Raw genomic sequence first — 137,024 nt, 5'->3', positions numbered from 1 at the left:
ACCCTGACTGTGCAGATTATTTTCACCACATCCATTCAAGAGACATCAGTGTGAGCCACATACTCCAAATGTTTAGAGCTAGTGAGTCATGTCCTGAATGGGATGGACACAACCTTGAAGATCCCTCATGGACATCATACAGTAAATGAAACTTCAAAACAAGCAGCAAGGGAAAATTAAATAAGGAATATTCCCATTAAGAAAGCTTTCAAGAGCTCCCCCTGGAGCTGTCTAACAATGCATTACACTGACTACTGTAAGTCTTGATACTTTTCCAGTCTGTAGTCTATTTGTTCTTTCCTTGTTCTCTTCACAAATGTAATTTCGTCGCTACTGTACCTTTTAGTGGCAAATGATATTTCTCGCAGAGGCACATTGGCATTAAATTAAATCCCTTTGCTTTCTTAACTTCCATCTACGCCCTGTTTTCCATTTTGCTTTCATTGCAAAATACATTATTTTCTTTACATGTCCGCTGTCAAGCAAATTACTGCCACAAAACAAATAGGAAGAGAGAAATAAAAGCTACCTACCGGTCGGCGTTGTCGTTCAGTGCTGCTGCGTCACATTCAGCAACCGCGGTGTAGAATTGCAGGTATGAGTTAAATTTCTCCCTGGTCTACTGTGTGTCTCTGCTGTTGTGCCCAACTTATGGTAAGTGTGCGTATGTCGACTGGAGACAGCGTGCGGTGTGCAGGGAGAGAGAGGAGGTGTGACCGCTCCGTGAGTCTCAGAGATTCATATTTCCGTCCGCCTCAATCTGTCACAACACCTTTTCGTTACATCGCACTGAATGGCAGTGGCACCAAGCAGCCCAATACAATAGGCTAATATCCCGCCACCCGGCAATGACATCATTTTGCCCAATAAGCCCTATAACCATAACAGTATGAGTAAAGGGAATAAGTCCTAGCTATCATGCATGTCTGTGCTACACAATGTTGTTACAGCGATAAAGAGAAGTTATTGTAACCTATTTCTATTGTCAAATAACATTTTCTTCCTCTATTTGCCTCTTCTGGTAGTGAAAGGCATATTTCCAGTAGAGGATAGGTTACTAGTTTGAAGTTCTAAAACAACTATATGTCCATATGAACAGTGGAAGAGGTTTTCCTTGCTGTAATGATTCCAGATGGCAGTTAAAAGATCCCCTTTAATTTCAATGTAAATAATGAAAAAAGAAATTTAAAAAATGCATTTAAAAGTTGATCTAAAGTCTGAGTTAGTCCTGTCAAGTGGGTAGGGTTGGCACATTTAGGCTACTTTTATTCGTCTGTTTTGCTTAAAATTGTTCTGTTTCCTCAGACTGTTAAGGTGCTGTGGAAGTATAGTCACCATATCCGCTGATGGCTGAAGCTTCATATGAAGGCTTGTGGGTTTTGCCCCCCATCACTTACATTACAAGTGCATTATGGAGGAATCTTCTAATGGTCAGTATGAACAGGGGGAATGATAATGGACAAAAACCAACCTATTACACTGTTCATTTGGGCACCTGACTGACATACTGATAAATGTGTGTTTGAATATGAATAGAATACGCATTCATTTTACGAGAGGTAATGGGAAATGCCAATATGACACCAAACATGCCACTTTTGAACAAAACTAAGCCCAAAACACAAAAATAAGAACCACAAAAACCGAATCAGGTGAAGACATCATATCAAGCTTCCAATAGATACGATTTGTATTAGTATTAGTTTCCTGATTTATCCATATACTGTTTTTCAAATAGATATCATAGTTACAGTAGAAGCATAATGAGACACATGATTTCTGATATTTGTCAATTCTGAAACAAACCTCATTGTAGATCCAAAAGTCCAAACTGGCTACTTGAATGTGGATGTGAGCTCTTTTATTAGGCAGATATCAAGGTAATATCTCCTATACACAGTTTATATCTCCCCGTCTCTCCAGGCAGAATGTGGTGCAGTACATTTGCATTGGAAATACATTTACCCATAAATGGCTATGTGTGCAAATACAACTGACTACATCCTGGAAGTGGCTGCCATCACTTACATTGTAATGGGATATTCTAATGGTTAGTATGAACAGGAGAAATGATTATGGCAAAAAAACCTATTTCAATTCTCACCTGACTTTTGTTTTAAGATTTTAAATTAATTTTTTAATTTTAAATAGTACTCTTGATTATTGTCACAAAATGATCTTTTACCTCACTGACAGTCATAGCAGATTGTTTGTTGATTACTTTCTCCACAGCTTTCAAATGCATATTACAGTTCTCGTTAGTGGACAGTTCAGATAAAGATCTTGTATATAAACACAAATAAGGTTATATGCCATGTGCAATAAATGCCTATAGTCTCTTCACCAACTGCATTTTATGATTAATCTACAGGGAAGGCCAAAACATATCTTCTCATGTATATCCTGTTTTCAGGGACAGGGTATCATTAAAAAATCTATCCATCCATTCATCCATCTTATATCACTTATCCGGGGGTCTGGTCGTGGGGGCAGCAGCCAAAGCAGGGAAGCCTAGACTTCCCTCCCCCCAGCCACTTCGTCCAGCTCTTCCCAGAGGATCCCGAGGCGTTCCCTGGCCAGCTGAGAGACATAGGCTCTCCAGCGTGTCCTGGGTCTTCCCCGGGGTCTCCTACCAGCGGGACATGCCCTGAACACCTCACCAGGGAGGCATCCTAACAAGATGCCTAATCAAATACAAATTAATTTATAACCTTTATTTAATGTTTTTTTTCTGGATTTTTTGTTGATATCCTGTCTCTCTCTGTTAAAATAAACCTACCATAGAAATTATGGACTGTTCATGTCTTTGTAAGGGGGTAAACTTACAAAATCAGCAGGGGATCAAATAATTATTTCCTCCACTGTATGAGATATATCTAAAATAATTGTGCGATGTTTTCAGAAACAACGACTGTCATTTGTTGCCGTAATGCTTGCCACGTAAATATATTCTATTAATGTGCAATTTCATTTTTGAACAGTGCAATGATGAAGAGTTTATTCAACAATCTCATACAGGAGATGTCATCACTCCTTAAATAGCTGCTGTCCCACTGCCTCAATTCCACTGGTATGGGTTTCAGTGGTATGAAAGTGTTCAAATGTACAAATGCTGGATATTGGTGCAAATTGGTTTAAAAGCTGACAAGTATATTGTTCACTGAGGTATTGCTACTATTTATTTATTTTTTCAATGAGACATGTTTTATAGAGCAAGGAATACAAGGCAACATGACTTGGAGGATAAATTCCATAATTTTAAAAATGGATAACCCAAATAAAATGATGCCGAAGAACTGTTTCCATTTCTAGGACATTCTGGTGTCTAATAACATTTCACAAGTTTCCCTTACATGTTAGCATATTTTCATGAGGCACATAATGAGTCTGTCTCTGTAAAAGACGGGAAGGGTGTCAGTTGGCCGTCACATGAGATATGATTTTAAGATCTCTTATCTTCCAGTCTTCTTGGCATGTTTTCAATATCAACATTTTCTATGTTCATTATAGAGTTCCAAGTGATAGAGTTCATGTGGCTGCTACGTGCACTTTATTTTCCTTTCCCTGGAATGTGCTTCATAAAAAGAACTGTTATTGTTATTATGTCTGTCCAACAAAAGGATCAACTGTAGAGACATTTGTCTGTCAAAGTCCTTCTGGGAACAAACTTATTGCTAATTGTTTTCATGTGCATTCATGGCACTTTTATAGCCGTATGTCAAACCTAACATGGGAAATATATAAAAAATATCCTCTTCCACATCCAACTATGTGGATAAGGCCTACTCACCATCTACAAAAACAACATATTTGGGGGAGTTTCTAGAACATTTGATCCTTTATTGCTATAATTCCTATCATAGACGAGACAACATTTACAGGGTGTTTATATTCTTAAAAGCTGCACTAAGAGAGCCTACTATGCTGGATTTACTGAAGCTTAATTTAAGTGTATGCATCATTACAACTATGTGTACAGTTGCTTATCTACATGGGAGTCAGTGTGTTTAGCCAGAGTCTATAGACCTAATAGGCGGATTCCAAGTAATTGTTTAATCTGGACCAGGATGTTACTACAACCTGACCGTTTTTGAGTGACACATTGCTGTCAACTTCAACTCGCCTGCCATCATTCAGCTACCTTTTTTTTGTTTTTTTGATGAAGCCACAAAATGAAAATGGCTTCATCAAAAAAAAAATAAAAAAATCTAAACATCCTTCCTCTTCATACTGGCTATTGTTTTGCATCAAATTTCCTCTTTGCGTTTCATTTGACAGTGTTGAGCTGTGGTGGAAATATAGTATCAATTAAAGCTGTAAGCAGTGTTGGGTTGGACCACACACCCTTGCACACGTCAGGACGTGGCGAAGCAGAATGTTTTCCGTTAGGGGCATTTAGATGCCTTCAGACCCCGGCATTTATCGCATGTACACTGTAATAAGTAGATATACATTACACACACACTCACACATATGCACACACACACACACACATACACACACATACACACACATACTCACACATATACACGCACACACACACACACACACTCACTCTCTCTCCCCCTCTGTCTGTCTGTGTAGACATTTGGATTGAGCAACTGAAATGAACTGCCAACAGTTGATGAGTCAAACAGGACAGGAATTTATTTCCAGTGAAACCTGTAGATATGTTTGTAGGTCATGCTCTTGTAATTCGTGTTTGATCTAGACTTTGACAGCAATGTCAGTGAAGTAGTTGACAGACTGCACAGATATCTAAAAACATAATAATACAGTCAATAAACTAGAACTAGAAACAGAAAACTGAGGCACCTTTTCCTTATCTGGTATCATGAATCTATACAAGTTTTCTCCACTAGTTGGCACACTAAGACCACAAATGAATCTGGATGACTGCTTGACTTCATTATCTACTGCAATCCTCTGAATCTGTAACATGGTATAACAAACTATTCATCAAGATGACAGAAATAGGTATAGATGTAAGCATGGTCAAAATAAGAAACACAAATATATTTCTATAGGTTACAACTAGTGGCAAAATAATTCAGTGCTTCAACTTGTGCCAGCTGCACGCACACACGGACACAGTCGTTGCCATGGTAGTTAACGAGTGGGCAGCATGAGAACAGAGCAGGCAGAGGCAGCAGGTAGATTCAAGATTGAATGGGAGAGGAATAGTGTGCACATGTGGGTGTGCTACAGTGGGCCCTGAAGGGCAAACGGCAAAAAAGAAAACACACACAACAACATTAACAAAAACACAACGACATTAACTCCTAACGGAAAGGTTAGGTACCTGCTATGACAAGGATCACTGCTGATTGGACGAAAGCACATCTGTCTTTTCAACAGGTGGGAAAGGCTGATATATCATATATGCCCCGCATCTATATTCCCATTCACATGTTTCTTCCTTTACAACGGCGTGCCCTTGTTTGGATGGTAACGTGTTAGATGAAGAAGCTCTAATACTGAGAGGAGATTTCTGTGCAGACTGCTGGGTCCCAATGTTCTTAATTCTGCTTTTGTTCAACATCCCTCAGGTACAGTGTAAAGCAGCCTTTCCCACCTGTTAAAAAGACAGACGTGCTTTCGGCCAGTCAGCAATGATCCTTGTCATAGCAGGTTCCATTAGGACAGTGGTTCCCAAACTTTAGTAACAGTTTTTTTTTTAACTGTAACAGTATTCAATATTCAGTGCAAAGTTTCAAGTTTCATGAAAAGTTTGGCGTGATACTACACAGACATTAGGGAGGGGGGAAGGGAAGCGTGAGAAACGATAGGTGTGGCGTGTGAGCTTGAAAAGCGTGAGTCTAACGGTCAATGCGTGAGACTTGAGAGGTCTAGCTTTACGTTTACGTGGGAGCCCAGTCAGTGTCCAAGCATGTCTCATTCATTTAGCCCTGTAGCCATACCCCCCCCCCCAGCTATGGCTCTTTGGGATTGGGAACCACTGCGTTAGGAGTTAATGTCGTTCTGTTTTCCTTTTTGTCGTTGTGTTTTTGTTAATGTCGTTGTGATTTCCCTTTTGTCGTTGTCGTTTGCCCTTCAGGGCCACCGTAGTGTGCAGATCAAAAAAGTATAAAGCATAGCCAGACCAAATTACACACATCTATAGATGAGACTTGTGGCTACGTTTTGACAGAGTCTGTAGCTGAAAGTATGCAGGAATAATGTATGTATTTTGAAAAGCCTGAAAAATCACACATTTAAGGTGTGTATCTATTGTAATGGCTGGAGAAGGAACAGAAGAAACAATATTTATTCCTTTTTTCCCCTTTTGTTTTAGCTCTACAAAACTATATCCTGCAACTGAATATAATCCTCACTGCCACCGTTTGGTCAGTATTATTTTCCTGTTCCATTCAGCTACTGATTTTTCCAACGCGTACACATGATTTCTGATATTTATAAATCTGTAACAAACATTGCAGTTACTATAGATACGCTTTTTGGTCCATTTGTTTAAACTGCCTTTTTGAATGTTTTAGGGCTACTGTAAGCCCTTTAATTATTAAACTACATGTAGATATCGAGGAAATATGTCTCCCGTTCACAGTGGTTATCGCATTCGTCTCTCAAGGCAGAATGGGTTGCTGCAGCGTATATTTGCATTGGAAATACATTCACCCATAACTATGTGTGCAAATGCCACTGACTAGGAAGTACCAGTAGGCAAAGTGGAGATTAGAAACATCAGTGTGGTTAGAAGATGCAGGAGAGATTAGGCAGGAAGTGGCATGTTTATATTGTTCATAATGTCAGGGTAAAAAGGCTCACAGAACTCATTATTTTACCTCATAGGTGCATCAAAAACAAGTGCCAGCAAAAGACTAACTGTGCTTACACTGAAAGGTCAGGCAGCTAGAAGCCAATTCCTAAGCAATGCACACTGGAGTTATTTCTTTGAACACTTTAAAAGAGAATTACTTCATGTGTTTGATGTCTCCTTATTTAGACCTAAACCAGTAGAGGTCTTTATTTATTTATTTATTTAGTCTTATTGGCATCTCCAAGAAAAAACGAAACAATTTCTCATTGCTACCCCACAAAGATTAAAATGAATACATTCGTTCATCTTCACCTTTCATTAACAGTTAACTGAAGGCCTTTTTAAATTGGTTGGTTTTTTGCCATTTCATGAAATGACAAGTCCATGTGTGCATTAATGGGTAATGTATTTCTGCACTCGTACAGTTATGGTTAGTCAATCATTACCACTGGAAATCCCATACCCTACTTCCATTTGAAACTGTGATATTGTGTATTGCTATAATATTGTAATACATTGCACTCAAAGATTCTTTATTTTCCTTTGCAGTCCGTCTTTCAGAATTCATCAATATAATAGTTGCTTATCTTTTTTTTTTCATGAGGTGCCATTTGCCTCCCAGAATTATTCCCACAACATATCGTGAACTACAACTGCCTAATTGTAAGTCATTATATTGTCAGACATTTCCTTATTTAGACTATTTCCACTACTATAAAAGTTCACAAACATATTCCAGTTCACTTAAGTTTTTTTTTTATTCTGTTGTTCTATTTATGACGCATATACAATTAGATATCCTTAAGCACAAGTGCTACAGTACAACATTTTCAGAAGTGTGTAGCCTTGACATTGTTGTTTTGGGATGGCCCTGCTTTAGCACCTACAGCTTTCCCTGTCCCCCTTTCCTATCCATCTCTCGCCTGTTAGCTCTGCCTCATATCATCACTGTCCAGACACCAGGCAGGTTATTTTGGGTAATCCCTCTGACACCACTTTCTCCCTCTGTGCCTGGATGAAAGACTTCATACCCCTACTTTATATCCTTCCCACCTGTTAGAGTTGTCCATCTCCTAGCTGACATGCCTGAGCACATAGAGCTTCAACATTACTTCTAATAACTGAACTTAAAATCCCCCAGGGCTGGTTTACTATAAAGGATCTTGAACCACATGTTACTACTGTCTTACTGTGTTTATAGAGATTTCACATAAGAAATCACTTAGCTGGAGTGGAGCTTTTCTAAACAGTGTATATTTTGACTTAAGTAGCCTTACTAATATTCATATACATTTTATGCATAAGTAATCATTTGATTTGCTGAAATTTAACCAACTGAACCAACCTTATCAATATTCAGATCAGGGAGCAATCATTTTATAAATCTTTGAATTTTATACAGTAGATAGTTTTAATGGGATCATAAAATATTGCCAGAAACAAACAACTGGTTGTTAAGCAATTCCTTACCAGTCCTTCTACATTGACATAGCCCATCTGGTTGTGGTTACTACTTCTAAAGAACCATTGTGTAATTCATCTTTAGGGTACTGAGGCAACGATTAAAGAAATCAATTGTTCTAAATGCATAAAACCTTCTCTGTCTTTTACACAAGCCATATTCAAGTAATCAATTCCTTTCCACTCCGTGCTGATAAAATATCATTGCTTGTGAAAGCACATGGCTAGATTCAGTATGACTCAACAGAACGAGTCTTTGGCAAATTTCACATTAGTTTCAAGCTCAGTGTCAACCCACTTTCTACAGACTGCAACCTTGGCAATTTTTTTCTTGTTCCGCTGGCCACAAAGCAGTGATACTTAATCACTTATCATTTTTATGGCTTTGTCCATGGTCCACTGAGAGCTTACGGTCAGCTTCAAAAGAAAAAAAAGAGAAATGGCTGCTTTGAATTTGATGATTTGAGGAAATAATGTAATGTTTTTGGCAGTCAAGAGCCAAATGCAGGAAAGGGTTTTTTACTCAGTGTCTTTGTTTTCTACTAAATGCAACCTGTTGAATGTTATAGTATGACACACTGGAAAATCCAGACAGGAAATGTAAATCCTTCAGCACTCATATCAATGTCAAACATAGTGAGTGTTTACGATCATTATATTTTGGGGTTCCAGTACCAGTTCACTTTGGTACACCTATTCAGATCAAGCTTTTCCCACCCTATAAATGATTAGATTTGGTTTGAAAGTGAAAAGACACTCACTATGCCACTACCATCTGCACTGGCTTTTACCGTCACCAAAAACGTCAGGGTGTCTGACACCTTACCAGCAGAAGATGGATGTCTCTCTTGTCATATTTTTTGTCAGCACAGCGGGCCAAACTCAGTCTGAGAAGATGAACACGTAAGCGAGACAGCTGCTCGTGCCTACGCAGGGTTCCATGACCCCTGTCCAGAGCCGATTATCACCTTCTAGAGGTTTCTCTGTGGATTGAATCCCACCCTTACCCATCACACCCCACGTCAGCAGTTAGAGAGAAAGATGGGAACCCAAGTTGGAGCCTTTTGGATCAGGGCTTTCATTGAAGCTGTGATTATGAGCAAGACCCTGATGTAATCAAAAGACAAATAAAGAGAGTCAAAAAGTCATATAAATAGTGCATAGCCTTACAAGTGAGTCTTTGAAACCAAATAGCAATCATTTTATTTGTCCCTGATAGACTACATCTTTAACATTGCTAAGATAAATGAGATAATTCCTTTTTCCTTCCTTTAAACAAGAATAGGTGCAATTGGTGGATATCAACATATATTTAAATATAAAGAAAATGCCAAATTTACATTAAATTTGCTATTCCTCTACACGCTACCACAAATGATTTGGTAAACTTATTAGCATCAACAATAGCTTCATAAAAGATGTGAACTCATTAAAACTAAGTAACCGGACTGGGAGTCTAAAGCCACGTTAGCAGTTCTGTGAGGCTGTACTGTTGTGGTACTGTGTGAGCTAAATGCTAACATTGGCATGCTAATATGCTGTTGTTAGGAAGGAATAATGTTTACATTGTCCTTTTTAACATTTGATAATAAACACCAAACACAAACTACAGCTGAACCAAATTACACTAAACCAAAAATCACATTACAATTCATCCTGAAGGAGGCAAGTATGTTCCTAATGTTATGGCAATTCACTGAATAAATGTTGAGATATGTAACAAGACAAGTGAAAACTTAGACCGGCTGGTGGCATTAGAGGGAAAGTCAGTGGATTATAAAAGTCATTTGGAGTTACCCTCAGGGTACCTTGGATGCCACTATTAAATTTCATGGCAATCCATCCAATATTTATTAAGATATTCTAGTGCTGAACGGACTAAGAGAAGGACCAACATGACCAACTGTAGAGTCATTTTGCTTGTATGGCTAAAATGACTGTTTTTCTGCTCCTGTTTTTACAATATAATATAATACTGATATCAATATACATCAGAACCTCTACAAAGGTACTATTTATTGCAGGGCTGCTATATTGGATTTTGTCTGTGTAGCCAAAGCCTGATATAGGCTACTGTAGCATATGTGCCGTGGAACTCTGCTGTTGTCCAAAAACGATTTTAAACACATGAATGAGCTATGCTGATGCACTGAGTGACATGTTCCTTAATTACAGTGATCACGAGCACTGTAGTTTATTTTGAGTCGATCCTACATATAACATCCTGCTGCCGAAAATAGTGCACCAAATGTGTTTATAATCCGTGGCTGAAAAGTAATCCCCAGCAAAAGTACTATTTACTCCTGTTTAAGTCCAGTGCCCAGTTGTTTAGAAAGTGAGTGGTTATAGGGCTACAGATGGGGTTTGAAAGCATCTTATTGAATTTGTATCCAGTTTCTGAATCTTCTTGAAGCATAAAGGTTAATTTTTCATCATTTCCAGCAAACTAAAGGCAAACTACCCATACTTCTAAACAGCTACAACTCAAAGATGTCTAATCATCTCTTGTTGACTTAAAAGACAAAAACACTACAGCTTTCGGTCGGAGCCCAAAAGTCCACAACATGTACCTACAACCTGAAAATGTAATGAGAAGCATAATATATGAAATGTTAATTTTATGACCATTTTAATAGCAGCTATAGCCTGCTGTGTTTAAGGAGCTACAGTACTTCAAATACTGAAGGGCCTCATTCAGAACTATTAGGATGGACAGATTAAAATGCTGAAATATTATGAATAAAACTGTGATGAACATAATCCCTCGAGCTTGTACAGTGGCGTTACAGAGAGGTTTGTCATTTCACTCACAAGCAATGTTTGGCTGAATACAGACACCAGCTGCAGAGAGAACATTAACCAGAGAATAGCCAAATATTTTTATGTCAACAACTACAACAAAATTAAAGTTAATTATTTACAGCCGATCTAATGTCACTTTAACCAGAGACAGCAAAACATTAGAAGGCTGCAACCTCTATGTTTTCTGTTGATATTTGCCAATGAAAAAGAGTGAGGACAGATAAAAGGTTACAAGACTCGCTAGCAACAGAGTTTTACCATTTCTGGGTATTTTACTGGCTTTAAAACCTCATACCTACCTAAAGCTGAGTGCCATGGATAGACAGGTTGGAACGTATTGCTGGTTTTGATCTTTGATGGAATTTGATCACAAGAAAAATCATCACCAGCTCAGCCAGTTCATATTACATTGTTTCTCTCTCAAAAGTTCAAAAAGTGGTTCATGAGATATGTTGTCTGGAAAAGCTTCTAAATTCTTGTTTAAGACTTGTACTTGTTTATGGAGACCTTGTTGTGTTTTAGAATTCACTTTATCACATTTTTTTTAGAGTAGGAATGGGATGTGTATTTGAAATAGAGCTATACTCACTAATGCCAACTAAATACTCTAATTTAAAACATTTCCATTATTGACAAATTGATTCATAGCTGTGTAAAATTAATTCACAAGTTGTAGAACAAAGAAATGACAATAGTCATCATCCCATTTCTTGGGATTTGATACTGCTACAGTAACATTTAATTAGTGGTGTGCACAAGGGGGGTGCACACCACACCAGTGCCTTCTTGGGAGCCAAAATGCATGCTAAGGTGCCCTCCTGGTTGTCAAAACGCTAAACTGCCCTCTTAGGTGGCAAAAACATGCTCTAAAGTGCCCTCTTCAGTGGCAAGAACGCGCTGTATATGCCCTTCTTTTCTTTTCTCCCCTGCCCTTCAAAAAGTCTGTGCACGCCACTGCATTTAATTGTATGTGGATAGGACATCAACTCATGCAAGCAAATAGACTTCTGTTTTACATAATGAGAGCACAATCAAGCTACTAGATCTCGAATAAACAGCGCCACATGAAAAAATATGTTTTGGAACAAAGAGATCAGTGTGCTTCAAAGATACCCTTTGCATTGGAAGCATGTGTTAGGCAGAGAAGAGAAAAATAACTTGAAAAAACTCAAGCTACTCTCAAAGGGATTCATTTTGCACATTTATTTTCTCCAGACTAAATTACATACTGTATGTTACTTAAGCATCATCACTGGCATCCTTCTGACTTATTAGATGTATGCAATTATCATATCGACCACATGAAAAACCACTGAAAAAGAGTTGGAATTTGTTCAATTTTCCTATTGTGAGTCACTCATAAATGTTTCCCATCTACCCATCACATAACACTGACAACCTCTGAACTAGTTATGCATGTCCAAATTTCAGCTCCAGTAATTTATAAGATACAGCAGAGAGACCAATAATAAATTTCGCTTTGTCTCCAGATATAGTTTCTTTGGTTTCTGGAACCAAATGTCTTCTGGCTTCAGATCAAATCCTACCAGAACATTCTCTCCTGTTTCTGCAGTGTCTCCTCCCTGGATTCCCACTCTTTCAATACAGAAAAAAACACATCAAAAGATGATTGGACTGCCCATACTTCTTTCTCTGGTGATCAGTTTTCCCTGTAGGGCTTCCTCTTTCAACTAAGTCTGGTTCTTAAGCCCCTACTTAGAATCCATGCCAGCAACCCAGACCTAAATAGACTACCCATATGATGCAGCACAGCAATCTCATAAAAGAGGAACTCTCCCTGTGCATGTTACTCACACACGCACCCCAGCAGCTGGGTCAGTTGGAGTTACAGTTAAGATTGGCCTGCGTCAAGTGGGGGACTGTTGGTTGGGGGCTCAAGGTTTCCGTGTATGAGGTTTTGATGAATCAGTAACTGGGGGACTTGGAAAATATTGTGCTCAAAGTGTAAGCCAAATAAGTGACCTGTGTGAACTGCCAAGCAGTGTTACAGTGGGTTGACAGACCATGGTGGGGCAGTTTTTCTCTAATGCGATTAGATTTATGATGGCTATTATGATCATTTGTAACTCAACTCAACAGGAAGGGACAGGTGGTAAGAGAGTACACCGCCACCAGTGATGGCTAATAAATGACCAGAAAGTTAACTAAGTAGGGGTCTTAGGTCACATGACACCTCTTGTGGCATCTCCCCAATACTTTGCAGACGAAGGAACTGGATCCTGTTTGTCAATTACCCCGTGTTGATTTACAGCTTCTCAAGTTTGATATTCTATCAGCCGACCGAAGGTCTGCACAGTGGGCTTGGCTGTCTGGGATCAAGGTGCTTATTATGCTCTAGGTGTAGAAGGTGACTATGGCAACACTTAGGCATGTCTGAGAACATTTTGCCACACAGATACTATAAGCAGATGTTGTGAGGGGTTGAACCTTTGTAGCAGCTGACATATGAAATTTCGATCCTGACTGTGCTGAGAAAAGATTTTTTAGCAGTGCATCATCATCAATCATAATTAAACACAGATACAAGTGATCAGATTAAAAGAGGAAGTGTCTTCCTCTAAGCGGCAAACAGTTTCTGCATCATTCTTATCATTTAGTTACTTCATTTACTTCTGGGAGGATACAATTCAAAGATCTGAGTAGTCAAACATTTTCAACTATACAGGTTGCATTTCATGTCTCAGTGTACAATGTGTGTATGTACAGACAAGCCTCTTTATCACATGCATTTGTTTGTGTATGTGAAAAGCACATGGGAGAGTATGATGCACGAGGAAAAACACTTTAGCTTCCATCACAGCTGCACTGTCTTAAACCCCAAAGAGGCGTCCCTCAGGGCAGCTAGCTGCCCAGAGAATGGTGTTTATGATGGAGAGCAGCTGAGGCTGCCACTCTCCACTGAGGCCTGGTTCAGTCCCTTGGAGGGCAGTTTGTGATCTGTTACTTCAATAAAAAACTTTACAAGCTCACCTCTTCCCAGCAGAGCTGTTGTGTGTGCAGTGAAAGGACACAGAGGTGGCAGGGGTACCTGACCTTGTGCATAAAGATACACAAGATTCTAACACAGGTGACCTCCAGTGATGTGCGTTACCCCTGTCTGCAGTCATCCATGGGTAAAATTAGCACCTGTGCAAATCCTCCCAACCTTTGGTGCCCCATCTTCCTGGGCTGTCAGTCAATGTTACATGCTGTCAACGGTTTCACTTACAGTTAGCATTTCAATGGATCATTGGTAACCTGAGAACATAACCAGGATGCAGGGAACATAGAAAGAGACTACAGATTCATCATAAAACGTGCATATAGTGTCCTGACACCTGAGAGTGCGCTCAGCCATTTCCTTTTACATTATTCTGACCCTCTGGTGGCCTGAGAGTTATAGAGCATGTTTAATATATTTCTAGTGCAAAAACATATAAAACATGACACAGTCTGTTTTTTAAAGTCAAGCATTAGTTTATGCAACCATAGGGGTTCGATAAAGCATACATAAAGGCAAATAATGCTTATTATATCAGTTGAGAGTGGTAGCATTTTCACTTTAGGGCATTTCAACCTATAGGCATAATGTATTTACAACTATGAAATTCATATTGAATAGTTGACATGGTATAAATGTTTTATTTGTTGATCTTTTCCTGCTGGCATTTATGGGACTGCATATTTCAAAGGTCATCTCTTTAACTGTAACTTAATCATGGCAATGAAAGGATGGCACATTTTATGTAAAGGCTTCGGTCTCATAGCTAAACATAAAAGGGGATCTATTATGCTAATTTCCAGCTCTATATTTTTATTCTGGGATTCCACTACAGTAGTGTTGCATGATTCACAATTCAAGCAAGTCCTTATTTACCTTATGCTGGGCCTTATGCAGCCACCCAGTTCAGCCTCCATCTCTAACAGACAGTCTTAGCTCCTGCCTCTTCAAAACTCTCTTCATGATGAGCCCACACTGCTCTGTCAGGTTCCTGGAAGCCTGCTGAAGAGCTGCTGTATCAGTCATGTAAGTTACTGCTGATGAAAACACAGCATTTCCTACTTTACTGCTTCTTAATAAAAGCTGTTAAATTACTTGACAATAGGAGACTTTTATTTTGAATAATTTGCATGAAATTCTGAATTATACTTATTATATACTGAATTATACTTCATGCGCAGTGCTAAAAACCAGATGACACAATAACATATGGATATTTTGGAGCTATTTGTTCAGTGGATGTGTGCAGGGAGGAATAGTACAAGCAGAAACGGCTACAGAGATGATGTTTGATGAAGAGCTGCAGACAGCACACACCTCCAACAGGTGAACTACTAATTTAACATTTCCCTGCTGTGTAATGGAAAAACACAAAGAAATGCCATGATGAGTGCAGAGTGGAGCAGTGAACGCATGAACATATAAAGAACTCTATCATGAGCCGACGTCAGTTTGGGCTGAAAGTAGAAAATGATGAGTGCTCAGGCGACCCATCTGAAATCTTAGTTAGACTACACAATTCACAAGGAATTATTTATCTAAAAAATACTTATACTCATATTTTCCCAGGACTTTAATTTGATCTGGTCATTTATTGATAAAAGTGGTGATTTTACAACCTATTACAGTTCTCAGGACAATAAACATATGTAGTAATGCATAGCATATGCTAGTTAGGTCTCTTCCAAAAACTTTTGCTGATCATACAATTCAAGTTGGAGGACCTTACTTACCCCCCATTTTGAATATTACACAATACACTTTTTGAGGCAGCCGTCTTGGAGAGCATTAAATCCCATCTTTGATTCATTAAGTGGAGGCAGATGCCTACTGCAGGGTTTCACATCAACTTTACTACCAGAGGAGAGGAAAGCAGGAACAAACCGTGCGATGAAAATAAAAAAGCTTACAAACAAACAAAAACAATAAATTCCACACTATCAAATGAATACAAAAAAAATAAAAAATTGGATTCAGCTGCTTTTTAAGTATCACCAAAAAGGCATTCATTAAATGGAGGAATGCTTTTGGAAGACCACAGTGAGTCATTTTTGTCAAAAAAAGAAAAGTACCCTGGCAACACCCCCTGTGTAGAGGAACATCAACATGGCAAACATGTCCTGTTGCAACATATTTTTAATACCTTTTTTTGATATACTAACAACATTTGAACATGTGCAGCTAAAGGTAATGGACTTGAAGCACACTGACTGGTGACCTCTGCTGCTGTTGTCCAACTGTGTGGATCCATTTAGCTTGTGGCAGAAATGGTCATAATACTTGTGGCCAGAACATGATGACTTTTTGAAAGCTCTCCTTGACAAGACACTCTGTGTTTCTCTCCCGTCTGGACACAAGCTGCTTCTCGTTGGCCATGTGGCTATAGGAGTGGTGAACTGTAGGCCTGCTGACAGAAGCTACATTTTTGCCACTCAACATGAAATGGGTGGATGAAAGGTCAGACGAAATTCCTCCTACACTTACTCATGATTGTCTCAACTTCAGTTAAGCCATGTCTTGCTTCATGAAGTCTTTAAATTACACTGATAGCAGTTATTGTAAAGACTGAACACATAAACCCTCAATAGTTACAGCTTATATTTAAATATATTAAAATAACAGAGAATATTTTCTCATTTACCTCTAGTAGTCATGCAATGTAGTTTTGGTTTAATGTGCTCATGTTTTGGATTGTTTTTTGCTCACAACACTGAAATATGTGTCCTTATTAAGACCATGTTATAAACCCTGTTATAAAGAGTACAATGATTATTTCACTAAATGAAACACTACACACACAGGGCAAATTGTGACCCTGCTGAAATGCAGACTCTCATTGTTTCCACATTATTGCCCGCTATAAGATTGTTTCAGCCAATCATAAAAAGCAATGCCACACATGGCAGCAATTACATGGAATTATAACACCAATAGTGGATTACCTTAGCAAAGTCTATAAAAACAATACTCAGATATTGGCACTTCAGGGACATTTTGTGTAGTCATTCTGGTGAAAACTCTTCAGTGTATTCTTTGGACTACCCAAAATAATCACAACATTATGTCTGACATGATCCCAGGCAGACATGGCGAATTTGGTCAGCTGGTCCACCACTTTTTTTCAGATTGCTATTTGGGATACCCAGGGGTTGAATCCTAATAGGCCACGAGCCAAGCCATGAGCATGGTTGTAAACTCTTTATTTAGTTTGATGTAATTTCTCAATGCTGTGAGCACCACAAACAAACATTCATTCACCTCCACTGTATTAGCATGGCAGCAGATAGCTTTTTTGTGATAAGGTTTGCATTAGACATCCAACTTTCACCTCACACTTTCAGAAAATCACAAATCGTAGGCTCTTTAGAAAGGTGCTCTTTCTGCTCAGTGTGTGAATTAGAATATTTTTGCTCTACCCTTTTCCGTCCTCATTAATAGACTGGTGTTGCTGTTCCATTTACTTTGGCTACATTAATGTTGCATGTGGCCTGTCAGTAAGGACAGACTGTGACTTGACACAGCTATTTTACAACCAAAATAAAGTAGACATGTGAAGGAATGCATGTGCCAACTTGGGCTGAAACATAAATTATGTGTTTACGGAAAGGATGAGAACTTCAGAGTCTGCAGCTCATTCTATATATTATTTTCCAGTAATGTCATGCTCAAACAAAAGCTCTACCAACAAACCTCCCTGCTCACAGACATGTCAACAGTAGCAGGGAAATGGAAATTTTTACTTCCCATACATTTGCAGCCAGTATAATGATTATAACCAGTGACCAGTTGGTCATAAGCCCACTTCTCAAACCATGAGGCCCAAATGGGATGCTGAGTGATTTAAAAGGATATGCCAGAGGACAACCTGCAACTGCAATCACTGAGACTAGAGTCTCAGCTGACTGGATTTGTTGACTGGGTTACCCTCAGGCCACAATTACACAATGCTCCATGAGCACCACGTGGGAGCTCTTAGCTTTCCATCTCTATACCCCTTTGTGATTTAGTGTGTTTCTAATTTACCTGAAAAAAATGATGAAATAAAGTATTCAGTAAGTTATCTGATATGATAACTTTATACCTTTGCAGCTGTGATGAGTTGTAATTCTTATTATTTCTGTGTGTAACTGCCAATTTATCAGCTAAGTGTGGATGAAGACTGACTCAAGTAAACGAAAAACAACAATCCACAAAAATCCATTTAGTCAGCAATGTGAATACAGTCTGGTACAAATTATCTCCTTGGAAGAGGTACTCCAATATTTTGTCAGGAAAAATTGCTGAATAGAAATGTGTGAACTCCTGTAGATTATAGCACTTTGACAGCTGACCTATACACATCTCAATATTTTATTGTTTTATACTTTTTGTTTTCTAGAATAATTGTTGCACTCTGTTCTTAGCCTCATATGACCTTTCATTCAGCTGTTGATGGCAGAAATGACTGACAAGACACTAGCTGTGGTTTGTTAGGACAGAAGGAAAACACTGACTTTAATTAATTTCATATGGCTAAGTGTGATGGGAGAAGAACTACTGTAGCAATGTGTATCTATGGGCAAAATGTTATGTAGTACAAAATCTTCTGGATGATTGAAAATATGAATGAGTGTGGACCTACATGCTCTCTAAGATAGTGGGTCTCAAACCTTTTAACATCAAGGACCCAAACTGACTGACTTCAACTACACATCCCTACTTCATAAGATTTTTTCCAGGGTCCCCCATCTGATAATATTTCTGTGTTTTATATCAGAAAGTGTAAATCTATGAGCAAAATAGTCATACATGCTGTCATTGTATTACTAATGGATAGAATTATGGGGGAAATAAATGATTACCCTTTTTGCTGGGCCCTTGGGAGTCAGGGGAGCTGCTCTAAGCAACAGTATTTGTTAGCTGGAAAGCTTAAAAAGCTTACAACAAAACACTAAGATAATGCTATAAGCTGGTTATGTTGTACATCACTTAAGCTAACAGGACTAACAGCATTGGCAGTTACAAGATAGCTAGAACATCAGCTTACCAAAATGCAATGACCATACTAATTTTGTTTTTCAGTGAGTTTATCCCAAGAGGAAGAGCCACAGCCACAGGGCTGAGCTCTAACATTTAATGAGTTAAGTCTGTGGGGAAATCATTGTATTTGTAAAAAAAAAAAAAAAAAAAAGTCTCACTGTAACACATGCACACACCAACCACAGCCAAATGCAGCAGGACTGAAATATGTCCTTTCACAATGCTTTTCCACTGTAGAGATGTAAAGGTTCAAAAAATGTTTATACCTCAAAATGACATACATCTACATCTCTTTTGGTTTGGTTTGAATTGTTGGGGAAAAATGTGCTTTTCATCAGTATTTTGTGGTAAAGTAATTTAAGAATAAAGATAATGTAGTGTGGCTAGTCTTCTTGTCATTCCCATTGTAAAGCTGCCAGTCCTTATATGACCTTCAACACCACATACAGTATGTTATTGCTATTGGTGGCTTTCTAACATGTAAGATGAGAGGAATTCATATTCAGGCTGACATCTAAGATCATTTTATGTTTATAACTGTTTAATCATGTACTGTGTTTGATACTATGCATTAGTTTATTTCTCAGTGGGAAACACATTAAAACAAAAAGGTCACTTGGATTATGAAATAAAATGAATATCCAGACTGATATCATTATATTATTAAAGCACAAAAACATCTATAAGTATCAATAATCATACTAAAAGATAAAAAACAATTATTGAAGTTTCAAGCCAAGGAATAATAAAACATTGATGGAAGTTTGTTTACAAGTTACAATCCATTACAATGAAATCCATCAAGTGTTATAAATCTTGCATATTAGAGTCCTTTTCTGATGTTTCTTGTATAACATAATATAGATTCAGGGAAGTCTGACAATATGGAAGATGAAAGTCCCTAGAGTGTCTGAGTGAATGTCTGAGGTGTTAAATTAAGGATAAAGATGACCATGTGCTTTAAATTGTCTTTTTCTCCAAATTCTTTTGGCAGTGTGAAATGGGAATGCTATCCAAAACCCCAAGAACTGATCTCCAAATATGGCTGACTGCTAGAAATTTGTAAGGGGGGAAAAACATCTAAAAAAAAAAGTAGTAGAGTAGATGAACATGTTTGTAGAGTAACAGAAGCTCCAGTTGATCCCAGCCTTTACATCCTTACACCCAATGTGGTCATGACAATCAGGCTAGTCCTTTTTTACCCTATTCAGCTTTACTGGTGGAAGCTGTCTTTTTTTGTTTTTTTTTGTTTTCTTAAATTGAGAGCAGGCAGGACATCTGAGAAATACACAGAAGAAACAAAGTATTCAGTTTGGTGATCGGCTCTTTTCCTGGAGGTGCTCCCATCCGCTGTGATGAGCCAGAATCCCATCTGGGTTTGATTCCCTCTCACACTGTGTTACTTAACTGAAAATAATTGTTTCCCAGAGACCTGAGGGCTTCACTCAAAGTGCCTACAAATGACAAAAAAGTATTACAGTAATTTGCATCAGATGTAGTGTAATTATAAAACCTTCTTATAAAATATGTTTATTTGTCCTTCGACTAATTAACACTTAATTTGGAAACCAATGATGGAATAATAGATGATCAGTGTGCAGTTAGGTTGTTTGGTATGTTTATGTCTTAATGTCGACCTACTTTCAAAGCAATTTTGGGTGTTTAAATGTCATTTACTTCATTATTGCTTGGGTTTAGGAGTCTATTAGGTTTCAGGGTGCCAAAAACAGCTGCATTGGATAAAACAGCTGACAGATATTTTGACAGAAATGTCTTTCATGGCTGCACAGTTGTACATTGAGAGAAGAAGAGGATTTAACTGTGTTCTAGTTGTATTGGAGCTTATATTGTGGACATAGTTCTTGCAGAAAATGACTTGAACACATTTGTGTGGATGCAAAAGGTCAGTATGTTTCACACAACTTGGCTAGCTCTGAAAAGATTTGATGTCTTTGATGCATTCCTGGGATGTTCAAACAGACTTCATTGAACCGTTATGTTGCAAAGTAACTTCTGACATTTATGGACAATGTCTAAAGGGAAGATGTAAATGAGATTTAATTTAAAATAAAACTCAGTTAAACTTGGATCTAGGTGACAATATCATATTACTGTGGATAGAGAAACTGCTCATATAATTATGTTATTAAATATATTTTATGCTTCATATGTTTACTGTGAATGTCTTTACTTGTCCTTAACTTGGAAGGAATGCAGCAGGAAATATATGGTGCAAAACAGCACCTTTGAGTTTGGAAATTACACTAGTGCTTAGAGTCTTTTCAGCATACTTTTATTATCAACCAAAGATCAGCAGCTGCAATAAAATGCTCCCACATGTAGTTATTTCTACAATATATTGGATAATGACAATGCAAATTACTTTGCAGTTTTTCTGAAAAGCAACTACTCTTTCAGTCAGCTTTGGCAGCTACAATCTTGTCAAAGCTGTGGCCTGTTAAAGCTCATTTAGCTTATCATGCTGTTTTCATTATGGGCTGCTTAGCGTCAGATAATCTATTGATTACATGTGACAGCCTTTCTCATACTGGCCTCTGTGTGTGGGCCTTTTGTCATTCATATGAAGGGAACAAGACAATACATTTCTCAATATGCTGACGATAATTTGTTGTATTCATTTAATTGTGGTAAAAATCTTGGTGGTCTTCTTTGGGTTTAAAATGACCCTGACTAAGTTAATTGTCTATGGCTGTTAGAATGCCTGTCCAAATGTGAATTCAACCATCAATCTCTGCAGTATAAATGATAGTTCTTGCAGTGCTAGCAGCTAAAAACACATTGTTAATGGGTGGTCGTATGCTCGCATTGGTATCACATGCATGGGTAATTTTTTATTTGAATAAACTGCTAAAATGGTGCAAAGTCAAAGACCCTGCCATGGATTTTGTCAAGAATTATATGTAGATTGTAGTCTTTCTTATATACTTAAATCGTAATGTGCCTTGTCAAGTATCTACTGCTCAGTATGACTGAATGTCCAGTATGCTCTGTACTGTTTTTGCCCACGGTTACCACTATTCTAAATAGTCATATTTCTATTATTATTATTGTTATTTTTATTATTGTTGTTGCTGTGTTCCTCCATGTCTCTATCTCCTCTCTCCTTCTCTCTCTTTCTCTCTAAACAAAACTGGCCATGGCAGGTGGCTGCCCAACTTACTGGAGCTGCCTACTTCTGCTTGAGATTTCTTCCCATTAAAGAAGACTTTTTTTCCTTGCCGCTGTCACCAAGTGCTTCTTCATTGGGGAATAGTGGGTCTGTGTAAATAAAAGAGTATGGCCTAGACCTGCTTTATGTGAAGAGTACCGTGAGATTACTTCTGTTTTGACTTAGCGCTATATAAATAAAATTGACTTGACTTGTACAAGTGTTTATAATGTTGTATGTGAGTTTTCTATCCAACCACATATATATATATAGCAAGCATTTGTATGCCAGATGGAATATAGATTTATTTACTTTTACTTATGTTTATGTTTACTTTTAAACACATGGTAATTAGTTTGAAACACCTGAATGGCAATCCAACTTGTGACTTGTTGATGAGCCAGCCCACCTGTTTTTTCTCATAGGGTCAGTTTACTCAGGGAAATAAGTCTCCCACACTGAAATATGTTGTCTAGGGTCAAAGTGAATATTATGACTTTATTCTTTTGCTCTTACTTTGCTCAAGGGAAACATTTCCAGTCCCCTCTACTTAGTAAACAGCTCCGCCAAGAAAAATGAGGCCCCATCAACTTCAAAATAAACACAATTTAGTTTCTTGTCTTGCGCCTTTTGTAGCTATTCGATGAAACTTGCATTCAATTCATATTGCATTCAACTCAAAACTACCCAACAAGCTCAGCTGCTGTTTTGGATGGCAGAAAAATGCTTTCCTTCTTGCTTCCTCCTTTTTTCTGACATTTCTGTGATTGCAAAAAAAGAGTGATCTCATTTTATACCCATTCAGACTTGTGCCAGGGAAAAATGGTTTGGTTTGAATAGAACCACTGTTCTGCTCTGTTCTGTCCTGCTTGACGTCTTTACAGGGCTCAGGGATGCTGGATCCAGAGCTACTTTTGTGGCTTATGGTTCAGTTCCAAAGTTCAGTTAAGCGGTATTTCCCCTTTCCCCTTCTCTGTCTGATCTGTGCTGCAGACACATTCAGTGTGTATGTACCCTCTCTTTACACATAATGCAAAGATCAGTCACACTGTCACACATGTTTCTCCACTCATACTGACACACACAACATCTCCGAGCTCACAAACACGTTTTTTCTTTGTATGTTTTTTTTTTTAAAACACAAGCGGATTCACAGTTTCCTACTTCAGCTGAGAGGAGCGACTGTTGAGGGGCAGAGTTAGACAGGGCAAGCAGTCATTACACCCAAGGCTTTAGAGCTCAGAAAGTTTTTGGCTTTCAGGAATAGCAATGGCGACATACTACACCTTTGTAAACTTGTAAAGCACTCTGAAATTGTTCCTCTCATAAACAACCTAAAGCTTTGCATCATATCAGGTTCATTGGAAGGGCACAAACTTCCCCTCCTCTTAAATTGTCTGCACCTATTAATTACTTCAAAGCAACAGCACCAACTGTTGCTCAACTATGCATAGGCACCATAAACAAAGCATTTGTGCTGTACTTCTATATCAAAAGCTATGAAATCTTTTATTATATTATGTAATTGTTTGTGAAATTGAGTTTGGCTTAGAGAAGCCAAATCATGTAACAACTATCAACCCCATGCATCTTAACCATACTAAGATGCACTGTGAGAGTATTTTGAAGATATGATTTTGGTAAAGAAATGTCAGATTGACATGACTGTGGTTGTCCTCCAGTTCTGAAACTTGGATGTTTCTCCCTGAGTCCTAATGAAACCTAAGATGTTGCACAAGTTGGACATCTCCTCTGCATCTATACAAGCATTATGCGTGACTTTGGGAAATTTGGTTTTATGGTCATTGTGTGCAAAGATGCTTGGCTTTGCAGGGGAATGCTATAATAAGGAGGTACCCTGGCACTGGATCTCTATATCTGAGTCCTCATCCAAATGTTCTCAGTGATTTAAAAAAAAATCACTGCGGCCTACTGAGATCGTCTCCTCTACAGAACGTTGATTTAGTGCCTTTTTCACACCAGATGAAGAACATATGTAGAGGACTTTTGGTCCTGTCTTCGTCTTTCCATGTCTCTTTTTTTATGGAAAAGGGGGAAAAAGAGGACAATTCTCTTTTGTGCAACAACTTCATCCATTTTAACAAGGAATAAATAAACATCAATAAAGTTATTTGGACTGCTGCTTAAGAAATGCTGCAGGGTGCCAAATAAAATGTCTGGCTCAAAGCTCCCCTGACTTTGATGCATGATGCCAAACGAGTGTGTCACTTGGTAATGATTTGTTTTACACAAAATAATCATATCTCTGTATTTTTATCTCTTCAATGAACCCAAACTAAGAAAAGGCTAGGAGCTCACATAACCTATAATTAGCCTCCTCTTGTACTGTAAGCCATTTGTTGTTCTTTTTAAGGAGAATCAAATACACATGGGAACACACTTTGCTCTTTCTCATAATCAACTGTAATGTGCAGTATCAACACAAAAAATGTTGACAAACAGTCTGCATGCTGAATTGCTCCCTATAATTATTCTAAGGCAAAACGCCATTTTTAACACAACATCTGATATTCTGTCAAGCTACTCTTGCTGAATCAACCTCTGTCTGGAGTGTTACCCATGCAGTGCCAAAAGCTATTATGAGTATGTATGTGTGTATGTAGGGTGTATATGTGTGTTGCTACATCTACAAATACCGTTTTTGGCTCACTGTAACCTATCTTGGCTGTACCTACTGTTTTTGGATCTGAGTTATGCAAGTTCATGAATTAAATCAAGTCCAAAGCAATTTTAAATAACCAGGACCAGCTTACTCTCCTCCATGCCAACCCCACGGCTTTATTGATGCCAACAGTCTGCAACTGTTTCCTTGTTTGGCAATATCAGTGGGAGAACAAAACTTGTGCAGTGCTCTTTAAACCCAAGATGTCTGGAGCCACATAATCTGACTACGCAAAATGCAACCTGACACTTCTTTACTACACAAAACATTGTCTGATGGCTTATGTAGCTGTGGTGATGGAGGAGAGATAGACTTTTGTCGACTTTGGGTCAGCTGCCACAGTACAGAGAGGAAGGGTGCTGACAGAGGCAGTGAGCAAATAGATGACTCTGGGTCATCTATTATCTGATGTGGGGCAACTTGTGATGTTGCTATGTGAAAAAAACCAGGCCTCTGCCAGTTTACTCTTAAAATGTAAAACAAGGGTGCAGAAACTGATCTTATGGCCCCAGGAACTATCAGCCTAGGTGGTATCCAGCAGGCAGCTGCTGTTTATTTTTAATTATTGCTGGTGTATAAGGATGGAGGAGAAAAATGTCCTCATGTTTCACTGAGAATGAGCTTTGTCTAATACTCTAACTCTCCAGGCAATAAATGGATATTAAATGATTTTTTTTTTTAAATGTCTACACCAATGGTCTAAGTGAAGAGCACCTGCAGCTGGAGTAGTGGAAGATATATGGGAGCCTATGTTTCACGCATATCTTTATGAGCAGCACCATGTGGTTATAGTAAAATTCTATATTGTGTCCATCTGTCCTGAATGTTCACAATACACAATATCGGTGTTGTAATGTCAGTGTTGTTCCTCAGTTCACCGTTGTCTTAAGTTAAGGCTTCAAACGGCACATCTTATCTGGATTTCCTCCTTTTTTCATTCCTAAACCCCAGGAAATGCTGCAAGTGGATCTACAGGATGAGGGTTCATAGGGTATAGAGAATGCACTAGATTTAAAATGCAACCTACTTAAACTGATCTGAGATATACAAACAAAATGATATTTAACAAACCATTTCCCCCTTTTCTGTCCTCCTTAATAATCCCATAACTGACCAAGTGTGATTTAGTCAGTGGCAGACATCTCCACAAACCATCAATCATCTCCAGTCATCTTCAGTGAGACAAACTTGAAGAAAAAGGCCTGGCCACGTCACATCCAGCAGCCTCAGCGCTACACCAAAGACCCAGACGGTTGACACTGCTGGCGAGCACGCTTCCTCTCACATGTGACCAAGAAACAGCAGGAAACTGAAAAAAGGGGGATGAGCACAACGAAGCAAAAAAAGAGGGTGCTTTCCACTTCTCAAAGTGAGAACCATCTGTGCCTGCGGGAATACAGAGAGAGATTTTACAGTTAATCAGAACAATGACTGGTTTCTTTATAGATCAGTGGAACAAAAGTTAAATAATTCTTTCATAGATTACATGGGCATCACTGATGAACGTTACTGTCTACATCATGATAGCATCTTAATATTCATGATTAGAGGATAGGTAAGTGTTCGTGAGCAATGTGCATATTAACAGGATCAGACCTGCCCTACTACCATTCAATGAATGTGCTCATTTTGTTCAAGGGGACACAGCTGGTAACGGTTTCCTGTGTTTTGCAAAGGGCTTAGTTTGGAGAGTGAAGGAAAATATCAATAAACTCCATCTTTCACTGAGCTCCCTCATCTTTTCCTCCAGCACAGATTATAAACCCAATCATAAAGAGGCAAATTAACATGTAGAGCAAGACAACAATGAAGATTACTGATAATTTATCTTTTTGAACTACTGTTATGTACTTCACTATGATTTCTGTTTGTCTCATGTTCACATTTCCTTCCCATCACAGGCACTTGATAATGGTGAATAGAAGTGAAATTAGAGTTAAATTATGATATAATAAATTAATATTATGACAGTAATAATCGAGCAAAAACACTCACTAAAAGCATCCCAAGACATCAAGCATCAAGACATGTATTTGATCAGTTATGGTGGAGAAATTCTTGGAACCTTGTTATGAACATGACATTTTATTTATCTGGAGCTGTTTTATCTTTGTGAGAAAGAGACAGACTGATGAAAAGCCAGCAGTCAAACCATATTAACATCAAGGAAGAAAAATGCTCACAAATATTTTAGTTGTATTACCCCAATAAACTATGCTTTGTTCATCATCATTCAAAACTCTAATGCAGGTGTTAAACATGACTCCCCGCCAAAACATCAGTGAATGTTCATCTGGTGTTTTATGGCAGTTTATGCAAATCTATTTCGTGTTTTTCAGTCTCTTTTTCCACAAACACTCACATCACTTCGTCGAAACTGAGTCAATCTTTTGTGTGAAACAGAAAACAGAAACAGATATCGCCCTCTTTTTTCGTACTTCCTTTCATCCCAAATGCTTTCACCGTGACAGCGTTGACAACTCAGGGCCACTGTCAACGTGTGGACGCTAGTTTCAGCCCCTCACCCCCCCCTTCTCTCTACTCGCCTCTACTCTCTAGGGTCGCAGCGCGGCTGTTCTCATGTGTCATGCAAACACACTTGCTTGCTACATCTTTCTCACACACACAAAAAACAAAGTGCGTATGTTCACATACACAGAGACACACATGCAAGCACAACTGTCGGGAATGCAAACACAAATTCACACATATTCATTCTATCTAGAGTTTGTTTCTTCTGTATCTTTATTACACACGCACCCAAAACTTCACAGACACACACACACACACACACACACATCACCTTGTTAGCAATCCTTTGCCAATAAACAAATGCAATCTTAAAATGGCAATCCCCTCCATGTAGTTCTCTGGAGCAAGTTCAATAAAGAACAGTGATTTAGAGTCTTAGCAACATTAACTTTTAGTAGAGTAGAAAATAGCTATTTAGAATTGACAAAATTTCCCCACATTAAATAAGACAGACAAAAGTTCCCATTGGAGAAAAATGAGTCAGCATGGCTTCATCTGATTACTGCTGTGGTTGTGATATTCCACAGTGTCACAGCAACCAAGACACAGCATATTAGTGGAGTGAGGATATACTTTAGAGACACCAGACACTACAGGTGGTGTCAGCCCAGTAGTGAGAGGATTTATCTATAGGGGTTCTACCTCTCTGAGCCAATACAAACATAGGCCAGTACCAGGAAGGGATCAACTTTCTGCTTTACACATATTTGGCTCCTTCTGTTACCCCTTATGAGCCCCCGTTTTAGGGTTTCTCTTCCAAATGGAACAAAAAGAAAACTGAGCAATTCAAAGGCACTTACTGTAGTTGGCAGAGAGTATGCAACTGGGATTAATTCTCAGTTATCCCATGAACTGAAAATAACCAAGCTTGCAAGCTGGCAAAATTGAAGCTGCTTGTCCTCTGTGCTGATTGGTTTCGATGCTGTAAAACTGTCAGCTCCAAGATGAAGAGACAACACCAGACAACACCGATTTGAAATTTAGCCTGTGACACTGTCAAATGTGAGTCCTCTGTGGTGTAGTCTGTGATACCACAAGGGATGGCAATGTTGGTTGTTTGGTCACTTAGTCTCCATGACTATTGCATTGACTGCCGTAAAACTTACCAAATTACATAGTTCCTTGATGATGAATCCCAAAAATGTTGATGATTCATTGGCTTTTCCTGTGGAGCTCCCATGAGTTTGACATTTTTGGTTTTGAGTGTGTCTCAGTAAATTGACATTCTTGTTCTCCTCAGGATAAATTAGTGATACCTTAACTTTTTATATAGTGCCATCATCAAGCAAAAAATTAAACTGGTCTCGTAGCCTACTCTGATAAATAGCACTGTTGGCAAATGCTTGTATATTAACATGCTAAAACAAGCTTAAACCTGAATTAATTTATTTATTTTTGTCCAGTTTAGAGCAGAGGGAACAAGTTGCAAACACGACACTGACATATCATAACCTTTTGACATGTTGATTTTCTTAGCTCTGTTTTTAGTCTCTATCAATTCCTGAGGGCTATTTAGCTGCTCTATGTTCACCGGTTAGTCGCTAACTGTTTGCCGTTTGGTGCTGAGCATGTAGTGTAAATAGTAAAGTTGCGGACAACCAGCTAAAAAAAAAAAAAAAAACTATAACGCTCTATAAAGCTGAGGGCAGATGTAGAGTCAGGTACACTGTCGATACAGTGTTAATAAAAGATATTGATTATAGTTGCTGTAATCTATGATGGTGAACACACCTGCTAAACATCAGCATGTTAGCATTGCTATTGTTAGCATATTTTCATTGGTATTTAACTCCGTGCACAATTAAGAACAGCCTTGTCCAGCAGCATGACTTTAATCTGGTTTCTATGTGTGTATTTGGGAACTTGATATGCAAGGAAACTTCTTGTTTAGTCTTAAATTCTGGACATTTTCACCTCCTCCATATGTCTGCAGGCAATATTATGCCTTGTTTTCTTTTCCGTTCTTTCTCCATTAATAACCCCTGGTCATTTTTAACATAGTTTGATCATGGCTGGCAATTAAGCAGCAAGTAGTACATCAATCTTTGTGGTTTATAATGGGATCACAATGTATTTGTCTTGGGACAGATCCAGTGCAATAAAAACAATGTTTGATGACGATGCAGTTATTTCACTCTCCATTTTGTTAATAGCAGTTAGCAAAGGAATCTCAATGCCAGTATACCACCAAGCAGATGCACCCATAAAACAAATGCCTACTTGTCCAATAAATCTGTTTCCACTTTCTCTGAGCGTGCTTTAATTTGCGTGTTCCTAAAGGAAACACTGAACAGTCTCCACTCTCAGTTGTGTGAATGTAGAGTGCACTACTAAGGTCAGACTCCTGAAATACTTGAGGTTTGGTGGAACATCATACACTCAAGAGGGACTTCATCAAAGAGCAGCCTAATGCATCAGGTTGTGACAAAGATCTAGCAGCTGCCTATTTAGACTCAGCTGCTTTTCTTTCCCCAGTGACCACCAGTGATGGGATGTGAGGCCTTGGACTCTCTTTCTGCAACCTCAGAGGGCAGCTCCCTGGTATCGGGGCCCTGTAGGGGTCTGAGTTGGGTTGCTTTAAAATCTTTCCATCTCCCGTCGGAATAGCTGAGAGGTTGCCCTACTCTGACAGCTCCGACCGGGATCAAGAAACAGGCCTGCTGTGAGTGCCAGCCGTTCCGTGGCCTTTCATTAATGTACTGCCATCTGAGAGCAGCTGTGTGAAGAGAACCTGTTGCTGAGCAGATAAAGACAGTTCCATGTGAGATGGGGGAGGGGTGTGACCGTAAACACTGAGCAGTGGTTGGGCTCATGGGCTTTGATGGTTGTGATGTACGCAAAGCTGCAGCAGTGGTGGTGGTCTTATCTGGAGTGGGGCTCCGTGTTGTGACCCAGTGCTGACCCCCCTATCTTGTTAAAAGTGGCGCTTCAGCCGGCACACTTGCATTCTGAAATATTTGCAAGATTCCTTACCGTCCTCAACTGCAGAGATTTACGACTGAAACAACAGCGAGCGCGTGTCCAGAAGCAGGCCAGCTGCATTCTCTGCACGGACCGCTTCAATACAAAAAGCTGACAGCATTCCCATAAAGACATGACAGGATGTGTTTAGTTATTTTCTTTAATGTGAACTTCAACAAGAAGTTATTCATCCTCACTGAGAAGGAGAGAGTAAGAATAGAGTCCGGATGGTAACACCTCCATTGCACCCATGAGGCTAAAGAGATAATACACCCGTCAGACAAGTGACACAAACACAAGCGGCACTGTGAAGGCAGGCTATTCCAGGACTATCAATCTGCCACTAACCTTAACTGAGAGAAAGCACCTTTAACTCATTAAATGTTAATGGCTGTTGGATCACCCTCCTCGTCCACTAATTCTGCCCTTTTATTCTTTATTTTTCCACCCCTCGTTCTCTGTGAATTTATTCAGAAACTTGGCACAACTCTGTGCGCCTGTAACTGTGCACTGCCTCGCTGACACCTCCCTAAAAATAGTGCCCACTAATCCTCAAGTCCCCTCTGAGAAGTACTACACATTACCAGGGATTTACTAGCAAATCAACTACCTCCAAAAACAGGAGACATTATGAATTTTAAAATGAATCTATGTCCTTTCTGTTTTTTTTATGAAGGCTATTTAGATATGTGTATAAACTATTTTTATGTTGACACAGTATTCTATCAAAGTTGAAAGCAGGCATGAATCCAGAGAAATGTAATACGCTGTCTGTCACCTCTGCTGCAGTGCTGCACCCTCTGGTGGGGTTGCTGAATACAGCTTTTAACAGCAGACTGCTGAGGACAACTGCAGTAGCAACATATTGAACCAATGAGATCATGCCATGAAAAAGCAGCTCACACTTATGCGCCGGCAGGGGTCTGAATCTTGCTCAGGGAAGTTTGGAAAGCCATAGCTGTTGCAAATTGAACCTGTGAGCGATATGTTGTGATGTGTTTGTAAATCTCTTAGTCATATTAGTACCCCATTAGTTCACAAGTCAAAGAACTGGAAGATGTTTGGTGTTTCAGCATCAGCTGCCCAGCATTTGGCAGATTGAGGGATAATATGTAGGACTAGTGGTGTTGTAGGGTTAACACTGTTTCCAATGAAAACTGCCATGTTTCATCATGTCAGTAGCTTCAAAGAATACAGTTTTGACTTACTTTATATCTTTGTAATATATTTCCTTTGCCTTTTTCATGTTTCTGTTTCACTTTGATAAAAAAAAATCCTGCTGCATGCTTGTCAAATCTGATGTACAGTAGCCCACTGAGAGGTTGGAGGCAAGTTAAGCTGTAGTCTTTCACTCTCTGGCGTCCACTACAGTCATATTTCATAAGTAGCTATAAGTAATTTAAATCACATAAATTGTACATGATGATCATTGCGGCATGTAGTAGTGTCTGGTAGAAGGCGACATAAATCGTGTTCGCAATGCACTACAGCTGCCATCGAGGGCCAGAAACACAGTGAGCAAGTGCCAGGCCTCCCACTGGCCACCAGATTATAGTAAATAGGGGGCAGCAGATACTTTAGAGTGGCATGCACCCCCTGCAGGGATTTTGTAAAAGGAGACCCAAACTCCTATGGACAGCTGAGCCAAATTGAATGCCGTGTACATCAACTCCTTTTGTACCATCTCCAAATCTGTTTTCTTGTGGTGTGGCATGCACTGTCTTTCTCTACATGCAGTGAGAACAGATATTTCCCCTTGACAGTAATTTAGTAAATAAGTGAAACGAAAGTACAAAGCATTCCCACACTGTCAAAATGAATCACAAATGATCAATTCTTATGCCTGTTATAGATTAATGAAGACAAGAATGTTGTTGAGATTGAATTTTGAGAACATTGAGATTCAACCCTGAATTCAGGACATCTGTATTTCTTCCTCTCGTCCCACACATAATATCTGAAACCTATTACTATTCAAGACAAATAGATGACAAGACCACAGACTGGACAGCTTGTCTTTAATAAGACTTAAGACTCCCACTAACCTTGTAACGCACATCAAAATATATTTATAGCATATACACACACCTGCATTTCAAATACATGAGTCCATGAAATCTCAATTCAAATGAGAAAAAACAGTCATGCTGCACATGTAAAAAAAAAAAACAGATTGAACTGTAAAATAGTGGGGTTTAGTGACCATACATATATGACTTCTTGTATCCTAATTGCCCAGATTGCACACTCATTATTACATCCAGTTTTGCATACAATCAATCATAGCTGAGCAGGTTTGGGTATGAACAGGCAGTATGTTTACACACAGTGAGAAGCTGTTGCATTTGAACTTCAAATCTCTTTCCAAATTTCTCAGTTTAACTTTACAAACTGTTACAGGTAGCTTTTTACAGACCAGGATGTGTATAATACCTGGGTTTTACTTAAGAGGGTCCACTCACAGCAGAGCAGCATAAACTGGCTCCCTTTCATACAACTTTTAACCAGCAGACCCTTCCCTCCTTTGTCCATCAAACAAAATTCATTTACATTATTCACAAAAATGTACCCAGTCATTTATATTTCTCTTTCAGTTAAATACTAAACGTAAGAACAAAGAAAACAAACACTTCTTTTTCAGCTTATCATAATAATTACTCAGCTGTAATGATGATACTGTCGAGTAATAAGGTGCATGGTATCGGTGCCACAAAGATCTTTACAAATGTTAACACTGATGCACCTGTGTTGCATGCAGCAACACCTTTAATCCTGTCTTGTCTGATGCTTGCGTCCTGATGCTTTGTCATTATCTTCAGTGGCCCCCTTGTCTTCAGAGAAAATGATGCATGGTTGCTTATAAGGGCTTAGAAAAAAGGTTGTTGACTGGCACAGGTCACAGGGCTCCCCATGCGAGCGCTGGCAGAGCTGGGAAAAAGGTCAGTGGCCTAAGGCGACGAACACTTCAACACTGGAACAAGTCACAGGACCTCTGTGAAGGAGGTAAAGAGGAAAGGGTTAACGGTTAAAAGGAGCAGCATCCATTGAGAATTAATCAACACATGCTAACAGACAAAACAAGAACCCAGTTTATAGCCAAAATCAAGTCACCCTGTTTGATTTGAGTAACGACGTGCTCCGTTAACCTCTGACCTGGTGACAACTGTGAACGCAAAAGGATGTTGAACATGTTGCAGAATGCATTAACCCATAAACTTTTACTGTCTTGTTAACGATGAGAAGGCCATGAGACTCAAGTGAAACCTGAAATTGAATAGGACTTGTCAAATGCGGTTAAGGAACAAGTTCACAAATTTTCAAGTCCGCCTTAAAACAACAGTCAACATGAATGATGGGGAACAAAATCCACAGCTCTCATTTTGTTCAAAAATGTGTTTAAAAGTTTTTCTGAAGCTATTTAAAGGCTTTAGCAGTCAAATCAAGTTAATGTCTTCTGAATATAAACCAGAATTCCCTCTTTTTGTTTCCCTGGATATTGTTTCCCTGTTGAGCAGAAAGAGGAAATCTGCACTAAAAACTACTACTACTTTAGAAGATATCCACTTGATTTGACCTATTTAGACCACTGAAACATCATATTAGCTACAAATAAACTTTGGAATACATTTTTACTCAAAACTAGGACTGTAGGAATTTTTCTCTTACTAATGTGTCTTTAAACAGCCAGTATAAACAGACTAAATGATGTGTGAGACCCTTTTCATTGTTCATATGGGCACCTGACCACTGTTTTCAGACAGACTTGAAAAATTGTAAACCAATCCTTTCAAATGTGAAGCAGGTTTATATTTGACTGACAACACCGCATGTGAGGCCATGGAGGGCAAGGGCCACGCTCATAGCAACTAGTATGAACATTCAAATAAGCCCTGGATTTATGCCTTAAAATAAACTGCTTTCCTATGGAATTACATTGTAACACCCAATCAGTCTCACATATTAATATTACCAATCATAGCCCTAGTCATAAAGGTCTTGCCAGGTCAAAGTCGTCTCAAGTATCCAGCTTTACAAGAGTGAAAATGAGAATGTTCACTTTTTATATGTCTGAATGAAGAGTAAGCATTGAAGTAAAGATAAAAGGAAGTAAAATATGATTTCAGGAAAGACATGAGAAGGGTAGCAAAGAGAATCGTCTTGTTTGCTTAACATAGTATTTATGGTAGCTGGCTTGTCTTCAGGCTGACAGGTGAAAGATAAGATCTAGCAAGAAGGGGGAAGAGTGAGGTGCTGCTGACATTGCCCCTGGGAGGGGGGGGGTGAGACAGTGCTTAATTGCTTCGGAGTACTGTTTCTAACCCCTGGCAGAGTGGTACTTGTGGATAGGGTCTCCTCATCGGCGTCCGACATACTAGGAATTCCACACTGGGTGCAAGCCCAAGGCGGTGGGGCTGCTGAGTAAAAGCTGTCATCAGTATAAAGATACCCAGTGTCTCCTCACCCTTCCCTGCACTATTTCATCCATATCCCATCTCCACCCTTTTGTGAGTGTAAGTGGAGTCTTCATGCCACACCATGCTCTCCCCAGGGGGTATTCAGTCTCATCAGAGTGATGACCTGCACGTTAGATGGAGTACAAGTTTGGGTTCGTGGTCGTTCCATGCCAAGGACAACAGCACTAACTATGGGACCTTATATTGCAGTCTTTATTGGGTAATGTGAACTTCTCCAAGTGTAAAACCAGCTCAGGGCAAATAAGCACACACGCTTGTTACAAGTGAACCATGACTCTGTCTGCAGATCATTTTTATTAGGAACAGACAAGAACACAATCCAGTGGGTACATCGGCTCTCGGTTCCTTTTATTCGAAACATATTAAAGAAATCGTTTATATATTTGGAAAATTTTGCCACAAATTAGATTAGAAAGGCAATATGATTCTCATATATGGTATTGCCTTTCACAAAGTCAGTTATCTAGGCTCACAAAATCAATTATCTTAGCTTAGTGTAAAGAGTGAAAGCAGTGGTGAAAGAGTTACAGTGGCTCTATTCAAAGTTTAAAAAAAAATCTGCATACCAGAACTAAAGCTCACCTATTAAGATGTTTTATGTTTGTTCTGACATGTAACTATTTCTTGACAAACCACAGTTCATCTGGAGCGCCCCTGCTGTTCACAAAAGAACCTCATAGTTACAAAAAGACTCCAGGATGTTACTGCATGTACAAAATGCCATTTTTACATATTAGTTTGTGTTAAAAAATAAAACTTAGTGAGCTTTGCACGTGCTGGTATGTGGATTTCTCTGTGTTGAGCCGGGGTAGCTGATTGCTCCAGCTGCCAGTCTCTGTGCTAAGCTAAGCTAATCACCTCCTGGCCCTAAGACTATATTTAATGAATAAATGTCAAAGTGGTATCAATCTCCACATATAACGCATACTTCCTAACATTTTGGAAATTCCATAATTTAGTCCATACCAACTTTGAAAATGTTTTGTCTTTATTTTTCCCCTGAGACTACTATAAACTCACAGCTCAGTCGGAAGCTAATGTTCCCCCAGTCGGTCCAATATGCCGTCTTGTGTGTGTTGTAAAGTGCTTTGCATGTGTTTAGGAAAGTATCAGTTAAGTTAATAATTTAGTACCTGCAACATGCTGAGGCTTCATGGGGCCTGCTTTTTTCATGAATGACTCCTCACTTTCGAAAGTGAGGATCGGCTCGGTGGACATGGTGGTCTCAGACTTGTCCCGTGCACCATTGGTGGTGTTGCCATGGTTGGCAAGATGTATGAGGTCTTCAAAGTGGGCAGTGTCTCCTTTAGTGGATAGACCATTTTCTTGTCTGGAGGGTTGGACCCCGTTAACCACGACTGAGGGGCTGTAAGGGGGGAAATACAAAGCAGGATATGGTTAGTTATAATGGGTCAGAATGACTCATACAGCATTCTTTCAATGTACAATTACAGAAGTCTACTTTCAGAAGCGTGTTCAAATACAAAGAGTAAACATTTGAAAAAAATAACAGATCATTCTCCCAGTATTATAACAGTTTACTGTGGGCCTGTATTGTGTGGCTTCTTGTGTTTCCGCTGAGGTTTACAACAATGCAGGCAGACTTGATTAGTAGTCAACTGCCGGCTTGGTTTTCTGGCAGACAAGTTTTATACTGTTCATGGTGGTCTTACATCAATATACGTGCAAGGAACTTTCAAATTGACAAAAAGGCTTTTTCTTTGACCTCTCTTTGAAATTGGTTTGTCCATTTTCTGTCTTGTTATTGGGCAGGTGGACATCAGGCATTGGCTGGTAGTCGGCAGATCCTAGAGGAAACAAAGTTAAACAAGCATGAATTCAGTGTTTAAAACAAGCTGACACACACAAAATGTCACCTTACCCTGCAGGATCAACCACAGTGTGACAAATGCCAGTATAAGTTAACAAGTCTGTCTTAAAACAACAGTCAAGTGCCTGTATGGATATCGTGTACATACTGACCATTAGAAGATCCCCAAAAATGTATTTAAAAGTTTATCTGCAGATAATATGAGCCCTCAGCAGTCTGAGTTAATCAAATCCATCCACAGTCTTCCACAGTAACAGTCTTTTTAGTAAAGAATTCCCTCTTTGTGTCTTGACAGACAGTCTTTTCCTGTTCAGCTGCAGTGGAAGGATTTTAAGAAAAAGAGGGAGTTTGGCAATAAGCAGAGAGAAGCTTTGAAAGACATGGACTTGATTTGACTAATCTGGAAGGCTAAAGCCTCACATTAGCTTCAAATAAACGTTTAAATACATTTATGCAAGAATGGAGGGCTGTTGACTGTGTCCCCCTATCACTTACACTGTAAGTGCATCGGGGAAGGATCTCCCAATGGCCAGTATGACAAGGCATGCAACATGTGTCATTGTGGCACCTGACAATTGTTTTAAAACATACAGTGAATCAGTTAACACACAGCAAAGGGATGCCACATTTTCCCAGTGTTTCTGCATAGTCCAGATCCCCTCATTCATCTCTGCTCAGGACATGGCTGTGGTTGAGACAGCTCTCCACACCCCTGACTAGAATTGAGGCACGCCTGCCAGTCCTCTGACCACATCAATGGCTGGCTAATGTCTTCCTGCACTGGGGAACTTTGCCACAAACAGCTTCTTCATCATCTGCTATATGTGATTTGGGAGCTCAGACGATGAGGGTGTGTAAGTCATATATATGCTTTTTAGTCAATTTGTGTCAAGACAAGAATTATTCTATAATTAGAAGTTGGGAAACTGAATAATGGTGACATGCATCCTTTTTTTATTACTTGTGTCAAAAGTAAATATTTGATGACTGCTGCAGGCTGTTGCCATGAGCACACTCTTCCTCTTCAGTCCCTCAGTCCCAGGGCTTGGACAACAAGCAAACACACATGGGTCCTATTGTACAGAGGAGAAGAACTCAAACTGCAGCTGCACAGGATATGAAGTGGAGATATAATCTAATAACTCTTTTATACAAAATGCTGTGATGTGAATCACAACACTCCAACAGATACCTGTGAGTTTGTTTATTCTAACACATGGAGAAAGTGAAAGAAGCAGATTGGGTAAAATTAGTTCATCTGCAATAATGCTGCAATGCTGTGAGAGTCAGAATCCACTTCCAAGTGGATTCAGGAAACCAGCTGGCCACAAAGTAACTTTGTTTTAAATCACTACTCAGACAATGCATTAATGGGAGATCAATTAAAACAATTCCTGCAGATTAAAGGCTTGCAGTGAGTAATGAATTTCCTCCAACACTGAGGATGTTTTGTAAATGGCAGACCAGCCCACAGTGATATTCTGCTTACCTTTGCTGCTCTCTGCCTCTTTGTCGTGGACTTGTGCGAGTGGGAAGGACTTAGCCTCTTTCTGTGAAGGTCAGAGACAATTTCAGTTATTTTCAGTGGAGAATTAAGTCATGGCTTGTTGTTCCGCTTAAAATGTGAAAGCAAGAGTACCTTGTCGCCACCATCTGTCTTGCGTGTTCTCTTCATGATCTCTTCCAGACGCTGGAAAAGGAGAAAGGATGGCATAAGATCAGGGAAATTTCCAATGGCAGAACCAAAGCTTACCCTATTTAGAGTTTGTTTGTATATTTTATATGCATTTTTGTAATGGATCGAGGCAGTTTATAAAGTTAAGAAATAAAGGTTTCAGTTTTCACAACAACAATTAAAATTTTCATACAGAATCCATAGCAAAATATGTGTTCAGATGTTTAGTGGGCTCGACTGAGCTTACGCACTTTTATATTAGGCTGTTTATTATTGAAAAGTTTTCCTGTCCTGTCTCTTAAGCTGAGAAGGCCATTAAGCTTAAAGTAAATCTGCAGGGTCAAGCTGAGGCTGCAATATCTCCAGGTGGAGGGCTGTGTCAGTAGTGATGAAGCAGCACTTGTGTATTCAGCTGGAACAGTGTAGGATAGCTGAACAGTGAAGAGTAGAATAGACTGTGCTGCACTAGAAGACAAGCCTCCCCGCATGCATAATTTGTATACGCACAAGACAGAAGTTTGATACATGGCGCGACCTTCATCTGAGGACACAGATCGACTGAGACAAGTAGACCATAAGTGCAGCTGCCACTCATAAAAGTGAAGCAAGATTAGTCATAGGCAACTCATGCACTTTGGCGTATAGTTTGGCTGCTAAAAGCCTGCTTCAGGACTGAGATTTTCTTTAAAAATAAAAAAGTCGTCCCTTTGTTGAGATGACAACACGTGCAACAAGTGCAAAAAGAGTCAAACACTGTAGTACATTGTGACTATGTAGTGAGTCTTTGGGGCAGAGGACATGCTGTTCTTGTAGGCTAATTTCAGCACAGAGCCAGGTTTGGGCTGGCTGAGCCAGGCCTGGCACGCCTAGATAAGAGCCTTTCACACATGGAGAGAAGATGAGAAGGGAAAGAAAGGTTTTGCTAGCATACAGAAACATTAGCTTACTGTGGATGTGGGTGGTACACTCAGAGTAGATAGCCATGGTCACACACACAGATGAGTGGCATGAGAGGCCTCCATTATTAGTGTTTATATATAACTTCATGCTCTCTCTCTCTCACACACACACACACACAAAGCTCTGTGAAATCATGGCATGCAGACAGTCAATCCAGGATAAGTCAGAAACATCATTCATCTTGGTTTCAGGGACTCCACTTTCAAGCCTGCATTGTTGTTTCAAGAGACAGACCACAGAGAGAGCATACCGAGAATATAATAACTCTTGAGAGCTTCTGGTAAATTGACTACAGAAATGATTCTTTGTTACTCTAAAACGTACTTGTCTGCAGCACAGGGATTTTAGAGCAGATCTGGCTTTTTTTATGTACTACTACTTTTAATTTAATAAATCTAGGGGTGATTCTGAGGCTATTTTCTTCCAAGACAGTCCTGGAAAAAAAGAAATGAGAATGAAGCTTCTGCTGTTATGATTGGAAAATGTGCATTTCCGTTTTGAAATGGATAACTTAAACCCTGGCTGAAAGAACAATGTTGGAGAACAGACATGTTGCCCACCCTTTTCCTCTCCAGCCTCTCCTGCTCCTCCTTCTGGAAGTGTTTCTCCCTCTCCAGGCGCTGCTTCTCCGCCTCCTCCCGGGCTTTAGCCTCAGCCTCTTCTTTCTGAAACACACAGGCAAGAATCCAACAGCAGTTTTAATGCCTGCAGAAGGGGGAACAAAAACTTCAGCCAAAATGACATACCTTTTACGTAACAAGGGTGTGGTTGCTCCCTGTACTTTTTGTTTACAACCACAAAAGAGATATTTTCCTACACCAAGAGAATCTATTTTTAACATTTACGGCCTTGTGTGAGACATTCAAAGCGAAATACAATTCTCAAGCCTTTGCATAATTATATTGGATCATGTTTAACCACACATGCCACTTCTGTAAAACACCACAAGGGGGTGGCAAAGCTCTGGATACCAGACTATGAGCAAAGATAAAGGCCAGAGCTGGTCATGTCAAATGTCTACATGATAAACAAATAATGTAATCAACAGTCACATTTCCTGTTTGATTAGGTTCTGCTAATTCTCCTCTGCGTCCTCTTTTGTTCTCCCTAGCAACATCCACAAACACAGGAAGGGTCAATATTACTCTTACAGGTTATTTGACAACTGAAAAATTAAAAGCATACAGCCATTGTAGCTACTGGCACACCAGTTTGGGTAAATATTTGCCTTGACGGAGAACAACATTCCACTGACGTAGAAAATACTGGACTGTGTTTTCAGAAACAAGCATGTTACCAAAGTGTGAGGTGGGTACCAAATATGTGATGCTGAAGATGGAAGAGTGGTAGGTTAGTAATGTGATGGTTGATGTGCCTGGAGGTGATGTGAGGATGCAATGAGTAGGCATGTGTGTGTTTGACCTTTATTCGACAAGCAGTAATAACTATCACAGTGATGATTGATGGTCGTTATCACTGCTGTGGGTCTAAACCATAATTGCACAATGCAATTTCCTTTTACCCTTATCGGACTATCCAAGTCTGTCCTCCACACTATATTTACACTCAACCTTAAGGACACCTTCCATGTTCTCTCAACACTTGACTGGGGACCTTATGATTACAATTACCTTTACTTAATGTGTTTTTTCTACATGCTGGTCATTGACAGTTTACCTGTTTTTGCAGGCGAAGGTTCTCCTCATGCTCAGCTTTGGCTTTCTCCTCAGCCTCCTTCTCGTCCTGCAGACGCTGGGCTTCGTCCCTCTTCTGCTGCTCTTCGGCCATGGCGCGGGCCTCCTCCTCCCTGAGACGTCTCTCCTCTGCATCCCTCGCTATTCGCTCCTCTCTCAGGATCCTAAAGAGGATGGAAAGGAGGCTCAGGATAAGCATTTTCCACAAAACCATGTGCCAAAATCTTTGAATGTGGTGGACAGTTTAAAATGTTAATTATTCTACTGACAGGACATGTCCTCCTCAGTTTATAATATATTTGCTAAACTGACTTTAATCATGAAGCACGGACAAACTCCTTTAGGAAATGGAAACAATTAGATGTATGAGAGCCAACAGGAGTTCACATAAATTCCCAGGCTGTAAATAGTCTCACTATGGTCAGAATCAGCTAACAGGGTATCATATTTCTAACGCTTATACAGTCCATGTTGACTGAGGTCTCATTTAGATATGCATGTGTTGTCATAATGCACAGAGCCTTCATGTTTAGTTTTACAGATCTTTTTTTGTATTTGTAAAAAACGCCAAACGTCCTCAGCAACCTTTGTTCTGCACTATTAAAATACCTACATGAGTTAAGGGGAGAACACAGCTAGGGAATTACTTTCACAGATTCCTTTCATCTCTTTCACAGTTACTGAACTTGACAGATCTTTGACTGTGTTTTGAGGTATGTTAAACCCCTCTGACCTCTCCTTCTCTTCTTGTTCGCGGCGCTCCTGCTCCTCCCTCTCCCTTTGCTCACGGGCCTGCCGCCTTTTCTCAGCCAGGATGCGAGCCGCCTCCTCTGGATTGTTGGTGCCTGCCATGGGCTTGGCTGATGGAGAAGGTGCAGGTGACGCCATTGAAACCGAAGGAGCTGAGTGGGCCGGCTCAGGTGAGGAGGAAGTGGCAGTGGTTGTGGCCAGTGTGCCTGACACATGGGGTGTGGAAGTGGCTGAGGATATGGCAGTGACAGGAGAGCCTAAAACAGGAAAAAGGAGCGATAAAATGAGACAAAAAAAACCTTAATGTGACTATTCATATTTACTCTAAAAGTGGTGCTATCTCAATAGGGTGCTTATCAATTATTATTAATTTTAGATTTTGATTGAGTATTTTATTAATCTTTTCTCTTCACATGAACTGTCTCCATTCCTTCACCAGCAACTGGAAATTGTAAACAGCTAAAGCTTCAGTCTAAGAACTTCAAGGCTGATAATTGCATAATTATGGCTGATTACCTCAGCCTTTCAGCATCGTGTGCGAGAGCTGACGCAGACCATGATGCTGTGTGTGGCTCACTCCGTGCACTGCCTTTGTTTTCATGCCTAATTAAGTCGGATCGTAATCTTTGCCTACTGCTGCTTGAAAGAAATACAGATTTTCCAGAGGCTTGTTCAATTTTTCCATCGGATCTAATCTTCTGCTTAGTCACAGGAGGAGAGCAAGCCAGACAGCAGAGAGAGTAAAGAACTCTTTGGACAATAAAAATAAAAAAAGAGATACAGTACAAAAATACAGTATGACTCAGCCATGAAGGGAAGCAACCCAAAATACAGAGACACAAGATCAAATGGCTGGCCAAACAGCTGAACTCTATTCAAAAAATGAATAAATATAAGAAACATGTTTGTTTTTTTTGGAGAAAAGGCTGATGACTAGGAACAATTCAAACTTAATTGCTACTGTTTCACTCTAACTATGAACAGCAAATCTTGACTAGTGCTTGAGCATTTCAATCCAGACAAAAATGACTGATATCATCACTTCTTAGATTACTCACTCTTTCTGCTTTCGGGGGTGGCGGGCCTGCGAGGCTCCTTCACTCTCTCGAGGGGGACGGGGGAGGAGGTGCGATGGTCTATTCTGGCAGGGGTCCTGGCTCTTTTGGGCCGGCCTTTAGGGGTCGACGGGCTGCCACGTGTGGGTGTAGGCTTTGGGGAGGCAGCAGAGCTGGGAGAGGCAGTTCTGCCCTTAGGTGTGGCTGGAGACGACGGCCGTTGTCTTGATAATGGACTAGGACTGGAAGACAGTAATAAATGTGGAGAAAATTTAAGGGCCAAGGGAAACAATTATTCTCATATTTAAACCAAGTTGGGCACATTATTCTTTAAGACGTGGGCTGACAATGACCTGAAGAAGCCTGAGTTCAGTAAAGTACACACACATTGCATCATCTTTTAAAGTGCACTATCAGTCAGCATCCCAGCACTACACAGTCAATGCAACACTTGGAGGAGAGACATCCATTATGCTGAAGAGGTTTTTTTTTTCCTCTAGGCCTTTGGCACTGACAGCACAGCCAAGCCCTTCGTTGCCTTTTTGTTGAGTCAAAAGAACTGTTTTTTCTCTTCCCGTCTGTCATGGACGCCTTTTATTCTGTGGCCAGGGGATAAGAGAGGAAATTACCACTTGTCCTGAGATCTTTCCCTCTTAGGCTTAGGCTTTAACAGTGCATGAAATACGCATGCAGACATAAACATGGTCGCTCGAACTAACCCAGTTGTTGACCAGAAACAAGCTGACGGTCAAGGGTATCTGAGGATAACCTACTACTCACAATAATATAAGGTTAGAGATTGTAGCTTTAAAATATATACCTTTTATATGGCGCTTTTAGTGTGGTTGGAGCCCAGTTCCATACCAGCCCAGCGGACAATATATGTATTGTGCTAACCGAGTTCATATTTAACCCAGACCTCTGTGATTTAGGGATGGGTTAGAGTTTAACGAAAGAATATCTACATTATCGATAAAACTGTGGATTATCTTACCTTGGATCTGGTCTGTGTCTCATACTGGGAAGAGACTGTCTCTTCTTGAGCACCTTCTCTTTAGTGATTGCACTTTTCTCTTTTTCATTCTCCCGTTCCTTGTCTTTCTTTTCTTTCTTGTTTTTGTCCATCTGTATAATACAAAGAATGAAAAGATGTAAGCTCATTTAAAACAATGGTTCAGCCATACAAAAAGAGATATGTTATGTGTAAAGAGGAAATATGGTCAGGGATCCGTTTTGGCTCTCAGCAATAGTTTCTCAAGAACAATCCACCACTCTCACTGTTAAATCTACACTCAAGGTCAGGTGAATGGTAAACCCACTTGTAAAAACAGAATCATCTGTTTTCAATTTCATGGCTTTTTAGCTACGTTCTTCTTCTGGGAAAAAAAAGGCTTACTTATGAGTCTCTTGTTAGAGAGGACTGTAACTACACTTGGCTGTGAGTGAAAATTATGTAGTAAAAGCTCATTTGGCAGACATACAGGTGTGGAGCTCCGTCTGTGCTGGCGCTGGGTGATGTCTGGTGTGCTGGATGTCACCCGCCAGCGGTCAGAGCAGCGGTGGTGGGGCTGGTGGGCACACAGGGTCAGAGGACTGGCAGAGGCCGAGCGGGGACAGAGAGGAGAGTCTGAAGAGGAGGGAAATTTCATTAAAAGTTTGCCAACATTCACACAGCAGCACACTGTAAAACATTTACTGTTTGACATTTATTACATGAATGAATTTTTTTCCCCCCAACTTACGACCATCTTTGCCGTTGCTGAGGACACTGGCAGCACTGCGGCTCCGAGCGAGGAAAGACAAGGTTGGCGTCATCAGCCGGTCCACTATACTGCTCTCCCATGGACTCAGTGCAAGGTTACGGGCTGCAGGTACCGAAAAATAGATTGATAAGTAGGTTTTTATTTTACTGTAGCTTCAAAAATATGTCTTAAATGGATATTCACAGTTGAACTGGAGCTGTGTAGTAAGCCCCAAACCAAAGTACCAAAATATTTGCAGAGGACTTGTACAGTTCTCTCTTTCATAACCCACACACAACACCTGATGTCTGAAACTTTCAGCAAAGCAGAATGAAAAGAAGCTGTGTCTCAGGTCATCGCTCAAATGTAGCAATATGTCTGGAAAGCCAAAAACAACCCAATCAAATACACAAAAGCCCAATAAGACACCTCTGTGCCACCCAGAGACATTACAAGAAAAGGGGAGACAGAAAATAAGCCCTGTTTCTACTATAACCTTGGGCTGGTGTGGTACCACCCAAGAGAGAGTTATTTGAAATTCAGGTCTAGACACTGAGTCAGTTATTTATAACCACAGACTTGAGTGTACAAACCGAGGAGTAAAGACTAGAGACTCATCAGCATTTATTTGGAGGAGAAACACTGTGTTTGGCTTTAAGGTGTAATGAGGAGAGCGAGGTTGTGCTAAGTGTTTTGGATGGTAGAGAGGAAAGTGACAAGAGAGACAGAGTTGTTACCCATCTATTTTTTCCAGCTGCATAGAGGCACAGTACCTGCACAGGGGAGTTTTCAGAATACATTATCTCCTACAAAATGCTGACTCACTCACTAACCACTTTTTTTAGACTCAGAAGTTTCTCCTTCTTTGCAGGAGTACACCGTGACCTGGTTAACATCAGACCAGAAAAAAAAAGAGCTGCACTCATCTTGAGCACAAGGAAAGGTTGATTCAAAGTCACAAAGTTGATTGAAAGATATATTTCATTGATAAATCACACCCACCACATCATCAATTAATTCTTGACACAGTCCAATACGTTGGGATGAAAATGAGCAAAGAAGGACCCAATACAAAAAACACAACACCAGGAATGAAATGACCATCACCACAAAATGAACCAATCACAAGACAAGACAGCAGAACAAAATATGAGCACTGTACATAACTCATATTAAAAATATGAGCATGCAAAGATTGTCAAACAAGACCTCAAACCAAATTATTGGCGGTTGAAAAAAAAAGTAGTTTTGGAAGATGGAAATGTTGTCAACCATCAAGCACAGGAAAGGGACTGAAATCAGAAAGGGGAAGAAGTAACTGAAGAAAAAAAAAATAGATGACACTGATGGACGGGTTCGGAGGTGTGTTTGGCAGTGGAAGAATGATGGACACAATTAAACGGGTAGGGGGCATTCCAGATGTTGCCTTACTTCTGCTGGGGGAGTTCCAGAGCGTGGCGGAGGACTTGGAGAGTCGCTTGTTTATAACAGAGTCCACGTGTTTGGGCAGGTTGACCGTTGACAGAGAGCATCTGCCTAAAGAAGCCAAGAGAGCGCCACACAGATGTTCACACAGGTCACATGGTTGAGAGGCAGAGAGTGAACTCGTGTGGCGTCATGCATTACGCTCAAATGATGCCTCTACAAACATACACCCACACGCTGTAAAGGCAACTACAGTAATGCATTTGTAATGTGAGCAAACCCCCATTAGAGCAGATCCCTGTATGCTTTCATTTATATATGTATCTATAACAACATCAACCACTGCTCCACAGTACACACACACACAGTGCACCATCTGTCAAATAGCCGTTAGCAGTAAAAGCACAAAACATGTGCATCAAAAACAACAAACAGTCCCTTCACCCAAATTACAAAAACAGAACTTGCATTAAAAACCATAATTCAGTGTTTATCTGCTCAATTTCTGCTGCAACCCCAATAAAATAGAAGTAAATACAATTTAATTTGTGGTGCACACAGCAGTGAAAAAAAATACCTTTTAATATCCATCAATAATATCTTTTCCCAGAAACAGTAACATCCCTGTTTACCCTGGATAATCCACACCAAACGCTGTCAACTGTTTCCATTGGCACTTTTTCTTTGGTAGAAAGTAGATCCATTGAAAACTGGTGGCTGCGAGTGTTGAGGATTATCCAAAGTAACCGGGACATTGCCTCTGGAAAAACAAGTTGCTGTTGAGTTTTCTAAATGAAATACTTCTGTGCAGTGAGTGCCAAAATCCATAACCCATTCACCTCCATTGTGGTAAGTGACAGAATACGTTTTTCGCATTGGACTGAAATGACACTTTAAAGTCGTTCTAGAAATTCTTCATTTAAAAAAGAACAAAAGTTTATGCCTACTTCCAGCACCTAACCCGCTCAGGCTTTATGAATGTGCACATGACTACTTTGTTTACTTCACAAAATTACCATTTCAAAAACACCAAATATTTTAAAGAAAAACCTTTAAAAGATCACTTTTTAAAACCACAAATGCAATCCCAATGAACACAGACAACCAAACCAGTAATGGAAAGTGGATGTTTGGAAACACATATCATGTCCATGCTTACAACATGAGAAGCGCAAAATATTGAATCCTTGAGATCATCCATGCACAATCCTTGCATCCATCCCAATTCTATATCCCTTTAATACACTCAAATCAAGTGAGCACCCTACTCTTTCCCGAAATGTCACCAGAAATGATTCAGTAAACATTGCAGGCTGAGCATGAATCCCCATTTCAACACACAAGACCGCTAAAAGAGGTAATGTCCTCTTTTGATGGTGGCCAAAAGCATTACCGGCATTTCCTAAACAGCATCCAGAACTGTCATCCATTTCACTGCTGCCTGTTAATGCTTGTTTACTTTCATCATCACACAGACGGAAAGCTGCTGAGGGAGGAAGGAAGGGAGAGATTGATTTGAGTGTCAATAATTCCCCTGGCATATGGCAGAGGTGATTACATGACATGAGATGGAACATGAGACTCTTCAGATTTAAGTCGGGAGGATGGCACAAAGGAAGCGAAGCATCAAGCTGCAGTGTTCACACACAGCTTGTACAGTATTACCTAAACTCTGCAGCTATTGCAGACACGATTTCATCAGCTGTTGGACTCTCAGGACATAAATTAAAAATTATGTATTAGAAGATAACATATTCAATTTGCTGCTTGTCTGTAGAACCCTACATTCACTGTGCTGTCAATACTGTGTGGTCATGATGGGTCGGCTGGCTAGTGACCCTGAAATGATATTTAGGCAACAAACAGACTGCTTGGACATAGCAGCAGTAGCTAGCAGAGGAAGATATGAGGAGTGTAGCTAATGCAGCAAGGGCACATCAGATTAAAATATAAACAAACAAAACCTCCAGTGCTGTCCAAGGGTTTGGGTAGCATGCCTGCCAACATCACCCGGCAGTGTGCCTATTATACTGTACACTTACAGTAACAAAGAAATAAGAAATATACTTCAGGAATGAGGAGCAGGCAACAATTAATTTGGGATCATAAACCACTAATAAGCTCACCCATTCATTCACTCACTCATCTCTTTGCTTCACAGCTACCAAATGATTCTGTGATATTTTTTGATCATTTATCATTAAATGCTTTTTCAGTTTTGGACAAAGAAATGAAAAGACACCACCATGTGGTAGATATATGTGATAGATATTTCCCCATTTTCTAACATTTTACAAGTTAAATGATTAACTGATTAAAATAAAATCAATCATAAAATCAAATCATACATTTTAGAAAATCACCCTCCACAAATATGTAAGAGCAGGCCTGTACCTTCAAAGAAAAAAAATAATAATAATATCATTGTTATTATCAGATTTGTTTCATAGAAAAAGGGCTTGAAAGAGTTGCATGACAACATGCTGATGTTAAAAAATTTTCCTCTGATGGACTACTGAGGTGAATGATACTGTACTGTACTCAAGAGCCAGTAATGATGGTACATGGACTGCACTTATACTCTATAGCACTTATCTAACTTAACTTACAAAGCGCTTTACATGATAATCCAAAATAAATAAAAACACAGAATCTACAGCCATTAAGTGCTCATTCATTCCACCAATAGTAATGTGCATCAAATACGTTGATATTTGGGATAGATGGCAGTAATTCCTTGGTGATTTCTTTTATTGGGGTATGATTTTATGAGGATGTGTACCCGGGCTGAATCAATACACTCACCTTCTTTCTGGCTAGAGTTCTGGCTAAGGGCCCCAGCCCAGGACCATCTTTGCTGCCGGATTTCTGCCCATGTCTTTTTGGTAGACCGGTGGAGGGCTGCCTCATAGCGTTCCTGGAAAGGATAAAGAAACAGGTATCAGTCGGTTGATGTCTAATGCATCAAATACAATATGCAGATCTGAGTGGAATAGTGTTAAGAGAGAAATTGTCCATATTCAAGGACCCAGCTTGATGGAAGTGTCCTTAAGCAACTGATTTGTGTCCTTAAGCAACTGACTTTTCAGCCACCGTTCCTGTGAAGGAGGGCGTTAACATTTTTAGCCTAAGGCCCAATATGTTAGGTAAGAAAAAGAAATGTATGGCGGTGGCGGTTTGGAACCTGCAGCTGAATAAGCATCATGTACTGTAGACATTATTTTCAATTGAGCCTATGTTCTAGTCCAAACATACTTTGTTCTTCTCCAGTTTCTGTTTCTGTCTCTCCTCCAGGGCAGCTCGCCGTTTTTCCGCCTTGATCCGCTGTTCCTCCAGCTTCCTGCGGCGCTCTTCCAGCTGCTGCTCCCTCAGCTGCCGTGCCTTCTCCTCCTTCTCCAGCCACTGGGTCTTTTTAGCAGCTAAGATTGGATAGAAGACATTGTCAGGAAAGTAAGAAATCACTAAAAGAGCACCCGACAAAGTGCTCTCTTTCATGTCTCTAAATGGTTATAATGCGTATCTTCTTTCAATGATTCATTTTTTGACAGATCTGCATCAGTTCTGACTTGAAAGAGTAGTGTGATATCGGTTGAAAGACCCTATTTGACACTAAAAAACATCTTTTGATAAGTTGGTTTTCAAAACAAATCCTGTTTGAATCTTGAAGAACATAATAAAGAAAAGATATACCTCTTCATCCCTCTTTGTGTTTATACAATACATTCAATGACATGACTTTTCCACAGATTACTGTATAATGCCAAGTGAGACAGATACAGCACTTTTTAAGTTTTTATACCAAACTAATCTCGATACGCCTCCACGTCAGCTTCAATAAACCACACACACTTTGATATGGAAATTGTCTCCTCATCCCTGAGCCGTTCAAAGAGGGTGTAAGGAAGCCTATGCAGCTGCCTTGCTGTGTACACAAGTCACCATAAAACCTCCACGAAGTATCGGCCTCTGCAAGAAAGCACTTGATGCAACAAAAGCAACTGGTTGTGTATTTTAGATTATTGTGACAGATCATTAGAGAGATGCAGGAAGCTAGATGGGTGAAAATGTATTGGGAGACACACAGTTCGGCTTTTGCCTGGGAAGGGAACAAAAAGCTGAGTTATACTGTGGCACTGCTTGCCAGCACCTTGCAGCAAACGAATATCTGCTGCAATGCGTATCTTAGCTCATCACAACTTGATGGCCTCGTTCTGAGAGAAGCCACATCGTTACCTTCCAGTGATATAAAGCTTTAGGGGAAAGTGCAGTGGAAAGTGCTTCATAATTCACTCGTTGTGTTGGGATGAGAGCAGAGAGAGGAAAGGAAACTGACTCGACCGCCCACATACGTGATGTTTAAGGCTTGCTAAAATAGAATACAGCATTCTACTCCCAAGGGAAACCTTTAAATTGCATATTTATTGAAAAAACTGTGCATAGTGTTTCAAGCAAATTAAGAATGTGGCATTTTGTGACACTCACAAATGTAATATTTGAATGTGACCCATTGGACAGGAGTGTTTGGTAATTGTTTTCCATTATATAGGTGCTAGTTGCAGGAAGGAAAATGAGCTGGAAATTGGCTGGGGGCTTGGTGGTTGCACTATATTATGAAGAGAGTCAGTCTAAGTGATTTCAGCTCATGGTTTACACAGTTTTCAATTTTCTCAGAGTACCATTCATTGTAAGTAATTTATGTATCTATTTCAGGGCTTCAAGTGATAAACTGATGACCAATTCTGACTATCTCAAACTAATAATGCTTTAAAATTCAACTCTCTCCTGACAATGTTCAGTGCTGACAAGTAGCGTCAGGACCTACATTAAATAATCAGAAACAGAGGGCTGCTCTATCCGTGGTACATTAAGTATTTATACCATGCCACCACAGACGGATAAGACAGGAGAGTAGCTTATGTGCAGTTGCAGCCAGTTCTCTGATACAAGTCTCTCAAAGCTTGAACTAAATGTAACAAAGACCCTATAATTTACAAGATGGAATACATAGGGATTTTCTACTCATAGCTCTGTTACTACTGAACTAGAAATACTACTGGTGATGGTGGATAAGCTAAGTCTTCCTGGACATGACCTAAGCTGATATTGTAAACACAAGCTTTGGAAGGATCTTATTTTTATCCAAGTCTGCCAGAGTATTAGATCAGAGCAGCACCATCTGGCATGCCCCAGTGATCACCCAATTAGAATGATCCACGCTATGAAGTATGTCAACCTCATCTCACTGCTGTCAAACACACAGTTGGATTAGACTACAAGGCATCATTGAAAGTATGAGTATGAAAGTGTAAAGAATCCAGTGTCATGATTATGAGTGAACTTAGATTTTCTATTCTATCCAACATGCAGATAATAGCCTGTATGACCTCCATAGTAAACACTCTATACCTTATCTATGAAAGATGTCAAAATACATCACCACTCAGCTCTGTATCTAAACAACTACATATTTTCTATTTGGCTTTAGTTGTTTATAATGCACATTTGTAGGTAAAGCTAGAACCCTCCAACAGTCATTTACACATAATGATTGGTTATGTATATCAATCTATCGCTACATGAAATCTATAAAAGACACATTGATGATGTTCAGAGAGAGGAAAGGTTATAATTAGTTTAGATTTTCATGGTAAAGAATAAGAAGACAACCATGATTTAAAAAAAAAAGTAACATCATATGGATTAAATGAATGAAACAGCTCTAGTGCTGGGCAATATGACCAAAACTCAATATTATAATGTTTTTATGTGCAGTCTTTATCTTGATGATAATAAAACTGACAATAAATAAAGAGCTTTGCTTTAAAGAAAGAGGTGAGGGAAGGCGAAATAAGGGAAAACGTACAAATAGATGTTATTTTTAAAAGGGATGATTCTCAATGTCATATGAGGAGTGTATTTAACATGTATATCGACTTAAGCAGTTTTGGGTTGATTGCCCAGCTCCAGTTGAATCTACTGAACTGAATTAAACTGATCCAAACAGAATGATCAAAAAAATGGACTTTCACCACCACCACCACCACCACCACCACCACCACATACATATAGGTGAGTGGCTTACCTTGTAACTTGCTGAGCTCTTCTGCAGTGGAAGGGGTGAGAGAGAAGACATAGGCAACTGTCAATCATGCAAAGCAGTGCACGACCAGCGTGTAGCCGGGTGATAACGTGGCAGCCGTGCATTTAACAAAAAGAAATATAAAGGACTTGGGCAATAAGACACAATACAAACTGACAAATTATAGCAATGCCACTTGTTATGAGGGCCAAGTACAAGGCACTGAGGAAATGTTTCTCCAGTTGAAGTTGGGGGAAATTGTTGATGTGCTCAAACATCTCAACAACAAAAAGTCATAAGAGATATTCATCACACCACAAAAAATGCAAAACTGAATACAAATTGAACTTGTCAGTGTGAGAAAAATCTCATTTTAGTTGAAAACTTATGAACAAACATTTTAGTGCAGAGGTAAGCTAAAGCACTGATTGCTCAAAAATATAATAAGCAAATGTTTGGATGTGGCTTGTGAGAATTTGAGCATGCATGCAGAAAATAGTGGCTTGGCTTTTTTGCTCATTTCAGACAGGTACGTACAGAAGCACAGACCTCTCCATGTTTTTGTGCTACATCCTTCATGCCATCTGCAGCCTAGAGCCAACCCAGAAGCAACACAACTGCAAAGCAAAAATAACAACCGCTTTCACCCCAACACTAGGGGGAGCTCTCTCCCTATGTAAAAGGTTTGTCCTCACACCCACTTACCCAGATATTTGGCCTTCTCCTCTCTGCGCTCCTTGGCAAGCTGCTGCCTCTCCTCTGACTTCATGATGTCTAGGTTTAAGGAAAAAAAAAAAAGACAGAAGAAAAGAGTGCACATATGAGAGGCGTCATATCGTCAACTTGTATCAAGTCCAATCAATTTGGGCAGATAAGCTTTTAGACACACAGCATTTACTGAAAAAAATAAACAAATCTTGACATTTATGTATGTTTGTTCTACAGGTCAAGGTCAAAACAAACAGTTAAGACACATTTTTTCAAATTTGCACCCTCAGCAACACCAGCACATCATGAGAGAAATTTGATATCTGAGAATTGTTGGCACTGCATCTCACAAAGTGTTGAACATGCTGTACTTCCATGTAACTGAACTGAAATTAGATTAAACTGAAAAGCTCTTGCTAAGAACTCGATTAAAGTTGGTTAGACAAGCTCACCTCAGATGGCGAATACACAATTACCGAAGTTAATTTCCTCATTCCTCGAAATAAAGTGTAACGTGTCTTATTCAATATATCAAAAGGTGTATTTTTTCAATAAAGCACTACATTCAACTGCAAAGCATTTAGTTTAAATTAAATGTACTAGTCTTAGTACATGTACTGTTTTTTTCTGCCATCAATCATTGTGTCAAGAATACTTTCAGTACCAAATCAAAACTGTCCTAATGCAATAAAGATGCACCTGCCCTCTGGTAAGCATGAATATAAGTAAATGTTGTCCTTGTTGCTTTTAAGTCAGTGCAGCAAGGGCTATTTTCTTTGTATCACCACAAATGCGTGTCACAAGACAATGACAGCAAACTAGCAAAGTCAACATTTCAGCACTGATGCTTTCCAAAGGGCAGCTGCCAGTGTGAAGAAAACTCTGCAGGCAAGCCAATCTCCTCCAATTGAAAGCTGCAGCATGTGGCACAACCACGAAATCTCCTACACCATCTGGATGTGGGTATATGTTTGACTGTGATATGGTATGACCAGCGGGGAGCTCTTACATATATCTCATCTTTCTGTGACATCTCTGATGTATGCTCTCACGTAACATTCTTTCCAAATACCTGACCACTCACTAAGACAAATCCAAGAGACAAGAGCAGTGCAAGGGATGGAGCCATTTCAAGAATTTAAGCAGCATCCTCTCATGATCGCTTGTGCAACTTCGTGGGAAACATTAATTCCAAAGAATGAAAACAAGCAAAGTGTTTGATTACAAATGAAGACATGCTCTGAGAAAATATCTCCTATAGTCTATGATACAGATTCGCAACATAAATCAGAATTTTTGGCTGTGATCTCCTTGAGTTTCTGATCCTATATCTCCTAAGTTGTCTTTACGTGGCCAATCAGAATTAAATGGCATGTATTCAAAAAGATTATTTCATAGTTTTATAATACTTCACTCTTTCAGAAGTCTGCATAGAATCACAGTTTGAGGTGGCGACTTTTCGCACAGACCACCACAAAAAATGTCTTCACACTGGGAAACACTGACACAGGCTGCAGTCTTGATGTTTCTTGAGTCTTCACGCCACATCCTCCTCCTCAATCCTCACAGACCAGATGTTCAACATCAAACACAAAGCAACTTATCCTTCAGCAACATCTGATAGGGGGAGGCGTGAATCAGAAACACAAAAACAATCTGCCATGCAGCCTCCCCTAAGAAGAACCTCTGACCCACTTTGATATTTATAGGACTATGGAAACCTCATATGCATGATGTTGGACAGAGTGATATGCTGCTGTTTGCAACTCACAATGTCACATGCACAAAACTTCAGAGCAGAGCAAAAAAACAGAGTGGCATAGAAAATATTGCAAGGTGCAGAGTTTGGGTCGCAGACTCTGGACACACACTGGCATCTTCACAAAATGACAGCTCTGGGTTGTTTGCCTCTACGTCACGGTAAAAAAGCAGCAGTGCTGTAAGGTGTAATGTGCAGCCCAAACTGGATGGATCCAATGGACACACAAGGAATAGGAAACGGTCCCAATATTTTAAATGGGTTTCTTTCGCTGTTCTTATCTGACACAAACATCATCAATTATAAAAGTATGAAACAATCCTTGATTCGAGCAGGCTCTAGTCAACAGAAGCAAATTTCTGTTGTCAAGGGAAAATGTTTGAAGCCTCACCATTCAATTTGACTAATTAAGGAGCCACAAAGCATTTTCATCTTCACCATACCCCTCTGCGTGCTGAAAAGCCGCCTAAGTAATGAGCTTTATGGAAACAGCGGAAAAGGAACTAGAAGGATAAAAAGGAAGTGTGGGTCACTTTTGGAATCAGGAGACTAAGGACTCAACTACATATTTCCCTAAAATAGACTCAACTTTGGCAAAGAGTGCCAAAAATCACTTAGGAAAACTAGCAAAGGTCATATAAAGGGAATGGGATACAAACTGACAGTACTGTTATAATTTCAGGAGCAGTTTGGGGCTTGGTGGGGGTTTATCCCCTTCACCTCACGCTAAGGGAATAAAGACCATGACCACAGTGAATGGATTAATGGATAAAGAATAAAGGGGAGAGAGAAAAGAGGCTTACACTCCCAAAACCCTCAAACATGTTCCTTAGAGTTTGCATGCACTGTTAGCCAATGGCTGCAAGGAGTTCAAGTGGTGGCATTGTGGAAACAGCTATGGTGCAACTACCAGGTCAAAGTAAATGCCTTCTTGGCATCACTAATAGAAATGGGATTCCTATCCACGTTCCTTCAGCCCACCTTTCATTACAGGCCGGTGCATGGCAGTGACTAGCGTTGGCCACCCACTTACCAACAAAGCTCATTTGTCCATATTTTACTGGTACATGTTCTTTACTAATTTAATTCTGCCTAGTTCCGCTTAGCAGCTTCTGTTCCCTGTTTGTTCCAATGATTAAAAATAAACTGCAGCAACTCTATTGGATTTAGCTTCAGGTCTGAGAGCATGTGGTAATTTTTACTTCAATACTAAAGCATTACCTGCCTCAAGAGAGCTGACCTAACTCCATCAGAGTGCAGGCGTATTGCACCATTATCAGAGCATAGCTTTGTGTCTGTCCACACTCAGTCTCCACGACAAGTTTCACCTTGAAGGAACTGAACTCTATACACATAACATGAATACTTTAAAGCAACATTTCTGTTTGCCTTTACCTCTTTTCGACTTTAGAGCAGGGGATGCCGGTGATCCAGGTGATCGAGGGATGACATCAGGTCTTGTAGGGGTGGTCAATCTCCGGTTTGTATCTTTCTTTACTGGGGACTCCACTCTCTGGGTGCTTTCTTTCTTCAGGGGGCTGCTCTCCCCCTCTGGATCAGGCCTTGTGGGGTTTGTGATCAGTTCTGACTGGGGACCTGCTCAAAGACAAAGAATAAAAAACTATTGAGGTAATGACAGGGTAAAACGTTACAACCACACAAATGAAACTCAACCAGTTGGTCCTCATTCCATTCACCGCTGTGCCTATGAAGGAGTTTAGTGTGGGTGACGTAAACTTCCTCAAGAGCTGCATTTATCAAGTGTGAAGGGTGGAGTCCATGGCTAGAAGAGATGACTGTCAAATGTCTAAACTGTAACAATAATGAAGCAATACACCACAGAAGAAACAATCTAAGCTTTTCTGTTCCTGTACAAAGTTTCTTTCAGTCTGTTGAACAACATTATCTGATGCAGATGACACCATTTGTTCAGATGCACAACATAATAGGTGTTAAGCTTACTCCTTGAACTCTACACCTAATATTACTTCTCTGCAGCACGATTGATTTATCGGCACACTGGCGTGAGCAAATGGCCTAACTCTCTGGCAGAACAAAATGCAGTAATTGCTTTCTCGTTGATCGACTGAGATGAAATGAATTTGCTTAGGGAAACAGAATCAGATTGATCACCGTCCCAATTGGTCAAACTTTTTTTGATCAGAAATACTCAATAGGCCGTTCAGTGATTTGTGCTACCACAGATTTTAAAGGTTTCTTATCAAAAGAATGGCTGGGCTGTTTTTTGGGACTGCAGCTTCACTCAGAGCACCATGACTCACATTTGGCAGGCAGCTGAACTTGATTCTCCTACTCAAACATTAGTTTGCCCAGGCTTTGACTGCCAAACAAAGACCCTCATGGGAGGGACACTTGGCTTTGTCCACTCAGAACTGTACCTCCGCGTTCCCTGTGGAACCATGTTGGAGCAGTTTCTTCTGCATAGTCTCTGAAGGTAAACACTGGGGCAACATGCTGTAAATTATTCAGACTTTGGCTAAAAACAACACAGACAGTAGGGGGCTGTCACAGAGAAACAGTGAGCACACTAAAGATTTACTATACAAATGCTGTGCTATTCAACAGTTTGCCTATAAGAGAACCAATGAGGAGTGAGACCAATGCTGTGCAACTTCAAAAAGAATTGATTATAGCTTTGTATGGAGTATGCAATTGTATGGTGTGCTTCTTAAGCCATAAACCTCCTTGGAAACAGGCCTTTTTTTCAAATGGCTTGCTCCCTTGTGAGTAAAACTCTGATTATTATTGGACAAAAGTCTGCATGAGCAACCTTCGGCCAAGTAAACAGATCAGCTTCTCACCACTGCAGCTACAGATGCTTAGTAGCATTCAGTGAGATATCAGGCCTCTTGGCAAAGATTGTCTGAGCTCATCTGGGCACATGGAAAGGCTATGTCATCAGTCTGGGAAATTTACCGATGACCCTGACTTGGATGAAGCCTGATGGGCAGAATCTGTGTGTGAGTCTATGAAAGAGTTCAACTGGAAGACAAGACTTTGTGTTTCCCCTGTCAAAGCATGCCACTATTAAATAAGCATTCCTTGGGCAGTGATGTGCTCTGACAGAGAGGGGCCATTGTTGTGGTCTCTGCATGGCAACGGGACAGCGGCCAAAACACTGCAATGACAGTGAGAGGGGAAAGGAAGGAGGGGGCAGGATGGTAGTGAGATAAAATGAAAGTACAGGATAAATACTTGAAACTGTTCTTGGTATGTAATCTCAGTACAATTTTGGAACAAAGTGCAACTTAGTAATGTACAATGATAAATTAATGAAATGGCTAAAAACACTGCACTCATCGTTTGTGACCAGTTTTATTTAGAGCCAACTGAAACCAACCACTCCTAGCTTTTCTTACTCTGTTCTTCTACATTACTGTATTGCGGGAAAATCTGACACTTTACATGGAAGACTTAATGTGATTTAATATCTGAAATTATCCTCTGATTCCCTACATCACTTTTGCAAAAGAATGATGCTGCACACAACCCCAGTTGTTGCACCACTGAGTCTCTGAATTTCTCATCTTACACATTTTCTAACAGATCCCCTGCGGGCATATATGACAACAAGGTGATGGGATTAAGTGTGGCTCTCACAGATGGGCATTGTGTTGCCTTATATCTAGGGAAAGTTTCTCATACACCTGGGAACTGGAGCCACAAAGAACTGGCTGGCTTGCTGGCTGACAGGACTGTGGGCAACTGGTCAGACAATCACTGTGATCTGTAGTGTCAATGAAGGGCAGAGTAAGAATGTAACACACTCGGGTACGTAGGTGCCGCTGACAATGAATACCAATGAAACCTGAAGCTCTCTGGAGGAAAGTGGGATGGGAGCTGAGGGAGAGGACTGCTGCTGCGTAGCAAGGGACCGAAACAAGGGCTGATTGATGCAGGCAGCTCAGACTGTCTGCGCTACCAGACGACTGGAGGAACGCAGTGTACCAGAGATGACTAAGAGTACATAACAAAAAAATCAGAGTGTAAGAAAGGTTAGAGGTAAGCTGCATCCTATGATTGTTTACATTATTGATTAATATACTGAAGATTTTTCTTGGTTGATTAATCAGCCTGTAAACATAAACTGTAAAAAAATAAAAAATAAATAAAAAGTGTACAATGCACAAGTTTCCAAAGCCCTACGTAATGTCTTCACATAGTTGAATCCCCCTATTACCTCATTTAAGATGCTAGTACCACTGACATTTGATTTTTTCTTTTTTTTTTTTTTTACATGTATTTTCTTTTGATCAGCTTATCAATTAATCAACTCATAGTTTCAGCACTAGTTGCAACATAAAAGTAACCAAAGAAGCCTGCTAAGCTGACTCGCCCAAATTCCGGGACTTTTGTCTGTCCTCACATAGTGCTCAGTACAAGTTTATTTGGAAAACTCTCTACACAGTGACCTCTTACAGCAAACAAGATTGGGACAACCTCATGCGGTGCTTTGAGCAGAATGCTGAAGTAATATTTGCTCAGATGTACTAAATGCAATGAGGAAATCTTTTCAGAAATCAATTAGCTGTGTTCTGGTTGTTATAAAATATGATTTGAGCAAAGCTATTCAAATTATCCAGTTTTTACAGGGTGTACTGCGTTTGTATGTGAATTAATTACAGAAAGATATTCATACAAATCTTACAACAAAAGGGGACTATCAGCAGAGGTTGCTTGGATTACCTTTGCAGTTCCCTCTTTCCCCATATTTACACTCCAGCTTTCCCAAAGGAACCTCACCCAGGGGACACTACAGCCGAAATCCATTAGACCACCCTCTTATGACATCACTTACATTATTCATACTCATGAATCAATGCACACCAACTTCCTCTGAGGTGCTAGAGCCTCCAGCAAGCCTGGACATGGAAAAACACTTTGGTGCATCTTATTATTGGAAAGCCAGGAACAAAGCTTGGTTGCATCTCAGACAGGTGGAAGCTGTTGGTGTGCACCACTAGTCCCTCTGAAGAGGTACTGAAAACCTCATTCTTAAGCAGCGTCTTCTCCCTGGTTTGAAGATGGCAGGAATCTGTTTCCACGTACACATAGCTGTAATATTAAACAAAAGCTATACCCACATAGCCCTGATAAAGCAGATTAGATTGGTTTTGGAGTAAGAACTCATTACCTCATTGCTAATGACAGTTTCTCTATCTTTGAATTTGGATGTTGAGTATTTAGTCACAAATATTAAATGTTTAAAGAGGGTGTATCATACACATTTGCAGGTTTACATTATATTCTGGGGATCTACTGTTATATCGTTGCATGATTTAAAGTAAAAAACAAAAAAACAATGTTTAACACAGACACCCAACATTATAACAGTAGAAAAATGGCAGAAAATCACAAAAAGCACATTATGTCCAATTTGAATATCAGATTTGAAACCAAATCTGATATTTTGAAGTTCCTGTAATTTTAGTGAGGAGAACATCCACACTTTGTAACTCTCTGCCACTGTGCAGTATAGTGATAGTAATATGTAAACTAGAACTTAGGAGCCTCTGAAAGCAATGCTGGCCTGGCAAGGTTGCTTTGTTTTATTCTCCTATTTGACAGCCATGAGATCCGAAGTGGGTCAGAGGAGGTTCAGGAATCTGTGGCATGCTGTGCGTGATCATTGGTTGAACTTTACACCGTCACCCTGCTTCATAGCCAGTTGGCCCCCTCATGTCTCACCAGGAGGCCTCTCTTGCTGCAGGTGTCAAACAAAGCCTGAGGCGCTCAGCTGAGCTCATTTAGATACAAACATGCTACGATGCAATATCTGTAAAAGTCAGCAGAAACTGTACAGGAAGCCCTGCAGAGGTGGATACATGCATGCATGCATGAGCACAGTGTGGGAGCAGAACGGCAGGTTGAGAATCAGCAGGTAATTAACAAACACCCAGTGCCTTTTCCCAGTTATAAGCATGTCAGGTTGGACCAAATAAATGTGCAACTTGAAATTTTTGATTCATAATACATAGCAAAGGCTGCTTTGACATTCACCATATTCACTCCAAATTGTCCTATTAACACTTCACATCACTTGGCATAAATAGTCACCTCCAAAGCAGGGCACAAGAGCCCTTTCAGTTTTATTATTTTCGTAACAAAGAATGAATATCTATGACCAAGCACTGGGTAATCCATAGTAAATGTAAAAAAAAACACATGGTGTTTTGGATTATGTCCTTGGAAGATTATGTGCTCACTTTATAGTCAAATTGCTTTTATTTTAACACTGGCTATACAGCCTTCAGACAATATCTCTGACTTGTGTATCTGAGTAGAAAAAAACTCTGGTGACCTCGGAGCAGGAGAGCACAACACATGACTCACTACATGACAGAATCGGCGAAGTATGACAGCGTCTGTTCATTTACAGCTTAGGGAGGGATGCTTTCGGTTGAGAAGAGCTATAAAAAGTGGCAGAAAACAAGCATACATTCCAGGTGTTAAGTAAATACATACAGCATGTGTAATAGGAAGCTTTAAAATGACCGTATATGTGATAGTGTCCAGTCGTGATGAAAATAATTTACAACTGCTGCTCATTTCCATTTGTGATGCAACATCTAGAGTACTGCCAATGTATTTTTAAAATACAAGGCAGAGTTAAAATATAGGGCAAGACATGGAATATTTATGAACCAAGAGCTACATTCTTAGGCACAACCCTTTTTCTGTCTCCTGCCAAACAGATAAGAAAAGGTGCAACTGAATGGTTAGACTACTAACTAAAGGTAATACAAATACAAGGATAGAGAGTAGACACAAAACCTAAATGTCTTATGAAGTAAGACTCTAAGCACTTTGTAAACAGGGCGGAAATGCAGCACATTCTCCTGAATAATGGAAATGAGGCAAACAACAGGCGAGGAAACAGTATTGAGTGTTAAATCAAAAGACTGGAAAGGGAAAAGGGCGGCAACAAAAAAAAAAAAAAAAGAGAAGAGGAACTTGGGAAACACAGGGAGAATAGATCTGCATCTCATTTGGGATGGGCCAGGGGACTAATGAACTACCTCATCGCTTACCCCTCCTAACCCGTCGCCCCTTCACCCTGTTGTGTCCCTCCTGCACCGAATGGGGTGATGTAAGAGTGCAAGGGGGCCCAGACACACAGGAAGCGCAGTGTAAACAACAAGCACTGACGCTACGCCAGACTGGGCCGTGCGCGTGTTTGTTTAAAAGGTCCAGGATAGCAAAGTTTTCAATAGATGCAGATACTGGATACAAAAATCAGCATTAAAACATGCAAACAAACTACACATGGAAAACACACTTGTTTACTCTAACTGAGGTTGCAACTTATAACTATTTTCTTAGTGGATTAATCTATTGATCATTCATTAAATTATGTGTTTCATTTACAAAATGTGAAAAAATAGGTCCCCACTCCCCACATTAAGTAAGGTTCCACAGCCTAAGTTGATATCTGCACATTGCTTGCTTTATTCAACAGCCTTAAACTCAAAGATATCTGATTGACAATGTAAAATAGTAACAGAATTTTTGGTATTTTTTCCTTGATATAATCCAAATTGTGGCCTGCTACTTTGTACTACTGCTAATTTAAGTAATCTCAAAGAAAGCTGGTCCAAGATATCTGATACAGACCGAAGGAATCCAGTCATAAGTATACGGCTGATGTCAATACAAAAGTGGTTCTGCATACCAACTACAAAGCTTAAGACACTAAGAGACAGCATTCCTTCATGGCATGTCAATCAGCCAGTGAATACTAGTGTCTCTGTCACTGACCGCAACAGCTTTCATACCATCACCTGGCCTGAGCTGAGGACAATGCCTGGCATTTAGCTGCTGCTCTTTCCTGCACTGGCGCTGATGAAAGGCTTTGCTTATCTGAACTAGCAGAAACTCCCTGGGGACCTTGCATCTGCTCCTGCCCACAACATGCTGCAAAGTGAACGGATAAGTAACCTAGACAAGCCTGACCAGTGGTCGGGTAGAGTGTCGAGACCTGCTGAACTCAAGCCTTTCTCAATGACATCAGAGGACGAGGAGGGATTTTTGTGTCGCGCAGACTACCATTCACAACTAGAAGCAGTATATCAGCATGCCAGAGAGTCGCTCCTGGCAACCTGCTCCTCGTCCCTTTTGGGGGGTTGGGAAGTGACAGCATGATCTAATCCTCACTGGTCTCAATGTCGAGGTTTCTGGTCCTCTGTCACAACCCAGGGCCAGTTTTATTCAGAATATGATGGGATTCATTTCTATGAATGTGCATGGGAGTCGCTCAGGAACATTTACATGGCTGTTTCATTTATACTTGTCTGTATAAAGCCCACCTACCCTACTTGGAGAGTGTTTGCATTGGCTGCAGCGTAGGTTTATAAAGACGTTTTCCTGTGTCTTCTGAGAAGCATAAATCCAGTTTAAGAGGGAGCTTACACTGCAATCTTAACATGAGGTTTGAAATACATACAAGGGGATTCAATGGCCTGTGGCTGGCCAAATAGAAGCTTAATACACTGACTAGTCTTAAAAAAGGTACTTCTAACTTCTCAATTATCTGTAAAAGTGACTTTAAAAAGGCCCTTTTGGAAACGTGTCATCAGTAAAGACATATCAGCAATATTCCTTATCTGCTCCTGAAGCTTCTCTGGGCTGTTTTGATGGAAACAGTTTATAACTAGAGACATGTTTCATAAGGACAACACTGTTGACATTTTGAAAGAGCTGGAACTGTGTGTGTCCTTGTCTGAGGTAACTTGTTTGTCATTTTGCTCCGATATGGTTATTTTTCTAAACATTACCTAAAGCAGAAATCAGGCCCAAGCAGTGATCTCATGACCCTCCAACATACAATTACATCCAACAGCTATCATTAACTGGATTTTTGTCTCCCCACACAAAAACCCAGAACCTTCCTGCTTTCAACTTGGACGAATCATGGGTTTCATAATCATAGGTGACTATGAGGAGGCCAATACCACGCACTCAGGGACAAGGTTCAAACATTTCCATCAACAGAAACTGCACTGATCTTAAAATGTTTAATGTGGTGTATTAATGTGTAATGTAAAGTGAGTCATATGGTGGCTTTGGATGACATATGGTACACCTGCCAAGGGATGTGTAGGGAGATCATGATGTGTTTACAGTATATGATGTGTGCCCTTTAGTTGAACAGCGACTAGTCTAATATTAGCAGATAGGTCTGGTGACTGGAATCGTCAGACGGCAGAGAGCACACAGCAGCCACGTCTGGGATATTTTCAGACGTGGTGGAGGTGGGAACAAGCTACATGGTCCAAATCAAGACTTCCCTCTCTTTGTCCTCTAATGTCACAGGGAGGGAGGCGCTATGGATGACTGATGATAAATTTAGGCTACACCACTGCAGCATCAACCTGCTTTCTGTATGTCTGACTGAAAGAAGCAAGAGGGTTATGAAATGCGGATGACTGTTAAATAGCACATGTGTATTTTTCATGCTTGTTAAATGAGAGGGTCTGTGGTAAGAATAGCATGTTTGGCATTCAGGGACTGTGTCCAGCTGCAGCAGCTGTGCTGCATCTAGAACAAAACATCAAAACATCTAGTGTCCCAGTCTGTCCTTTTAATTTTAGTTATATATTATTATACCATATTTCTTATTTGATTCTTAATGCACAATGCAAAGTACTTTGTCTTTGTGTATTCAGAGCACAAAATTAGCACCAACCAAATGCCTGTAAAATATGTATAAGTGGCTGGCATACTTAGTTCACTCGCCAGCCAAAAAAAGATGCTATTACCTCCGAGTATAACCCATGCAGTTATACTAGATTATCAGCTGACCTTTACTGAGCACATCGCAGAAGTCTCCTGCTCATGCAAATTCATTTTGTATAACATCAGGAACATTTGGCTGTACCTGTCTGAGCATACAGCACAAGTCCTAGTCTAAGTGCTGGTCATCTCACAACTGAACTACTGCAACTCACTCCTGGTTGGACTACCAGCATGCACAGTTAAACCTCTGGAGAGGATCCAAGATGCACCGCCACATTTAGTGTTCAACCAACCTAAACAAGCTCATGTCACGCCTCTGTTCGTCGCCCTCAAATGGCTCCCTGTCACAGCTCTTATCCATGTCAATGCTTTGATGCTTGCCTTGAAGGCAATGAATGGAGTCGCAACCTCCTACATTGAGTCACTCACTCACTGTATGTCCATTACTGTCTGGTAACACCATCACTACCTGGAATTAATCCACTATCCAGACTCCTCTCATTTGTGGTTCTGTGATGGTGGAATGAGATACCTAGCTGCTGACTCCTTTGGTACATTGAAGAAATGCCTGAAAACTCAACTCTTCCATGAACACCTCAACACTGGAGACCCTGAACCTTTTTAAACACACTTACTCACCAAATCAATTTTAGCTCTGCTACCAGGACCTTTAGTCCTTCAACTTCAAGAAGTTACAGGTGGTCCTTGAAAAGTCATAGCTCTCTAAAAGATCAACTGTATTATATATCAAAGGGTCCTGTTATAAGAAAAAGACCAAAGACCAAAGGAGCTGAAGAGATGAATACAAGGTTGTATGTCATAAAGTCATTTCTTAAAATCAGTCACATTCTTGGGGCAAAATGGGTTACAAGTAAGTTACAAGTATCATGTGCCCATTTTGGAGACCAGTCTACCAAAACTGTAGCTCACAGACACTCTATAAGTGTGGCTAATAACATATGTGATAAGGCTATGGCTATATAATCATCATTACAATGGGCATGGAAAAGTAGAGCTCATAATAATGACGTGCTTTGAAAAACAAGTGTCATATCGTTTGGTGTAGATCAGGCAGCACATATGGCAGTTACACTTATTTACAAGGTGAGACCACACAAACTAGTCCCACGGGTATTTGAGCTACCTAGTGGATTTAGTGGGTCAGGGGTGGTTCAAGGGTAGGCAAGTTCGACTATAATCCCCCCCTTAATCTAAGTTTTTGGTGTAAACACTGTTTTTGTGTATTTTTTGGACAACATACATCTAAAATGCAAGGTCAAAAATAACCTCTCAATGTACAAAGTTCAGAAGCTTAAATTTAATGGTGTCTGTCTGCCATGACTGACTCACAAAGGTTCACAAAACAAACATGAACATTGACTGCCACTTTCAGTAGCCATTTCCTGGTAGAATACTGCCAACACAGAGTTTGCACAGTTTGAGTGTTGGTTAATAGGAAGACTTTCTATCTTATTTGCCTTCCAGAGTGCTGGGTTAGAGATCCACCTCTATTCCCCTATGAGAGGTCAGTGTCTGGGCAGTGTGATTTACAGCATCTGGGTGCTACAGAACAGACCAGACCTGACATGATGCATCCTGTATGTGGGCAGCTTAACTCAGGGGAAAACATTTCCATCACCTTTTTCCTCCCTTTTCAGATTACTACATGACCCTTCCTCTGTTCTCTGTCTTTCTTTACTCATAGCTTTGGTCTCCTCTCTTGTTTGGACTTCCTATTTCTTGAATCTGGACAATGTAGCAAAGGAAGTCTTCACATATGTTTCTTGAACAAAGACACATACAAAAGCTGCAAATATATAGAGAAAAAATGTGACACTATCACTGATTTCTAAACTGTTCAACCACTATGGATGTGAAAACCCTCTTACACCTTGAGCTTGAACTCGGCTCTTTAATCTTAGTTTTAAATCCAATCTTCTGGATGCAAAACAACCCAAACCACTTAAAATGTGTCAGTGTTTAAAAACTGCACTGTAGTTTAAAGACCAGACTTCAATGCCACAGTGCTGGCATGTCTTCAGTCGGTTCTTCAGATGCCTCTGTTCTTTTCCCTCCTCTTCAAAATTCATACATGACTGAGTACTTCTTAATATGTGTTCATTGTGGGCTTTGGGCATAACTGAACATGTCATCTGCACACAGAAAGACACTTTTATCAAGTGAAAGGTGGTATAATAATTCTCAGTTTGCACATTTAAGGTGTGTCTAATCCTTTTAGCCATCCAAGCATTTTGTCATTTCTTCCAAAAGGTAACAGGGATTAAAATGCTTGTAGAAAGTCATTTGATAGACAAAGTAATCTTGCAGCCACATATGATGAATTAAATGGATTATGCAGGATGGAGTTTACACATAAATTAGTCCTCTTTTGTGTAAACTACCCAATAATATGAAAATGAGATTTAAAAACATCAGGATAAATGTTATGTTGTGCTATCATTCTCTGCCACAGCCGCAGAAATAAATCATATATTAATTTCTGTGTCAGCATAAATTATTTTAACCCTTAAAATGTCCAGCTCATGGTGACACACAGAGTGATTTATCACTCATCTTCATATTGCTCACAACAAATCCTGTGCAAAACCATGTCTGTTCTCTCTGTTATCAGGCACCATTATTAGGCAGTGAATCCCCACAGGATTTTGCCCACTGCTAATTTAGAAAGACACTGAAGCAGCCCTCTCTCCAAAACTGGGATGCGGTTGCACATATTCCCCTGATTACATAACAACTCTTGCGGCTGAAGCTGACTGGTCCTGTTTAATGCATGCTTGACAGTTAGAGCTGGCAGAGTCTCCCATATTAGACAAAAGACTAAACTATGATCTGTCTCACTGTCAATATGATGAGACTCCTTATACTCAACATGTTTATGGCTTTTCTCCAAAACAAAGTTTGCATGATGGCTCATTAACAATGTAAACACTGCCACTGTATCTTCTATTTCAGTCTTTATTTTAGAGATCAGTGCAGAGAGCAGTTACATACATCTAGGATGTCTGTCAATGTGTTACAAATGGTAAATCTTAAAAAGGAAAATAAAAAAAGTCTATACATCTCGCCCAGTCACAGCTCAGCTGTTCAGGTACAGAGATTAAAGAGGATGACCAAACAGAGCCGACTGACAAAGAGAGGCAGAACGGGAGAGCTCAGAGAGAAGAAAGCCTGCATAAAGAAAAGAGGGATTAGAAGATCTTCTCAAAAAGTCCTGACAGCAGATTTTCTCAATACCAGGCCAGGATTTCATCAGCTCCAGTCCAAGGGCCTCTAGTTCACAACCAGGACAATTGTCCTGCTGCTTCCAGGTGCTGTTTAAATCTCCCTCAAGGATATTTTATGCAGGCAACCCACAATCTACTGAGCTGATAGGAAGGAAAATGTGTCTTCTATCCGAGACACACTCTTCTTCTTTATAAGAGTGTCATGTCCCACTAATGTAACATAAAGGTAAAATCTCCCTCAGAAACAACACTGATATTCAACACTTCATCCCAATCTGCTCCAGCTGTGCAAATGTGGAAAAAACATCAAGCTTTTTGTGCTTGAGTTATTTAGGAGAATTGTTGGAGTTCTGATCACCATAACTGATCAGCAAGCTGAAAGAGCAACTTTTGATCATTTTTAATAAATATGCAAAGCATAGCAGCCTGGTCATGGGGATCTCAAAACTTTTGGGGGCCAGGGACTTACAGGGAAAAAAATGTCCAACGACACCCTCACTCATAACACAGGTCAATCATATGCTTACAACCATTTGTACTCTTAGATGGAACTATTTGTATAAAACTGTCAACCGAAATACTTTAGACCTGTTTTTATAAAAACAGAAACATGTTTCAATTTGAATCATGTTAATACCACTTTTAAACAGAGGGTCCTTTTATTCAAATTGCATTTGGACTCAACTTGACTTTTCAAGTATTTGATGTTACAAACGTTCAGGAACATTAGCAACACTGGCATAGTCCATTTAAAATGACCAATCTAAAGCTGACTTTCAGTGAGTGCTCCATATTTAAATGAATGAACTTATTGCTCCTTATTCAAACCATTGGCAGAAAGCTCATAATAGTTATCATAATAGTGTTACAGAACATAGTAATTAGACCCATTGCTTCAAAAAAATTGAACTGGAATATTTGCATTAGGCTACATCACATTCTTAGCTCACACTATTCACAATAACTCACTTGATGAGCACCTAAATTATGAGATGGGTGACTGTCTCTTACTACAGTTTCTCCATTCTTGGAGTGATAGATGACAGACTCTATGATAATTCTCCGCATGCCCTTGACTTGACCGAATTAACTGCAGTCACAACTGTGCTCAAAACAGTGTGATGGTCTGGTTTCATGCCTTTGGATGTGAGCACCTGCCGATGCAGCATACAGTGCTTCGTCATAACCTTCAGGTTGACAGCCTTTATCCATGCAATAACCTCACTCTTTCAGCCCGTCATCACTTCCACACCATACGTACAAAAGGCCACATATTATTCCCGGCTCAGTCCTGCTTCAGTTGTGAAAGCGTCCAGGAGTCTGAATATTCCCTCACCATTTGTCTTCCCAGGCACCTGTTTGCAGAACAGAAAGTCCTCCAAAATGTTCCCTTACCATGGATAGCAAACCAAAACAATCAGCTGAGCTACACCAGCAAAGTCTCAGCTGAATGGAAAATTGCTAACAGGAACACAATCTATCCAGTAGCTGTGACCGAATGTCAACAGAGAGTTCCGCAATTCTCCATGTCACTGTGTCATTTAAAAGAGGTACAGCTTTCAGTTTACTAGCGGTCTCTGTCATAACGTCACACATTTCAACCACCGCTTGAAATATGAGTTCTTCTCCAGTTGTGTGTGGCTTCTTATTTGTATTTACTTTATTTACTTCTTTTTTTTGAGCCACCAGAAAAGAAGCCTTCTGTGCTTTCTTTAAAGTTGTGGCCAGATTCACCATCCTTGTTTTCTAACAGATGTATCCCTCCCTCTTTCAATGGAAAAATTACTTTGTTTTGTTCTCATTATTCTTGGTGCTCTGTAATCAGATGTCACTTTAGCTTGGCTTGCTTCATAGCTTTGTTTGCTAGCACCTGAAGACACATGATGCATTTTGGTCTCATTGGACTCAATAAAACCAAACTCAGTATAACTGACGTTTTATTTACCCAATTTATCTCATTTGAGCTTGCCATCATTTGACAATGTGGACCAACTCAAATATTTCTTCATGCTCTCTTACTAACTAGCTGGCTAATAATCCAGGCTAAGCAGCAGCAGGAACACTTGATTGCACCCTGAGTGAAGCAAATGAGTCATGACTGATTGACGTGATGTGTCACAATCATGTCAAAGTTTCTATTGGCCCAAAGCTAACATGTAAGTAATGGACACAATATGCTTGTTTTATTGCACAGAGCTTGTCACATATGGTCCCCATCTGTAGATATGCATTCTTTAATGACATAGCACAATTTCCTTATTTATAGCAAATTGTTTCACAGACCCTCTGACAATGGGTCGCAGACAATTTGAGGATCACTGCTGTACATCATATGACACAAGAGGCCTGATCTATGTGCTCCTGCTCTTAGTCACAACACATAAACTCTGATGACAGCTTTGACCACATTTACGATTGCATTATGTTACTTGGAACATGACTGTTCCAAAAAAACACATCTCAAGATTCCCACAACTAGGGTGGAGCTCTGCTCTCCTCCTGCTTGATGCAGAGCCAAAACAAGCTGACCTCCCTCCATGAAGCCCCCTGTCAGCAGGAAGGAAGTTTTCTGTTGTCAGAAGGAGGAGGTCACATCATGTGTCCCCTTCTATTTCCAGAAGCAGGCAACATGTCAAGACACAATGCTTTGACAAATTCAAACAGGAGCAGCATTTCATCTAGTCCCTAACTGAGGCATTTGTTATGGCTGAGTGAGTAGACATGGCAGCGGCCTTGAACTGTGTGATCATGGGATCACAGTTTTTAATTGCACATATAAATCCATAACTAAGATGAATGTGTTTCAAGTGCGAGTCTAACTCTGTCCTGCACTTTGACCATGGACTGGGCGTCTCATTAAACTGTTTTGATTCCAGGAGCTCTTTGGTGCATCTCTGCACCAGCTGAAAAAGAGCCAGAGTCCACCTGTGCGTACCAGAACTACTGCATGTATCTGGAAAACATCCTGGTAGAGCAGCACCAAAGGAGTGATAGGAAGGGATGCCAAATCGCTTGTGACTGCATCATGTTAGTAGTGAGCTAAACATAACATAAGGAGGGGGATGGGATTAGACAAGTCAGATTACCTCATCTAGCGCAAATTGTGTTATTATAACCATGGTGGCTGAGCTCTGTGCAAAAAGGAAAAACCAGAAGCTGTCATCTGAAGATCATGCCGGTGTTTTGTTTTTATAATGAAGGTCTGCAAATTGATAGATAAATAAATAAATGAGTGGTGGTCACACAGACTAAAATGAGATGTTGAGGTGTTAAGCTTGTGGACAACACCAGAGTTGCATTTGCTTCATGATCTGTGGACTGTCCGTGTCCGCACCTCTTAATGGGTTATTAATAATTCATCAGATTTTATCATTGCAACATTGTCTCTCAAGCCTTAACTGTGGCAGACAACTACTGTAAAGTTAACACTAGCGAGACAACGTTTTTAAATAATATTGTTACAATGTGACAAAGGACATAAATGACATAAATGACAAAGCACTCCTGCGGCTTTTTTTTTTTTTAAAGCAAGACAGACTCAGCTCAAAACGTAGATAGGACAGTTCAGAAGACTTACATGCTGTTGCTGGCAGAGTATTTTCCTCCATTTCGGCGGCAATACCCTCGCTTTCTCTTCTTTTGTTCATTCAAACATGGGGTTTGGGCTCTTCCTCTCCAGCAGTCCTCTCATTCCTCAGGCAGTAATAAGGGGGGGAAACTTGGTCGAGTCACTCCAGTTGCACCCGCTGTCCTGAACGTACCGGGACAGGAAACCCTCCTGTGAGCGTCCAGTGATTTCAGTCAGAAATAAAAACAAAACAAAAATGGGCACATAACAAAAAAAAGCACAGCCTGCCGACAGACACAGTCACCGGCGGCTGCTCCTGAGAGAAGTTAAATAAAATAAAGTGTCCGAGGGAATTTGGAAGGAGGAGTGAGGGAAGTTTCTCACTCTCCGCACGCCACAGCTGATGCTCTGCTAGTGTGCATGGTCTCTCACTGGCCTCCGGATCGGACCGTACCATTATCCAAAGAGGGGGGCGTTGGGGCTGTTATTTAGCATTTTCCTTAAATAATAGCAAGATTATACTTTATAGAAGATATATACAGCCACTGATAAACCCTGGTTCATCTATATTGTACTCTTGAGGCAAACTTTATGACAAAAACACATTTTTTTTATGTGACAAAATTACTCCCGTCACCTCCTTTCTGTTGTTTCCTCAATTCCCAAAACTACAATGCACTAACAGACAGTTCACATTCAATATAAACCTTTGAAATGGGTAACATATTTTTGTGCAGCATGCTTGCTAGTTTTCTGCAGTGTTTTGATATTACATGGTTTCATTTTTAACATAAATATTGTTTATTTTATTTGTTGCAGTAGTTTATATTTATCTATCAATAGTATGATAACTATTATATGCAAATAGAATTTAAAAAATAGACCCACATTAGCATAAAATCATTCAACATATTTTTGACAAGGAACATGATAAAATATAACAATTTCATTTAATCTCCTCTTTACATTATTGCATTTGTAGTTTTGTTCTGCCTGCATTAATACAGAAAGCAGGAGTAGGTTATAGGTGCAGGACAAAATGAGCATGAAGTGGAAAAGGAGAGGTTGCCCGCAGACTAAATAATGCAAGCTCCTCTGTAATGTTTTATTCCAGTTTCAATGTTGGAAAACAGTTCACATGTAGCCTACATAAAAAACGCAAAATGTCATCATAATATTTTTTAAATCTTTATTTAATGAGCATTTTTAAGAAAGACTAATTGGCAAAGAATCCTCAGGCTTTTCCCTGGCTACAACTTTGACTCAGCTATAACATGTAGTGTATAATTAGTTTGAAATAATTGGTTAACATGCATGAAATTTCAGAGACTAGAGGAGGATTTTCCTGTCAGCCTGGTTTTTGTTTTGGATAATCAGTGTTTGTTGGGTTAAGCAAGTTACTCCACCCAAAACTGAGCTACTGTGGAGTTATATATTTAGATTATATTTTTTCAATCTGAGACAACACAACCCTATCAGATCAAAACATGCATGGTTCATTGTTACATAACAGTTTTAAGAAGTCCAGAGTGTCTTCTCATCTACCACCTGTGGATCTCTTGGAGCATCTGCCAAGGTGGGGGCTGGGCCAGGGGCTGATCGGCACGCTTGAGAGGGGACACCCCGTCAAAAGGAGCCCAGTGGGGCTCTTTTGTGCAGCTGTTGAGTCGTGTTCACCCAAACCCCCAAGAGCCACCTGTCACTGCAACTGGAAAGTGGGGGATGTTGTAGTAGGTGGGGGTTGGGTGTGCTGTAGTGTGGGGTTGTTTGGTCGGTTTTGCTGAATTAAAGCCAAAAGATTGAGTGTTTAATATGTATGTCTCAAAGTGTTCTTGTACTTGTTATCACAATTCCCTTGACGAATTCACGCCATGACTCAAATAAATGGTTTTGTCAAAGGTCCCAGTGACCCTAAAGTCATTAAAGGCTGTTGATTCAAGATCTATAATTGAATCACAGATAAGTATGGTGTTTAATTCACTAAAAAGAGGAACAATTAAGAGTTTTCAGACTTTTGAAGTCAAGGGGAGATTGAATGAGAGCAGGAAATGGTTTTGAGTCCTTTTGAAAGATCAATGAGTTCATACCTCAATCAAAAAATAAAATAAAATAACTTTGCTTTGATTTACTTACCAAAATCAAGCCAAATCCAGAGATCTATTTTTTAAGCTTTACAATATTATAAATTCATTATGCAACACTTCCATTTACTTTATTATGTGATAAAAGAGTGTTGTTATTTACTGCACTGAATGTAAACTCTCCAACATCCTTGAATGATTCAATTGTATTGTTAAAATAAATAATAAAACTAAGACATTTGAACAATGGACTTTATACATAAGCTGGTTAAAATGTGGAGTGTTGCATTTCTGTTAGTCCCTGGGTACAAAGTGGATCCATTCAGACATAAATATAGTCAAATCAACTTTAACTATACTGAAAAAACTCATAGGAAAGGAAACTAACGTAATGTAATTATACTAAATTAAATTTCAATATCATTTCTTCACATTTTGGTTAAGGTATGATTCATTTTAGAGATAAATAATAGCTTTTGTTGCTTCCTGATATGGATCTTGCACATTATTGTTATGAGGAAGCAATCAATATGCTTAAAAAGTAATGAACCTCAACTCTACTTTTCAGTGCTCTGCAGATGCACATTTAAAAACTATTTTATGGTACCTCTCCAGCTCTCCAACATATTGAAACCTTTAAATCCTTTCATCCTTTCATCCTTTCATTCACATTTCAGGAATGGCCCACCTCTTGAACCAGCACATGTGCTCACACTTGCACACCCACACTTGTGCACACAAAATCTAATTTTCTGAAACATTCAAAAGTATTTTAAAACAATAGTAGTAGCATATGTCACACTTCTCATTTGCTTTTGTAACCTGTCTAGTCTGTCTGTTAGTTGAGAAATAAGAGCATGACTAGTTTTTAGTAACGCATAATGAGTTGGATTAGGCACAAAGGAGTAATTTAAAGTCTTTTACTTGTCATGTTTATCTATTTGTCATATCAGAGTGGATAGGACAAATAAACTTGGCACAGTTTTTTTAGTCTAACAAAACTGCATCATTTAAATAGATGTTAGTTTCCTGATATATCAAATCAGAAAGTGGGTAAACTTGCCTTCTTCTTTTTTTTTTTACACACGTGTGACAGTGTTATAAACAATTGCTATTCAACCCTGCTGTGGACACAAGACAGTAGACCAGGTGCTTGAGCCAGCAGTCTGATAGTAAAATGAAAGGACTTGTGATAAAAGTCACGCCTATAGTCAGGAGGCATGTCTCCATTTATCACACATCATCATGCCATGCTTTTGTTAATGAGCCATTCAAAGTAGGGTGGATGCAAATGGAAGAAAATAGCACAGTTGGCTTCCATTAGCTGCAGTTTAGATGTGTTGAAATGTTGCATGTCTTGTGAAATGTCTGGAGACTGAAACTGAGATATACAAAAATGCATTCTAAGACCTTTATCTTCCTTTCTCCTCTTTTGCGCTGCTCCCCACTTTATGTTTTGCATTCAAGGAAGGTTCTTTAAGCAACCTGTGACCTGTGTCATCTCCATTAGAGAACCACTTGTGTGACCTCACTGCACACAGGAAGTGGAGGGCCCCCCCACCTCCTATTCTCGTCCCTCAGTGCTCAAGAAAGGACTTGATTTTGGAGTTGCAGCTGCACAGAGACCCTCATACACACACGCATCCCATTAAACTGCCACTGATCACCGTAAGCAGTTCATGCCCTCAAAAAAGGCAGTTAACTGAGAGCAAATGGGAATACGAAAGTGAATACACATCATTGCCAAAGGATGTGATTGCATCAATAAATACACATCCCGATACAAGAGTACTAATGGGAGATATGCGAGCAGAGAAAAAGCTCCAAGGAAAGGGAACAGGGATGTGAGATTCAGTAACAGAGTCTATGGGAGAAGTGATACCACAGAAGGAAAGAAAACTCGTTAAACCATTGAGGGCAACCCTAACCCATTTACAATGGTGCTGAGATTATAAATGGAAAAACCAAAAAAACAAACAACAAACAAACATGCATAAACAGCATAATCAGTTAAAACAGCTACAACCAGGCAGTGAATGGTCCAAGAGTTATGAAAGTATTCAGTTTTAGGTCACTTTTTTTGATGGTTTCTTTATTTTATCTGTTGAAAGAGGCTCAGAACAAACTTACAGGGTATCTTCTTGTGCCATAATAGCATATCATAATGATGCATCCTGAAATGTTACTTAAGAAAGCAGAATGACTCATTTTAGAATGCATTTAAAGAATACATAACATTTAACGGGCACAGTGATTTAGTATTGCTCTTCCATTATGTAGGGAGAGTTAAAGAACAGTAAAAATTGAAGAGGCAGAGGTAGAAATAATATCTTCACTCCTTTCAAGCCCCAAAACCACTGGATTCTACTTTTACAGCAAGTGTGAAATCCAACCAGAACCAACAATCTCCAAAACCAAAGGATGCATTTTACAGCTATTGATGACTCAACTGAACATCATGTGTAAAAACAGTGGAGATCCCCATTAATAGGAGTCCATACAGTAATTCAAATGTGTTCCTTCCTACACCTGCAAGTGTTCCCCTAAAGACCTATACCTCCTGCCAAAGTGTTTTGTGCAGCATCACTTCAGTAAAGAAAACATCTCCCATCTCTTTTTATTCTAAGGAACATGGTCACTTCCACCACCGCCAGTGAGTCTAGAGGTCAGCTACTGTGAATGGTAAGGGTAACCCACAGCTTGGTAATGAAATAACAATAGCAGGAATGTTCAGAATGTCCCCAGAGAACATAGACCCAGCCTATGTTATAGACTACTGAATACACTATCTCTGCCTTTAGTAAATGGTATAGCATTCTGAACAGCAGGGGTGGGGTAGCATAAGGAAAGGGTGGATATGAGGCTAATTAACTATGATAGATTTACTGGTTGAATGTTTGTTTGCACTTGCAGAATCTATTGTAACTAAGTCGTTTAGCCAAGACAGTTTTACACATTATTTTTCAGTGATGTTGTCACTAGAGATGAGGTTAGATGCACAGTTCCAGGTTTAGTTAGGTTTCAGGCTTCATAAAGCAGCACTATTGTTTGTTACCTCGTCACTGTCTCGACTCAGCAGGGTCAAAGGCCACCTTCACCTGTAGGGGGGCTGTAAATCAAATGATTTAAGACCATGTTGTCTTTTGTTGGCTGTAGTGTGATTTAATCAGGCAATACATCACACGTCATTCTGCACAAGTGTGTGTGTGAGCAAAGGCGGAGAGGTAGGGAGAGATGGAGTGTGAGAGCTTCGTGTTTCTTTGTGTCTCTCTCTAGGGTGCTGGGAAAAGGAGTACTGTTTGGTCTGAATCATCTGAATTTAATCTGCCTCTCATTGTGGGCCGGTATTTTGACTTGAGGAGGATCTTCATGTATTATACATTTCACATCCATGAGTTTTGCCATTTACATGTTCTAAATACAGTACTGTAGCTACACTGCACTATAAAAAAGCATATGATGACTCATCTAGCTATAAGCAACGTCCTTGGCTTGTATCTGTCTTAGGCTTCTTTTTTATCCCACCTCTGTCCTGGGTTGTATCTATCCAAATACATGAGCCAAAAGTAGTTAAAGGGGTATGCCAGCAATTTTTCAGTGCACTAGAAAAAAGCCAGTGACTCGCAAGATAGAGATTTTAAAAGAATGCCTAAATTTGAAACAGCAGAGGAGTCAAGCTCCAGAAACATTGGATCCTTTATTCCCCATAATAAAACTGTGCCCATGCCATCTGAAAAAAGACACTCCGGCTTGTAATGCTTGATTTATGTCATACTGTGAATGTGTGGTCTCCTCCAGTGCATTAGCATTTACCAGAAAGTGCATTGAATATAAATCTACATTGTGTTGGTTTTTTGTTGTTTTGTTTTTTTAACTCAAATGAAATTCTGGCATCAGGTACTGTATGTACATATTTCTAAGGGAACTGGTAAATCCAAAAATGTTGAAAATAATTACACCAAGCATTTGCTGTATCCAAGATTAACCAATAAATAACATAATCAGTCTTTGCTCATAGTTTTGGTGAGGTTATTTTAGGGGAAATTACTTTAAACTGTTCTCAATATGGCATACAACACAGCCAAGCACCGCTCATTAACACCTCTTGCACTACTCTTTCTTAAACAGTTTTCTTCCTTAAACAGTTTTTCCTGACCTCTCAAACAACAGGTGGCATTACCAGGAGCTCATTGCACCGTCTTCAATCAGGAATGTGATTCCACAGCAGTATGTCTCAAACAGCAGTGAGCCTGGTAGACCATGACGTAATGGCCTAAAACGTGCTATCAGTTAGAAGCAGGGCCAAAACACGTGGAGTTGGCTCCTCTCCGCTCACCCCCGGGGCCCCTCTCTATTCTCCTTTTCCTCCTCTCTCTCTCCCTCACCCCCATCCCCATCCACCTCCCTTCTGCTCCACCGCACTCTCTGTTTATGAGTGCATGAATCGCTCCATTTCACTATACCCACCTCCCAGCCCACTACCAATCCCACAACTGCTTCAATAATAGAAGTCCAGCCCCTCCACCACCCCCCTGTACTTTCATTTCCATGACAACCCACAATGAGGAGTGGGAGAGAGAGAGAGAGAGAGAGTGGGGGCAAAATAGCAGAGGCAGGAAAAAACGTGAATGAGAGGGTGGGAGTGCCTTGCCTTGACCTCTGCTTCCATTTAGGAGGGAAATCTTCACTACATCAGTCTGAGCTTCAGTGAGGTTAAACTGACCAATCAAGAGGGCAGCAGCAGCATCAGCAACATCAATGCAAGGTGCGCCTGAAAGCTGAACTGACTCTTCAGTTCAGCTTTCAGGCAAGGAAGCAAACTCAATTTTCAAAGCACTAGTAAAGTGCTTTAGAGAAGAAATAAATACAAAATAAGATGCAGACACGACAAAACAGATCAAGACCAGGAGTCTACAACCACACAATGTGGAGCTGTACTTAGGCACAGCTGTTCTTTGCAGTAAATGCTAATGTTAGCATGCTATCATGGTCACAATGCAATGCAGACATGCTGATATTTAGCAAGAATAATGTTCATCATTGTCACCATCATAATTTAGTGTTTTAGCAGTATAACATTGATCATTACCACTTAAAGGACAAGTACAGCTGAGGTTCATGGGAATGTCATTAGTATTAGTATTTAGATATAATAAAATAAATAAACTAATTAAAATGTTGACATGATGATGACACTTAATGGTCAGGGGGTCACCAAATTCATGACAGTTTCCAACCATTAACGTCTATGCAAACTTTCATGGCAATCTATTCAACAGTTATTGAGATAAGGTAGTTTTGACCAAAGCAGGGGATCCCTTAAACAAGGTTTACAAACCACAGAATATATATAGTTATAAAAGTTATAAACATAATAAAAAATAAAATAAAACAACCAAAACAATATTTTTTAAAGATAAGCGTCGACTTGGCTTCTGACAATTTGCAAGAGCTGAATCATGGTGTATAATGTACTTAATGGTCCAAAATATTACAAAAGGCACATTTGATTTCCTATACATGCATGAATGTATTAAAACATAGATGCAAATTCATTAATTGTCTTTTCCATCTTTAAGTTCCAAAAGGTCACACGGTCAATTTCGAGTGACAGAAATCATTGATTCAACGTCATATAGATGGTCTGCCTTCAAGGTGACACAAACACAATAGAGATAAACAATGGGTGAAAGGTCTTGAGGTCAAACCCCAGTGAAGCTTTGTCACACACAGATATCACACACAAACACACACACACACACTAATACAAAAGATTAGTGGTTTTAATTCAACTCTCTGGATTACAGGATTAATTCTATATGCCTTAGAAGTGGTGAGGGTATAGCTGTTCATCCATTGTGTGTAAGTGCTGTCTGGCCTGCTCTAATACTGTACACGCTGCCACTACAAACTACTCTTTTTTAAATGCTGCAGAGTCGAACATAAGTGATCATGTGACACTTGCTTGTAAAATGATTTGTTCCTCCCCCTGATGTTCATAAAGATAACAAATTGTCCACTAAATGCTCTTGAGTTAGTGTGTGTGGCAAAAAATCCTTCATCAAATCTGGGAATTAACAATTACATTTTTTTTTCAATTCACGTATAATAACAGATTCAAGTCTCATTACTCCTGTGAGGTGATTAAAGACTAAATGGTACTATTTACATACAGGTCAGGATCCTAAAACAGTTAGGTGTTATCATCACACAGGGGAGTGACAGCAATGAAAAGAATTGTGCTTGTAATCTACTGTCATATGATCATGTTGGATGCTCTGCTGCACACACAGTAAAATCTGCACAGTGGAGAGTCATATACCATTTCAGAAAAGATATGTGCATGTAGTAAATTAGCATGTGGGCACCTGGAGGCATGAAAGCATATGAGAGCACACTTTATTCAGTGCTCAGTAACAGAAGAACAGCAGGCAGCTTGTTAGTGAGCTCTGTAGTTGATGATATGTTATAAAATGAGCTATGAATTGTGAATTAGCAAGCCCTTGGAGTGGTGGAACATGCAGGGCAAAAATTAAGGTGTGACTGATGTAGCATTTTAATCAAATGCTGCAAGAAATGTTAAAATCCAGCTGAGAACAGGACAGTGGGGGTGACCTGTCCTATTGGAACTGGCAAAAAAGAGGGTGAGTTTAGTAATCCCTGAGGTTGTGGGCCTCCTAGTGTGACGTCCTCAATCCCCCCAAGACCCTACCAAAATCCCTCTGACAGCAGTCCTCATTATTTGCCTATCAGTGGCTTAGCCCCACCTCCAGTCAGAGTAGAGATGAAGGGATTTAGAGGAAAGAACAGAGGGAAATGAGGATGAAAAGAGGAAAACAAAAGACAATACAAGCATGATTTCCCTTGGTTCCCTTGACATACTTAAAATAAGAGAATGTAATAAGAAATGAAAAATCTGTCATTATGATGAAAAAGAAGCTAAAAGTAAGCTTTTAAGACAAGAGCTACATTGTTAGTGTAAAGAATGACTGCAACCATGACTGTGTACTCTCTCCTTTGTGAATAGATACATTCTCCTACATGAGCCAATTGACAGACTCTGCACCGCTATGTCTGATAAAAGCTAACAGTTTGCATCCTATTAGCCGGACAAGCCTAATGCTATTGTGTTATAAAGCTTATTAGAATAAGGGAGACTCAGGGGGTTGCACTCACATTACAGTCAATTATCTGTAATAAGAAATGAGTTTGAGGTGACAGTTGTTGCCTGCGTTGTTAGCTGCGATAACTGTGACTCACAATTAATACAGAACTTTAGCATCGGTGTGAAATCTACTCATGACAGACATAAAACTGTCAAGAAGGGGATATCTCTTTATTTATTGAAAGAGATGCAATTTGGAAACATTGTGTTCAAAATGTACATCTGCAGGCAATGTGCATGTAGGTTTTCATTGCTGCCAGATACAGTAGTGTTACAACTGTTTAAAGAACTAATGATTAACTCTCAGTGGCAGCTGGCTTGACAACATTTTAGTTTAAAAAAAATACTCTTTCACTTTCTTTTAATTCAAAGGCTTTAAATGAGGCTTTTAAGTGATCCAGTCATTAATAATAGTAACACGCTGAACTGCATATATTTTACACAATGCTCATCATTAGCATGTAGAAACCTCACGATGAAACAAACCTAAACTTTCACTCAATGTATATAAGTGTTTCGCTTGTGTATTTGTTATGAATCCATTCATAGTGAAGCAGGGGAGTGGAGCGAGAAGACAGGATGATGCCATATTGAATTTTGGCTGATAGAATATGAGATTCTTTTTTGTTATGTCACCATCCAAGGACACCCAGGCTTGATTTATTGGCCCTCTATCTTTTGATTTTTTTTCCCTCCCCAGCATTCTGGATTATTGCAGAAGTAAATCAGAGATTGTCATCTTCACCATGAGAGGTTTAATAGGAATTTTGGCCAAAGGTTACGGAGAGTTTTTTTTGGACCGCATGATGATGAATGAATATGTGATGTCATAAATCTATGAACACAGGAAAGGTAAATGCCAGTTTTAAATTATAGTTGGCTTTGTACACAAGCTACAACACACTGCAGCTAATTTTAATTACATGGATGACAGCATTTAAGTTGAGGCGATGTAAAACATGTGATATATATAATAAATACTCTAAATTATGGTTCAGTTTTTGCAATATCTTACATTTAGTTTACATGTAATAGCACGTAAGGTCACATAAGGTCATGTAAATGCAATATGAATACATCCTTCCACACAGTTGCTGACAATTGTTCAAGACAAAAAAACTGAATAATACATTACTCATATTAGTGAACGCCATAGAAATTAAGGACCAAGCCCAATATCTCAATGAGGTCATAATCCTAGTGGCAGAGCACTGGAGCTGACACATATACAGTATTGCATTTAACAAGCATCTGTGCAGCTTATCAAAATAACATCTTCTGATCTCACACATGAATGCTGAAAATACCAGGCAGTGACAACACACTGGAAAAAAACTAATCGGATATGCACACAAATGTCTTTTTACATGTCTTTGTGTTAAGGTTAGTACCTACCTACCTACCTTTCCCCTTTTGTTTCTATATATTAGTCTAATATGAACCCTTAATCAAAACCAACTTCTAGGTTTAAACCTCAAAGTCAAGTATTAACACTCAACTTCAACCTTGAAGAACACACACATACACATACAGTAGACACAAGTATATAATACACACACACACACACACACAAAGCCTACGATGCTGTTTCTAAGGAGATGTCAACATTGTGAAAACAGATGAGGTACCACGTGTGGAATTTTAAGACTGTTCACCACTTCATCACTTCTTCCACCCTATGTCACTCCTTCAAAACGTTCCTCTCCGACTGTTACAAACAAGTAGCTGCATACAGATAACAAACCAGTCTGAGGGATTCAGTGTTTCTTTATTGTTTGAATGAGAACAGGATATGCAGCACAAATAATCCACGTTTGTCCACCCAGAATGCACTGACATTCATCTTAAATACAGTGTACTTTTAATAACTTAGGTCCTGCTAAGTTTTCTGAGAGTAACAGTAAAACAGCATCAAAAGAAGGCACCATTAAACTTCCTTGTCTATACACAAATCGATACTCAACTAGACAGTAATAATAATCCCACTTGCCAAAGCCCTGAGAAGATGTAAAAAATAAAATGCTGGCAAAATCTAACTTCAAAGTGAAATGCTCAAAAACTGTAAGAAATGGTCAGTATCCTTAAAAAAATACATTCACAGTTCAAGAAAGTAGCCATCTATCCTGCCTTACATCTGTTCCCTGCAAAGTCAGTTAAGTTCGCCACTACCGCTCCAGATGATACAGGACCAGCCTGCCAATAAATCTGTCCTTTGATGTACATCAGCAGCCATTAAAGAGGAGTGTCCTCGCTGTCCTCATTGTGCGTGCTGAGCTGGGTCTTCCTGTGAGCTGTGATAGCTGCCCAGATTCGACACAGCATGCCTCCTCTGAAACAGCAATAATGGACAGATTTAAACATCACAGGAGCGTTTGGTGAATAGTTCAACATTTGTAGGTGCTATGAGGAAATAGGGCAGATTGTGTTACCTACCTACAGACAGGCTAGCTGTTTCCCCCTGTTTCCAGTTTTTATGTTAAGGTAACTGGCTGTTGGCTCTAGCTGCATATTTACTATACAGACATTATAGAATATTATCAATTTGCTCATGTAACTGTCAGTAAGAATATGAATAAGTGTATTTCAAAATGTTAAACTATTCCATTAACTCTATCAAGGCACAGTGGGTATACTGCATCTTTTTTCCCACTACTAAGTTAATGCATGGACAGACTGTGTGACAGTGATGTGTGGAGGCAGTTTACCTTATTCCACAGTACATCAAGTCATCCCTGCAGGCTATGTAGAGGAGACAGTCCAAGGTGAACTCATGAGAGAGCAGCTAGAAAGCAGGATGACACAGGTGTGGATTAATAATAAGTAACCAGGCTTTTGGAGTGAAAAAATAGGTCAAACTGCAGTTAATTCTACCTTATTGATTGTGTCTTGATCTACAGGAATAGCCTTGAGCCACTGTACCATCTTCTTCACATCTGGATTAGAGCTTTTCTGTGAATCCAGCCCTATATTATACAGAGATCACACAGCCAAATAATACACATTACAGGCAAGCAGTAAGTCATTGTGTTTATGTTAGACACAACAAAAAACGTTATCATGTTTCCACAGCTAGACTGAATAATCATTATCCGAACTGAAAAGTCAAGTTTGAGCACATAAGCTGATGATTCGATGGTCTACGCCTCTGCAAAAAACCAGTCAGGCAGAAATCCTGGGCCTGAAGCTGAGGTGCGGTAGGGCTTGACTAGTACAAGTGTTAAGAAACTGTATGGGAATCACTGATTGTATTGATAAACCAAAGAGGGCTTGGTCGCTTCATGTAATACTGTTCATGCTGCAACTTGTGTGATTATCACAATGACTAGATGTTTTGCTCCTCAAATGACAAACTTCTTTAGATAAAATCAAATATGTACAGTGGCATAATTGCTGTACTACATTAGGAGCAGGAGAGGATCAAAACAAAAATATTTACTATACCTGGATTTCGAGGTTTGATGATAACACCTGATCCAGAAAAAATACTATATGCAAATGAGCCTGAATGTTTGTTTTAACATGCTCAGAATACTTGAAAGGTGGGTTTTGACGGATGAAACCAAAGCTACAGAGTAGCTGAAAACAATATGAATTCAGCACAACTAGTGCTGCAAAAACAATCATACAAACAAATATAAAACATATTTAGACACACTATCCAAAACCCTGTGTACGTGCACCACAGCTATAGTGCTATCTAACAAAAAAATATACCATCAGTGTCTGATGCTTTCCTTAGTGCATCAATCTGTTCCTGTTTCCTCTGTACAGAGTTCCTCAGTAGCTCCTGGTACTCTCTCTCCTTCTCGCTCAGCTGACTCAGCAGTCTGGAAAAACAAACAGCCATCATCACTCAGCAGAAACCAGTGTAACCTAAAATTCTCATTAATCACTGAGTGCTTCCTTGTTGACAATCCAGTGTTAGAGTTAAATACATTTTTACAGAAAGAAATATTACACTTCATTTGAAAACTATATACTCCAAAGGAAGGAAATCCCAGAAAATGGGATTCTTTCTTGAAACTAATTAAGAAAATGTGTAGTGAAAACATAAAAGACAACCAAATGCTACCTTCTGGTCTCTAGTCGTAGGTCTTTCAGATTCTCACTGAGAGGACAGTTGCTGTTGAAGACTATGTCTTTGAGGGAGCTAGGGCAGGCTGTAGCCGGGATATCATTCATGAGCCCTTTATGTTGTGTGTCTGCTGGCTCCATCAGCTGGTCAGGGACAAGAACTACAGGAGTGTCTGGGTCAGCAGACTGCTCCTCTGGAGTGCTGTCCTCAATCTCAAATGAGGACTGCAGCTGGAGTTTCAGCTCTGAGACACAGAGAGGGGGATGGTGGAAGGAGAACAGAAGAGGCAGACAGGGAATAAATACAAAAACTGGAAACAAGAACATGAAAAAATATGAATAATGGTAGTTTATATATTAAAAAGTACACAATCAAGCAAAATATATATAAATGCTGATATAGACATGGAATACAAGAAGAGAAAATATAAACTGAGAACTGGTTGACAGTATTTCTTACACAGATACACTTGTTCACCTTTTGCTCCAAAGATGTAATCCAAACAAATATTGAACCTTTACAGGAAAACATTAAATGCATGCCAGCTTTACCTGGGAGAAGCACTGTGATTGCATCCTGTACTGCCTGTCTCAGCAGATTGTCCAGAGCAAACATCCAGTGAGGTTTCACCTGCTGTTGCTTTAACACCTTCTTCACCTATAAATAAAGCAGATAGTTTAACATGAGATAAAGGAGAGAGATTCCCAAGAACACTTTTGAGGCAATATTCCACCAAAAAAATCTCTCAAAAGTCTTTGCCAAGCCTGAAACTGACAGCAGTATAATTACCAGGAAAATTTATGCATTGAGTCCAAAATGAACTTACCGCATCTTGGAAGCTAAACAGCACCGCCTGCAGGCTGTTCAGAGGAACTGTAGCAGCAAGCAGTGTTGCCCGAAGGTCCACTAGACTACTGGTCAGCTGCTTCCTGTCCGGGGAACGGATGTTGTCTCGCAGGCAGCTAATGAGCTCGGTAATGTGGTCTGTGCTGAGCGATGGCCCCACGCCGTGCTTTTAAGAGAAAGTAAAGATTTTTTTTAAGTAGTTCTAGAGGCACTTAGAGGCTTTAAATAGTGCTGTTCATTTGGATAGTAACACAGGAGAGGGCTGTTTTTCCATTTTATTTGGAAGTTATTGACTGATATAAGTATGATGGAATATGATTGTTTACAAGTGAATTTTCCAATCAACATTATCATTAATTTACTGCATGTTCACGTTCTTTCATTCTTACATATTGGGCCTTTGAAGTCAGGTAGTACTACAGTGATATCACCTTATATTCATGAATTTGATTATGAATGAATGAATGAATGAATGAATGAATGAACGAATGAATGATTAAATGAATGAAGCATTGTACATAACAAATAAACAAATAAATGCACAAAAACATATGTAATGTGCTGATTGTAATGTTTTCTCTAATGAGTATGGTGTTTTAGGGTTAGGATAATAGAGCCATTACCTCTAAAATGTCCATGCAAATCACGGAAAACATCTAGCATCACACACACTAAAATAAAGAATTCTAGGTTTTTATTTATATTAATTACTGTTTTGGAAAAAAAACATGAATTAGTGAAAACAGCCAAATGCTCTTGATCTGAAAAGAACCACATTCACGGCTGGAATTTGTTCTGGGCTGCCATGTATTAGTTAGGTTGTGAGAAAATGCTGAACCCAGTGTTAAAGAAAGATAACTTGCAAGTAAAAAAAATGTAGTCTGCAATCACAGGAAACTGAGAGTTAAGCAACATGGCTGCTGTTCATATAATCTTGGGTTTTGACAGCACCAACGGTGCAACAACACATTGGTGCTGCAAATTTTTTGTAATATCAAACTCGAAGGGGATCCATTAAAAACTGTCCTTCAAACATCATGAACTTGGCTAATATACAAGCAAAGACTTTGATGATACTGATTGTCTGGCCTGTTGGAATTTCTTTACCCACCTGAGGCAGAGATTCTTGTATATAAGAGACAACACAACTGATGTAGTCAGTGAGCACTCGATGCAGGGTGTCTCTCCGCTCACTGTCCTTCCTCAGCATGAAAAGACCGATATTCTCAACTGTTGAAGCAGGACTGCTCATGTCTAATATAGAGTCCTCAGGTACTCTGGACAGCAAGACGCATTAAAAGGGATCAATCACACTAAATCAGCAGATTAAAATAAAAAAGTAAAAATATCTACAGAGATGAAGATGGAAAGCCACAGTTCAACAATACATGTGATTTACAGTTTTTTTCATAAGTAATGTTTTTTTTAACTGTGATTGTGCATTCGGTAGAGTTGCAGTGCACTAACAGTTTTTCATAACACACACAGGATGTAGCCTTGCCAGACATAAGACTGCAACCACAATGTGGTCTGCCACTGATGTAAGATCCTGTAGAACTGTGGGTAAGAGATTATGAGGCTATTATCTTCTGTTGAGCAATTATCAAACTCACGGCAGATAGCTACTGGTTGTAGGTGGGCTTTCTGCGATGCCATCTGATCTGAGGGCGGATTGGGGCCTCCTGAGGTCCAAAGAACAGGACAGGTCAATGGAATCCGAGTATGAATCAGTGTCCTCCACAAGGATAGAGATTGGTACAGACAGGCTGCGTTGATAGTAAGCTGTAAAACCCAGCGAGATTATGGTTAGATAGAGTATGTTAGTGTTAAAAATCTATAAGAAGAACCAGATTTCATAACAACACTTACTATACAGGTCCAAAATTAACAGTTATTGAATATGTCTAACAGAAATTAGAGATGAAAGAAAAGATAAATGTGATAAGAAATGTGATGATTCAAAAGAGTAAGATACCTACATTTTGTAATGGATATCAAAAGCAATACCGATACATGCACTGATTAAAACTGATCATTTATATTAGAAATAAGAGCAGTTATATGGATTTGAAGGACACTGAAGCCTCACCAGCAGACAGGGGGTCTTGAGGTTCTAATTCCTGTTGAGCCTTGGCCCTCTTTCTAGGGGACGACCTGAGGAACGTGTCCGCCAGCAGCTCTGTGGCTGTGGCTCTGTCGTCTGGGTTTGGCACGAAACAGTTCATGATGAATCCCTTCGCCTCATCTGACATGCACTCAGGAACCTTGGGGTGGATCTTGAACATGCCCACCTTGGATGAATTGTTTAAAGATTACCAACAAAGTGACTGACTATCACATAGTGTTGTGTAGAACAAGCTGTGAGAACATTTGATTCAGGACTATCCCTTTAAGAGAATCGTAAAAACAACAATATTTGCATCTATTAACATCTACATCAACTCCAGCTACTAGTTTCCCAATTTTACCTTAAACATGGCTGCCTGAGGACTTCCCAACTCATGGAAGGGTGTTTTGCCTGTTGCCATTTCGATAATAGTGCACCCGAGGGACCAGATATCAGCAGGCTTCCCATAACCCCGAGGCCCCTGGTCTATAATCTCTGGGGCCATGTACTGCAGAGTTCCTGTTTGAAAACCATTATAATAGTGATGAAAATATGACTACTGTGATCAGTTCACAGACAAAAATACAGTATGTCTTTATGATGCAGTTACATCTGTAAATGGGAATCACTATCGGGGTTAAAGGTGTTTTCAAATATGCAGCATCTTACCAGCAAATGTCTCAGTACAGGGGTTGATTCCTGCTAACCGTTTGGAGGTTCCAAAGTCAGAGATCTTCAATACTCCACTATAAGTGTTGATTAGGACATTGTCACCCTGCAGCAAAGATATATTTACCCACATAAAGATGTGTCACAAACATCTTATCCCATAAAGCCAGGATGAAATTATTGTAGAAAACATTTGCTATGGTTACTCTGCTCACCTTAATATCTCTGTGAACTATCTGGTTGTCATGAAGGTATTTGAGCCCCTCAAGGATCTGCTTTGTGTAGAAGATGATAGTAGCTTCATTGTCTTTCAGAGGACCCCATTTGGAGTGCAGGAGGGATGACAAACTTCCTACAGGCAGGAATGTAAAATTGCAATAAAAACTGATCCTTGAGTCCTGCTCTGAAAGTACTATTTCTCACATGTTCATGATCATGACATCATTTCTGTTATTGGTGTCACATTGGAGGATTATACAATTATCTGGCTTAGTTAAAACAATGTTTATTTCCTGAGAATTTCTGAACTACATCTGGCAATATAAACTCATCTATTGACTGGAGTTGTTATTGTCTGGAGAGATTTTCCCCCAATGAGAAGGATGTCTTTAGAACCACCTACTTCCTTAAAACTGACTTCCAGTACATTACACAATCACACATACACATACAATTCTGAATAAAGATGTGTGTGAAGACAGACACGGACTTCCTTGACAGCCTAATAAAGGCGTCATCCTGTATGAAAGCCACATTGTAACTGGAGAAATGCAGACTTGAAAGCAGGGGCAGGGCTTCCTTAATTTGGCACTTCCAATGAACCACTAAATATTGGCTGGACCCACACACCCCAGGCTGTTTTCATTCCAGTGAAAGTTTCAAAGACCATTATTTTATCTGATGAATATTAATATGCCTGTATAATTAGTTTGTAGATTACATACAATGTACAGTGTTCAACATCCTTTTGTCAAATAAAAGACAAAAGGTATCAGTAATTGCATAAGCAGATGTTATGATATAAACATAAAACACAATTGAAAGAGATTATACTATGATTATACTGATCATACTGTGTATTTTTTTGTATTTAATGTGGCTCATTTTAGACACCCAGTTTCCTGTTTTCCTTCATTGTGTACAATGTTTTAAAGTTACTAACTGAGTGTCTGTGTCTGAGTGTCTGAGTTTTGAGCAAATAACAAAATAAGCTTAATAAACTTTTTGAAAATTTAAATGTTTTGTTCCTTTCTAATTTTATGAGCTGGTGTGTGTCTGTGTGTGTTTGTAGATTTAGGGAGATCCCACAATGCAGTTTCCTTTTACTGCTGTTTTCAGCTAACGGTATTAGATGTTTAAATAGTGTGGAACAGTACCTCCTGGTACTTCTTCCATGAAGATCTTAATGAAACCATCCTGACTGAGAGAGCCAAGGTACTGGACAATATTCCTGTGCTTCAGCCTCTTGTGCAGAGCTATCTCCTCATGGAGGGGCTGGGAATACCTGGAAGACACAAAGAAATAACAACATGAGATTTTCTACACAATACCTTATATGAAAGTTGATTATTTTAAAACATACACACAAACAAAGAAACACACACTGACTGTTCATAATATTAGTAATGTAATAATGTGTGTGTAAAATATGGCATATTCCAACTAAACCAGTTCTTGTTACAAAACATCTTGTCAGTTGCCAGAACAACAGTAGGAAGGTTGAACAATGATCAGGTTTGCATGGGACTTCACTTAAACTTAAGGCCAACACTTTTAATCTGAAAAGCTTAAAGAACAATATATACAATGTCACAAGACAGCTGCTATTGCATCACACTGAAAGTGTTTTTTCCTTTCTCTTTCTGTCTGCACAACATTGACAGGATCCTTATTGTGCTGTCATTTTATATCTGGTTATCACTACACATTTGATGCATTATTTCTCAGTTGAAGTCATTTTTCATTACCAGTAAAAGTACAGCTCGATCAGAGGAGTAACATAAGATTACAACTAATATGTTTTTAGACATTAAATTATTTGAAAGATCACATTTCCTTCCATGAGATCCATGATTCTCACATAACACTGCAATATGAGTCTAAGCTCCTCATAGAGAGATAATCAAAGGATGAGAAGTTTAATCATTCATCAAACTCCCCCAAGATTTCTAAAGAGCAGTGGAGATCCAGTACATGCCAATGAGTGCCCTGCCAAATATTTTCCCATTACGGGTATTGTGGAAAAAACATCCAATGCGGGAAACACTGCAGTTTAGTGTCTTCCAGTAAAAAGATGACCAGTGAATAAAAACCAGTGTGTGTGTTTGTTTCCCATACGTGCTGTCTTTCTCTGGGATCTCCTTAATTGCGATGCGTACTTGGTTGCTTGGGTCCCTCCCAGCATACACCACGCCGTATGTCCCTTTACCCAGAATCACCTTGCTGCCATTGTCATTGGTCTCATAGATGTACTGTAGTGTAAGAAGAAGATGGCATGAAGAAGTGCGGAAGGACTGAAAGCATGAGAATCTGAGAAATTGTGAGGAATTTCGCAAGTAACAGCAAGTAGGAGAAAAAACACGTTAGAGCGAGAAAACAGATGGTTCATTCAGTTCATTCAGAGACTACAGAAGTGAAAGCATGAGTGTGGAATTTTAAGGGTGACTACAAAATGATATGCTGTACACATGCATTTATTCATCATCTATGTATTTATTCACAAAAATATATATAATAGATAATGTAAAATTATGTGGAAAATATAAAACCATGGGAACATTTCTTCTTGAGAATTACGATCTTCCCTGAGTATTTGAGTTGTTTTTCTTCTTATTGACACAAGTGAGACTTAAAATAGAGTACACTGTAACTCACATCTGGTATTCCCCCAGTTACATGGTCTGGGTCCTGAACAGGATCTTCAGCCTGCTGAACGAGAGAGCTCACCAGCTCACAGAAACTGGTGAGAAAGCAGTGTGAAAAGAATGTAGTGGGAACTATACTTTTGGTAGGAACAGCTGGTTAAATAATGGCTAAATGAATGCCTTTAAAAGTAGCAATAACACAGATAACATGCTTGTAAGACTTTTTCCAAATAATTTACCTATAAAAAGGCCAAAATCTAGTTTATAGAGAGGTGAAAAAAATACACTTTTCTAAGTTAACAACTGAGTTCACTTAATTTGAGCCAATTGACCCAAGTTTCAAGGACATTTACACCATTTACAACATTATTATCCCATTTATGTAGACATGCATATAGTTTCAGTTTTATTTCTAATTTGGCATCATATAGCTCTAGAGGTCAAGTCAGTGATTCTGGAGAAAGCTTGTTCAATACACTTTTTGTGAAATTCAGCCAATATTTCCTCATGGGTGTTGTTTTGTGTGTCTGGTGTTCACAGGGTTTCTCTGTCATGGTACGGCAGTTTATGTGCGCTTGAGTGAAAAAAATGAATCATGATTTGACAAAGAAAAGTGTTCAAAGGGATTTAAATCTTATACCATGACAGAAGGTTGAGTTTGATTTTGAATTCTATTATATTGAGGCGGCTGCAACGAAGGATCGTTTTTTGTGATGTGGGTCAACTGATTCTTTTTCATGAGTGAAGAAATCTGTACTAGAGGGACATACAGGAAATATGACTCGTACATTGTAATTATATCACACTAATTTCCTCTGGTGCACTGATTAGACTTGTAAATCTCGTTCGCCTATTGTTTCATCTTGTAATGCAGGTTACTACGTATCAGCCCATCTATTTGTAAGTCAATCAATTCATTTGCACTACTCCTCATACATACACAGAGATAAAAAAACCTCACACTGTCTTTTAACCTATCAGTGCCAACCCGTTAGTCACTCACCCATGACAATGAAGCTCAGAAGGGAAGCAGAGTTGGAAGTCATCTGAGTTGTAGTGGACATACAGGAAGCAGCTCCGCTCATCAAATTTTGAAGCACTTTAGAGGGAAAGAGAGTTTAAAGATTTTAAAATGTTTGAATAGTCCCTAAAATAATCCCTAATACATTTGTTTAGCATTGCAAACTATCAGAAAAACCTATTAAATAAAAGATTTTCTATTCTAGAGAAACAACAGCTAATGTATACATTTCAGTATCAGCTTTGGGATAAACATGTGTAGGTAAACTGGTTTATTCAGTAAATGCTGATGAAGTGAAAAACGTCTTTCTCATCTTACATTAATAACACTAGTCGTGTAACTCGTTTGTTCAGTGTCTTTATGTGAAACACACAACTGACTGTTTTTTGTGATGAAAACTGCCCAAGTTTCAGCAGGCTAAAGTACACAGTGGCACTGATCAGTAACTAGAGAGGAGCCAATAAAAAAGCCTACAAGCAACAAAGAAGTAACAGCCATATTGACAGAAGAAAAAAAAATCTGACTGACAGCCAAGGTTTCCCAGACAACCCTAATGTTTTGGGTCCTCTGGCTGTGCCGCAGGCTTGAACACACCCAGAACAGGAAGCAGATATTTGAAAGATGTTAGCACATGCTGTATTTCACTGTACCTCACTCCTCGAATTGCAGAGGCTGGGAAAGTCCACTGATGTAAGCCTTTCTGTTGAGTCAAAGACAAAGTTATGGTGCACTGCATGACAGAGCAGCTAAAATAGAGGTTTTTATATAACTACACGTGCAAGAGAAAGAAAGTAAAACAGCCCTGAAATATGAGGTCATTTTCTTCCCAAACATGGTGAGACTCAAGGAGCACACCCACACACTCCTTATTAAACATTTACTGGAATGTCACTGCAAGAAAGTTGGTTCCTCCTTGTATCATGCAATCTATTCTGCTATCTCTATTTATGACAGGGTTTCAGTATTCAGATTAGGGAGTGGGTGTGGGTGTGGGTGTGGGTGTGGGGGATCGGTGGGTGTCTACAAACCTTAAAGGGTGTGACATGTTTCAACTGAATAGTGCGACTATCATCCTCTTCACTCACACACACTATAGCTGGCTGAAGGACTTTGCTGGGCTCCAGGATGAGCACCTGAAAAGCAGAAATTCAAACTTCAACTTCTTTTATATACAGCTGCAAGTTATTTAAATTAGTAAGTGTTAAGGCAAGGCAAGGCAGTTTTATTTATATAGCGCATTTCATACACAATGGCAACTCAATGTGCTTTACATAAAACAGAAAAACATGCAATTTGAGAAACATTAAGGTAATTGTGTCCTCTTACTGGGCAGCGGTCTGTGGAGACGGTGGGTTTACAGGTCTGCAAAAGCAACTCCATCCAGAAATCCATAGTGTCCTGTTTAGGGGATCTCACTTCAGGTGGCTTGGAAAACTGACGGTACAGGATGTAAGTCTCCATAATAGATGCCACATACCTGAAAGAAACACACCAAACTCATTAATCCACATACATTTAATATAGGAAAATTCTGATGAGATAAAGAAATCCAGTTTCCTTTTAAATGCTTTCTAATCCAAACAATGTTTCATATTTTTTTAATCAAAGAAATCAAATTAAACTGACCCAACAGAATCCAGATGTTGACTGAACACCATATGTATCTGTCCATTTACTACCTAATCAAGATGTGGTGCTTAAGCCTTACCAGATAGGGGCCTTGAGCCTATAGAGTTTGTCAGAGGCCTCTATGACTTTCCGGTATTCATTAGCGAGGATGTTAGCTCCGAGGTAGAAGCCTACATCCCAGTAGTCCTTCATCTTCTCCAAGCTGCCCTTCCTACCGAGCAGGGTGCTTAGGGTGACACCTAGACGCCAATGAACAAAATACATGTAATACAGATATATAGAGAAAGTAACTGAATCATACATATTATGTGTATTGTGTAATGTGACTGAACTCTCCTCTATTATTATAGGCTTTGCACTTGTTTGCACGTGGAGCCAAACAACATGAAATTAAATGTCTAGACGCTGATCTCAGCCAGTTTATGGTTAATTATAATAAAAACGTGTTTTCTGTGTATTGCATTGTATCTGCAGAATAGTTGCAATATTAACATATAACTGTGGCCAAACAAATCTAAATTGTAGGGTGCATCAAGGCAAAGTTTAATGTTCACACCCCTATAAGATAAAAGTGTAATGGACAAGTGGTATAAACTTTATGATGCAATGAATCTGCCGACCATAAACTTGTATTATCTCCACATCATCAGAGCAGGTTTTTGTCATACATCATCTGCCATAGAGAAAGCATAAAATACCTATTTTTCGCAGCTCAATGGAAGTATCAAATTCATGGCCAGCTGCCATCAAAAGGACCACATTGTTGATGCCAGAATGAAGAGTTGGCTCTGTCTCAAAAGCTTTCCCATACCTGAAATTTCATATAAAAAGGTATTATTGGTGGAACATACTAAAACACACAACACACAGATGGAGTGAATAAAGTTCTTCAGAAAAATAACAAACTTTAAACAACAATCAGAAAAAAGTAAATATAAAACAGGGTCTGTAATGACAAATTGCAAACCCAGTGTAAAAGACAGACAAATGCCCCATTAGGTGCATTTTAGGTGTGCACAAACTGGATGTACCAATAGCAGGCTTGGTCTCTGCTGCGCTGGTCAGTGAACCCAGAGCTCATAAACATGTCTTTATAGATGCGTCCACACAGGCAGTAGACATCTGACGCCACCTTGCCCCCTGACTCCACAATGGGCAGAATCACATCCAAAGCCTTAGCACGATCTCCTGGGTGATTCCTCCTGAGATGGGAGGATTTGATAATATCAGACAGTCAAAGTGGAGCATTAAAAAAAACACTATCCTGAAACTCACTTGCAATCATAATGCAATAGGAGCCATTTGGGTTACCTATTCAGAGCAAATATGTAGTGAAACTTGATATTCTGATGTGCTGCCACCAGACACATTGGCAGGTTGTTTAGAGTCTCCACCAGTTTGATTATGGCATCGTAGTCCTGAGAATAGAGGGTGCAGAATTACAATGTATTATTTACCATACTTAAGTCTGATGAATTTTTTAAAACTAAAATGACTGATATGGAACACCTGGCTGACATACTATCTGATCTTGGGTTCTGGTTTCTCAATTGTTTGTTTAAAATGTGTTAATTTTAAATATTTTAAGATTAACTAATAAAGTCAATAATCAATAGCGACAGCCATATGCCTATTATGCACTCACAAGCTAAACACACACCTGAATGTCCCTGTAGGACAACAGCAGGTTCATGACTATGTCAGGGGTGAGCAGCTCTACACTGTCCAGGCGTTTCTGGATGCGACCCAACTCCTTACTCCGGGCTTGGCCACTGAACCGCTCCCTTGCCATACGAATCTCATGCCTGATTGATTCCCTGAAGTACTCACTGTCGGCATAAAGAGCAGAAGGGTAATAACAACCAACATTTTCACGATCATCAGCCACTCAACTGAGTGAGGTTAAACACTGAGGAAGCTGTGAGTTACAGCGTAAGCAAATGCATGTGTAATCTGAGATGAAAATGAGCAGAGCACTCCAGTTCATGCCTAACCTCGACTGAACCTGTACATTGTTGAGTAGATGGACAAGCCTCTCCACCAGCGGGGTAAGCAGGGGCTCCAGCTGGAAACTGGGCTGGATCAACTCTTTGATACCAGTCATCATTGTGGCATCGCAGGCAAACACTTTACCCTGAGGTGACACTACGTACGGGATGAATGTGTAACTTCCACACTGCTCCTGAAGAAGACAATACATGGATCATAAAGAGATAAAGTCACAGCTGGATATCTTGTGTGGCATCAGTGAGGCTGAAGGGTTTTTGTTTGTTTGTTTTGAATATTTAATTTTGTATTTCAGGCACACTCTCACATTAATAGATTTGCTTTGCACCTGATTCCAAATTATTCTTTGCCTTAATCATAAAAACAGCACAACATTCAACAAATCTTAAAAAAAAAAACATTCTGAACAAACACTCCCTCATTTCAACTTCTCAAATGTGAAAAATTGCCACTTTTTAGTTGTTTTTTAATCATTGTAAATTGAATATTTTACATATAGACTGTGAAATTGTGATGGATCTTTTTCAATTTTTTCTTAAAAATGAATATAACAAACCTTTGATCTGTCAGTCAAGAAATGAGCCACTAGATAAACATTAAAACTGGAAATATGTTTTTCTTGCAGCCATGCATATTAACCTGCTAGGTGGGTCTGGGACAAACATAACTGTGTACCCCCAGTAGCCCAATTTCCTCCAACTCCCATTCAGCACATTGCACACTGATTTGCATGGAGCAGAACCAACCAGAACAACCTGCCGACTCCTAATATTGAATATTTGGCCAGAGCTTTTCTGTTCAATAAGGAAAATCTTAAAACTACATACAAGACAGGACACCTAGATTAGATATTACTGCAGGGCTCTACTTAAGGTCCCTTGCATTGAAGTTCATACTGTATTTGATACATTCAACATATTAAACACTATATGACAAACAATGTTCCTGACTTCTTGGGTTCTGGGACAGATGCAAATGGGTTAAGTGCAGCTCTTGTTTAAACATTGATGTATCATCATCAATCATTGATTTTTAACAATAAACAACAAGGGGTTGCCATATGTGTTTCTACGCAAGTTACCTTTACAGCCTGTAGATCACTATCTTGCTTGTAACAGTACAGTATTGTGTTATTGGTCATGCTGAAACTTTCTCTCACACCAAGGTGGTAGAAAAGGGAAGGCTGGCAGAAAGTGTCACTCATCTCAACGACTGCTACATCTGTGGGGGAAATTTGAAAGGGCGGGTCAATTTGCGTAATTGGCGCAGAACTACGTGTGTCATCCAAGTTAGCCTCCACTCAGCATGCCTGCACTTGCCTGCATTGTAGAAACTATCCAGGATATCTGCAGTCCCCAGGGATATTCTTTCAAACGGGATAGTTTTGAACACGGCGTGTGCGTCCGCGCAGGCTTCCTTAAGACAATTCAGTGACAAGTTCTCCTCCGTTTGCGGCACTGATGCGTCCTCATTAACGATATAAGCCACAGATACTGCTCTGGTCCGACTCCGTGGAGAGACGATCTGTTTACCCAAGCCGCTGGAGCTCAGTTCCATCGTCAAAGGGTCCTGCCATAAACTTCCAGCTGACACCCAAATTGGATCTTTCCTCTTCGGTTCATGCAGGCTCATTCGCCTGCGCTCTGTCGTGTACATTTTCTTGCTTTCTTGTTCCGCAGCTGCACCTCAACTCATGTCCTGCGTCGGGAATACTTCCATGTAAACGCAACAGCTGATTGCGTGGTGCGCAGCCGCCTCCGCTCCACTAACATTCCCGGTACTCCTCTCCAGTGGACCCGCCCTCCGCTCCGCTCTATGACATTGTGTGAGACTCGACTCTCTCATGACCTCTGCTGTGAAAAACTAGTTTCTCAGCTATCACATTTCTGTAGAAAACTGATGTGGTGGTCATTGTAACCCAAATGTGGTTGCTGTAACATTGAATGGGAAGTTTAAAGCCAGCTGATGTCATTCTCTTACCGGTCAATTGTGTGAAATAAACCTGACAAATAAATACCAATAAACTAAATGTAATTGTGTGCCATGAATAATTACTTCAACATACAATTCTTCATCTCTCTGTTATGGAGCAGAATGACTTCCAGAGCTCTTGAGTGGCAACAATAAAACTCTTGAGACCATCAAAATGTTCACTGTCTTTATTTACAGTACAAAAATGGAAATTTACTACGAATGCTGTGGGCCTCGGTACAGACAAAATAAAGGAGGATCTCTTTAAATACACACTGCATGGTGCAAGAAAAACACAAAAGCATCGACTATTGCCCCTGTACTACAAAGCAAACAAAAAAAAGGCAATATTATTACAAGTCCTTTTCTCTGACAATAAGCAACGCTTATTACACATGAATCTAGAGTTCACATTCAATATACCATGAACACTGACAAATACAGCCTGAACATAGACAAGAGATTAGTCTTCAGCTATACTTAGTACTCAGTGCTGTGATCCAAAAAAATATATAATTAGCTATTGTATTAGCAAGGTATCTATCTGGCACCAAGAACTTTTTATTTTTAATTTTTTAAATGGTGAGCACTGTCAGATGTGAGATCAGACATGCAAAGACATTGCACAAACAACCTGAGAATAGGAAGTCTTCTTTTAGACAGTTGAGGCAGGTTTAAGCAATCGTTTGGTAATTACAAAATATACAGACCAGCCTTGCTCCATTATTTGTTTACTAGTTCCATTTATTGTCCCTTTCCCTGCAGAAACAGCTATTTGTTGAACTTTGACGATAATGATGATGTTATCTAACCTGAACAAATTTAGCAATACAGTTTTATGGGAACAATTTACTCATCGAGTCCCTCGTCTTCCTCTTCCAGCTTGGCGTCCACCTCGCTTGTGTCTGAGAACTCGTGCAGGAGGACATACTCGCGGCTGCTGAAACCAAATTTGAGAACGTCTTTTTCTTTGAGCTCATAATAGCGTTGGGGGTCAATGCGCTGGTTGTTTAGGTAGGTGCCGTTGCCGGAGCCCAAGTCAATGATGTAAGGCTTTACTCTACGGCCAGGGGTGCCATCTGAACGTGTAAACTCCATCAGTCTAGAAGAAATATAAACAAAAAAAGGTAGATAATCTTTTACTCACACATTAATTAACAGAATCACTACAGATTCATATTTCTAAAGCATACCAGAGTCAAACACCTTAGCCACTGACAGCTATTCTCACCTGTACTGGAATACTGCATGTTGCTTGGAGCAAGATGGGTGGTCAATGGGAATATCAGCAATTTTTCTCTGCCGCCCCAACAGATAGGCACTCTGTCTGTGAATGTACATGACTGGAAGAGGTTCGTCGTTCTTGAAAGGGTACAGTCGCCATCTTCGCTTGGGAATGCGAGCCTCAGGTGGCTCGTTGTACTTGATCACCACTCCGCGGAATGTGTTCGTATCTTCTGTGAGGGCGCCTGACAGTCCAAAGTTGGGCTTCTCTTTCTCAACAGGAGGCTCGTTTGTGTCACTCCCTTCTTCGGACTGTCCAAAATCTTGCTCTTGGTTTTCTTCACGCCTCTGACGGTTTTCTCTGCGTCGCTCATCGTGCTGACGTCTCTCAGCTTGTTGGGATCCAAGAGCGCCTCGTTCCCGGTGTCTCTCTCCACCACGCTCTGTCTCCTGAGGTCTGTCTGATTCCCACCTGCTCCGCCTTTCCTCTGGCCGGTCGTTTCTTCTTCTCCGCTCGTCACCACTAGACCGATGCTCCTCCCGTTCCTGTGAGATATTTGGTATGAAGATCATTATTAGCCCAGGACAAACCCGCACAGTTACAGCACAAAACATTTATACTAACAGAGATAATACCCTATTCAATTTACCGGTAGTCAGAAGTTGTTTTAGGCTTGTTCTTAGCAGCATATGCTGTCTTTATAGCACTGCTGTTCTACAGGTATGAGTCTGCTACATTTTCAGTATTAACTGTAGTATGTAGCTTTCATGTGCTGCCTTTGTGGCAGCACATGAAACACGGCTAAATGAGCCAACTTTAGTTAAATGTCGCTCTTTGAAAATAGAAAGCATTTCCTGTTGGACCAAGACGAATTACAAAACAATTTAAATGACCAGTGTGTAAGACTTAGTGGCATCTGGCGATGACCCTCCCCCTCACCCTCTCCTTACAAGCTTTCTACAGCTAGTGTTTAGTTTATTGAGAAGGGTTTATATGCAGTCTTGCAGAACTACACCAAACACCCACTTAACTATACTGCCCCGTGTTGTAACCGTAACAGCATTCCCACAATTGATCAGCTGTATTTTGTGTGAATTTATTTATTTTCACTAACTAAGCCTGCAGGATGTGCTGTCTATGTGTTGGACACTGGTGGCATGAACCTTTTAGGATGCACATCCCTGTGAAATATGGTATAATGTTCTGGTAATCTGGCACCTTTTTTCTAATCTAAATTCACAACAGTCAGAAACCTAATCACCCGCTTTATTCTGACTTCAGCACCACGATTAGGACTGCGGCTTCTCCTATTTCTGGGAGATCTGCTGCTCCGTCTGGCGGGAGATGTCTCTCTTCTATCCGGAGAGCGATCCCTCATTCTGGCAGGTGACCTACATGAAGAACACAAAAAAGGGCCGGGTATTATTGATGAAGTCAAATATCACGATTAGACCCTGATGGATATATCAGTCAGTCAATATTGACCTATCATCAATATATTGGTATTGGCATATATATTGCTTATTTTATGAACATATTGTATGATACATTTTCTTAATTCAAGTTTATTAAACATTCGATTAGATTAGAAAGTCTTTAATTATCCCTGAGGAACAATTTGATTTGCAACAGCAGTCGACAACCAAATTCACACCATAAAAACAGTACAATACTAGAAACATAAATATAAATAATGAATGTCATCAGGTAACTTATCATGACCATGGATGCACAGTACAGGACCACCAGCCTAAAGCTTATTTAGAAACCCTACAGCAGAGGGAACAAATGATCTGAGGCATCTGTTTGATTTGGCCCTCTTAAAAAAGGTAGACCTCTTTCCCGGCGGTAAAAGTCAAAACTCAACATGGAGAGGGTGATGTGGGGTCTGCCAAGATGACCACTGCCCTCTGAATGGGTCTTGCTTGATAAACACTGTCAAGCTGCTGCAAGCTAGTGCCAGTGATTTTTTGGCAAAGTTTAACAAACATAGTTCTTTATGTTCTAGGGGTTTATTTATTTATAGTTCTTTATAATTATTTACTTATAATAATGAGTTTCAGAGTGGGGTTTGCTGTTTCAGTACATTGCTGTCATAAACATTAAAGTGTAATGTTAACTGTAAAATATGCCTCCATTACATATCTTTGTTACCAGTGTTTGATACACCACATTTGAAGGATCATTGAAAAAAAGATCTGTGTTCATATATGTCTTCTGTATATATAAGACTATAGGGCAATTTATCAATACAATCTTTTCACTCCCTAATATCAGCATTGGCCTCAAAAGTTCAGCATTAGTTGGACCCTAAGAGCAATATTTTTGACCAACTACCTAAATATTGGGACAGTATTGAGGATTTACTTGAAGTCATTCTAGAAAGGCCATCCTTTACATAATGTCTTCAACAGCCTTAAAAGCTCTTTCAGTGAGCGACTTTTATTATCTATTTTATTTACTGTATTGTTCGTAGTGTTGATCTGTTTGGTAGCAAATGAGTTTACCACACTGGGGGGGGGTTAAAAAAAGTTTCTCTAATCTCTAATATTGTAGGATTGACTATTGGTGCTTTTACAAATAATTGCACAATGAGATCTTTGACAAACGATCATTACTAATGTGGATATAATGACAAAGAGGGTAAATACAAATCATAATAACAGTTTTAACTGTCTGGTTAATTTAGAAAATGGCATCATGTAACTGTAGTGCATCCTTTAAAGCCAAAAGACAACATGAATGCCATTTCATAAAATCCAAAATCTAAGACGACATAAGTCTCAGATAACGATATAGATATAATATTGCCCAACACCAACACAAAAGCAGTCTCTTAAGCAGCCTTATCCTCCTGGGAACCAAGGAAAAAAAGAGTCCTCCAATGTCTGTTTTTTGTGTGATTTCTTTACTATTTAGGACCAAAAAAACTTACAATTTAGACTTTTTAAAATGTATTTTAATTTTTAATTTTACAGGACTATCTTAGTATGAGAAGACGGCGAAATTTAGAAGACAAAAAATTAATCAGATTTTGGCTTTGTAGTGATATTAATCCAAGAATACATTTATTTTGATTAAGAAACTTAATTATTTATCATTGTGGATTGTTTCACTAGCTTGTTTATTGCAAGGAATAAAGTATATTTTTTACTGAAACGGAATGAATTGCCAAAAATCAGAAAACGTTGTTGTCAATTTATGTTTTGTTGAGAAAAGAAATGAATTGGGCTCCAGTTCGCATGGTCATAGGGTCATGTTGACACCCAGGAAGCCCTGCAGGTAGCACAGGTGTGAATCGAATATAATTGAAAAAAAACACCAATAAATGAAAACAGTAAAGGGAGATGTGTGTAAACAAAATGGACTGGGTCTCAGGAGGATATATAATCCATGGCTGGCAGCACACTAACACGTGTTTACGGTAAAAACACACATAACGCGGGTTGAAGCTGCGTGTGTTGAAGCTAACGTAAGGGATTAAACTACTCTTTCTCGCTAATAACGACTCACGGGTCCAGTTCGACTCGTTGATAAACACAAGATACCTGTTAATAGCCAGTTGATATATGACTGCCGACTATACCTGCTTGTTCCCTGCCTCGGAGGACTGGAGTAGCCGGGGGATCTCGACCTGGAGCGGCGTGATCTCTGTGGCCTAACAGGGCTCACTTTCTCCTGCTTAATCTTAACTTTGGACTCCCGGTCCGGAGATTCCCTTCTCCTGTGTCGCTTTTCTTTGGTCATTTTAAGGCTGTTGTACTAATCCCACCGTTTTTTGTGACTCAAACATACACTACCGTCCACACCAAAGCCCGTAAAAACAAAGAAAAACTCAAAAAAGGTGGTGATTACAAACTTCGCCTGTTACGCTCAGCTGGCGTGTTTCCGTTTCCTGTGGTGCGCAGATACTTTAGCTCGTCGTATCATGTTTACTTCTCACTTTTTGTTCCGCCTCTCGTTTATCTTTACGAGAGATATCCACAATAATCTTGTTTAAAAAAAAAGAAGACAAAAAAAATACGAGCGCTATTTGTGTAAACCGAGTTATACAGAACTGATTAATTCCCGAAACATCAGCAGGAACAAACTGACTGTAATAGGAAAATTAAAAAAAAATAACAGCAGGGGAAATTTCTTCTTATGTTGCGCCGATTAAAATGTATTTATGACAGTATCCTACAGCCAAATACTACAGGGCATCTTTGGCCTATATTTGTTAAATCCAAGCTACTGATTCAACTCGGACGAACCAAAATGAAACGCCGGGACGCTGTTGCCATAACAACGCAAACAGTGGAGCACAACTTTCTGTCTTCATATTTGAGAAGGAGAAGCAGAAACGAAGAAGCTGGTGTTTTTTTTTATTTTGTAGCGTTATTGTTTTCAAAGTACGACACAATGATTCCACCTGCTGAGTCTCTCCTGAAGTACGATAATCCAGTTTTGGTCAGCAAAACCACAGATAGAAAATCCCCAAAGGTGAGTTTAACTAACTATCGTTACCTGGCAACGATGGGCGGAAGATTGAAATGGTACCAGCAAGAAGGTGAGGTACATAGCCTCTGAAACCAAAGCTGGAGAATATATTATTCAACATTAAACAAGCGGTTTTTTAAAACTAAAAATAACTAAAAAAGTTTATTTAGATATAATTAATAACAATACAATTTCCTCAGAATGAAGGAGAAGAGGAAAAACATTACAGGGTTCCCACGGTCATGAAATTCCTGGAAAAGTTATGAAATTAGAAAAACTGTTTTCCAGTCCTGGAAATGGTTTGGAATTAGGTGAATGTTTTGGAAAGGTTTTGAATTAGGGATGGACCAATCTGATATCAAAGATAACAGATAGAAGGAAGTCAGGCTGCATGAACTCCCCCCTCTTCTAATTTGTGAGCTGAGGCCGAGCATTTCCTCTGGATGTAATTATAAGATGTACCCATCATTTACTGAGATCAAAGTGTCAAAACACCTGTTAAAAGGCACCAGGAAATGACATCCACTCTGTTAAAAATGTTCTGGGGGAGGACCCTTTGTTAAACCTTTATTAAACTACTTAAATTCAAAATCATGGACATTGGGTAGAATATTATGGAATAGTTATGTAAAAGTTTTGAAAATTCATTGGTAAACATGTGTGTGAATTTTCAACATATATGTAAGATTCTCCATCACAAGTATATAATATGTGATTGACAATCATTGTCTGTGACTTTTACTTTAGCCTTGAGCCAGTCCTTAGTAATGGCCTTCTTTCCAGCCACCAGGAGGATCTTGACCAAATATTGGTCTCCTACATGTAGCCTACAGTTCCTTCCAAATGTCTGAGGTATAAAACAAGACTAGATTTAGGAATCACATATCCCAATACTCCACAGAGAGCTGAACGTTAAACATGTAAAGTTAGTTCATGGGCATAGAGCAGAACATCATGCCATCGTGTCACCTGCTATAAAGAACATTACAAACATACTATTGCACTTTTGTCTTTTTCATAGTTACTGCTTTTGTGAGACAGTGGTTTTTAATACTTTAAACTTTTAAAGTATTTAAATTCCCAAAGTCTTTCTTTTCTTTTTTTTTTAAATCTGGAAATATCTTTGTATCTCATATTTCCCTAAATTAAGTTCTGCACAGGGTTGGATACATTTGATTACTAAAATATAAGTTCAAGTGTTTTTAATAATTCTCTCCTATCTACCCCAACCAGTCGAGGCAGATGGCAGCTCACTTTGAGTCTGGTTCTGCCTGAAGTTTCTTCCTGTTAAAAGGGAGTTTTTTCTTGTCACTGTCGCCAAGTGTTTGCTCATGTGGGAATGTTGGGTCTCTTTAAAATGAAAACCTGAAGAGTTCGGTTTAGAACGTGCTCTATGTGTAAAGTGCCTTGAGATGACTTTGTTGTGATTTGGCGCTATACAAATAAAGATTGATTGATTGATTGATTTGTAAGGGAGATCATTTCTTCTAAAGCAAGATTGATCTGTCATTTGAAAATGTATTCATTAGTTCATGTAGATTTTAGACAAATATAAAATAAATATATTTTATGAAAAAAGTCAAAAGTCTGGCATGGGCTACCAACAATTGAAATGCACCACTAAAGCACAATATCAACTGGCAGAGTGAGTCTTGAGCTACATCTTGCTTTATTATCCTATCTTACAGCATGGCACTGTATCAAAATATTCTGTCATGACCATCATCATTTTTTTTTTTTTTTTTTTTTACATATTGTATATTCCTTAATTAATCAAGAAATGTAATCAAATTACTACACAGTGGTACTGTAGTACAAGTAGTGCTGTAGGAAAGAAAAACTGCACACCTGGCACAGAAAAGGGTAAAGAACTGGGTTTAATAGGGGCCCTGTACCCAGGTTTTTTTACCCTGGGTCTTCCATAGCAAGTGAATCCAGCTATGAACCAGCTTAATGGTATTAAGGAAATTATGGAGGACATTGTGGCATAATGACATTCTATTCAATTTTTAATTAGTGAATACCATGGTCATATAAGCATTAACTGTAAAACCACAAAAATACATGCACAAAGAAAAAAAGGCAGCTTTAACATAAGAAAACTATGAGGCTCCATCACTGCAGGCGGCGTAAGCATTGTAATTCCGACTTCTCATGAATTTTATAAGCTACACGTAACTAAAAATGTTGAATAACTAAAAATTGTTGAACTAAATAATTTTCATGACAGGGACGTCCTTTGAGAGTGAGCCCTCAGCAGTCTGCCGACTCTTCCCCTGTGCCACCACCTCCTAAACCGAAGTCTAGTGCTGCTACAGAGGCCACCAAGCAGCAACATGAGGAGATCCTCAATGCCATCCTTCCCCCCAGGTATAGTTTCCCCTCATCTACAATATACTGTCCAACAGTTTCAGCCCACACTGTAACTTATCTCAACCTTTGATATCACAGGGAATGGATGGAGGGAAACCAACTGTGGGTGCAGCAGGTGTCCAGTGCTCCTTGTACACGCACAGACGTGGTGCGTCTCGAAGAACTACTGGACACAAAGGTGCAACAAAGGCAAGCCAGAAACACAGGAATCTGCCCGGTCCGCAGGGAGCTATATTCCCAATGCTTTGGTAAGGAGGAGGCTGAGATGCTAGTGACCGCTCAGGCCACTGTGGTTAGAATGATGGATGGACTTTAATATTAAAAGTATAAACTGCAGCAGACATACAACCATGCAGCTCAAGGAGTTATCACATTTTTTGCTTTGTCTTATCTTTTGTTCTAAATTTGCACCTAAATTCCAATTACGAATCTAATTTTGTCATCCTTTTAGATGAGCTGATAAGACAGGTGACCATCAATTGTGCTGAGAGGGGTCTGCTGCTCCTGCGGGTTAGAGATGAGATTCAAATGACCATTGCTGCCTACCAGACACTGTATGAGAGCAGCGTGGCTTTTGGCATGAGGAAGGCACTGCAGGCTGAACAGGGCAAGGCTGACATGGAGAAAAGAGTAAGGATTATTATTGAGTTATTTATATTTTGAGATTTAGTGTGGCAACTATGTAAAGCTATAGGAAAATAAGTTATTAGCTGCATTTCAGTGAAACATCCAGCAGAGAGCACCATTTCTCTTTAAGAGTAACTCCAACACAAGGACGGTGGCGGTACGCTTTGCATAATCAGTCCTGCATCTGGAACTAAGAGCATGTTTTACTACATACCTAGATTTCTGAGCTGGAGAATGAAAAACAAGACCTAAAGAAGCAACTCAATGAACAAAAAGCTAAGTGTGATGCAGTTGAAAAGAGGGAAAGTGAAAAGCGTCAGGTGGAGGAAAAGAAGCACACGGAAGAGATTCAGTTCCTGAAGAGAACCAACCAGCAGCTCAAGGTGATGTTTCATAATTGCATATTTAAAATAAATGACTTCTTTAGATCAGGCACCAATAGTAGCTGTATTGTCTGTCTTAAAATGTTGATTTCTCTTCCCATTCAGACCCAGCTAGAGGGGATCATTACACCAAAAAAGTGAATACAACAAGCAAGGACTGAGTTGCCATTTCCCGGTGCAGAATGTCACTAAATGTCTTTTTACTTGTTTCTTTATTATAACAATTAATGTAAACTTAACTGTCTAATAAGCAGATATTTTATTTTCTCCTCACAAAGCATGACATGACAAGTACAGTTGAAACATTTACTGTACATTTCTCTTGAACATCAAGAGAGCATTACACAGAAGATGAAATGATGAATGAAACATCATTCAAAAACAGTGTGAGCTGAAGGGAAGAGTTGAATGGCAAACACAGTCATATCCCTGAGGGTTAGACAAGGTCATAATAAGGCATCTAGTGGCCAACTGGATAAAGACCATTTAACACTCAGTTAGCATTCCACCTTTTATCAACTCAACATTTTCATTAAAAAACATAGCCTTTTGGCTAATTTAAATACAGAATTATTGCATGTTGTGTTTTATAACTCCAATCTACTGCTTTGATCTCTTGGCCTTTTGGCCTCCTGTGACAGATGCTGGGGCCTTTCTGTTCTTGTTTTTGTTTTTCACATTGTGTGTTTCGTAATAGCGTACACCGACTTTCTTCGACCTCTTAGCACGGTCCATCGCTCTTTTCTGTAGAGATGGACAAAGAGGAACAGAGGGGGAGAAAAAAAAAAGATGAAAAAAAGAACAGAGCTTTTCATTTTCATTCCTCTTACATCAAGTAAGAGGAATACACATTCATCAACTGTGACTAGTCAGAGAGATTGGCCTGTTTGATGTCAGTGAGAACACTGCATACCTCTTTAGATGACAGTCTGGGCAGCTGGGTGGACTCCTTGCCCTCCTCAGCTTTCCTCTTCTTGCCCTTCTGGACTGCAGCTGAATTCAAGCAAAGATTAAGAAAGTTGAATAATGACATGTTACATGTCAGATCTAAAATCTCAATGTCAACCTTAACTAACCTTACACGTGCTTAATTTGTGTGGCTGCAGGTAAATACTGAACAATGAGTATTTATGTATTGTTTGTGTCAAACTTAAGAAAATAAATCATACCTGTGGCATGTGTTTTATGTTCCGTTATTGTTTTGAGGAAGACTTTTTGAACCCTGACCAAATCTTGATATCAGGGATCCTGATAAGTTTTCCAAAACAATTTCTACATGCAACACCATAAATAGTCATGACAAACATTTTGATTGACTACCTTTCTTCTGTGCTGCTGCTGCTGCTGCTGCTGCTTGTTTAGTCTTGATGTCTGTGAACACTTTGTCAGAAAGGGCCTTAGGTATCCTGTCCAGGGAGAAGCAGAGAGACGAGCATTATTTTCTACCCAACAGAGCATACCGTTAAGTCTTACTGGAACTGACTAAAAGGAACAATAATTAAATTGGGCTCAGAGTAACAAAACAATTATAATTTGAAATGAGATGCAGAATAAAGAGCACAATGCTAAAGTTGTGGAATCGGCCATTGATGAGACAAACAGTGAAACTGATGACTGCCATCCCCAGAGCATTACAGACTGGGTAGCACAGACCACCTAAAATGCATGGCATGTCCCTGCCGGACATCATGTTATTTGACTCGATAAAAGAAACGAGGACAATATACAAAACAAAGAAAATATGTAAGTGAGGTTTGGGTGAGAGCAGACAGACCGGATTGCAGAGAAGCGCTTGGATTTGGCCCGGTCCAGGAACTGCTTGTACTTAGCGATTTTCTCATCCAGCTCTCGGATCACCTCGCGTGAACTCTTGTTGTAGTTTGCCTTGCCAGTTCGAGTGGTTGTTGGCTCGGCAAGCTCAGTCTCTCCATCAGCTGGCTCAACAATGGTCCCGTCTTCTGCTTCTTCATCCTCCTCCTCTCCTCCTCCTTCTTCTTCTTCTTCATTGTCTTCCTCGCCATCAGAGCCAGAGAAGTCAGAAATGTCCAGGTCCGGCATCTCCACAGGAACCAAGTCTTCCTCACTGAATTCAGGTGCTACATTGATCTTGCCAAAGTTCTGTCGCACATTTGACAGAATCTTCTGGACCTGCTCCTTTTTCTGCTGTTGATGCTTCTGTTCCTCACGTCCTGCTGAGATGGATTCTGCTTCGTCTGGCTGTTCCTCCTGCACATTCTCAACTACCTCTGAGGGTCCTGCAACTGCCAGTCGCTCCTTGTCCTAGAAAAATTACAGTAATAAAACACAGATCTCAGGTTGGTGTAGAAAAATGTAATCTACTGAACAAATATATCTCGGTTAAAAAGTGGAAACCTACCTCTGGATCCCCCTCCGGTCCTGGGGGTTTCACAAAGAAGGGGATACGTCCCCTCTGCCAATCATTCAACACCATTTTGGAGACTGTCGAGAGATCTGGTTCACCCCCCTGCACAACACCAAGAATACTCTGTTCAAACTCAAGATTTTTGGTTCACATACGCTTTGTTATTTAACTGGAAGTCTTTCCAGTATGGCAAATAATGCAAGCAGAAAGTGGAACATGTGAACCAAATATGGATTTGCTCTTGCACTTCATAAAAGGGACAATTAAAATCCTCTGGTGTGCGAGTTAATGTTCTCCTGTGAGTGTTCACATTTAAACTGAAATAACTACTCATACTGATAATGAAGTTTTGTTTGGTAACCTCACTCTCTGCTTGTTAGAACTTATGGCAGATTTTATGAAATAAAATAGTAAAATAAAACAAAAACTGGAGGCACAGCAGTTTTAGATTATGACCTGTTAAAGTCCTGTTAGCACCAAAATATAAGAGGTAAATTCAGACCTTCAAGAGTTTCCCAGTGCGAAATGCCAGCTTCTCAAGGAAGTCTTCAGCTGAGTTCCAAGTGGGGATGCGGTAGGTCTTCTGAATATATTCTGGCTTGGCCCGCTCTAGTACTGCCCCAATGTGCTCTTCTGGGCTCCTGATCTTCTCCACTTGAACCTAAGAAAGAGAGAAAAAAGGCATTAAATTTAAGATATAAACCTGAAACCTTTCAGTTACGGGGACCACATGGTCTACAAAGTTAAACCTTTGATCCGGAAAAAGGATCTGGAGGATCAGAATCTGAGCTGATCAAGGCATTTTTTTAAATAACAGGGTATTTGCAATATGAAGATAAACCACTTCTGATCCTGTTCACTGCACTCAAGCTGTCAAAAGTGCCACATTAACAGTTGGAGGATTAGGACTGTCGTAAGTGGGACATTACTGTTGAGTTTTACTAATGCTACCGTTTTTCAGTGCGGATATCACAAAACCTTTATACACACACACACACACAAAAGACACTTACCACTCCTTTCAGAACAATATCAGTTTCACTGTCTTCTGAAGGATAGACAACACCAGGGCAGTCAATGAGGAAGATGCGCCTCATCAAAGTGATGTACTGCCACACCTAAAACAAAAGGAGATTTATTTTTTCAGTACAGATAAATCATTCCAGTTTCAAACAAGATGTGAACTCTTCTGTGCTATTTTACTATTCTGTTGTTCACTGATATGAAAAGGTGAGATAAATATGATAGGTGGGGCAGCAAATATATGAAACTAATTATCTTTGGAACAGCAATGAAAAGAATGTTTTAACTCTAATCAAAAACAATATTAACAGTTTTGTTTCCTCTCTCGCCTCAAGCTACAAGCAACTTCCCCCTCCTATGATTGCTTCATCAGCTGGAGGGATTTTAATGTAACCATTCACTTAAAACACAAAAGCGCATCCACTCTAAAAGCAAAAAAGGAGGAATAGCAGTCAAATCAGTGCTGCAGATCATTAATTTGTTTGGCTGTCACCACCAGTGTCGGTTCTGAGGTGAGACCCAAAGCAAGTGGGAAATGAAGGAGTGCTGGCTACAGGCCCATCAGATTCGTTGGATAGGTGCGTTGCACTCCAAGTTCGCAGCTTTGGTAAGCATAGACAAGTTAAGATATTTTCCCTTTCTTTCGCCTTGACCCTGGCTTTGGACACTGGGGATTTCAAGCCGTTGTTCTTTCCAAACAGGATAAGCAGCCCCAGAGAGAGGAAATTAAGGATAAAAATGGTTGTTGTTCTTTCTCTTGGCCCGACATCCAGTTAGATTTTCAGTTATATAGTTAAAGACACGAAGCGGACTACTTCTGTTGTTGCAGCTATCAACAATTACTGAGCTAGGAAAAGGAACATGATGCTCCTTTCACCTCTACGCTCTTTACATTTTTCTAAAAACACCACCCGTCCCATTTTATTCTTTAGTTCTAATTTCATTGATTTTATTAGCACTGCCTGCGTACTATAGCTTTGATCTTCTCTTTTCATATTCTATAAGTCCGCATTTGAGCAACATCAGAGACAGATTTCCACCGTGTTGTGATAAATGGTAATGTCTTATGAATCTGAATGTACTGCCAAATTTTTCTGGTGTATGTAGAAATTACAAAGCAAGTATAGACCACAAAATAAATAAACCTTTGGAGCGCACATTTTATTCTGTTTCAGTAAATCAAGAACATGTAGTTCTTGTGGTCCTTTTCACGGGATCGTCCATTGCAAATGTAAATTTAGTTTGCATGGTTAAGATGATACCCAGAACCTACCTTTGTTTCTCCGGCAAGGGGTGCCACATTGCAGACCTTCTTAGACCGCAGTGTGTTGATGACTGAGCTCTTTCCCACATTCGGGTAGCCAATGAAACCCACACTTATCTGTTTCTTGTCTGTGTGGAGCTGTAGGGAGGCAAAAAATAAAGTCAGAGTGTCGTGTTTCCTAAACAACAGTCTCAGTCTGTCTTCAGTTCACGGAGGTAATTTTAGATTGGGCTCTGTTGCCATTAGCAATAAAAGAAGTGAACTTGTCATCACTCCAGAACTGCAATGTAGTTTGTTCAAAACTCATACCAAAGGATCTTTTAAAAAGGGAATTTTTTAAAAACAAGACAATCACGAAACCCTGAAACCTTTCAAAACAAGAGATATAACTATATTTCATTGCCTGTGTTTGTCCCAGAAGGTGAACTCTGGAGGCTGTTTTGGAACAGACTTACTTCTGTGATGGGCAACAAAAATGAGGACTGAAGAAGGCTGAAACTCAGGCACTTTTGTTTTTCATAAGTAAATACATAAATCTTTTACAAGAGTATTAGGGCAATTAAAAAGATCAGAAAACAACAGGAAATCAAATGTGGTGTAATTTGAATATCCAAGGCTTTCGACTAAAAAGCAAAACAATAAGCTCTGTTGCAGATTTAATGACTCCACATACCAATCCATAACAGCTAAACACGCAGTACTTGTGCTTGTTTGTTATTGCATCAGTAAATAGTTTAAGCTCATAATGAATTTAACATATTTTTAGAAATATTTGAGGGTATTCTAGCCATACGCTTACCTTGCCAAACTGTCTGAGCAGCTGGATGAGGGAGCCCTTACCAAACGAGTTGGTGAGGCTAGCATGGAAAGCCAGAGTGGGGTACTCCTGGGACAAAACTGCTACCCACCGTTTCTGGTAAAAAGGCAACAAAACAACAACTAGTTAAGACACAGTTAGTAAGAGGAGAAAAGACACAACACAGTTTCTTTAAATCTCATGGATGGAGGAGACAAATACAAATGCACTATTCTGAATATCTTACCGTGACCCAGGTGGGGATCAGGTCACACTTGTTTAAAACAAAGATCAAGTGTTTCCAGGGTTTCTCCTTCTTTAGATAGTTTTCTATGCTCTTGGAGCGTGTTCCTATGGGATCACGGGCATCCAGCACTTGGATGATGACATCAGATGAGTCAATCACCTGTAGCAATTAAACAGTCAAGAGCTGTAGAATTTATTTCTGAACACACACTCTTATCAGTATAGCAAGTCTACAGAAAGGATTAACATAATGAGCAGTACTGGAAAAGGATAGAAGCAATACCTTGTAAAGCTCTCCCCAGATCCTCTTGGACTGACCCTTTTTGAAGATTTCCTCACGCACTTCGTCCCTGTTGCAAAAACGTGAATTAAGACATCGATTTATATCTTTCATTTAAATTCAGAAACTATGTTTTCCATCAGTAAGATGTGGTGGATAGTGATTGTAGTATCTTTTGACAGTCTTACCGAACCCCTGTGTCCTCAGTCACAAGGTCTGTGTCCTTTTCTGCATTGTAGCTCATGGTTGAAGCCTCAGCTTTTTCCAAGAGGTCCTTCACATCCCCTACCATGAGGTTGGGCCTCTTTCTCTGAGACTTGGGCCCAAAAGTTGTCTCAAAACCCTCTGTGTCCAAAATGTGCACTTTTGAGTTCTGCAGGTGTAAAAACAGAGTGAGAGTCAACAGCAACCCATTTAAGGCTTTCATTTCTAGGGTTGTCTGTCATTGGAGTTATTTGCCCAAGTCATTTAATTATAAGTATACAGGGTTACAAGTTTGATTACCAAGTGATAACTGATGAGATACACACTACAGTAATACTGCACTGAAACAGATGGGCAACAGGAGGTTTTCGTTGGTGTTACAACCAGTTTTTGATCCAGTTAAAGTGATATAGTCCTTCTAAGGGGTTCAGATACAATCACAGAACAAATGCATACAATAAACAGAACCCCCAAAAATGCAACAACTCAGCCAATGAAACAGCCAAGTCTTTGCCAGTACTGATTAAGTGTTCCAATTATCTTAAGGCACAAGCCATAGCCCTAAAGCAACACTGCCATAAGGGGTGTAACAACATACAGTTCATGGTTTTTGTCAAAACAATGCTTTTTCAGGTTGCCCTGACTACCTGCCAAGATCTTCAACAGGGATCCCTGGTTCTATGAAAACACATTTCCCCGACCTAGTCCAAACTCTGGCTTAATTCTTCTGCCTTTTTGGAGCAAGATCATTCCACTGGTCAATCAAAGGTCAGACAATCGGATTGATGAGCATTGTTTTATGCTTACTCGCTAAGTATTTTATCAAAAGCATCAAAAGGTCATTTGATAGAAAACAAATGAGGAAGCACTTCTTGGCTCTGACAGCGATGTAACACAAAACAGGTGCTCCTATGCACGGGTAGGCAATCAATGTCCATTAAAAGGGGAATGAATTCCCCAAATGTCAAGGCACCAAAGTAAAAAAACAATCCTTTATTATAGTGGTTACAAGATCAAAACAAGACCAACGTGTATCGACTGCACACAGGTCTTCCTCAGAGTCAAACCATCGTATATGCACACAAATGAAGTAAGTACAACCTGCAATTACACATTTGAGAATTTCCACAGCTACATCGCACTCCCCCATTACACATTCTGGCCATTATGCCACAGATGATAGTAAAGAAAATATGTATGAATAAGCATACAGGCCATGACCCCATGTGCTTGGACCAGGTTAATAGAAAGGAGTTAAACGTGGCTGAGTGCTATACTGACCTGACACCGCTGCTGCAAATATTCCTAACATGAATATAAAAAACGCAACTGGAAACAGCACATGAATGAAAATATGATGTATACAATATTAAACAAGTGCTTTTTGAGAAATGTATCAATGGATGATTAAATTAAAAGAAAAAAAAATATCTTGAACTGCTTCAAACTGAATAGTCTCAATTGGATGAAGGACAACCGTGTATAGAAAAAATAGAAGAACTGACTGAAACACACCCAGTTGTTGGCAACAACATGTTGGAAGAGAACAGGAAGAACTGGATGTTATTTGGAATCGTGTTGGTTATGGGGTGGAAAAGTTAAGCCTGGCAGAGTGCAAATCTTACATGCCAAGCTCAGTGCCAGTACACTCAGGGTCACAGTGGACCCGAGTGAGAATTGAATAAGGATTTAAGCGAGGCCTCATGTTCATCCCACCTCATAAAATCTTGAGAAACAAGCTACTGAGGAAAAAAGAAGCATGATTTTTCATCTACGTCACTTGATATTAGCCAGGTATAAACGTCAATACTTTTATGTGCCAGTATACCAATAATACAATGTACAAAAGGTGTTAATTCACACACACACCAGGATTATAACACCAGGGTTTCTTTGGATTTTTGAGACAAAAAGGTGGCAAAAGTTCTCTGTAGGGTCCACACAATTTATGCACAAACATTTAGAGTGTTGTGTGTCTCAGTGAAAAAAAATCATAATTTGCCAGACAAAAGTGTCCATAGGGATTCAACATTTTAGACCATTTAAAAAAAAAAAAATTGTATACCATATTATACCAAATGGAACAAAAAGATGAAAAATAAAAAGATTGATTTTCTAGCCCTGCAATGATATGCAGCTCTCCTGATTCAGTACTATCACGATACTTTAGTGCCTATTCCATTCAGAATCGATAATCATTTCAAAACTGACTCTCGATTCAATTAATACAAAAAGAGGAATCATTTTCAGCCTCTTGCTTCAGTATACTGGGTACCAAACCCTTCACCGGTAACCTTATTCCACTGAAATACAAGATGAAACAGCATTGGCAGATAAGATAAAGGGTTTTTTAATTGAAAAAATTGACTGCATTAACAAACTAAATTAATTATAGCATCTTATAGTCTCCTGCCTGCATGAGAGAGAGGTGGAATGGTTCCTTGTGTTGTTATTAACATTATATCTCTAGCAGTGGAGAGCAGCCTCTCTGCTGTACTATTAGCTCCAGAGAAAGACATTGCCGTCCAAGACACGGAGTGGGTGTAGGTTTTCTGAGATGAAACAGACTCTTGTTTTGTTCACCTTAGTTGGTATAACTTGATTAAGTGCTGCAGTGCATGTTGGTGTGCCAGTCTTGTTTGTTACGGAGTTAGTTGTTACGGTCTGGAGGTTGCTGCTCCGCTAACATTAGTCTCTGTGAGTGATGAAGCTCACAATATACATGACGTTCATCTTGCAAAGATAATTGTTTTAGTCATTAAATCAAAAAATGCTTACAACTGCTGCAGTTTTTGGAGATTAATTACAAGAGAATCACATGCCTGAATTTCAAAAGGCAGTACCCACTAATACAAAGGCAAGCCTCCACACAGGCAGCAAAGGACTGGCAAGAGAAATCAGTCTTCTAAAACAAAAAGAAAAGGTATCTTGTTTTATACTCACATGGGCTTTGACTCTGTCATGCAGCAGGGACATGGGGAGTTTAGTTTGTCTCATGACGACACGATATGGATCCTTCTGGACAGCACCCATCTCATCTTGAAACTTCTGGAGGGAAGACTGCTTGATCACTCTTGTATTTGCTGGAATGATTTAGTTAAAAGTTTGAACTTATTAGTTGGGGAAATTATAGTCGTAATATTACATTGATAAATCCACATGACATCACTTTGAAGTTCAGCCAAAGTAAGACAGGGTACCGCCATCCTCTCTCACAATACTACCATCATGGTCCATTTTTAGTGAATGTAGCTAGTTTAAGTTTAAGTTTATAGTTTAAGTAAGACAGAAACCTTTTAAGTTCTCTACACAGCAAAATTGTGGAGCCATATATTTTTAAATCACCAAATAGGACTGGGCGATATGGACAAAATCAAATATCACAATATTTTAGACCAAATACCTGGATATCAATATTACAACAATATTGTAGAGATGACTGTCAAAGCTTTCACAAAAATATTTACACTATGAAATCTTTGATAAACAATCATCAGTAATGTGGATATAATGAAAAAGTGGGTAAACAGTAAATAACAGAACAGCTAGAACAGTCTGGTAAGTTCAGAAAATTACATATTTTACTGTAATGCAGCATTTAAAACCAGGAAAAGACAACTCTGATGACATATTGTGATATTACGAGATCCAAAATGTAAGACAATATCTTATATCATGATATCAATATAATTTAAATATACTGCCCAGCCCCATCACCAAACATGAAAACATAATGCTGGCTTAATTCTATTTTGCTGCTTTGATTTTTGGGTCCTGATGTTGTGCATGTTGGCAAAATAAGCATCATGACTATTATTAGTAACACCTGTGCTTTTTCTAATACAAGTAAAACTGCTGGGAAACAACCAATTCATGTGCATTATGACCAAAAGCACCACCCATTTACTGATTTACTGATGTTTTCATGTTCTTATGTATGTAAAAGTATGATTCAAAGTGATGCACTCAAGGATTTACAGGCCTTAAGCAAACAATATAAACTGACAGCTGTTACATGTAGTAGTATGACTTAGGTGTGCTCACCAAACCATTTGATGTTAGGTTCAACTCTGGCTACTGTCCCAGGAGTCACTGTGGACTGGTACTGTAAAGGTCTGATGACTTGTCCTCTGTTATTACTGGGAACAAATAATGAGTGTCAGTTTGCACACAGCATATCATTATTATATTTCAGTAGTTGTTACAATAAAAATGACATGGAAAATCAGCAGCTCACAAGAAAAATGTAAATCTATATCCTTAATTACCATCTCTGTTTCTGTCTGTACATATTCAGACGCTTGATGGTGGATCGGTCCCTCATATTGCTCCCTCCAGCTCCTTTGGCCCGATCTGTTAAATACACGTACAGTTACTTTTACAGTTCACCTGTTCAAAGGCATATACATACACATACACAAACACAACTGTAAACTACATAAATTGACAGGGAAGCTAAATTGTTTGAGCAGACATCTGTTGCCAGACTTTAGGACACGAAATTTAACCATTTCCTCAGATATGAATATGTCATTACGGGTTATACTTTGTTTAAACACACTGTGAATGTATTGACAATGGTTAATTATATATGAATATGACATTTCTGGGTACAATCCCCTTCACCCGTCTAGCAACAATTAGCATTAGCTGTAAACAAACAGCGTGGCTAACGGGGAGGTTAGCTCACCAGGGTTGGAGCTGGAAGTCGACTTGTTTATGGAGCTTTTCCCCTTAAACTGAGGCTTCACCATGTTGACTGCTTAGCCGGCAAAGCCTTCAACGGATAAGGAAAAAAAGTTTAAGATCACACGGAGGTGTCCGAAAGCTGAGGTTCGGTTGTTATTTCTTGTCTTCAGCTCTACACTTTACTACACACGTGTTGGTAAGGAGAAACAGGAAGTACGTCACCGAAAGACCGACAACGACAGGAGCAAATCAGAGAGGCTGCTGGTATGACGTGGTATTGTGGCTGTATGTAATGTATGTAATGTATGGGGTCTTGCTTGCTTATAGCCTATAAACACGTTGAAAGTGATTATTTAAACTAAAAATTGCTTTGCGTAAGTAATTCTAGGATGTACACTAAAATGACTTTATCTACAGTCATGCACATTAACGAATATTAAAGAAAATACACTCACTGGTCTCTTTATTAGGCTATAACATCTCTGCAATCAATTCTAAATTTATGAAGCTTATACAGTTTCAGTTTTTGTTAACATTGTCAAAAAAGTGATAATTCTACTTTCAATCAATCAATCAATCAATCCGAATAAATTTATATAGGCCTAGCACTTGTCATACAGTAAAATATAGCCTATCACAAAGTGCTTTACATAATAAAAGCATGCAAGAACAAAGCCCAAAGTAAAAATCTCTCTCTCTCTCTCCCTCTCTCCCTGTCTCTCTCTCTCTCTTTCTGAGGTCATAGTAAGTAGTGGTGGTGGTACTGAGGTGTTAATGTTAATAGAGTGGACAAAATATTAGGAACACCTTTTAATATAATGCGTCCCAGTACATCACCACCACCCACTATGACCTCAATAATAAACTAAAATTATCACCTTCTTGACAATTTTGACAAAAACTGAAAATGTAAGCTTCATAAATGTAGAATTTATAGCAGACCTGTTGTATTGATTGAATCAGATTGCACAGGTGAACCTTAAAGTAATTTCATACAAATGTATCAAGTCAAGTAGCTGTCCAACTGGCAAAGTGTCGCTGTTGGGGCAAAAGGTAATAGGCTAATGCAACAGAATCTAAAGCTTCATTATTTTTTTTTGTTATTGTTCACTTGCATCCCTTTTAATATACTGGCGTCAATCTAGAGGGCCTTGCAATGCATGGTCACACACCCCAGTATATTGCTGACCTCTTCGTCCCTTCGCCCCTCAAACCCACTACAAAATTCAGATTGACTGCTTTTCAAGCACCCATAGTACGAAAAGCTGCAATCCCACACTCCTGTGACACTTTTATGAAGGAACTGAAAATGTTTTTATGCAGACAGGCTAACCCAAAGCCTGTCTGAATAAAATAGTGGAATGATAGAATAATGGTGGCTGCACTTTATTTATTGCCTTTTCTTTTTCATATGCCCTCATCTGAGTCTTGGAACTTGTGTAATCTCTGTCCTCATTTGTTGCTGTTGTGAACTTGCCATCCCTTTGCTATTTGTGTGATTGATATTTTTAATATTGCATTTAATAACATGTTTTTCATTATGTAAAGTACTTTGTGATTTTGAATCAGTGAAAGGTGCAATACAACTATAAACTTGACTTACTTACTACTCTTTTTTTATCCCAGAAGAGGGCGCAACACCGTTTCTATTAACATAGTATTATGATATGCCAACATGCCCTGCTCAATATCCGTGGTCTGTGATGCTGACTTCAGCTCCTCATTACTCGAGCGGCTGCTGTCTATAAGTGAAGTGCAGAATAAATGCATATGAGGCATAGGGACTGAAAGGAACATGTGGTTTGCATGATGAAAAAGGAATAGCCTAATATTCTTAGGTTGTGGATATAATGCAGTTAAATGCTTGAAAAATAACTGAACAGAGCCATAACCAGGAATTTAGAAATAGTCAGGTATTGATTTGACCAATTCACCAAAAAATTCTTGAGAATGTTTTTAATTGTTAAGCTTTTCACATTTTATTTGTGCTGTTGTTCATATATTTTTCCTACATTTTTCCCTAACCCAAAGATCTAAATTCAACTTTTAAAAAAAACTCCACATTTTAATGATTACAATTCTGGTTGGGAAATACAGAAGCTTCCTTTCTGTTGTCCTTAAAGAAGTCTGTATTGAGTCTAAAAATACTGGAATCAGCCTAAAATATCCATAAGGCTTTTATTTATTTTGCAGAATGTAGCTACTAATCTCTCCCACCACACAAACCGTTTTTTAAAGCCCTAAAATTCCTAAGCAAATGCCGAGGACATGACCTCAGTATTCTAAATGGTAGTTAATCCATTTAGGGCATTGAGGATGCTGCCTTCCCAGTGTGGACGGTATGTTACACAAGTCAAGGTACACGTAGTTTCAAATAGTTGCTCCGTATCCATTTGAAAGGAACTTTGAGATATTTTACTGTGGCTGGTGAGGTGATTTGCAAAAGCCTGGTACTGCAGGACCATATTGTATTTTCTGACTCAGATTGGTGATTTAGCTTGTATAAACGCTGTACTGATACAGGCCTTTAGCAGGCATATTTGCAACAAAACTTTGCCTGTGATGATGCTGCCTTCCCAGTGTGTATGGTATGTTACACAAGTGTGGCTCAGTGCCAAGGTAGGCTAGTTCGTAGAGACTCCGGTCTGGAGAGGCGCCATCCAGTATTCAGTTTATACAGCAGGGAGACTGAGGAATGTTCTCTGTTCATTTTCATACAGATGAAATTGGAACTGACTGCATCGGCAATCCACTGCATTAAATTTTTTTTTTCTATAATCAGAAAGTGGCATTTCCCCCCGCTTCTTTAAGCTAAAATCCAAGAAAAGAAACAAAAAGAAGCCATTAATTTCAATGTCAACTTGTGTTACCTTTTTTAAATATACATTCAAATTTCCTTCTTAGACAGAATATTTGTACACACAGGAGAGAAACGAACATGGTCAAATATTTTTTTTCAAATTTTAAACCCACATGAAACCAAACAGTTAAAAAAGATGTAGAGTGTAATGTTTTATGGTGTAACAATGCTGTGGTTAAGGTTAGGGTTAGGGTTAGGAAAAGATCATGGTTTGGGTTAAAATAATTACTTGAAACGTGGCTAAATGTGGCAATCGTCAACAACAGTATACACCACGTCCAGATTTACACATGGTTAAATATGGCAACCATCAGCAACAGTAAACACCACGTCACAGTTTAAACGTGGCAATGCCTTAGCAAATGCATCCCCATTATTCAATTGGGGGAGACAAGTTATGGTTTTGCGACCCCATTGTTTGTCTTTATAAAAATAAACTTATCATCACAGTCTGTCAATCAGCACAGGAGTCTGACTGTTTAAAAATGTGAGAAACATGCCATTTAGTGTAACTGTAGTCACTGACTGAAAATAGAACATACCAAAAGATAGGCTAGCGTATGTTGAGTGAACCTGCTTTGCCCACTGACTTCAGCCAATCTTTAAATCTGCTAAATGTAGGATTGCATTGATGTCAAAATACCCACCGATTTGCAAGTCAACATTAGTTAACTTTTCCAGTCTGTCTACCTAAAGTTAGCTCGCTGATCAGTCAGGATTTGATTTTGGAGATTGGATGTTTGTGAAGGAGACAAATCAGGGCCAGCTCTTTTAAATGTAACACATTGACAGTGAGACACACACCACTGACACTTTTCACATACTCTCACATCACATGTCCATTTTGTGAGAAACAAATTCATAACTGATAACATCACAGCACTGATGGCGCACAGACAAGATAGAGCAGCACAACACAACAGCATGACTGTACAGCAGTTATTCAGATCATTAGGGCAAAGTGAGAAATATACACACATCGACTGTATTGTAATTTATTCTCATGCATTCCGCTCAGTCAGTGGCTCTCCTGCAAGTAATGCAATGTTTTTTTTCTGTCATTTCATGCCATGCACACACAGGCAGGATTGAGAGTGAGTTACTGTGATTACTGCAGGGACTCTCTGTGTCCGTGTTGCTCTGACACTTTTTTGCACAATTTCCAATAATTGTTTTTTAGGTCAGTATGGGGCATGCTTTCCCTTTTATTCTTCTAATAATCATTTCCTGTCCTGATCCACCCAATTATATGTTGTTTTTGATGCATTCTTGGTCTTTATTGCAACCTCAATCCAAATAAATCTATGCTAGTGCAGGTGGCCATTTCTTGACTTTATCCAAGAGGTTAGGTGGCTTGGAAATGTGGGGAATTTGTTTTAAATTGCTTTTTTTCAGGGGTAGACCCCCCAGAGACCCCTGTCAATTATGTATATTTCCAAGTTTGTTCTCCCATTTTGAAACATAATCAGGCACCCATAGTAAAATGTGGTAAAAATGTCCCAATGTTACAGTGAAAATGTATGGTTGAAATGGGAAAAAAACAGTGGTCTCAAGATGTCGTCTCCTGCTACTTTTGAAACTTTTTGCCATCTAACTAACTATCTTACCATCCACAAAACTCACCTGAGCTTATATATTGCAGTCATTTGACTGCGTCACTTCCCCAGGTCATAATTCCTACGGCCGCTAGATGACGTCTGTAACTCAAAGATGACCTTCAGTTTACCATTGTAACGGCCTTGAGTAGGAGGTAGAGTAGGGCCATTCTACCACAAAAGTATGGGTCCCCATGGCAACTGAACCAATGGGGGCAACTGAACCAAGGGTGGACATCACAGTTATGGATCCCATTGTTGTTATGGACAGAGATAAAGATCCCCAATCGTCATACTACTATACTACCCCAATCTTACCATCGTACCTTGCCCCAATCATCTTTAACCTCTTAAAATGAACAGAATAATTGCCTTTCAGTACCCTGATGTACTATTTTCAGTCACTATAGCAATTCATAAATTGTTAATTTGCATGTTGCTGCTTCAAAAACTCACTCACAATGATTAAGAACCTATTTTAAATCATTATTCTTTGCATTGGTTAAATTAATTTGTAGCAAAAGACTGAAATGAAGAAGATTTTTTGTTGCCCTGAAGAAATTTTGTGTCCCTCTTAAAAAGCCACCACAAGTTAACCTCTTCAATTAGCGCAAGCTCTAAACACAGTTTACAATATGTAGGCTCAGTCATTCTGTCATCAGATTGAATGCAGGGTATATTTTGTCTGTCTTCACCTCAGAATTCAGTGGTTGTGCATTTTACTGCCACTGAACCAAAAGAGTGGCTGAACTTCATGTGGCCTTTACTTGCATGATGTTAGGCAAGGTGCTGATACAACTGAGAAAACTAATTGGACAAGAATTCAACAAAATTTGCATGCAGTAGTTCATAAGGATACGTGTTGACTGATTGATTCCCCAGCAGTGGGAAAAACACCAGATTTGATTGGCTTGTAAGCCTTTTTTAAACCAAGAGAGGATGTACGAGTATGTGTAGTCGAAACAAAAACTTCAATAATTTGGAAGTCAGAAAGTGGAAAATTAATTTTAAATGTGTTACCTGTATTTGAACAATATTCCCTCTGTACCACTCAAGCAGGTTTATTTATAGTGCATCAGTCAGCTACTCTCTTTTCTTATACAGACAAAAAAATGCATTAAAAAGTCTAAATTAAACCACTTCAATAAATAGCAGATTTAGGGAACAATTTTTATATTACAACTTACAATTTTGTTGTACACTAGATTTTATAGACCCATATAACAGGAAAAAAGCTTGGAAGCAGAGGAGCTCCAGGTCTTTGGCCTGCCATCAAGGTGCAGAAGTGAGAGCACTTGACATATGATGTGAAAATTTCCCTTGTTGCCTTCACTCTTTGGTCTCCTAACTGTGGAGCATGGCAGGTAGAGCTTGTTTATTTCTGTCTAACTACTGAATATGACTAGCCAACCACTGAAGTCACAGCATCCATCTCTCAGGCAGATATTTAGACTCCACATGTGACTGACAACTCTGGAGTTGAAGGGAGTGGGACGTCAGCAGTTAGTACTGGAGCACCTGTGTTTAATAAAGTTACAACAGAAACTTGCACAGATTCATACCTTAGTTCCAGCATATGTCTTACAGATTTTAGGTATTCAGCTAAATAGGTTCATTCCAAAATGAAATAACTGATTATATGTCCGCTGGTCAAAAAACGGACACATTCTTTTGAAGTGATCCTTAAAAAGCATCAAAAGGAGAAGAGATGTTTTAACTTTGTCACAGGCAATAGACCCACGGAACACCTCACACCATTTTAGATTTATTGAATGATCTCACTACAAACACAAGTGTTAATCTTACCTGTTGCCTTGATCCTGTTCTGTTTAGTAAAATAAAGAAATTCTTGCAAATGTTCCATAGGAATTATGAGAAGAGAATAAAATGCAAAAAACAATAAACTGTGTTTAAAAGGGAATCTCTTAATGGAAAACAGTGAAAATCTAACAAGCTTACAGCAGTAACAAATTTACAACGGGTTGTAAAACCACAGCAGCCCAAAAGTACACAATTTCATAAACAATACAATTAAACTATTACTTCCTCGCTGTTGCTCGGCGCGGCTATAATACGCTGTGGCAGGAATTATAAACATTTGCTTTGAAAGTCCCCCATCCACTTGGTGAGAAATACCAGATGCAGAGGATTTCAGTGGGTAGAGGTACTTGAGTTTTTAAAAGAAATCTACAATACACAGTGAGACAGGGGGTAAGTAAAATGGGGTTAGTGTGACAGATGCTACCTCACAACCCAGCCGCAGTGCATTGAAGGTCCCCATAACTGTGCATGTGAATGTGTGCATTTGTGGATAATATTTCAGCGCGGCTCACTGGCCTAGCCTCTGCCTTGAGTCAAATTTGGAACACCAGCTAGATGACGTGGACAGCCTCCGGAGGGCCTGACTAAACAAAAAGAGACAAATTGTCGGAGGCCTGAAGGTCGATCCTTCTTGTAGCCTCGGTGTTGATGATGTTTGCAATAAAAAGCCAACATTTCTGTTGAGAATGCTTCATGGCTTAACTAGAGGGGCTACTGAAGTGCTGTGGGTCACTGCTTTGTTATGAGCCAAGTTTAGTTGTATTTATACAGGGTTTATACTGCAGAAACGCATGGACAATACAAACTCATGGCAAACAGTATCTATGGGATATTTTAAAAACCTTTTTTGCTGACTCCTTCACGTTCCAACATCCAGGTGTTATTTCCTTTACAGTTGATTCAATATTCTCTAATTTTAGATTCGACATTTGGAATTCTTTTTCCTACACATTTTTTCTCTTGTGTCCATAACAGCATTTTCTCCCGTCTTTAAGCACTGAAGAGAGCAAAGTCCAGGGTAGCCAGGAGTTCCTGTCTTCAGATAGCAACCACACCTCATTTATATATAGAGATACTATTGCCAGTTTCAAGAGGGGATTAGACAGATTTGGAATTTCATAGAGGCAAAAGAGGGAATAATGAGAAATGTGAACCATGAATCATGAAACAAATGAAAAACCAAAGTTGGAAAAACCCAGCTGGGGATGAAGTGATGGAATATGTTACTTTTCAAGTGAATGTGTTTTACGAATGCGTAATATGTTCTATGTTTATTTTCAGCAAACCTAAATCTTCCACTTATTTTGTTCACAGCTTGTCGCGGCCACAATTTTCACACCACATAAATCATAGCATAATCTGTTGGCAAGGACCTTTGGGAGGCGTTCTCAGAGCCCTCTAATGAATGGTGTTTATGAGTGCTAATCTGTGGCATGTAAACCACCGTTTTTGGTTGAGATAAGCCACAATAAGGTGAAAATGTATTTCTGTGTGTTCAGTGCAGGCTGGACTGTACCCTCACTGAACTTGGCTTAAAGGTCAATTTCCAGTTGTGTAATGAGTGACCTTCAGTTGAAGCTGTAGAGTGTGAAGCCATACCATTTTCTGACTTCACAAGGATCTTAATATAAAAATGAGTTAGAATACATTCACATTATGTTTCTTACTTAATCAAAATTTGTGGATAATCATTTCACAGTACATCCATTTAAGTACTCAGTTTCTTCCTTCAAAATATTGACACGCAACTCTAAACCACGTCTGATGTTAGTAAAAGGAAAACATTTTGCCTTGGCAATCCTTCAGCCAATTCCCCAGGTGAAGGTAATAAATGATTGTGGTTTATAGAAATATGGGGTTTTACAAGAAGTTGTTTGGTTACCTGAAACAGTTTTTTTCTCTTTTGGTTACTATTTTGCCTGATAAGATTGATATCTCTTCAGAAACATGTGGGAACTATTACAGGAAAATAGGCCTAAAAGGTCTAAATAACCACGATTTGAAGGGATTTTAATGGAACTACGTTACAGGCCTCTATAACGGTAAACCACAGCGCATGACTGATCTAACAGAGACAGGCTTGTGTCTTACAGTTTCCATGGCAACCAAGCATCAACCAAGAGTTCTCCCACACTCACGAGAGAAAGAGGAAAAGTTGAAGCTTGTCTATTTTCCTGTGCCTAAAACAATCTTGTCTGTTTCTTGTGGCCTGAAATGTCAAATAAAATGCACCACAAAAGGCAAGAATGCAAGTTATCCCATGGTGTTTAATGGAACAATAAAATAATTACCTACTGATAAGAAAAATATGTGTGTCAAGAGTTTCTCAGAAACCTAATACTAATCTTAAGTGAAATGCAAGAATGCTCCCCCACCCGCAATCTTGATGTACCAAACCCGTTTGGTTGCTGCCTGAGCACTTGCTCAAAGAAGCTGGCAGCACGTCCGTCTCTAGTTCATCCAAGACAAACACACTCCTCTCACTCCAAAGTCCAAAGATGAGCTGTCATGGAGTTCAGACCCTTCTTTGCACCATGTCTGTGCATCTGGTCCACAGCACCAGCTTGACCTTGCCAACGCACCGTGTTCGTGCAAACACAGTTTGGACCTCTACTATACTTTGAGTGTCAGTAATTGGACTGTGGTTCAGTCATGATATAAACTTGAAGGGTCAGCTAAAAATAAGCGTTGCATGGCAAGTTTCAGGTGGGCTGTGCGCCATGGTGCTTCTTGCCAACAATTTTCTCCATTTGAATCGAAATAGTGTTCACCGGAGGTGGGCACCACCACCCCTCTCTCCTCTATCTGCTTGTTTTTCTGTTGCTCACCAAGGCAGCTTGTCTCTAGTGTTTATCTGCTGCCCTTTCAATTAGATAGGGACAACAGAGAAGCCTATTTGGACAGAGGTCTGTGTCACCTCAAGGCTATGGTTGCCATTGCTGAGGTCATGCCTTGAAAGGGAAATGGAGCACTACTGTTTCCCCTGAGCACTGTGAAACAGAAGTGATTACACTGACTGATCTTTCCAAGGGACCCTGGTTGGTGAGGATCAAAGGCAGCCTGGAGACCACCTGGAACTTCTCTTGGCAGTAGACATGTCCTGTAGAGGGATGAGAGGCTCTGGGAAAAGAGCGCAGAAGCACTGTGCCTCTCATTCTCATCCTGATCTTCGTGAGAACACAGGCTCTTTGATTGAGGAAGCTCCTTTGCATCCAATGTGATTTTTCTAAGCAGTGTCACATTCAAATACATATGAAGATGAGTGATTGGGAAGAGGCCACAGTTCAGAGAACTGAGCATGGAAAGCTTGGCTTCACGGATCCACGGCCTTACTCTGGCACAATCTAGCAGACTCAGGCTGAATGGGTCGCCATAGTTGAGCAATTGGTCTCTTTGGCCTTAGCCTCCTGGTAGGTCCTCAAGGACCCCCATGAAAGCCAGATAAATTAGTTAGGACCTGGCAAAGAAAGGGTACATCACAGAGTGTAACAAATTGAACCCACATATCCAACTTAAGTCCCAAAACTTACAAATAGCTAATATAATAATCCAGATATATTGTAAAAGATTAAATTATATTTCACGCTTCGTACTCATATTTCATTCATTTTTTAGCATTTTCCACATGAGGCAATGCCAGTGTTAGTACATGCTTATTACACAGATGACAACAACATTTTCATTCAAAAATGTACATTCAATTTCTAATCACATTTTCAAAGAATAATTGCATTTTCAATTTCTCTGAAACATGAGGCAATTTCACCTAAGTGTATTAAATGCTGTGAAAGGGAAGAAATATGGAAAAATTCTGCAAATCACAGAGGGACGTAACAAGAGCAAGTAAAATGTTGGACCATTTAGCTCCTAAATTCCTATCTATGGGCCAGTAGTGTGGTTTGGCGGAGACATTAACCCTCTTTCTGCCCTATGACAAACATACCCAAATGTGCTGAGTTGCAGGGTGGGTCTGTATAAATGGCAAAAGGGTTCAACTCTTTACGTATAAGATGCATGTTGGGGAAAAAAGAAATACGTTCCCAGAGGTCTGAAAATATGTCTACACGCAAACTAATATTGCATGCATACAGGCAATATTTTGAACACATGGCAGTGGTGTACAGAGTCTTTACATGACCATGAAAAATCCATTTTGTGTGCTTTATTAAGTCCATACAAAACGGTTTAACAACACATTGATTGCATCTTATTGTGGTTTGTTGCTTTTTTGGTCCGTTGTTATGAATGCAGGACAATTGTGCTGAACTTCTTCTTAGTAAAGGCAATCAAAGTGTAGTAGCAAGTTAATTATTCTATAAATGTTACCCGCTTGTATCCAAATAAGTCAGTCTATATAAACTGTCGATAAAACATGAGATTGTTCAGAACTAATGGTTTTGTTTGTTTCTGTTTCCATTGCATCCATCCATGTCATTGTGGTAGATAGCAAACTAATGTTACTAGTGTTTGTGTTACTGAACCCAATATCGTCATAAGTTACTAGTGGAAAAAAAAGACATGGGGATGTTTGTTTCCACCACCTCAGGTCTTTAATGATCTGTGTCCTGAGTTGTTGCTAGATGGGGTTGTTTCCCAACAATGTGTCCTTGGCAAGCATCAGTGACACTATTCTTTAAATATTACCTTTAAAGGCAAGAATGGCTTAGATGAGAGTCAGGATAAGTTTTAATCCTACCTTTTTGTTATCTAACCTGCAGCAACTTTACAACACACAAGAACAAGCAACACGCTTTTAATGACATTCTTTCACATAGGAGGCATGTTTACTGAAATGCTGTCATGGTCAAGAAAACCACGGTGCAGTTTTTCAATTAATGAACCCAGCAAAGGTGTTAATGAAAAACAAAACCCCCAACCTGCATAGCCTTTATCAAAAGTGCTCTTCAGTGATTCCACTAAAGTAATCCTTGTTTCTGGGACTCTCACACATCTGTAATGTTGAATGTGTAGCGCTACATGGGAGGCTGGACCTCACCAATAGAAAACCAAATTAGGACTGAATAAAAGAGTCTAAAAGATTCAAAGACAATGAGGCCTGTCAATAAGCAGTATCATCTGTGCACACAGTCAGCATGGTCCTGTAAAAACGATATATTAGTTTATCTTTTAATAATATCAAGAATGCATCGCATGCTGGGTGAGGAAATGCTGACAAGGAGATAGCTCAGTGAATATAGTGCTTTGTGAATCCAACAGGAATGAATACGGCTGAAAGAATCATTGTTGTAAATGAAATTTACTCTTTGCCACAGTGGAATTTGTATGTATGAGTGCTAAGTGGCACAAGAGCTGCAGGGCTTGTTTTTTTTTTCTTTTTTTCTTGTATTTGGTCCAGTCTTCAGAGGCCACAACTAAGTCATGACTGACATGCAATCTAAAACATCATAAACAATTTCTTGGCATGCTTGGCTGGAACTCAGAGTATTGTCCACAAATATGCAAAACAATGATTTATACAGCCAAGGTCCCTGGACCTGAATCCAGAAAGAACTTTTTGGCACCCAGACAGATTAGCAAGACCGTCTTTTAAGAGAATGTCCTCAGGGGTAGATTAATTTATGCCTTACGTATGGAGAGAGATCTTTGCTTGAATTTTAAGTGACTACTTTAGACACCATGTTTAACTCCTTATAATAGCTGTCTAAAATTGGTCTGAAGATGATAAGCAGTTAGTCCACTGCCCCCCTACCATGAGCTATATGAGATCTGAAATATTGGCTTCAAAAGGGGAGTTGGGATAAAGAGCCAACCTGCGTCTGTCTCCAGGAGGAACTAAACCTGAGTCTGAAGGAATGTTCCAGACCATAGAGAGTTTCTGTGGTGCAGATCAGAACCCAGACGAACAGGCTATTGTGAAGGGATTATTAGTTCCCATGTAGTCCTTAGGCCCTCCAACCCCCCTTTTACTTCTCCACACTCGTCTTTGTGCCTGACTCTACTCCCTGGGTCCACTGAGCTGAGAAAATTAGGTTCTGCTCCTTAAAGATTCATGTCCATTATCTGCATGACTCAGCATCTGTATTGGTGGTTAGATGTGTTGGTAGGATGTAGAAAATATCTCTTTCCATGACATTGGCCTGCAGATTCTGGGTAGTGCCATATTTTCATGGCAGTGTTCATGAGAACACTTAAGAAACACTTTTGACCTCAGTTCTTTTACTGCCTTGCACTTCCTCTCTAATGGCTTCAGTTTGACCTGACCTGAAGAAAAGGGAACAATTCGCCATTGGCTGCGGTTTTGGCGCTGAGGCATCCCCAGCCAACCACAACACTCTCCATGGTGGGCCTGAGGACCTGTAAATTAGACAAGCTGCCCCAAAACAGCAAAAACGGCGGATTTGGCACCACCCTGACTGTCTCGCTGTGCAGGGTCCCATAAATTTTGCACTGAGTTTTGGTGTTACTGAGGTCGATCTGCCTTTCCTCTCACTCTGTCTGTCTGGAGGATGAGGAGAGATGAAGACACTCAGCTAGCTCCTGTGTTGTTTTGCACTGGGGTAATGTTGCATTGAAACTCACCCAAATCCTGGGCCTGGTAGCCTATTTATGGGCTCTTTCATGCCTCACCTACTTTCAAAAACATTCCATCATTTGTGCACCATTAAGTTTGGTGTAGATGGATGTGAGATTCCTTAGATCACTCTTTCCAGTCTCCCCAATCTTGGATGCAATTTTGACACGTTTGTGACTGCATTTCATCTTTGCGGTTATAGAGTATGTTAGCAGGCAAACATACGATCAATAATAACTGTAGTGAGGAAGTTTACGACACTATCTGCTCAATCTAGTGGTCCATCTATTGCATCTACAGCACATGGTGGAGGTACACGAGGACAAAGATTATGATGTTTTTAGGAGAGAGGGTGGATATGGTTTTTAAAAAATCCGCCTGATTACATAAATATCACATTCTGTACCATTATAATTCATCACCTTATGCCAGTACCCGTGTCTTGAATATCTAAAAAGGCTTTACAACTCTCCAAATCGTCGCATAATGGTGAAAATGAAATGGAAATGGAATTCTTATTGCATCTGGTTAGGTTTGTCTTGTCTTGTGATAGACTTATGCTTATGTCATTTAGCCTATTTTTGAACAATAAACAGATAAACAAAGACGTGCTGTCTACTGTTTCTATGCAGAGATTGCGAACACTGAAGCCCCCTTTTATACAGTCTCAGACCTTCATGTGCATTTTATGAAACTAATTCATGCAGCTTAATATTTTACCATCTTTTAGCATAAGCAAATTCTATAACTTGAGGATAGTTGCTTTGATGTTTTAATTATGGAGCTGATTACTGGTTAAAATAGCTATTTAAGCACCAAGGGTGGGTTTTTCTTTTAATTATGTTTACAGTATATAACAGGATTTAAATGACCATTTTGTTGGTTTGTTTTAGCCCATTCCTGAAAATCAGACTCATGCCGACCATCTCTCACTTTGTTTTGGTACATTATTTGATTGATTGCCTACCTTCCAGGCAGGCTCTGGTTTTAATTCAGTACAGTCAATACAATAGGAAAACCAAGAGGGTTGCTTGATATTAGAAATAAATCATGATGAAAGTATTGTCACTTGTAAAAAGTCTTGTAATCCTTGCTTGATAATGTATATGGAGGCAGGGTCTGTTGTGATCATTGATGTTGGGATATACGCTGGTGAAAAAGTAAGCAAACATGAAAGTTAAAAAAAAAAGCATAATTGCATTTAAAGTCGTGCATTATAAATGTTCAGCAGCTGATTCATAAATCTTTTGTTGCTTTAAAATGACTCACAAAGTAAGATTTAAAAAACAACAACAACATAGCATGCAAACCATGCCATGAAGAATAAGTTAAATTTGACAAAAACTGTAGCAAATGTTGGATGAATGATTTATCTCTGTAGACTTTCATACTTAACGGAAATAAACTGAAATGCGTGGTTGTCTTGAAGGTAGGAAATCAGCTTGAAATTGTAATTGCAATAATTGCAATATGGTCTCATAAAAATATCACATTAGGCCTAATTGATACCACAATAAAACTAGTTTTACAAGTTTTGGAGGAACTATTTTGGAGGATTTCGTTTTTTTGTTGTTGTTTTTTTGGTTTGGGCGTATTTTTTAAGAGAAAATGTCCAAATACTCTGAAATCCAGCTTCTCACATGTGAATATTTTTATTTAGTCTTAGTAAACTGAATATCCTTTGACTGTAGACTGGATGAGATAAAAAAAATACATTTGAAGATGTCCTCTTGGGCATTAAAAAAATGTGAATGAGATTTTTCAAAACTCATTTTCTGACATTTTAAGGACCAAACAACAACAATCGATTAATCAAGAAAATAATCAACAATTAATTGATAATGAAAGCGATTCTTACTTCCAACACTCATTGCCTATGATTTGTCATTATGTATTAGGACTGACAGTCTATGTGATTAAAAAACAGCATATTTTTTCTGAGCATGTTTTTTTTGCCTGTGCTTCTGACAATGTGGCCCCTCTACAACATTTTGGAGTTGATCATCTCGTTCACTTCATTCCAGGACCTTTGGAGACAAAATGTTTTTGAGCCCTGCTGCGAATGCGCCTGGAGGTTTTCCGTAATTGATCAAGATATGGCATGTCTGTATTCAATGTGACAGTGATTGGCCCTGCGGCATAGTTTGTGGTCAGTCAATTGCTGCAGGGATCATTTTCTCTCCTCCATTTATTTTTTCATTTTTTAAACAAGTCTATCTGTAATTCCCACAGAATTTGAGGGAAACAATGAACATGAATCTTTTACCAAAAAGCATACACATTAATGTCTGATGTTTATTTTAGCTCCTTAGGGTTGTTACCTGATGTGTGTGTATCCACCTGTGTGTGTAAAAATTGTCTGTCTGTGTGAGAGATAAAAAAAAAAAAAAAGCAGACAGACAGATGTTTTCTGTTTTCTTTTTTAGTGCTTGTAGAGACAACAGGTAAAAGAAAGACAGAAGAAGGATGCTGTTTAGGGAAAGCAAACATCTACCTTTGTGTATGTGTGTATGGGGCGGGGTGCCTTTGCCCCTTCTTCCTCTCTCACCTCTTGCTTGAACAACATCTGGAAGGGATCAGCTGGAAGGACTGGAGACCATGAAAAATTAAGAAACACTTAAAACACAGCAAAATATTTAAATTGAGCGAGCAGATAGGATGTGTGAACTACACCTCCTTGCACTGCAGGAATGTGGAACTGGAGAAGCTGTGGAACATGCATACCTCGTTTCCTTTCTCCACTGGTTGTATTTTAATACGCAGTCTTGATGTTACACCTTGTCTAAAAGTACCATAAAACAAAAAATGCCTTTTTCACCTGCTGACCATGTGTAGTCTTTTATTGCTGTCTGGCAAATATTGTCAAAAATGATTTGTTGAATATTTTTCTATCAAAATTCCAATCTTTCCTTTTCCTGTGGGTGTCAAATTTATGTTAAACACCTATAAATATGCTCACAGACTGTGGGAAGAACAATCCAGTGCCTCCCATCATTTACAACTTTTAAGTTTACCTATTATGTCTTAAAGCAAACTACCTATCACAGCAATAAATAACACAGACACATAACAACATTTCTAGATGTTTTTTATTTTTTTTACAAGTAAAAAATAAGCCAATGTGAGCAGAATACATAACTTACAAAAGGTGCATGTATATACTTACCCAGAGAAACGTTTTATTTCATAATTTATATTATATTATGGAGAAATAATATTGTTGCTGTGTTGCTGGTCCATGAGCTATAAGATAAGATAATAATAATAATTTCAATATTTTTTAAACTCTATAACAATCCAACTTTAGTTAATCCAATAGGTTTTGAATTCATATTTTCCATAAAATGTCTAAAACCTGTGATGCTTTAACAAAACCACTGCTGTGGGTTAATGACTGTGTCTGGAGCATTAGAAGGACGTGTAGATGTGCTGAAATGGAAAGCTTCCAAATTAAGATGCAATTTTAATGTCATGAAAGAACTTTTAAAAGAATTAAACAACACTGTCAAGGATGAACGAACTAAACTATAATACTAAAATACTCCTCACAAACCCAACTACTATTTAGGACCATTATCTTTTTAAACCACCCTCCCAATTCCAATGAAGTCTCCTCTATTGAAAGATGTGAGACATTTTTGCCCTTTTTTGTCACTTAATTTTCAAGCATTACAGCCCAAATCATACCATCTCTGTTTATTCTACCACACAGTCACGTGTATCAGACATTTTATCTGGCATCTTTGTGAGGGTTAGGATTTACTGAAGATGATTAGTGGCACAAAAACTTCCTCCTTTTCAACCCTTTTTAAAAGAGGTTTCTGCCTCTTTATCTTCAGACATTTAACACATCTTTATCTTTTGGGGTTATTGTCCTTTGGTATGTGAAACCTGAGGGGATCTCTTGATGCCCACTTCAGCAGGAAGAAGAGAGAGAGTGAAGAGAGTGTCATATTCTCAGATCACATCTTTTATGAATGAGCACTCACTCTTTGAAAAGTTTCAGTCCAGTTTTCAAATTCATCATATCACAGAAACTGCACTTCTAAAAGCTTGAAATGATGATGAATTCAGATGTCGGATGTTGTACTGTTTTGGTGTTGTTAGACCTCTCTACCGTATTTGATACTGTATTCATTAATTAATCGACAAGAAAACTGGGTTGGTGTGACTAAGACTGCCCCAAAATTAGCTGAGTGACAGAGCCTTCTCTGTATCAGTTGTCTCCTCTACCTATGGAAATATCACCTGTGGTATTCCTCAAGGGTCTATTCTTGGCCCTTTATTGTACTCCATCTATTGTACATGATACCACTGACTCAAGTTATCTGCAACTTTGATATTTCTTTCGACTTTTATGCTGATGATACACACATCTATTGGTCCATAAATCCATTTGACTTGACTTCAGTTACCTCACTCACAGCCTTTATTGCATAAATAAGGTCCTGGGTGTCCAATAACTTGCTAACAAAAATTACAAAACTTAAGTGATGGTGTTCGGAGCCAAAGTACTCAGGGATTGTATGAGCCAGGCTTTAGTTTCCCAAGATTTGCAGTGCACCTATGAGGCCAGAAATCTGGGAGTAATCTTTGATTCAGACCTGAACTTCTCTAAACATCTTAGCAACACCACCAATCGGCTAACGGTCAAATCAGGAGTTTTGCCAAGATTAGATCATGTCTTTAATTCAATGATGGACGAACTCTTTATCATGCTTTTTTTCTCTCCAGCCATCTAGATTACTGTGGCTCATTATTTGACGGACTATCCCAGAAATCCATTAACCGCCTCCAACTATTACAAAATAACGCAGCTAGGGTTCCTACAAGAACTCGAAAATATGAGCACATTTCCTCTTTTCTCGCCTCATTACACTCGTTACCCGTGGTGTCCAGAACTGACTTTAAAATTTTATTGCTTGTTTTTAAATCACTGAGCAACCTCACCCCATCATACATTTTTGACCTTCTCACCCCTTACACCCTTGCTCGTACTCTCAGATCTGCAGACTAGCTTGTAGCTCTCGGTACTCACAGCAAGGCTGGAGACAGAGGGTAGCAGGTTTCACTGAGAATCAGACAAGCTACCACATTGTCCTCTGTCCTTGTTTTTCTTTTTGTTTTTTGCTTTTATTAATTGATATATTCTTAAGACTTGTTTTCATTGTCTTTTATCAATGTTTCTATTTTTTGATTGTATTGAAAATATTCTTATTTGTTATTGCACTATGTATTTTCTGTTTCTGTTTATGTCTGAGAGGCACTTAGTAAACTTGTTTTTGAATAGTGCCATATGTGGGATTATTATGATTATTATTATTGTATTATCATTATAGAAGATCTATTTATAATGAGAGATGCAGGGCAGAACCCACGGTCCTCCTTCCATGAATCCAAAGAACATCCAACATGTACTTAAAAGTTTATTTGAAGGTAACATGAGGCTTCAGCTGTTCAAATTAGTCAAAGTCAATATCTTTCAAAGTTACAGTCCTGTCAGTGCCAAATTCCTTCTTTTTTATTAATATCTGTCTACAACAGCTGAACAGGAAAACAGGACTTTTTTGTCTTTTTTTTAAACTAAAAAGTGTGGAAGATATCCTTGACAAACTCATGTTTCTTTTTAATACAGCTTTGCTCAAAATGAGGACTGTAGATTTTGTCTCTCATCACTTGTAAGTTCAATGTTGAGGGGATTGTGCATTGGTCAGTTTGAACAAGAGGAAGGATTACAGTGAGAAAAAACATGTTTCAGTGTTCATATGGGCACCTGTTTTAAGACAGACTTAAAAAAGTGAACTTATTCTCTAATTTCCCAACCAAAGCACACAAGGGACAAGGTAGAGAAGTAACTACTCAATAAGATGGTGAAAATCAGCTGTCCAAACCTGTTACAAAAAGGTCTTTAGTGACCAGATTAAAAGTGGATGTTACTGAGCCCATGGCGCTGACCGTCATAAGTCTGCGTGTGACATGTAAGAATGCTTTTGCAGTATATCAAACCAACATTACAGGATGTTAAATGTTGTCTTTAGCAGCAATACAGTGGATCCATTTGAGACAGCTGGGATGAATTTTAGAGAAACCCAGATCAGTGTCCTATTTTTTGTTGTTCTTTTGTGTGCAAGTCTTGGATTTCATTGATGTCCCAGTCGTTCCTTTTTTATTCAGTTTCTGCATTGATTGTATCTGTTCAGTCATATCTCCAAAAACAAAAAGTTCACAGTTTTTACCCAAGAAAAAGAAGTCTGTGCTTGTTGCTTTTTTCATAAATACTTTAAGTTCTTATTTAATGCATATTTGTAACCACTACATATAAGCAATGTGTTTCACAGTTAAATCCAATACAAAATTTGGCTATTATTGCCACTCACTGAACTGAGACTGCCATATAATAGTCATCTCTCAGAGGGTGTGCAATGGCTTATATTTTTACCAAACAACCAATGAAGAAGTTTGAGCATCCCGGCATTTCATTTTTAGTGATACAATGTAAAAGAGAGACACTATAAAAAGAGAGAAAATGAGAGCTGACAAAAAGGTATTTGTCAAAAAAAACCCCAAAAAACAAGAAGCAAGAGAGGTGAACATTGGCATTAAATGTAATCTTCAGCATTCTACAGAAGTTGTGCAACTGAATTTGAAACCACAGCGATGGCATCCTTCCTGCATATTTCT

At 39.4% G+C, this 137,024-nt stretch overlaps 5 protein-coding genes across 6 annotated transcripts; 1 reads left to right on the top strand and 4 right to left on the bottom strand.

The window, feature by feature from the left end:
• Nucleotides 1–32,407: 32,407 nt before the first annotated feature.
• Nucleotides 32,408–71,516, bottom strand: map7d1a (MAP7 domain containing 1a). Of its 2 annotated transcripts, XM_053327559.1 has the most exons (19): nt 71,138–71,516; nt 55,955–56,155; nt 52,798–52,866; nt 52,096–52,116; nt 49,269–49,432; nt 48,819–48,930; nt 46,020–46,124; nt 44,589–44,711; nt 44,328–44,473; nt 43,841–43,971; nt 42,850–43,088; nt 41,775–42,048; nt 41,025–41,205; nt 39,908–40,012; nt 38,352–38,402; nt 38,202–38,262; nt 36,608–36,689; nt 36,015–36,247; nt 32,408–33,398 (listed from the first exon to the last, which is right to left on the bottom strand). In XM_053327559.1, exons 1-19 carry the CDS (start codon nt 71,205–71,207, stop codon nt 33,388–33,390), a joined length of 2,379 nt encoding a protein of 792 aa, XP_053183534.1. In that variant the 5' UTR covers nt 71,208–71,516; the 3' UTR covers nt 32,408–33,387. The 2 variants fall into 2 exon arrangements, with proteins under 2 accessions (XP_053183534.1, XP_053183535.1); XM_053327560.1 differs by lacking the exon at nt 46,020–46,124.
• Nucleotides 71,517–82,143: 10,627 nt separating this feature from the next.
• Nucleotides 82,144–97,297, bottom strand: si:ch211-1i11.3 (mitogen-activated protein kinase kinase kinase 5). Its single transcript, XM_053326601.1, has 28 exons — nt 96,912–97,297; nt 96,674–96,813; nt 95,580–95,767; nt 95,246–95,414; nt 94,897–95,003; nt 94,617–94,787; nt 94,284–94,396; nt 93,665–93,824; nt 93,283–93,433; nt 92,985–93,089; nt 92,607–92,656; nt 91,939–92,034; nt 90,946–91,030; nt 90,409–90,542; nt 89,448–89,575; nt 88,287–88,423; nt 88,072–88,177; nt 87,764–87,921; nt 87,385–87,586; nt 86,909–87,077; nt 86,407–86,572; nt 85,276–85,461; nt 85,001–85,106; nt 84,447–84,693; nt 84,089–84,201; nt 83,246–83,337; nt 83,080–83,156; nt 82,144–82,703 (listed from the first exon to the last, which is right to left on the bottom strand). The coding sequence occupies exons 1-28, from the start codon at nt 97,246–97,248 to the stop codon at nt 82,607–82,609; spliced, it is 3,990 nt and encodes a 1,329-aa protein (XP_053182576.1). The 5' UTR covers nt 97,249–97,297; the 3' UTR covers nt 82,144–82,606.
• An 830-nt stretch (nt 97,298–98,127) lies between these two features.
• snip1 (Smad nuclear interacting protein) lies at nt 98,128–102,665 on the bottom strand. Its single transcript, XM_053326804.1, has 4 exons — nt 102,375–102,665; nt 100,050–100,179; nt 98,795–99,333; nt 98,128–98,665 (listed from the first exon to the last, which is right to left on the bottom strand). Exons 1-4 carry the CDS (start codon nt 102,533–102,535, stop codon nt 98,413–98,415), a joined length of 1,083 nt encoding a protein of 360 aa, XP_053182779.1. The 5' UTR covers nt 102,536–102,665; the 3' UTR covers nt 98,128–98,412.
• A 524-nt stretch (nt 102,666–103,189) lies between these two features.
• On the top strand, nt 103,190–106,805 carry dnali1 (dynein, axonemal, light intermediate chain 1). The gene is made up of 6 exons (XM_053327031.1): nt 103,190–103,270; nt 105,498–105,637; nt 105,719–105,888; nt 106,092–106,270; nt 106,486–106,650; nt 106,756–106,805. The coding sequence occupies exons 1-6, from the start codon at nt 103,190–103,192 to the stop codon at nt 106,789–106,791; spliced, it is 771 nt and encodes a 256-aa protein (XP_053183006.1). The 3' UTR covers nt 106,792–106,805.
• An 85-nt stretch (nt 106,806–106,890) lies between these two features.
• On the bottom strand, nt 106,891–117,724 carry gnl2 (guanine nucleotide binding protein-like 2 (nucleolar)). The gene is made up of 16 exons (XM_053327030.1): nt 117,537–117,724; nt 117,115–117,199; nt 116,891–116,985; nt 115,790–115,929; nt 112,831–113,015; nt 112,646–112,712; nt 112,364–112,522; nt 112,120–112,233; nt 111,330–111,458; nt 110,047–110,151; nt 109,536–109,694; nt 109,028–109,135; nt 108,425–108,930; nt 107,971–108,056; nt 107,564–107,643; nt 106,891–107,394 (listed from the first exon to the last, which is right to left on the bottom strand). Exons 1-16 carry the CDS (start codon nt 117,598–117,600, stop codon nt 107,251–107,253), a joined length of 2,226 nt encoding a protein of 741 aa, XP_053183005.1. The 5' UTR covers nt 117,601–117,724; the 3' UTR covers nt 106,891–107,250.
• Nucleotides 117,725–137,024: the final 19,300 nt, after the last annotated feature.

The sequence above is a fragment of the Scomber japonicus genome, chromosome 10, assembly GCF_027409825.1.
Source record: "Scomber japonicus isolate fScoJap1 chromosome 10, fScoJap1.pri, whole genome shotgun sequence".
Taxonomy (NCBI): Eukaryota; Metazoa; Chordata; class Actinopteri; order Scombriformes; family Scombridae; genus Scomber; species Scomber japonicus.
Note: the sequence above shows the minus strand (reverse complement) of the source record. Positions and strands in the feature narration are given on the sequence as shown.

What these genes read in the sequence shown, in the direction of transcription:
- snip1 (XM_053326804.1), bottom strand. Translation starts at nt 102,535, where the DNA reads ATGACCAAAGAAAAGCGACACAGGAGAAGGGAATCTCCGGACCGGGAG. An exon ending in CCGAGGCAGGGAACAAGCAG is followed by an intron (nt 100,180 to 102,374) that starts GTATAGTCGGCA and finishes TTCTTCATGTAG; the next exon opens with GTCACCTGCCAGAATGAGGG. An exon ending in CTGAAGTCAGAATAAAGCGG is followed by an intron (nt 99,334 to 100,049) that starts GTGATTAGGTTT and finishes AATATCTCACAG; the next exon opens with GAACGGGAGGAGCATCGGTC.
- si:ch211-1i11.3 (XM_053326601.1), bottom strand. Translation starts at nt 97,248, where the DNA reads ATGTACACGACAGAGCGCAGGCGAATGAGCCTGCATGAACCGAAGAGG. An exon ending in AATGTACAGGTTCAGTCGAG is followed by an intron (nt 95,415 to 95,579) that starts GTTAGGCATGAA and finishes TTATGCCGACAG; the next exon opens with TGAGTACTTCAGGGAATCAA. An exon ending in ATCCCAGAGAAAGACAGCAC is followed by an intron (nt 89,576 to 90,408) that starts GTATGGGAAACA and finishes TGTGTCTTCCAG; the next exon opens with GTATTCCCAGCCCCTCCATG.
- gnl2 (XM_053327030.1), bottom strand. Translation starts at nt 117,600, where the DNA reads ATGGTGAAGCCTCAGTTTAAGGGGAAAAGCTCCATAAACAAGTCGACT. An exon ending in TACAGACAGAAACAGAGATG is followed by an intron (nt 116,986 to 117,114) that starts GTAATTAAGGAT and finishes ATTTGTTCCCAG; the next exon opens with TAATAACAGAGGACAAGTCA. An exon ending in CCAGACTGTCATCTAAAGAG is followed by an intron (nt 107,395 to 107,563) that starts GTATGCAGTGTT and finishes CCATCTCTACAG; the next exon opens with AAAAGAGCGATGGACCGTGC.
- dnali1 (XM_053327031.1), top strand. Translation starts at nt 103,190, where the DNA reads ATGATTCCACCTGCTGAGTCTCTCCTGAAGTACGATAATCCAGTTTTG. An exon ending in GCTATATTCCCAATGCTTTG is followed by an intron (nt 105,889 to 106,091) that starts GTAAGGAGGAGG and finishes TCATCCTTTTAG; the next exon opens with ATGAGCTGATAAGACAGGTG. An exon ending in GAACCAACCAGCAGCTCAAG is followed by an intron (nt 106,651 to 106,755) that starts GTGATGTTTCAT and finishes CTTCCCATTCAG; the next exon opens with ACCCAGCTAGAGGGGATCAT.
- map7d1a (XM_053327559.1), bottom strand. Translation starts at nt 71,207, where the DNA reads ATGAACAAAAGAAGAGAAAGCGAGGGTATTGCCGCCGAAATGGAGGAA. An exon ending in GGAGAAGGCCAAATATCTGG is followed by an intron (nt 52,117 to 52,797) that starts GTAAGTGGGTGT and finishes CTTCCACTGCAG; the next exon opens with AAGAGCTCAGCAAGTTACAA. An exon ending in ACCTTCGCCTGCAAAAACAG is followed by an intron (nt 40,013 to 41,024) that starts GTAAACTGTCAA and finishes TGTGTGTTTCAG; the next exon opens with AAAGAAGAGGCTGAGGCTAA.